We start from the raw sequence: 144179 nt of genomic DNA, 5'->3' as shown, positions 1-144179 counted from the left end.
CAAAGTTATGAAGATAACTGAGTCATAGCCTTCCATTAAGGTGTTTGATAATGAGTCCATTAACTCAATAATCATTGCAGACCCAAAGGTCTGGTGCTTGTTGACTAATAGAATTATCACTCATCATATGACGACTTAGAAGTGTCTCTCTAATGGTGGTTAGGTTAGCCAACCAAAGTTGGGCTTAATCATTCGTTGGTTAGATGCACCAAGTATGGTCATGTTAATGGTTGGACCTAACCGGATCCTTACAGTGGAGACCAAAGCCTACTGATTAGGTTTCTGAGGCAAAATTAAATTACTAAAAATTATTTAAAGAAATAATTGATTGATGAACCTACCCGTAGATGCAGATGGATTGGCCGACCAAAGTCAGACTTGTGTGTAGTCTATGTGGATTCTACTACCTACTAAAAAATTAAAGTAATTCCCGAATTGGAGGTAGAGGCTACCAATTTGAATAAAATAGTGGAAGAACCTTGAGACTAAAGTCCAAGTCTCTAAGCTTAAAATAATTCATATACATTAGGTCATTGTTCACTTTTTCCAAAATAAGGTTAAACCTTAATTACTCCAATCACTGTTAGACAGTGAAGACTTATGGGACCCAACTTTGTTAATTAGTATCGAAAGTTGAATTTGGTTCAGCAGTATGAAAGGATTCGTATTGGGATTTCTTAGTCCAATCAAAATAATTAGTTCAAAATTAATCCAAATCTGTCATGTTGCTTCTACTGTCAGAAGCAAGGTCATAGAAGAATTGTCTTGCTTGCCTTGACCATAATAGGCTGAACAAGAGAAAGGAGCAAGAGTTGCTCATCAAGGATGTTATATAATAACACCTTAAAGTTTCTCTATGAAATTCTACTACCTAGGTATTAGATACCGATGGTCTTATGCAATTTATTGCTAGAACTACAAGTAAGTGAAATATTTGAAAATGATGAGAAATTCTTGAATGTTAGGGATGAAAGTCTTATTCCAATCATAACTTTAGAAATTGTAGAGCTTATTTTCAAATATTATCATTTAAAGTAATTGTTACTATTGTCCATTGTTTATGATGAATGTAATCTTTGTTGGCCTTTTGGCCAAAGATGATTATCATTCATAAAGGAAGATTATTATGATATTATTATGAATAATGTTACAATAATACATGGACAATAAGAAAATGATATTTAATATTTACACAGCCTGTTAAGTGTAATGTACACTCCCAAGTTAGATAATATCATGAATGTCTATCTTTGGCATTATAAGCTTAGTCACTTTGACAAGAACAGGATAAATGGATTAGCTTGAGAGAAAAATCTCGACATCAATGATTGTGAATCATTGATAGCCTGTGAGTCTTATCTTTTTGGAAAGATGACAAAGTCACCTTTTAATGAAAAAGGTGAGGGAGCTGATAAAGTTCTAAGTCTCATACATAGTGAAGTATGTGGACCTATGAACTTAAGTGCCCAGAGAAAGATATTAATATTTCATTACAGACGACCTATCTGGACATGAGTGCGTCTGGCCTAATCATTTGAAATGTTCAAGTAATTCAATAATGAAAGATTGAAACAAATAAGGTGTTAGAACTCTTCGATCAGATCAAGGAGGTGAATACTTATCCAGTGAGTTTGTGACATATCTAGGAGAGAATTGGATTCTCTCTCAGTGGATTCTTTTTCGAAACAAAGTGAATCTGAAAGGAGAAGTTGAATTTTGTTAGACATGGTTCAATCCACAATAGGGTTCACTTCTCTGTCTGTTTCAGGATTGTGCTCTTGTATGATTACCTGTTTTACTCTGAAAATATACTGAGTAAGTCTGTTGTGCAGATTCCATATGAGATATAGAACGAGCATAGATCTAGACTCTCTCACCTTTGAGTTTGGAGTTGATCGGCCTATGTCAAAGGTTTGCATACAGATAAACTTAATTCTTGGTCCAATAAGTGTTTAAGGGTTACTAATTTTATTATGCTGAAGAACATAAGATGCTCATCTGCAGTAGGGCATTCCTTTTGGAAATAAGTTTCTTAGAGAAGGAACTGATGCCTATCAAGTTGAACTTGGAAGTTTGACTGGTAGAAAATGAACCGACATAATCTAGTAAACCTACAGAACCAGATTTGATTAGATCAAACTTGGAGTCCATTAAAGTAACACCTTTATGGAGATATGGTAGAGTACTGCATTAGCTGGACAGACACTTCAGTGTTTAGGTCTGGGACGACGATCCTATTGAGCTCGATAAGATTAATAAGGATCTGATCACCTATAGGGATGCAGTGCAGTGGTCTAACTCTGCGAAGTGGCTTGGAGCCATTAAATCCAAATTGAAGTCCATGAAAATCAATAGTATATAGACGCTAGATGATTCACCTGAAGGGATAAAACCTATTAGGTGTGAATGAATTTTTCAAAAGGATCAGAGTAGCGCAGACGGGAAGAGGGAGACCTATAAAGCCTATTTTTTCTATTATCCCAGAGTTGAAACATATGTTTTGAACATATATCTTTGTTATGAACAAAGAGGAACCCTGCATTTATAAGTGGGCAAAATATTCTGTAGTGTTATTCTTTATATTATCTGTGGATAAAATTCTCTAAATCGGGAATGGCATTCCAGCATTGCAAAGAATAAAGGTTTGGGTGTCATCTAATTTCTCTATGTTCAAGACTAGATATGGTATACTCACTAATGGTAGTGAGCAGATACCAGTCTAATCTAAGTAAAAACCCCTGGAGGATTGTATGGACAATCCTTAAGCATTTGAAAAATACTAAAGTCCAGTGACTCAAATATGAAAATACTGACTTTAAACATGTGGATGTTTCGATTTCAGACAGATCAAGATGACAACAAGAAAGTGTTGGATCATACCCTAATTATAGGAGCAATTTGCTGAAAAAGTTTCAAGCAGGATACTTTAGTCTACTCAGTTAGTGATATAGGGTACATTATAGCATATGATGCTGCTATATAAGCTGTGTAGTTGCTGAGCTTCATTAGCAAGTTGAGAGTGTTACCCTCCACCAATGGTCCAGTCCTATCGTAGCACTAGAGCCATAGCTCTGACTAAAGAACTGAAGGACTAACATACTCTGTATTGTTATCACTTTTGATTATAGATCAGGGTGACATCGATCTTTGGAAGATCGATGATAAAGGAGAACTTGACCAACCCATTTGCTGAGACCTCGGAACTAAGAAGTTCTACAAACTCAAGTAGAAGATAGGATATTTGATATCATTCTGATTGGCTTTAGTACAAGTGAGAGTTGTTAAAAAATATATCCTAAAGTCAATCATCTAAGTGGTAGATGATTGAAATTAGTATATGAATTATCTAATAATAATAGTTATTTGGCAGGTTCATCATAAAAGTTCTATCTTCCTTAAACGAACTCCTAAATTATGATGAAGTCCTTAGAACCACAATCAATCGATAAAAAAAATTTATCAGATAGTTCTAAATTATTCATGACCAAATGATAAGTTATTAACAAGGATGATAACTTATCAAGTGTAGGTCGCTGTATGCCATATGCGTTGGTTGTCCTCGTAACCAAGTGGTGTGGAGATACTGGTATGGCATCCAGGTGAGATGTAAGAGTACATCTGCACTGAACGTGACCAATATAACACTCTACTGTCAAGAGTAGCTAGCTAAGGCCAATGGGTATAAGTGTCCCTCTGATCTGAGATCACCACGGCGACTTGTAAGCAATTCATTCTGCTTTGGTGCCGGACTGCCTGTATTGTTAACATAGATTCAAAAAATTTTTGGATATAGTCAAGTACTTGTGAAGTCGGTGTGTGAGTCAAGATAGGATTGACCACTCCTGATTAACTTCAGGAAGAGAAGGTCTCGCTGTATTTCAATTTAGCAAAATCTAGGCCTAGGTAATCCTCGTGAGGAGTTACGAGATTTGCAAAATTTTGAGACATAATAGAGATGACTTATATGAGTGTTGACAGCATACTCGAAGTCATCTTGAGTATTATTGATTAAAAAGATGAATTATATGGTAACCATGGGTTAGGGTTCTTAGAATGTTTCGTTGCATACATTCGACCTATCTGGACATCGAAAACCATTGCCAGATGGTTACTTCGACTGGTATAAAAATTGGTTCCTATGCTACCAACTTAGGTTCGAACCTATAGGATCACACACATAAGAGGTTATAATCTAATCAGATAGTTAATCGATGATTGAAAATCATTCTAAGGTTAAACGACCAATGTGATTGATGTTTGACCTAATGCAAGTGTTGCAGGAGGATCGATTAGCAATTGGATTGCTAATTGACTCAATCTGATTGAGTAATTGGACTAAGATCAAGTCTAATTTAATTTAATTCAATTAGAATTAGTTTGGATTTAATTAGATTAAGTCTACTTGGTTTATTGGATAAGCCAGTTGCAAGAGAGAACAAGTCCCTGTTCGACTAGGACTTGTATGCACCTAATTCTTAATTAAGTTAAGATTTAAATCAGAATTATATATGGTTTAATCTGATTTAATTGAACTCCTAGTTGGACTAGGATCACCATTAATTAGGTTGCAATAATTTAGATTGGATTCAAAGAGCTTGACCTAGTCTACATAAGAATCCTAGTTAGACTAGGATTCCATCTTCTCCATCGCGCCACCTAAGAAACTCCAAGCCCATGCCACATATTAATTTTTAGATAATTTTTTTATAATATCCACATCTAAGGAATGTAATGTCATACCACTTATTCTAGATAATTGAATCAGATTTGATTTGATTCAATATGAAAAGTGATTTGGTTTATTATGGAAAGTGGTTTAGGTTCATTTCCTTTTTGAAAGAGTCCATCTTCACAAGAACTCCTCTCTTCTCTCATGCGCCAACTTCCTCCATCCTTATCCTATCTTTTTGTCGCCCCTTTTGTGCATCTGATCATGCTCTCCATGAAAAGGATAAGGCAAGGGGCGTCCAAGAGTTGGACGCCCCATGGACTCCTTGTTGGACTAGGTCTCTTGACCTAGTCTACCATATAAAAAAGGTGCCGCCCATATGAAAAAAGAAGAAAGTCAAAAAAATTGGTGGATTGATGATAGAAATAGCAGAGGAGAAAGAGGATGGCATGGGTGGTTTGAGGTGCCAATATCCTTGTAGAAGAGTCTTCTATCAAGAGATCAAAAGTTGATGTCTTGTAGAAACAAAAGGTAAGAGAGAAGATTATTTTTTCTTATTATTTTCTTTTCAGATTATTCTCTCTTTATTTTTGTATTTTTATGTGATAAAAATTTGAGAGAGAAAGAGGAATGGCATGGTAAATTTATGCTCTAATTAGTTGGGGCATGGTGATCTAATTTTTGGACATGATCTGATCATGTTCTGATGAGAGAAGAAGAAGAAAAGAAGGTGTTCTCTTAAGGTTTATTTTAGAACCCTTCTTCTCCATCAATCATGAGATTTTTCTATGAGAAAAATCAGATATTGTAAGATCTGAAAGTTTGAAAAATATCTAGAGAAGGTCTCCTCATGTCCTAGCATAGAGATGTTCACCAGACATCAATCGTTGATGACCTGAAAAAGAAAAACTGTTTTCTCTTATGATATTTTCTATTATATTTTATTTCTGATTTTAGAGAGATCAAAAGATTTGACTTCTCCCTCATTTCTTCTCATATTCTTCATCTCATGGAATGTCCAAGAGATCTGAAGAATATTTTTTTTAGATTAACCATCCGGAGGGATCTGCAAGAAGCTAGCACTTCGAGCGGATCTTCATTTGACAAACTTCTGATTTTGTTGCAGCCTCGTGTGGATCACCTATAGAGGTCGGACGCATGTGCGGCTCCAAAGGCAACAAAAGAAATCCACCATGGAGTTCTCAACCCACATGAAGGTAAGAGATCTAATCTCTTCTCTTATCTAGATGTGATCTAGATTTTAGATCTAAAACTATTTTAGATCTAGGGTATTGATTTGATCAATACCAAAGCTTTTATTTTTTGATTTATAAATATAATATGATATGTTATAAGTCCTAATTATGAGGTTTAGTAATCTGATTACATGTATTTGTATTTTAAATTATTTAATTTACATATTTCATTGCGTTATATTTCAAAACTATTTTGAAATTCATGCATGAAACCCTGCACCTTTTCCAACAGCGCACCCTCAGGCGAATGGGGAGGCAGAGGTAACCAATCGGACCATACTACAAGGCCTGAAACAGAGGTTGGATGGAGCTAAAGGAGTGTGGGCCGAAGAACCCTACCATATTCTCTGGGCGTATCGAACGACAGCCAAGATCCTAACTGGGGAAACCCCTTTTCCCCTAGCCTTTGTATGAAGCAGTGGTCCCCGTTGAGGCTGGAGTTCCATCAATGCGAGTGGAGAATTATGATGAGCAGACTAATGTGGAAAGACTCCATGCAGACTTGGATCTATCGGAGGAAGTCCAAGAAAGGGCTCATGCCAGAATGGTTGCTTATCAACATTGGGTGGCCTAGTATTATAACTCCCGGGTCAAGAACAAGTGCTTTAGGGTTGTTAATCTAGTCCTACATAGAGCAGAAGTTTTTCAGTCAAGTGAGTGGGGCAAGCTAATGCCTAACTGAGAAGGTATGGATGAAATTATCAAGCCAAAATCTTACCGCATGAAGCAGCTGAATGGAGCCCTACTTCTCCGGTCATGAAATTCAAAAAATCTTTGAATATACCACCAGAAATGTATAGCGCTACTTCTACTATTTTTCATAGAACTCTTCTTACTATTTGCCTTGTCCCTTTTATTTTCTTGTCTGCTTATCATCAACGGCCTTTGATCATCTTGATCTTTGATCGGCCCCATATTTGAAGGAGCCTTTGATCGGCTTTAATAATTAACGATCTTTGATCGGCCCAACGTTTGAAGGAGTCTTTGATCGACTTTAATAATCAATGGCCTTTGATCAGCCTGACCTTTGATCGGTCCAACCTTTGAAGGAGTCTTTGATCGATTTTAATAACAAAAAATCTTTGATCGGCCTGACCTTTGATCAGTCCAACATTTGAAAGAGCTTTTAATCGGCTTTAACAATCAACAGCTTTTGATCGGCCTAGTCTTTGATCAGCCCCATGTTTGAAAGAAACTTTGATCAGCTTTAACAATCAATGATCTTTGATTGGCTTGGCCTTTGATCGGCCCGACCTTTGATCGGCCTAACATTTGAAGAAGCTTTGATCGGCTTTAACAATCAACGATCTTTGATCAGCCTAGCCTTTAATTAGCTCAACATTTGAAGGAGCCTTTGCTTTAACAATCAATGGCCTTTGATCGACCTGACCTTTGATCAGCCTAATATTTGAAGGAGCTTTTGATCGGCTTTAACAATTAATGGCTTTTGATCGACCCAACGTCTGAAAAAACTTTTGATCGATTTTAACAATCAATGGCCTTTGATCGGTCTAATCTTTGATCGATCCAATATTTGAAGGAGCCTTTGATCAGCTTTAACAATCACCGACTTTTGATCGGTCTGGCCTTTAATTGGCCCAACATTTGAAGAAGCCTTTGATCGGCTTTAACAATCAATGGCATTTGATCGGTCTAGCCTTTAATCAGCCCAATGTTAGAAAGAGTCTTTGATCAACTTTAACAATTAACGGCCTTTGATCGGCCCAACGATTGAAGGAGCCTTTGATCAACTTTTACAACCAACGGCCTTTGAGTGGTCTAGCCTTTGATTGGCCCAACGTCGAAGGAGCCATTTGTTTGGCTTCCAGTCAGTACGATCGATCGTTGGTCTCAATGTGGGATGGCCATTGACCGACACACCCTTAGATCAGCCCTTAACATAGATTACAGATGCCTAACTTGTGGGCCCTACTTGAACTTATGATTCTTAGTCGATTGAGCACACCAAAACACATATAAGGAAAAGTTTGTTTTTCCTTCAATCGAAAATAAGTTTTCACAAAGACAACACTCAAGCATTACATAGATGATAATGAAGTAGTGATACATGATGGAACGAGCACAATGCTTTACCCAAGGAAAGTCTCCCATACTCGGATACGGATGATTCAGAGATCACGGGAGAGGTTCTCTAGATTCAGAACCCATCAACTATCAGAGTTGGGTTAGAAGGCTCTTTCCCCCACTTGACCTTGACATCCCGAGCTTTTATCTTGGAAGAAATCACAGCTCTAGATTCTGAGGGGAGCCCTTCATTGCTCCCCGGACGAGATCTCCGCACTCTCCTGCTAAAGGATGCCACCATAGTAGCACGAGGGACAGGCCGGTCATCCAATAGAGGCACGAGAAGGAGAAAGAGGCACTCTCATGCCCAATGATTTAATACAACCACTATCCTCCATCGCCCTGATATGGAATCTGAATCTAGTCGGGAGTCCGCTAGAAAGTCAGCACCGATGGGTGGATGATATGTCCAAATCACCTCAACAAGCCACTGAGAGCCACACAAAGACTACCTTTCGATAGTGAAGGCCACGGCTTCCACCGCAATCAGATGCATGGTGCGGTGTCTAGCCCTCTCGAAAGCATAGCCTCCACAGAGCCCTCACCAAAGGATGTGGCTGAAGCCACACCCATTCTAGGTATTGCGGCTGAGGGAACCTCCGAGGCACTGGATCCTTGCCGTCACGAAGTAGGATGGCTATTTTCAAAACCTCCCAAGCCAAGCTGAAGCCCATGCAGTGAGCCCTGATGGCCCCGATCAAAAACACAACTACTTTCTCTGAGGAGGCTGTTCCTCCACGACATGGCTATTGGAAGGTGAACTTTCACCCAGGATCAGAGGGTGAATCTGGGATGGGATACGATGAGTTGGAAGATGGAGTGTGAAGAAGTTTCCTCTATAAAAAGAGAAGTAGGTCCTAATTGCATTTGAAAACTGTCAAATGGAGATTGTCCATGGGCACCACCCCTGCCTGATGTGCATTTAATTCGGGCACCAGTGGAAAAGCTGCATCACTTCATTTTCCTATGTCCAACTGCAGTGGCAGGTTACATGTAATATGGGCACAGAACCGTAGATGCATTCTGAAAATCACGCACATGCACCATGAGTACATCACCCTTTCGCATTCCTTGTCAGTACAGGAAGGACTACTCCCCTCACTCGGCCCAAGCTCGGATCCTGGAGTAGGGGGCATATATCGGGGAAGTTCCACCTGGGGTCACTATATGTTGAGGCTAAGGCATAGCAGCTATGGCTCCACATTACTCCCGACTTATCATCGATCACTTTCGACTAACGATTATACAGCTGTCACATAACTAGAGTATGACTCATTGAACAATCAGAACGTTGTTAGTTGAGTTTCAGAGGCTTCCTCAGTTGACCCACGAGCTCACATGTTTGACTGGACAAGAATCCTTTTAAAGGCAAACAATGAGTTAGTCACCTAGGGTGAAACCGTTTGAGAGACTTTCCATCCATCCTCATCTGGCTATGTTGAACTGCATGTTGAGGGCCGTGTCATGAATGGTCGGTGGGATTTCAACTAGTCAGTAAAAAGACAATGAGTAACGTCAGCCTAACAACTTTTGGTCGGCCCTATGCTGGATGACCTCTGTTCGGTATGACCTCACTCAGTCCCAATTATTGACAATTGTCAATGGTCCGACTCCTAATCAGCCTCACAAAGTCAGTCTTGACCCTACATTGGATGACATTCAATCGATCAAAAGCATAAATTCAGACACCGACACACAAGAAATACACATTCAAAATAAACTTGCCTTTCTCATTAAAGATGATGGTTCTTACAGCAAGAAAAAAAGAAGGGAAGGAAGAAGGTAAGTACAAAATCAAGGATTCACTCCTCATCAGAAGAATAGGAGTCAAACAACTCCTCATCACGGTTGTCCAATTGGAGATAATGAAGCTCTAGCTGCAGCATCATCTTTCAAAGTCGGGTTTTGCAATCCTCAAAGCCCTGAATAAAGGTAGTCGTGGTAACATCGGTGACCTCCTCCTCAAACATGGCTAAGGTCCAAAATTCCTCGATGCACCAATCCCAAATGACCATAGGAATCCATAAGGAGTCGTTCGGAGTGCGAACCTCTCCTGCAAGTTACAGTCGCCCCCTCCCGGCCCGAGCTTGTTCAGGTTGTATCTAACGGGGTTGGGGGGCAAGAATGGGAGATGATGTACCGAAGCCGATGCCGAAGGACTGTTTCGGTCCTCTTTTGCTTGCCCTTTCGAGCAAGGCAGCCCCCCTCTCCCGTGCAAGCCGCTTCTCCTTAATGGCTAGCTTCACTTCTCTCTTGGAGGGTCTCATTGAGATTAAGACAACAGAGAATCATAAATGCTTTAGAAAGGCATGGATGATAACATCTGAAAACCATCAATTTCCTTATATAGACTCCGATTCCCGAGAACCCAATCGCCAAAAAGGCCTCTACGATCCGCCTAGTGGTGGGTGGCATGTCCTTTACAGTTCTAAAAAAATTAACTCAGAGTGACTCTTCACGAGACCGCTCATCTCCATAGTGGCTATCTGTTAGTGAGGGGCGTTCCTTCAATCTGATTCCATTTGGAGGAGCGACAACTACCATATCTGATACCTACAGTGATAATTAATGAGCCCGTCACTTTGCAAAGACTCTTGAAGCACCATTTTCCAAAAGCATCAGATTATCCACAATGATTATATGGGATCATGAGTCCAGAGAAACTTTTAAGATCGCTTATTCGTCGAGGACTATTTCACCGAAGCTGTTCAAGTGCAGAAGCTTGGTATCGACACAATCACTGTATAAGAAGGAAAAGAGCATGCAAATGCCTATGGGAGGACCAGCTCTGCCCCAATTATTCATTGAAATTCTTCGAAGATGGCCTCTTAGGTCGCCACCCCGCTCGATAGACTACAGAACACCACAAGCTAAGGGCTGTCTCTTGGAAGGTCAGAGAGGTCGAGTTTGGGAAATAACATCCCGACTCGATTACGGCACCTCATGAAGCCAACCTCAAAGCCATAATCGAACATGCACCAAATCCTGTCATCAGAACCTCCAAAAGAAGAATTATCGAGCTCTCTGTCAGCCTGAGGTCTCGTCAGAACAAGCGAGTTTCCCCTCAGTAAGGGCTCAGCTAAAATTTGCTGATGACCAACCCTCGTCCTAGGTCCAGTTACAGCCAAAAAATCTATCATCGCAAGATGATTCCCCTGCGGCATAAATATCGGAGCCACCGCAGTACTGAGCTCCACCCACATATTGGGCCCAACCCTCTCTAGAGCCCCCTCAAGGCTCGAGATCTGCTCTCTGGTGTCACTTAGTTCGTGTTTGAGTTGCACGACACATGTTGCTAACTCCCACTTATCCTCTCTGGCTACTTTTGGTGACTCCCATGTTAAAATCTTCTTTCGGGCCCATTAGAGCTGACGACTATATCAGAGGACCCTAGCGGCTACATCCCATCTTGCCTCCTCAATGATCTTTGATAGTTTTCTGCACTCAGCAGTCAATTTATTCCTTTCCTTAATGTGAGCCTTGTCCCTTGGCCAAACAGCCGCCTGACAATATTCGACCTCCGCTGAAGCCTCCCTGACCATCTCCCTAACTTCGATAAGCTCTCTCTTCTGACTCAGAGCCCTTTTTGTCCACGCTCTCACCTTCCTCTTCAGTTCATCGATGTGGGCCCTGCATGAGACCGCAATGGGTGCCAGCAAGGGCTCGACGTCAAGGATGAAAAAACTGCTCCTGCCAGTGACTTGTCAAGACTAAACGAATATGCAAAGAGCGGTACAATTTTAAAAAGGGACAAGAGCTCATTTCATTAATGCAAGTTTTCTTTACATGAGAAACGACAAAAAAGCAAAGTAAATTTACAAGGGATTCTAGTTGCCGACCTTGCTAGAAGGGACTATCGAACTCGGAGCAGCTTCTGATGGGCCTGCAAGTGCCGTCACTGGGAAACTCGATGTTGGGGTGGTGGCATCAATGGTCAAAAATGAAGAAATCTCGACGATCGTCTGCTTCCCTCTTGGCCATCCTCGTGCGACCTCGAGCTCAGGAGGAATGGGCTCTTGTGCTGCCCCTTCCTCATCCCCATCCAAAAAAGAGAGATCCACCATGGATTGTTGAGCAACGACCAAATGTCAGCATTCCTTGAATCCCACTTCCTAATCGGTATTAAAAGACATGCTCGAAGGAAACCTTCATGTCCTTGAATTTGTCGGAGGTTTTAAACACCTCTATGGCTAAACATTTGGTCTCCATGATGCACTCATCAACCTTTTTCTCATCCTCAGTTACCCTCGAGGCCATCTCCCTTTGCAACTTTTGCTCGGAGGTCTCTGCCTTTCTCAGGGCCTCTGTAATAGCTCTCGCCTTTTCCTCCACCTTGATGGCCCAAGATTCGACCTTCTGTAGCTCCTCTTCTTTACGAGTGAGAGCGAAGTCTGATCTACCCAACGACTCCTTTAGGCACCCAACTTCTGCCTCCATCGCCTTCGCTCAGGCACAAACTTGTTCTGTTTTGCCCACACGATTCGACAGCTCAGCAAGGAGGTGAAACATCTGCCCAAAAACTATATAAGAAGGAGGAGGAGAGAAGAACCAAGAACTAAAGCATCATCACAGTACCTTATGGAGAAAGGTCACGGCATGGTTTCGCAAGCTAACAAAGCTTTGCCTCCTAAACCTCCCTTCCTCTGAAGGAATAAGTATCTCCTCCATCAGATGCCAAACAAGTCTCCAATCATCGAAAGCAGTGCCCTTGAAAATGCTGGGCAGTTGGACTCCACCATCGGCTGGTCCTTCTGCAGAGGCCAGCGCAACGGGCCTGGTCACCAGAGACGAAGGTCTCTCCTCCTCTTGTGCAAGGGAGGAAGGTGTCACATGAGGGAAACTCAGAGGGAAGGTCATAGGAACCTTATCAGATAAGGTGTGCTCGATCGATCAAGAGTTGCACCCTTGACAGTATCCTTAGCTAAAAGAAGTTGCCCTGTAGGTGCCTCTTATCGATTGGATTCAGTGGTGCTAGCTTTCTTCGAGGGACCCTCAGTGGCCGAAGCTACCTTTCTTTTAGGAGCATACTTTTTTAGCCTCGCTAAGATGTTGAACTCCATGTCTGCAATAATATAGCAAAGATTAGAAGCGCGAGGAGAAAATAAAGACAAGGCCACTATTTCTTACTCACCCCCGGAGATGACCGGACTAAGTCCAGCATTAATCAGGGCCTCCTCGGACAGCAGCTTTTCTAAAGGGGAAACCTTGAAGTCCCTAAGTACTTTAAAGTAACTTTCTTCCTCGGCCTCTAGCCTTGGGATGTTGCTGGCTGAATTTTTTGATCGACCGTAGTTTGACAAATCCCAACTATCGAGTGACGGTCGAGAAATAGAAAGAAAATGTTTCTTCCATGCATGAACAGAGGTGGGGGTGCCTTTAATCAATGAAGATATGCTCCTCTGAGTTGAAAGGTACCACCAGTCCTTGACATGCGGGTGCCTCTTGATAGTGAAGAAAGCTCGACAAAGGGAGACAGAAGACCGTGCATTCACCATAGCACAAGCGATCAAAAACTCGATGATAAAGTGAAAAGAATTTGGAACAAGAGTGCAGAAGGAGATACGGTAAAAGCGAAAGAGATCAAGGATGAAGGAAGAGACAGGAAGCCAAAAGCCAACATTAAATGCCTTCTCATACATGACCAGTCGATCAGGTGGCAGATTGTTTGCCCTATCCATAGTTCTAGGAAGCTCCAGATTGAACTCCAATGGAACTCTATACGAGGTCCGAATTCGATTCAGATCTTCTAGCTCCAGCACAAAACCAAAGTCATTGGGCTCAAAAACCGAATCGACTTCAGAACCCTCATATTTTTTGGTAGGATTTCTAGGAGCTACTCCCGAAGAGGTGGACCATTCTCCGATCGAACCAATGGATCCCACCATTAAAGAAATTGAAGAGGACAAAATTTAGGGGAGTGAAAAAGGTCTAAATATACCTCGATCAGAAAAGCAAAAGAGGACGGCCAAGAAAGACCCACCTGAAGGAAAAAAGGAAATAACAAGAGCGACTCCTATGCAGCTCTTAAGAATGCTATCAAGAGGAAAAACCCTTAGCGGAGTGAACTCAACATAGTGGTAAATCAAAAGGCATCAGAAGGAAAAATGGGAAGAAAAAAGAATACCGCTAGATAACATAAAAAGGAAGGCAGGCTGGCACCCTCTTTTTATAGCTAAGAAAACATGGATCCAGAAGATCACAGATTATGGCCCACGAATGGACAGCCTACATGTGGCTCCTCCCCATCAATTGCCTTACCACCATCAATCGCACAAAATTAATGCACCCAGCTTGAAAATACGTCCTCCAAAATTTAAAATTGAAGCTCCATAGTTTAGCAACAACTACCTACCAAGGTCCTGCACATCCATCCCTGAAGCTGTATGCCGCCTGCCTCAGACTCTCCACATCCTCGGTGTCAAAAGTAGGTAATACTTCTATCGTCCGACCATAGCTCAGACTCAGGAGTGGAGGGTCATGTATTGGCAAAAAAATATGTATGGCCCACAGATGTGAAGAAGCGCAAGGCCCATAATGGCCAAGCCCAATTTCAAAGAGCGTAGAACCAGACATGGCTCATGGTCAATCCCAGTGCCCATGCCTGACTCCCGGATGGTCAGGTCTGGGAGGAGGCGAACATCAAGGACCCATCGATAGAACTTGATGGATCCTCTCTGGCGTCATGGTAGGCCCCCAGGTGCCTGATCCATCGGAGTCGAATTCCCAGGGATATCTGCCAAAGTGCAGGCTGAGGAAGCATCCCTTCCTAAGCTGGAGTTTCTTATCGAGCAGTCTTCATTGACACCCAGGTTTCGCACCTTGTGTCCTCCCTTTGGGAAGACTACCTATAGACCACCCCTGATGGCTCACCTGACACCATCAACACAACCTCAGACTCATCTCGATGATCCAGGTGTGCAGATCATTCACACGTGATCTGACGGGATCCCAACAAGCTCCCAAAATGTGGGGCGCAGGATCTTCTGACAGAATCCCAACAAACTTGCAGAATGTAGTGGACAAGAAACCCTGACGGACTGCTAGTACATGACCATGCGTCATGGCAGACCCTTGTTAGATGTAGGTTCTAGAAGTTAATTGTTGGCTGATATAATTTTATTCTATGACATATATTTATACTTAAACTATTAATTTAATCAATAAATAATAAATTTTATTTTTTATTCAAGTATTATGTGTCCTTGAATTATCCTTGAAATTAATGTTATGATACATATTTTCAAGTGTTGAGAATTTGAGGCATGTATGATCGATTCCTAAATTACTCCCGATCATAGGATGTCATAGGGACGATGATCCATCTAGATAGATCGGTACATAGTTTACTTCTTTTGGGATAGATGAGCCTCTAGTCTACCGTACAGAGATACTGAGCGAAAAATATAGATAATTGTCAAAGAATAACTTGTATTGAGCATGACCATATGAGAGATCATATGGATTTCTATTCGATCGTCAGTGATTATCTTGATGCTGTAGTTGTATGACTGATCTTTTGACCTGCGGTGTCATAGTTGCTCACAGTAAGACTACTGTAGTTTGACTACATATAAATATTAACTCGATGATGAGTTTTGGCAGTGGATGTTGGCTTCAGATGGTTGAGCTATGCGAGCAACATGTGCATCTATATGGGATCTATCGATCTTGATAGAGAGGAGTAGTCCTATGAGATTTAAGAAGCTGAGTCCATAAGTCAATGACCATAGTAGTATGATTAATAAAAAAAAAATTTTATTTGAAATCACTATTGGACTTGAGCTAATTATATCTATCATATGACTGATGATGAAGTTTGACGATTTATCCATGACCTACCATCTAGTCGGAACTCATGATAGAGGGACTGTTTCATACATTAACTATACCTAGAGATTTTATTTCAGTTCTGTTAGGTTGCCACTACATATTGATAGATGTCACTGGTGGATTGTGAGAGCTCAATAGGATCATTTTAAATCAATGATCTTTGTCGAATTAAAATGAAATTATTCTGACCCACTGAAAGGAGTTTCAGTGATACCGATGATAGAGATTATGGTATGTCTTACTACCAGACAGAATTGAATCTATAAGATCACACATAAAGAAAGAAGATCTGGATTGATTAATAATTGAGCTTATGAAGTACCAATTTATATAGATTTAGAGAAATCTTATTAGGTTCATGTTAACCTTGCTAGGATCTGGTTGAATCCAATTTCTCTTGTAGTTGGTTTGCTTATATGATAAGCATTAACCAATTCCTACACTAGACTTGAACCTAATTGAATTTGATTCAATAAGATCTAATAGTTGGATATTTAATTTATGTTTTGGATTAAATCAAGAAAGAGTTTCTTGATTTTATACATTAAGAACCCTTGAAGCAAATTTATGAAACCATGTGGACTGATTTGTGACTTTTTATTGGATCTCATATGATGAGACACTTGGCATTAGGTATGAGCGTGGGTGAGTTATGAGTGGCATTCCATTTATTTGGTCCTAGTATATTTAAGCTAGGACTTCTAATATGATTAGTAGGAGGGATCCTAATTTGATTAGGATACCCTTATGTTGTCTATATAAAGGGTTCTAGCCTTACTCCTCTTATTATCTCACTTCCTCCCTTCCTTGCTGCCACCTTTACTGTGCCCATCACCTCCCTCTCCTTCCTCTCTCTAGCCCATGCCCTCTCTCTCTCTTGGCATCCCCTTGTTGGAGCTTTTAGAGAGATGGATGGCAACATTATTTTGGTGTCAATTGGTTAGCGCCAAGTTATTATTTGGTTTCATCTTCTTCTTCTCAAGTTGTTGGGAGTTAGTTACAACCACTTCTTTGTTGTTGTTCTTCTTGATTAGTTAAAAGATCAAGAAAGGTTCTTATTTTCTTCAAGAATCAAGAAAAAAAGATCAAAAGGATTTACAATTTCAAGCCTATCCAGACTTGGTTCAAGCCTATTCAGACTTTTGGTTCAGGCAAGCAGGATTAAGAAGAGCCTATCCAAATTGGCCCTATGGATATCCGTAGAGGCAGGATACTTGTACTGCTGATTCAAAATCTATTCAACCTCATATCCAAGGATGGAATTGGATTCAACCCCAGTTACAGGTTTGAAGAAAAGAAAAAGTGATTCAGATATGTAAACTGATTACAGGCTTTCATTCATTCATCCTAAAATCAGTTTATGTTAATTTCAATATATGAACTAGATCCATAGGTACTTTCATATGATGAATGTATACTTAGATTAAAAGTATTTTAATTTAATTTTTTTATTATATTTTAGATTTAAAAAAATTTTGAAATCCACATATATTAGCACCTGTAGAAAATCCAACAATAATATCAGAGCCACATGTTCATATGTATGAAAATAGAATAAAAGTTTTAAAAATTATTTTTAAAAATTTTGATTTTAGTTGACACATGAGATGTATATGTTTATGTTCAGATCTGAAAAATATTTTAGATCTAAATTTTATTCATATATGTGATATATGAAAACATGCATAGGTTAGAAATTAAATTTTTATGATCTGAATTTTTCGTATATGCGATATATGATGGTATGTTTAGATCTAAAATTAATTTTTTAAAAATTTAAATTTTTTTATATACATGATATATGATTGCATCTATGTTCTGAAAGTACTTTGAGAATCAAAAATTTATTTTTGTACAATGAATTTAGATCTAAAATTTATTTCTTTCATCTGAAATTAGCATGTACATGAATTGTTGGGCATGGGTAGTTTTGTATTAGGTCAATGAATTACATCTTAGGTTACAACTAGATTATATTATATTGAAATCGATGTAGCTATTGATCAAACCAAGTCAAGTATTGATTTGGATTAGATCAATTGAGCTTATAATTCTAAAAGTGTGGTAGATTGAATTGATTAAACCCCATCGAGTCAACCTAAGGACCTAATCTGACTTTATGGCTTGAATCTGATTTACCTAAGCTAACTAATTAAAACCAATAAGCCATTTGGTATCTAAGGTAAGTCTCAATTGGTGGTTTTTAATTAGGAGGCTACTCACCTAGATAATTTTACCTATGATGAGTTAATGGCGTACCCTTTCGTCGGTCTCACTTATCCGGCCAATTGAATGATTGGATTCATTAGTTGCTAAGGTATTTTGGTTTAGTCCATGCCAATTAGATCGGTCATGAGATGAATGATTAGATGAGACCTAACCAAAACTTTCCTAATTAATATTAAGCCTTATGGTCTTTCATCATTGCAGAAGTGCAGGCATGGTATGGGCATTGACTGTTCTCGACTGATTACAGTAGTTCAGTTGCATCAAAAATATGCAATCACTCTACTAGCAGAGAGTTGCTCTAAGGTGATGTTAGATTTGTGCCCAAGAAATCAATTGTTGGCTGATACATTATGTAATTTTAAGATCTAAACTTGTACTTGTAATCTTTTTATTATCAATAAAAAAAAAATTATTCCAATCATGTTTATGTGTCCATGATTTATCTTAAAAATTAAAAAAAATTATTTTTATATATTTTTAAAGAGTCAAAAATTTGAGACATACATTAATTAGTGATTAATTTTTAAATACTTCCAATCAAAGGATCATCACGAAAGACAGTGATCAATCTATTTGAGATCGGTACACAGTTCACCTCTTTTATGAGTAGATGAGTCTTGGATTTGCGGTGTAGAGACACTGAGGTGAAAGTATGGATAGTTGTTAGAGAATAATTTGCACTGAGCGTGAACAGCACAAAAATCATATGGATGTCTACTCACTCATCAGTAATCTTCTCGATGCTGCAGTGGTGTGAGTGGTCCTTTGACCTGCGGTGCCATTGACTATTCACAATAAGGCTACTGGGCTTGACTACACATTCTCTTGGTCTCTAGCCATTCAGGTCCTTGCTGTGTATGTTGGCTTTAGAAGGTTCAAATTCACTGTTTGGAATAGGATGCACCTAGATGAAATCTATCGATCTTGAAAGAAAAAAAAATTCTATGCGATTTGCGAGACTGAGTTCAGAAAGTCTTTGGCCAAAGTAAGTGTGAATACTGAAAAAAAAATTTCACAGGATTCACAAATGAACTCAAGTCGAGCCAATCTAGCATATGTTGATGATAGAGTCTGACGAGTTCTCCATGACCTCCGTCAAGTCGGGACTCCCGATAGAAGGACTGAATCATACGATAATAGCACCTAGGGGTTCGTACTTTTATTTTACTGGATTGCCCCTACATACTACTAGATGTCACAAGTGGATTGTGAGACTCATCGAGTATCATCTTGATGATTGATGGCCCTCGAAGGATAGAATTAGAAATATTCCAATCCATCGAAGAGAGTTTCGATGATATTGTGATGGACATCACAATATATCTCACTACTAGATAGAATGAAACCTTTGGGATCACACATTAAGAGATTTGGTCTCAAATTTATCAATTGACTTATGAAGTTCTAATTGAGTTAGGATTTATTAAAATCCTATTAGGTTTATGAGAACCATGCTAGCACACGGTTAAACCTAATTCTTCCCGGGGCTTCGATTTGATTAATTTCATAGCCTTAAACTTAACCTAAATCTATTTGAGTTTAATTGGGCTTTTAATTATGAGCCCAAGAGGATTTGACTAATTCAATTAGTTGACATAATTATTCTAATATTATCTCTTCTTTATCTTCTAATTATCTCTAAGTGTGCATGTGGAATAGATGAAAGATTGGATGGTGCCTTCCTTCTCTTTTGGCAAGAATTAGGTGCCAAATCCTAAAGGAGCCCACCCCCTCTTATGTGGCATGGTGTGGAGGAGAGAGAGGTGGGGCCATGCCCCTTCTTATTTAGTTAGAAATCCTATTGTGGGGCACCAAGAGTTAGCGTGCCAACTACCTGACATGTATTTCTATGACACCTCTTGTACATGCTTAAAGGGGCTAATTATGTACCCTTTATATCTTATTTTAATTGATATAAATCAGATTAAAAAGGCAAAGGATTATTATGAGATAAAGATCTACCTTTTTAAGATAATTGGGTCCCTAATATGTGTCAGGATTTGTATCTATATAAACAGAGGTCTCTAGGATTTCTAGTTAATAGAATTTTTGGTCAACAAAATTTCTCTCTCCCTTCTCTACACCTCCTCTCCTCTCTCTCTTCCTTTCCATGCCCAAGAGTTGGGCATCCCCTCTTCCACACACCAAGAGGTAGTGCTTGATGACTTAAAGATTGAAGATCGAGGAGAAGAAGAAGAAGGCTGCTGATCAAAGAGTTGATCTTGTAGTCCAGATCAAGGCGTTGATCAAAATGTTCAAAGCTAAGATCCTTATTGAGAAGAAGAATCTTTTATGATAAAAAATCAGTTCGAAATCGATCCCAGTGGATACCCGTAAAGGTCGGATACATGTGCGGCTCAAGCATTTATGAATCTGTGATCATCAAAAGTGGTGAACATCTATCCGTGCCAAGTTAAAGAGATCTGATATCATATTTATATCTAAATTTTAGATTATATATATGTATTTTCTCCTGAGCTTGGGTCGGATTAGATTTGATCTATTGCATGTGGGGGTTAAAGGGTTTAATCTGTTTATTTTTCACTGCGATTTTCAAAATTTTTAAAATCTACACATACTGCCTAGCTGGTTTTCTAACGGTGGTATCAGAGCCATAAATTTTTGAAAATATATATGATCTAATTTTTAGATTAAATTTAAAAATTTTAATGATTTAAAATTAATTTTATGCTGATATAAGGTTATCCTAGTATAGGGTTTACCCCCTATATTGCAAAGATTATCCTAGCACAAGATTGATCGATTTTAAAAATTATTTTTAAAATAATTAAATCAAATCTCTTAGATCTGAAAATTAACATATATGATATGTTTAATTTTAAGTTTAAATCTAAAATTAAAATGATTAAAAATTCATATCAAACTAATATAAGATTATCCTGATATAAGGTTTACCTCCTATATTATAAAAGTTGTCCTAGTTTGATATGAATTGATTTTTAAAAAGATATTTTTAAAATATTTTAATAATTATTCTAAATCTAGTTTTAAATATATTTAATATGTATAAATTTAGTTTTAGATCTAAAATTTGATATATATATCATGTATTTTTATTTAGATCTGAAACTACATATATTAGACATATGAAACTAGATTTAGATTTGAAATAGTTTCAAGATCATAAGCTACTAATTGCATGCAATAAAATATAATCTAAAAATTATTTTTAGATCTGAAATTATGTTGTTGCATATAGGTATGGGATGAATAAATTAGGTCTAAGTGATCAAACTACAATTAGGGTCTAATTGATTAGATTGGGCTAGAATCTATTTTCAATTTTGAGCAGTTGATTGAACCTAATTATGGTTGATTAGGATTAGATCAAAGGAGCTCAAAGTTGAGTTTAGTTGTAGTTGTCACATTGATTCATATTTTGATATGAATTGATTGACTCAAAATTGAATTTGACTCAGTGGTTCGGACCCATTTCAATAGGTTAATCTAATTGATTAATTTGATGTCTAAGATAAGTATTTAGATGGTGGTTATTTAATTAGTTTCGTTGTCTGATCTGGTCAATTTTGATTGGTGTCTAAGAAAAGCAACAGAGGAACCCCCACACATCTTAACTTACTTGACCATATTGAGAGATTTAGTTTCATGTTAGGTTACTTGTTAACTTGAGTTCACCCATGCCGACTAGACTGGTTAGACATATTGATGTGCTAATCTAATTTAATCAGTCGGATGTCAAATATGTTGATTTAGAAGAAATCTAAATCCAAATCTCCTAATTAAATATTAAGTCTAGAGGTCTTCCATCATTGTAGAGATGCGGATGTCTTCCTGGCATTGATCGTTCTTGACTGGTTACAGTGGTTCGGTTGTATCAGGAAAGTACAACCACTCTATTGATATTTGATATCCCAAGGTAGAGATGGGGTTGGGCCCAATAATTATTAGGTGAGGGTCCTAATGATGACTTTACATCCGTTGGTGAACGATGGGTCTGATTTAATTAAAAAATATGCCAATAACTGTTAGGTGAAGCCACAGAACTTAGAGACCAAGCCCACTACATCTTGCTTAGTGAAGTAATGGACAAAATATTATCCACTTATTGGTATGTACTCACTAATAACTATTAGATGAGATGTGTACAGATTAATGGGACCACAGTATCTACTTAAAATGGATCACGTATAGATTTTTATTTCTCCATTTGAGGAGTGTAGGAGATTCGAAAAAATAGTGAGAGTATTTGTTTGTTTTAAAATCCCTAAAACAAATAATTTTATAAGTACAAAATCTAACTAAAAATTATTTTCTCTATAAATAATCATATCAAGTTCAAACTCCTTAGTCTGAATCCTCGATACAAATAGATTGACTGACATAAATTACAAAGATTGGCTCCAAAATCTGAGAATTATTCTCAATTTCAAAAAACTTATCCATGTCCTAGATCAGGAAGCTCCTGTGTTACCTTCTCGTCCATCTGCTGATCGGTGAGCTGCACTTGAGAAATAGATGGACGAAAATAACAAGACAAAGTGCTACATCTTAGCATCCATGTCCAATGATCTTCAACTACAGCATAAAGACATGAGGACTACCAGGGAGATGCTGGTTCACCTGCAAGAGTTGTATGGTGAACAAACTTGCATAGCTCATTTTGAGATCTCTCAAAGACTTTTCAGAGTGAAGATGTGTGAGGGATAGTCTATCGATGATCATTGTTTGACAATGATCAAGGATATAGAGGAGCTTCAGAAGCTCGATATGAACATGGACAAGGAATTGCAAGTGGATCTGATCCTCCAGTCTCTTCCTGATTCATATGGACAATTCATCATGAACTACCATATGAATAAGATCGATGCTACTTTGCCTGAGTTATTGAATATGTTGGTGACTGCAGAGAACACCTTGAAGAGTTCAAGAGGCACAGTTCTAGCTATGGAGTGGTTTTCCTCCAAAAGGAGGTCTTCTTTCAAGAAGAAAAAAAAGTCCACGAAGAAATAAAAGAATGAGGTCAAGCTCAAGAAGCAAGTTCCTAAGAAGGCCGATGATAAGAAAAAGTATTTCTATTGCAACGTCGAAGGCTACTAGAAAAGGAACTATCCGGTCTACCTGGCGACTGTTAAGAGTAGGAAGAAGGATGGGCCTTCTGAAGATACGTCTGAATTGCTCGTTATCGAAACTAATCTAACAATTTTTTTTTCTTCTAGTTGGATTTTAGATTCTGGTTCAAGTGCTCATTTGTGCACTTCAATGCAGGATCTTGAAGAAGTAAGGGGGCTGAGGGAAGGCAAGATCACTCTTTGAGTCGGCAATGGAGCAAAGATTGCTGCTGTGACCGTCAGAATCTACCCTCTACGACTACCATTAGGACTTAGTTTACTTTTGAAAGACTGTTATTATGTATCTGTAGCCAGTAGAAATTTGATTTCTATATTTGTGCTGGTACAGAATAATTATAATTTTCATTTCAATAAAGATATGTATTCTATTTATTTTGGAAATAAACTTGTAGCACGTGCTTTCTTGATTGACGGTCTTTATCATTTGCATACCAATGCAAGTGTAAATATTAATAAGCAAATAGTGAATACCATAGAGTCTAAGAGACCTAGAGATAAGATTAGCCAAAAATATCTATGGCATCTTAGGCTAGGTCATGTTGGAGAGAATAGACTCAACAAACTAGAGAGAGATGGTCTTCTCGGACCATTGACTTTCGAATCTTATCTAGTCTGTGAATCGTGTCTTCAAGGAAAACAGTCAAGCTGGCCTTTATGGGATAAGGGGATAGGGCCACTGAGATATTAGTCTTGGTACACCCTGATGTGTGTGGTCCATTCGATATATAAGCCATGGGTAGCTATATCTACTTCATAACTTTTACTGATAATTTTTTATGGTATCGATTTGTGTATTTGATGCACCAAAAGTCTGAAGCCTTTGAAAAGTTCATAGAGTTCAGACATAAATTAGAAAAAATAGATCAAAAAATCTATAAAGATTCTTCGATCAGATCGAGGAGGGAAATATTTTAGTAGAAAATTTCAGATTTATCCCAAAGATAATGGCATAGTCTCACAATGGACACCTCCAGAAATACCTCAGCTCAATGAGGTATCTGAAAGGAGGAATCGGATCCTATTAGATATGGTCTGATCCATGATAAGCTTCATAGATCTTTCTGATTTTCTCTAGGGATATGCTTTGCTTTCTGTGATTCATCTCTTGAATCAGATTCTCTCTAAATCCGTTCCTACTGCACCATATAAGTTATGGCATGGTAAGAAGTCAACTCTTTGGTATCTCAAGATTTGGAGATGTCCGATCCATGTCAAGCGACAGCAGGCAGACAAGTTAGAGGCTAGGTCCTTTGAGGCACGTTTTATAGGGTATACTAAGAAAATTATGGGATACTACTTCTATCTTTCTGAGGATCATAATGTGATTGTGAGCCAACATACCATATTTTTTGAAAAGGAGTTTATCGAAGATGGAGGCAGTGGGAAGAAGATTAAGCTGAAAGAGAAAATCTCTGAAGAGCATCGAGTCCAAAAATCTAAATCCAGTAATGAGCCAATAGATGTGATACCTCCTCCATCTCATAGATCAAGTAGGGTCTCTCATCCTCCTGAAAGATACTTAGGTATTCTTATAAAGAATTTAAAGAAAGCATTCCTTGTAGGAGATAGGAATATTAGGAATGATCTCAAAACCTACGATAAGGCAATGTTAGATATAGACTCCGAGAAATGGATGGAAGTAATAAAGTCAGAAATTGACTCCATGCATTCCAACTAGGTTTAGTCCTTAGTAGATCCACCTGAAGGTATTGTACCTATTAGGTGTAAATGAATTTACAAAAGAAAGATTGGGTCGGATAGTAAGTTAGAGATCTATAAGGTAAGGCTAGTCGCAAAAGGTTATAATCAACGCAAAGGCATCGACTATCATAAAACTTTTTCATCCATAGCCATACTGAAATCCATCCATACTCTGCTTGCCATAGCAGTATTTCATGATTATGAAATTTGACAGATGGATGTGAAAACTACCTTCCTAAATGGATATCTTGAAAAAGATATCTATATGGAGTAGCCTCTAGGTTTCACGTTCAGTGATAGTGATCATAAGGTCTGCAAGCTGCAAAGGTCCATATATGGACTTAAGCAAACATCTCAGAGTTGGAATACTTGCTTCAATGATGTAATCAAAATATTTGATTTCATCAAAAATGAGGAACCATGTGTGTACAAAAAGATCAGTGAGAGCGCTGTCACATTCCTTGTATTGTACATAGAAGACATCTTCCTAATTGAAAATGATATTTTCATGCTAACGTCGGTCAAAATATGGTTGTCGAAAGAGTCTGCCATGAAAGACCAAGGAGAAGTTTCTTACATTCGTGGTATAAAAGTCTATAGAGATAGATCTAAGAGAATGATAGGACTCTCACAACATATATACATAGAGGAGGTGCTGAAGAAGTTCAGCATGGAAAACTCTAAGAGGGATCTTTTGCCCCTTAGACATAGCATTCATCTCTCCAAGAAGATGTGCCCTGACACACCTGAGGAGATCCAGCACATGAGCAAGATCCCTTATGCTTCAATAATAGGGAGCCTCATGTATGCCATGTTATATACACATCCTGATATAGTACTTATTGTGAGTATCACGAGTAAATATCAGGCAAATTCAGATGAAGAACACTAGATTGCTATTAAAAATATCCTTAAGTACTTAAGAAGGACTAAGAATTTGATGTTGATCTTTGGTGGAGGATCGGAGCTAAAAGTTGAGGGATCACTGATTCAGACTTTATGACTGATATCAATGATAGAAAGTCTACATCGGGGTGTATCTTCTTATGTAATAGTGGTGCGATTAGTTAGAAAAGTTTCAAGCAGCCGATCATTGTACATTCGATCATAGAAGCCGAGTACATCACCGCCTCTGAAGCTGCTAAGAAAGTCTTTTGGTTCAAAAAGTTCATTGCAGAGCTAGGTGTGATGCCATCAGATGTCATTGAACTGCACTTCGACAACAACGGTGCTATAGCCATCGCTAAGGAGCCAAGGTCTCACCAGAAGTTCAAGTACATAGAGCGGTGGTTTCACATCATACGCGAATACCTCGAGAAGAAGTTCGTTAAGGTGCAGAGAGTTGATTCCCCGCTGAATGTGGTGGACTCGCTGATCAAGCCTCTCAGTCAGTAGAAGATCGAAGCTCATCTTGAGAACATGGGTCTTAGGTATATGGCCAATTGGCTTTAGGTCAAATGGAAGTTTGTTGGATTTGTGCCCTAGAAGTCAATTGTTGGCTGACACATTATGTAATTCTAGGGCCTAAACTTGTACTTGTAATCTTTTTATTATCAATAAAGGGCTTTTTGATTTTAATCATGTTTATGTATCCTTGATTTATCCTAAAAATTAATAAAGATGATTTTTGTATATTCTTAAAGAGTTAAGAATTTAAGACATACATTAATTAGTGGTTAATTTCTAAATATTTTCGATCAAAAGATTATCACGAAGGATAATGATCAATCTATTTGAGATCGGTGCATGGTTCACCTCCCTCATGGGTAGATGAGTCTCAGGTCTGTAATGTAGAGACACTGGGGTGAAAGTGTGGGTGGTTGTTAGAGAATAACTTGCACTGAGTGTGACCAATACGAGAACCATATGGACGTCTACTCACTCGTCAGTAGTCTTCTCGATGCTGCAGTGGTATGAGTGGTCCTTTGACTTACAATATCATTGGCTATTTGCAGCTAGGCTATTGGGTTTGACTGTATGTTCTCTTGGTCCCTAGCCATTTGGATCCTTGCTGTGTATATTGACTTCAGTAGGTTTAGGTTCGCTATTTGGAGTAGGATGCATCTAGAAATCTATCAATCTTGATAAAAAAAATCCTATACGATTTACGAGACTGAGTTCAGAAAGTCTTTGGCTAAAGCAAGTGTGAATACTGAAAAAAAAAATTTACGAGATTCACAAATGAACTCGAGTCGAGCCAATCTAGCATATGACTGACGATGGAGTCTGACAAATTTTTTATGATCTCGATCAAGTCAAAACTCACGATAGAAGGACTGAATCATATAATAATTGTATCTAGAGATTCATACTTTCATTCTACTGGATTGCCACTACATACTACTAGATATCACTGGTGGATTGTGAGACTCATCGGGTGTTATTTTGATGATCGATGATCCTCAAAGGATAGAATTGAAAATATTTTAATCCATCGAAAAGAGTTTCGATGATATTGTGATGGAGATCACAATATATCTCACTATCAGATAGAATGAAACCTATAGGGTTATACATTAAGGGATCTAATCTCAAATTTATCAATTGGGCTTATGAAGTTCTAATTGGGTTAGGATTTATTGAAATTCTATTAGGTTTATGAGAATCATACTAATACACGGTTAAACTTAATTCTTCTCGAGACTTTGATTTGATCAAATCCATAGTTTTGAACCTAACCGAAATCCATTTAGATTTAATTGAGCTCTTAATTATGAGCCCAAGAGGATTTGATTAAGTCAATTAGTTGATATAATTATTCTAACATTATCTCTTCTTTATCTCCTAATTATCTCTAAGTGTGCATGTGGAATAAATGAAAGGTTGGGTGACGTCTTCCTTCTCTTTTGGCAAGAATTGGGCGCCAAATCCTAGAGGAGCCCACCGTCTCTTATGTGGCATGGTGTAGAGGAGAGAGAGGTGGGGCCACGCCCCTTCTTATTAAGTTAGAAACCCTATTGTGGGGCACCAAGAGTTGGTGCCCCAATTACCTGACATGGATTCTTTTGACACCTCTTGTACATGCTTAAAGAGGCTGATTATTACTATTTATATCTAGTTTTAATTGATATAAATCAGATTAAAAAGATAGAGGATTCTTATGAGATAAGAATCTACCTTTTTAAGATAATTGGGTTCCTAATATGTGTCAGGATAGTATCTATATAAAGGGAGGTCTCTAGGGTTTCTAGTTAATAAAATTTTTGGTCAACAAAATTTCTCTCTCCCTTCTCCATGCCTCCTCTCCTCCCTCTCTTCCTTTCTACGCCCAAGAGTTGGGCATCCCCTCTTCTTGCCTAGAGGTAGTGCTTGGTGACTTAGAGATTGAAGATCGAAGAGAAGAAGAAGAAGGCTACTGATCAAGGAGTTGATCTTGCATCCAGATCAAGGCGTTGATCAAAGTGTTCAAGGCTAAGATTCTTTTTGAAAAGAAGAATCTTATATGAGAAGAAATTAGTTCGAGATCGATCCCGATGGATACCCGTAGAGATCGGATGCGTGTGCGGCTCGAGAATCTACAAATCCGTGATCATCAAAAGCGGTGAACATTTATCGCACCAAGGTAAAGAGATCTGGTATCATATTTATATCTAAATTTTAGATTATATATATGTGTTTTCTCTTGGACTTGGGTAGGATTAGATTTGATCTATTGCATGTGGGGTTAAAGGGTTTAACATGTTTGTTTTTCGCTGTGGTTTTCAAAGTTTTTAAAATCTACACATACTGCCTATCAGGTTTTCTAACAAGTGAAGATGGAGTTGGACCCAATATATGTTATCTGAGGGACTTAATAATGGCTTCACACCTGTTTGTAAATGGTGGGTCAAGCTTTACTAAGGAGTGGGATAATATGTGTTATCTGAGCTCTCATGACTTAGAGATCAAGTTACTATAATATACTTAGAGAAGTATCTGGGCAAAGAGTTACCTACACATCGATGTACGTGTCATCAATAACTATTAGTTGAGGTGCATGACATCGGTGGGACCACAACATCCACTAAAAATCTTGCATTGGTCGCATCGGATTTTCACTTTCCATTCGAAGAGTGTCAGAATTTGAAAAAATAGTGGGGGTCTATTTGCATCTAAAAATTTTTAGAGTAAATATAAATTTTAAGTATAAATATCTAACTAAAATCTCTACTCTTGCAGATAAATAATATCGCCCTCTAACCCACTAGCCCATATCCTTAAAACCAACTGATTGATCGGTACAAATTATAAGGACTGACTCAAAAATCTCGGGATAGTCTGACATCCAAAAAAATTAGGTATGTACTCGATCAGGACATCCCAGCCTTACCAACCCATCCTACAATAGAGCAAAAAGCTGCTCTAGACAAGTGGATGGATGATGACCTTAGAGTGAAGTGCTATATGCCGGCTTCTATGTCAAACGAGTTACAGAGCCAGCATAAGCACATGCCCACTGTCCATACTATGATCACTCACCTGCAAGAGTTGTATGGTGAGTAGAGCCATACCGCATGCTTCGAATTGTCCAAGCGGTTGTTCAATATGAAGATGCACGATGGGCAGTCAGTCCATGATCATTATATGATAATGATCAAGGATCTTGAGGAGCTTGAGAAGCTCAGACTTAATATGCAGAGGGAATTAAAGATCGATTTGATCCTCCAATCTCTAATTAGTTTGTTGGGATAGTTTATCCTAAACTACCATATGAACAAATTGAACTGCAACTTATCCGAATTGATTAATATGCTGGTCACTGCTGAAGGTACCTTGAAAAGTTCAAAAGACTCTATTCTTACTGTTAAGCGGGTACTTTTTAAGAGAAAGTCTCAAGGAAAGAAAAAGAATAAGCCTACAAAGAAGTAGAAGAATGAGAGCAAGCCTAAGAAGGACACTTTGAAGAAAACCGTGGAGAAAGAAAAATATTGTCACTACAACTCAGATGGCCACTAGAGGAGAAATTGTCCGTCTTATCTGGAGAGCTTGAAGATGAAAAAGGATGATCAATCTTCTGAAGGTATGCTTATAATAGAATCTAACCTAATGATTTTTTCTACTTCTAATTGGGTGTTGGACTCTGATTCTAGTGCTTATATATGTACTTCTATGCAAGGTCTATAAGAAGTAGAAAGTTGAGGGAAGGTGACATGACTCTTCGGATCAGCAATAGAGTAAAAGTTCCTACAAAAGTTGTTGGAACCTATCCTTTTCGATTACCATCAGATTTTAAATTAGATTTAAAAGACTATTATTTTATTTCTGTAGCTAGTCAAAATTTGATTTCAATTTTTGTACTAGCACAGGATGGATTTATTTTTTAATTTAATAAAAATTTTTATTTTATTTATTTATAAAATAAATTGATTACATCTGATATTTTGATTGACAATCTTTATCACTTGCATGTTGATGCTAATGTAAACTTAAATGAGCAAGTAGTGAGTGTCATAGGCCAAAAGAGATCTGGAGATGAGCTTAACTATAAGTACTTGTGGTACCATAGGCTTGACCATATTGGAGAGGACAGGATAAATAGACTGAAAAAAGATAAAATTTTTGACTTAGTTAAATCTGAGTCGATTCTGACATGTGAATTATGCCTTCAAAGAAGAATGGCTAGGTTACCCTTTGTGGGACAAGGAGAAAGGGCCACTGAGTTACTAGCCTTGGTACACACTGATGTGTGTGGCCCATTTGATGTATAGACTAGAGATGGTTATAGTTACTTCATTATCTTTACTGATGATCTATCATGGTATGGATATGTATTTCTTATGAAACACAAATTTGAAGCCTTTGAAAGGTTCAGAAAATTCAGACGAGAGGTAGAGAAGCAAACAGATGAATCCATCAAAGTCTTATGATCTGATCGAGGAGGAGAATACTTGAGTGCTGAATTTTTGGGATATCTTAAGGAGAACGGCATTGTCTCTCAATAGACTCCTCCCAGCATGCCTCAACTCAACGAGATATCCAAAAGGAGAAATAGGATCCTATTGGATATAGTTCGATCCATGACGAGCTTCACTGATTTACCCATATATCTTTGGAGACATGCCTTACTTACTGCGATGCATATTTTAAATAGAATTCCTTCTAAGTCTGTTCTTACCATACCATACAAGATATGATATAGTAAGAAGTTGAGTCTGAGTTACCTTAAGACTTGAGAATGTCCAGCCTATGTTAAAAAATAGAAAGCTAACAAGTTAGAGGATAGATCAGTTGTTACTTGATTTATAGGATATCTCAAAAAATTTATTGGGTACTACTTTTACTTTTCATATGACCATAATATGATTGTGAGTCGCAATACCACGTTCTTAGAAAAATTATTTATCCAGAACGGTGGTAGTAGGAGGTTAATTGAGCTTGATGAGAATGTCTCTGAAGAGCGACAAGCTATAGATCCTCAAAAATCTATCAATGATGAGCCATTAGTTAATGTTCCACTTCTATCTCGTAGATCAGGTAGAATCTTCCATCCTCTTGAAAGATACATGGGTATACTGAAAGAGAATATAAAAAAAGCATTCCTTGTGGGAGACGGAGGTTATGGTGATGATTTTAGTACTTTTGATGAGATGATGTCTAACATCGATTTCGAAAAATGGTTAGATACAATAAAGTCAGAAATTGACTTAATACACTTAAACCAGATATGGTCCTTAGTGGATCCATCAGAGAAAATTATTTTTATTGAGTGTAAATAGATCTATAAAAAGAAAATAGGTATTGATGGTAAGATAGAGACCTATAAGACAAGACTGATAATGAAGGATTATAGTCAGTGCGAAAGCATTGACTATCATGACATTTTTTGATCTGTAGTCATGTTGAAATTTATCTGCATATTGCTTGCTATTGCAGCTTACTATGATTATGAAATCTGGTAGATGGATGTGAAAACTATTTTGCTGAATAGATATCTTGAGAAAGATATCTATATGGAGCAGCCTCTGGATTTTATGTCAGGTGATAGTGATCACCAAATCTGCAAGCTACAAAAGTCCATCTATGGATTAAAACAGGCTTCTTGGAGCTAGAATAATCGTTTCGATGATGCGATCAAATTATTTAGTTTTATCAAAAATGAAGAATCTTGTGTTTATAAAAAGATCAGTGGGAGTGTGCTTGTCTTTCTTATACTGTACGTCGATGACATCCTCCTTATTGAGAATGATATTTTCATGCTGATTTCGGTCAAAGCTTAGTTGTCTAAGAAATTTTCTATGAAAGATCTAGGAAAAGCTCCAAAAGGGGTTTGCTACCCCTTAGGTATGGTATTCGATTCTGCAAAATGATGTGTCCGAATATTTCTAAGGAGATCGAGCGCATGAGTAGGATCCCTGATGCTTCGGTGATAGGAAGCCTTATGTATGTCATGCTATGTACTCGATATGATATTGTCCTTACTGTGAATGTCACAAGCAAGTATCAGTCGAATCTAGACGAAGAGCACTGGATAGCTGAGAAAAATTTTTTTAAGTACTTACGAAGGACTAAAGATTTATTCTTGATCTTTGGAGGAGCGTCTGAATCATTGGTTTGGTATGTTGGAAGGGTTCCAAAGTAACCAATCACTGGAGGCTAAGTATGCCGCAGATGTGTAGAATGCATTCTGATTCGTTTTGTTAATTGCAGAACTGAATGTCATGCCATCAGATACCATGACACTATACTGCAAAGACAATGGCCCCATAGCCAAGTCAAGGTCTCATCAGATATCCAAACACATAGATCAGCGGTATACACGACTATCTCAAGTAAAAATATATAGAGGTACGAAGAATAAACTCTATGAATAATATGACAAATCTACTAACAAAGCAGTTGAGCCAGTCTAAAATGGAAGCCCATCTTGAAAAGATGGGATTTAAATTAATGGTCAATTGACTTTAGTCCAAGTGGGAGATTGTTAGATGTATGTCCTAGAAGCCAATTATTGGCTGATATATTTTTGTTCTATAATACATATTTGTACTTAAACTATTGATTTAATCAATAAAAGGTAAGTTTTTATTTTTCATTCAAATGTTATGTGTCCTTGAATCATCATTGAAATTGATATTATGATATATATTCTCAAGTGTTGAGAATTAAAGGTATGTATGATCGATTCCTAAATTGCTCCCGATCATAGGATAGTCACAGGAATAGTGATCCATCCAGATAGATCGATTCACAATTCACTTTCTTTGGAATAGATGAGTCTCTAATCTACAGTGTAGAGATATTGAGCAGAGAGTACAGATAATTGTTAGAGAACAACTTGTACTGAGCGTGACCATTCGAGAGATCATATGAATTTCTATTCAATCATCAGTGATTATCTCGATGCTGTAGTTGTGTGACTAGTTCTTTGACCTACGGTGTCATAGTTGCTCACAGTAAGACTGCTGTAGTTTGACTATATATAAACATTAACTCGATGATGAATTTTTGTAGTGGATGTTTACTTTAGTTGGTTATGCGGTACGAGCAACATGTGCATCTATATGGGATCTATCGACCTTGATAGAGAGGAGTAGTCCTATGAGATTTGAAAAGCTGAGTCTACAAGTCTATAACCATAGCAATATGATGAATAAAAAGATGTTTTTATTTGAAATCACTATTGGACTTGAGCTAATCATATCTATCATATGACTGATGATGAGATTTGATGATTTATCTATGACCTATCATTTATTCGGGACTCACGATAGAGGGACTATATCATATATTAACTACATCTAGAAGTTTTATTTCGATTTTACTGGATTGTCACTACATATTGCTAAATATCACTGATAGATTGTAAGAACTCAATAAGATCATTTTGGATCAATATCCTCATTGAGTTAGAATGAAATTATTTTAACCTACTGAAAGAAGTTTCAGTGATATCTATGATAGAGATCATGGTATATCTCACTACCAGATAAAATTAAACCTATGGGGTCACATATAAAGGAAGAAGACTTGGATTGATTAATAATTGAGCTTATGAAGTATCAATTTATATGGATTTAGAAAAATCTTATTGGGTTTATGTTAATCTTGTTAACACCTGAGTGAACCCAATTTCTCTTGTAATTGGTTTGCTTATGTGATAAGCATTAACCACTTCCTACACTTAACTTGAACCTAATTGAATTTGATTCAATAAGATATAATAGTTGGATGTTTAATTTATGACTTGGATTAAATCAAGAAAGAGTTTCTTGATTTTATTCATTAAGAATCCTTGAAGTGAATTTATGAAACTATGTGGACTAATTTGAGATTTTTTATTGGATCCCATATGATGGGATGCCTAGCATTGGGTGTGAGTGTAGGTGAGTTATAGGTGGCACTCCATTTATTTGATCCAAGTATATTTAAGCTAGAACTTCTAATATGATCAGGAGAAGGGATCCAAATTTGATTATGACACCCTTATGTTGTCTATATAAAGAGTCATAGCCTTACTCCTCTCATTATCTCACTTCCTCCCTTCCTTGCCGCAACCTTTACTGTGCCCATCACCTCCCCTCTCCTTCCTCTCTCTAGCCCATGCCCTCTCTCTCTCTTGGCATCCCCTTGTTGGAGCTTTTAGAGAGGTGGACGGCAGCATTATTTCGCTGTCAATTGATTGGCACCAAGTTGTTGTTTGGTTTCATCTTCTTCCTCTCAAATTGTTGAGAGTTAGTTACAATCACTTCTTATTTGTTATTCTTCTTGATTAGTTGAGGGATAAAAAAAAAAGGTTCTTATTTTCTTCAAAAATTAAGAAAGAAAGATCAAAAGGGTTTACAATTTCAAACCTAACCAGGCTTGGTTCAAGCCTATTCAGACTTTTGGTTCAGGCAAGCAGGATTAAGAGGAGCCTATCCAAATCAACCCTGTGGATATCCGTAGAGGTAAGATGCTTGTGCTACTGATTCAGAATCTGGTCGGCTCCAAATCCAGAGATTGAATTGGATTCAACCCCAGTTACAAGTTTAAAGCAAAAGAAAAATGATTCAAGTATGTGAACTGATTACAGAATTTTATTCATTCATCCTAAAATCAGTTTATGTTAATTTCAATAATATGAACTAGATCCATATGTGCTTTCATATGATGAATACATGCTCAGATTAAAAGTGTTTTAATTTGATTTTTCTACCGTATTTTGAATTTAAAAAAAATTTGAAATTCATATGCACTAGCACCTATAGAAAATCCAACAACACTCATGACTAACAATCTAAGCGACGGACAGGCGACAGGAGGCCTAGCCGGCAGCCTACAAATCAGAACCTAATAACTTCCAGACTCCAACTATAAAGGAAGACAAAAAAAGGAGACCCCAAGATAAGCCATTACTCTGCCTCTCATGCTCCTCTCTCTATGAAACGAAATACTGATTTGAGCATCGGAGGGTTCTTATCGGAGCAGCCTCCGATCGAGACTTTTTCTTACAGGTTTTCCTCCAAAGCGTATCGATCTCAGCCATCTTCACCTTCTCCGGCGCCGGTCGATATCTCGCACCAATAAATTTCATCAGTAATCTTCTCATCATATGATCTCATTTGACTAACAATTTCAGTAGCTCTAGACAAAAAATCTTGCACTGATTCATTATTTTTTACAAACAATGTTTCAAAATCACGATGAAGAAATTGAAGTTTCACAATAATTACCTTAGAGGAACTTTGAAACTCCTACAATATTGTCCCAGCTACTTTTGAAGTAAATACTGCTACAATTCTAGAAAAAACAATCTCATGGACTATTTGCTGGATGAAGAAAAGTGCTTTGGAGTCTTTCTTCCTATTTTCTCTCAGCCTATTCTCTTCATCAGGATCGGCATAGCAATTTTCTATGAGATCTCAAAGACCCTGAGACTTGAACAGCATCTTCATCTTGATGCTTCAAAACTCATAAGAATCATCTTTGAAAAATGAGAATTAGGGGCTCTGAGATACTTACAATGTTTTGATGGCCTGTCTTTGTTTTACTCACTAAGCCTAATTTTGAAAAGAACCTGGCTCTGATGCCACAAAATTGTTGGAATCAAGAAGATTGGTTAGTGATTACAAGAGAGACTTAAGAAAAACTAATTGATATACAGTTGAACACTGAAATAGAGAAAATAAATAGAGATATTTTTGTGTCTGAAAAAAGATAACTAAAGTTTACTACATACATATTCACTGAAAATGTTGCTATATATAGGCTTACATGGAAACAAATTTGTTAAAAATACTCAACAACTCTAAACCACTCCTACATGATCTCAACAACTCAATAACTATTTCTTGTATTGCAAACACTTATTCGAAAACATATCCACTCCTACAAGATCTCAACAACTCAATAACTACTTTTTGAATTGCAAACACTTATTCAAAGACATCTGACATACAAGTAAATTTTTGAATTACACTTTAACAAAGCATTGGTGAAAGAGGGTTATCCTTGTCTCAACCTTTGCTTGCTTAAAAGATTTCTAACAATTTTTTATTGTGGTGGTTAAGTTGTAAAATCATCTCATCTGCTTCAACATGATGTCACAACAAACATGTACAAAAAAAGAACCTAACATGATACAAAAAGAGATAGAATCGAACAGGAAATTGAAAGACATTAGTTTTAAAAATTCAATAACTGTTGCACTATTTTATGTAAACTTTCAACTACATTTCTAGGACTTAGTTGAGGCAGCCTCAGCCATGCGTCTCTGCTACCATGCATCACATACTTCTCTTTCTAGTATAAGAAGTTGTATTTGATGACATTTCATTATTTTTGTTTCTGATTCTACATCTTTAGTTGAAAAAAAATATATCATCGATTTTTTTTTTGAATTCAGATAAGGAAAAAGGAATCAGTATTCCTTTCCCTTTTGTCAAGAGGATCCTTTTTGAGTTCAGATCGTATATGAAAGAGTACATACACAACGATTTTTGAAGCGAGCACGTACTGCTCCAAGGACCATGTATAGATAAATTAGGTCGTTTGGTCAAGAATTTAATATGTATTTTAAGCTTAGGTATGAGATATGCTGGGCTATATAAATGCACCTGCCATGAAGGGCTTTTGCTTGATACCAGATTTGAGCCGTGCAGCATCGCTTGTTGCACTCAACCTCTGAGGCGTGGCTTTGAGAGCTGGGATCCGGCTATCGACTTGGGAAAAAAACAGCACATGGCATCTGAAAGTTTCCTATCCACTACAAAGGAGATGTGACCTTTGAGGAGGACGTCTGACAAAAATGTCACTGCTGGAATCTTTTACTTCACTATAAATGTCATGCAGTCTCTTCGGATTTTTCTAGTTTGGCTGGTTCCGGAGATAATGTACCGACATGAGAATCTATTGGCAGTGGCATGGTTGTCCGCGTTCGCATCTGCAGTAAGTCCGGCGCCTATCTTCCGTGACCCCCACTATGCTGCTTTCCTCCAATTGGTCCACTCAGGAGGCACCTGAAGGATGAGAGGGCTGGGAAGATCAGTAGGCGGCAGTATCTGCAGCACCTCACATAAAAAGAATAGTCAGCAAATACCACCCAAAAAGATTACTCAGAGATGTCATCTAAATTTATTTTTGGCTGCATAAATATAACTGACATACTTCATCCATTTAAACTCAGCACCTTTATCTGACTAAGAATCCAAGTTCATTTAGATCAAATTACAAGTATAACAAATTCTATGATCAATCCAAAAAAACCTATATAGTAGTATTATTAGTTCATATAAATTACAGGCTGTGTCTACTCCGATAAATTTATAATAATCTTAAATCTCATCTAAAAATATTTAATTAAAAATTATTATTTAAATTTATTAATTATATATAAATATTTAAGACCTATCTGGTGTATCATCGACGGATATATCCACCCGTAGCTATTATAAGCCGTCAATTCCGGTTGACCGGTGCATTACTCTCTCTCTATGTGCGCGAGCGCGCGCATGGAAAACCAAGGTGGACCGCTAATAAAGGGACAATGGGAGCAGCTCAGCTGTTCGGTCTCGGACAGCAAATATACTGACTAGCGAACGTGGATGCCACCACTGCATGCAGTTACGAGGGCCTGACAAGAGAATCCTGATTGCTGTCTTGGGACAGACTGCCCGACCGCGGCCACTCAGAACGAACAAAACAATGTGTGTCGTCTTCCTATCAGCCTACGATGATACGGCAATAATCCAAATCCAAATACCATTCTTCGTATAGAATATGACGCAAAAAATTTGTAGCAATCCTTTGCGATTCACGAAGGTACCGAAGTAATAGCAGTTGCTTCGCAGTTACCACTGCTGCCTTCCTGTTTGAGGGAGAGGAGTTTTTTCCGGAGAATCCATGCTTGGTGGTCAGTCATATATCACAACCGTCGGTTTATTTCGTCGAAATAAATCTCAGGGTGCAACTGTGATGACGTTTCCTGCAGTTACTGATGCTCATGTAATTGGAGCTTGTTCTAAGAATTTGTCCACTGTACGTAGGTCTGAAGGCACTAAAACGACTTTCTTGGATCCTATTGCCTTCTTTTAGAGGTTCCACATTGTCAAGAGATCATTGTTCGTTCCATTATTTAATTTAGTCCAAGGGATAGCTATGATTGAGAAATATGTCATGAACTTTTGAACATATTATATAGCATACTGCTGGAAAGCTTAAAAACCTAGTCACTGTCTTGGATCAGGACCAGTTAGAGGTTACCATTACGTTCTCATCGTCAATCTTCAATTCCCTTCTACCCTATATATCCAAGATATGCTAGAGACTGTTTTCCAGATTCGCACTTCTTAAGGTTCAGCCTTAGCTGAGTTTTATTTAACACCTCTAAAACTTATGCAATGTGTTAGATATGCTCCTCCCCTAACCATTGCTCCATATTAAACAAGTTATCCGAATATACGATTATAAAGTCTTTGATATAGGGTCAAAATAGCTAATTCAAACATCAACTGCATGAAGGTGGTAGGGATGTTGCACAAGTCAAATGCATCACTAACCAGTCAAAAAAAAAAAAAAACTTGTTTTTGTCTTAAAAGCTTTCTTCCACGTCTTCTTCACAAATATGAATTTGATGATATCTAGATTCAAGTTTAGCTTAGCCAAATAGCATGTATGCCTTAATCAATCTAGTACATAAACAATCCATGGTAGACTGTATCTATTAATTCTTGGTAACTTTTTTATGTACAACATGATAATTGATGCATATTCTCCAATTACCATCTTTCTTTAATTTGATCTAGCATGGCAGCTGATTTGTAAGGAAAAATAATAGGCTTAATTACTCTATGCTATAGGAGCTCAGCAATCTATCTTTTAGTTCCTTCATTCTTCATGAGCAAATTGCGATAGAGCCCACCGTTGGATAATGAGGAATCCCTAACCAATTGGATTTCATGCTCAATTGGTTCGCAGTGGTAACCTATTCATTTCTTGGAAAAGACCCTTAAACTTCTTTAGTAGCCCACCAACCTTAGCTTTTTGACTTGAGTTCAACATCTTTGTTAAGAAACGTAATTCTATGCTGAAAAGTATCCACCTCTCTCAATATCAATAGAATAAATTTCTTGCAAGCATTAACTAGCCTTTCACTTTGTACATAGAAATCATAACATAATACTGCTCTCTATTTTAGCATTAATAATAAATTCTTTCATGTCTTTGACAAAATAGTATTTCTTATGCTGCTTGTAGAAAATCACATCTCCTATAAATAAAGGATCCTGAGACTAACCTGACCCATATCTGAATGGACCACTTCATAGGTCACCTCTTAATATACCTTTTTTAATGACAAATTTGAAAGTATGCCGCTTAGTGACATTTAGTCTCAAAGTAGTTTTATATCAATAATGATGTGGATATGCAGTCTTCAACTCTACTTTCAATATCGGATTATTAAAAGAGATTTTTGTAGCTATTAGGATCTATGATGGCTCCAATAATGTCTTGCTTGAGTAGAATCTCGAAGTAAAAGAGCACTAACTATCCAGAAAAAAAGTGGAAGACACTTTTTGCACCTTTTTTTATATCCATCATTGCCACCGTCTTAAACTTCCTCTTCATTAGAGTTACCCTAGAGTCTATTTGCTCAAATTCAACTAACTCCCTGACCTTTGCTATACTAAAATTGTCTTTTCTTTCATCTTAGCACTCTCCTTCATTCTTGTTCCCTAAGGATCTAGTTTTGACTTAGTAATTTTTTCTCAATCTTATCTTTTGTATGTCCACTATTCTCATCATGATCATAATAATTTTTGTAAGCAAAATTAGCTTGGATGTTACTTTGCTCTACCTTTTGGACCAACTTTCCATATCTTCTATCCTAATTTTTTGTGATCCATGCCGGATGCAATTTTAGTTCAAATTAATCTAGGTTAGATTAGATGACAGTTATGGCATCATTCGACTAATCTAATGATAGAATAGTTTATTGTTCGACTTATATTTGCTTGTAGAATGTTCTTAAGGCATGAGTTTATTTCTAGAAGTCTTATTTTGTTATTATTCAAGCAATGATTGAGTTCCAAAGGATCCCATAAATTTTTATCAATATAAGAACCCCAGAATACTACAAATATTGTTGTACTCCTCTCTTTATGATCATAGTGAGCTGAATTTAGGCTTTTGAATTCTCTATGTGAAAGTTCTTGATGATGTTACTCTATCTTGCTGTTATGCAACCTATATCGGCCTTTATATATATGACCGAAATGCTTTTCTTTTTCTAGTGCAACTACAAAAGGCAACCTTAACCAATGGTGAATGCTCTTCCTTTTTTCTAGTCTTTGCAATCATCATAAAAATTGCTAAAGAAAGATAGAATAACATACTCATTTTTTCCCTAATATGTGAACACCACAAGTTGTCTCTTAATTGTAGATTACCTCAATTGAATTCTCCGCAACCTGATTTGGTGAACCTTTTTGCTTTTGCGAGTATACCCTCAGCTTGCACGATCGGATCCTTGATCTTTTGGCCCCGACTTGTGTCACTGTGACTTATTGCTCTTCTTATTAACTCTATCTTTCAATCTTTTAATCTGTCATTCTCTACTATACTTATCACCTTCATGCTAACTTCATTGATTCTTTCCACTTCAAAAATTTTTAGATCCTTTTAGATATTCTTATGGAGATCATTGATATACTTTATGAAGATTGCATATTTAATAACAGAGATTTCAAGAGGTAGCATGCATGCTTGTGAAGCAATAGTATGATTTTGGATGTACTAGTCATACTTTTGTAGAAGATACTCCGATCCAATTCATCAATCTCTTCATAGCCAATTGGATAAAATTTCTTCTTAATCTATTTTTTTAAAACTTCTTCCAAGTTATATCATAATGTCCTAGTTATGCATATAAAAATTTCTCCGATAAGTGCTAGCATAACTGTACAAGTTAAAGTAGTTTTGTAGTTGACTAATCTAATTATCTAGTTTCTCCTCATCCACAAGTCAATCATAAATATCTATGTTAAGCCAAGCTTCAACTTTGAAAGATGGAAAGTTGGAATTTTGGTTACCCTTTTTCTTTACCTTCTCCTTTTTCTCTCTAGAAGAAGACATGTTACCTGATACAATATTGCATATTGAAGATTTTGAATTTCAAGACACTAGTTGTGATATAAGCTTTGTGAGTTTCATGATCTTCTCTCCTATATGGTTAGGTCGATCTTTTATGTCTCCTTTTCAATATCAATTATTCTTAATTTTATTATTCAAAGAACTTTAGGCATAGATAACTCTTTGACTAACTTTTAGTACTACTTGTGAGTCTTGACCAACAATCTAAAGGTTTACATATATAGGACCCTACATTTAGATACCAACATTATCCCATCAAAGAGAGAATGGCTTCTTCCTTTAATCTACACAAGTTAGTCTCTTTTAGAACAAAAGAAACATTAGCCAAATTTTTATGGAAAGGTGAAAATCAATTATCTTCAAATCATTATACAAAAGTATGGTACAAGGACTCTTATTTATCCTAATATGGTTAGTGTCTTCAAATTTGAATTAGGCCTTTCAAAAAAAAATACTAAAATTGGAGAGAACCTAGACCTCAACTTCTACACACATCATCTTTTTCTGTTGTGTCACTCAATTATTCATAGATTATGAGTTATGTTTCATTTAACATTTATTACAAATAGTAAATCAAGTTTTTATGGGCATTTCAGAACCCTTGACGATTCACAACCAAGGCTATTTCAAACTTGATATATAGGTGTATTAGTTAGCTACCGCATTATAGATCTATAAAAATACTAAGATAAAAGAGAGACATTGTATACAAAAGTAATGCCCATTCAAAGTTTTAATATGTGAATTAAGTCCTGCATATGATAGATATCCAGCTGCGGATCCCTACCAAAATTTATACATAGTGGCTTACTTGAATCTCAATTAATCCAAGCCTAGATGGAATTTCTATGAGGGCATATATGACTGCGTGAACTATATTTTAAAACACTAGAATGTATAAAAGTGCGTATATAGTATTTATCTTATAACAAGCCCTCCCCTAATAGTAAAACCAGATATTTGAATTCTCATGTCAATAGACTCTACTTAATTGCTTGGCTTGCTTGGTTCCCATTCAATTTCATAAATCACAAGATACTCATTCTCAATGGATTTGGCTCAATTAGTGTATGATGAGAAAATTCTATCTTTATTAGTTTATCTTGTTTTATGAAATACTTTATATTGATTTGTTACGTATTGGTTATCAAACATTTGGAATTCATTGAGATGTATGAGTGTGAGATAAATATGGAACATTTTCAAAAGAGAGTTTAGAAGAAGAAACATAGGGAGTAAAATCTAAAAGCTATTCTCATAAATCTTGATATAGACTTTCTAAATTGCTCATCTTTTCGGACTAGATCAAAGCATATTAATTACATATTTTCATTCACTAACTTCAGCACCCTATGCTTTCTTGTTGGATTTTCTTTGAGAAGTTGCCTTGCAAAAATAGCACACATTATTTTTAAAAACTAGTGCTATATATAAGTCACATCATAATTGACAACTCTTAGATTGCATTTGCAAATGGAGTAAGGCAGGATGAAAAGGAGTCGATCAAGGTATTCCTACTAGATAACAAGAATTTAATTCGGTTAACCTAAATTTTTACGTAACCTAGTTAAACTAGCTTTGAGTCCAACCACTCCACTAAGATAATTCAATCAATTATTCTTAGTGTAGACTCCCAAAATTACTCATCCCAACCAACTTCTTCTTTTCTTTTTTTTCTCTCCTGAATGAAACTTTGACAAGTACTATAATATTTATTAAAGTTACAATATTTAAAATATATTTTTTAATATAAAATAATATTTTATTATTATAGTAACATGTTTGACATTCGATCATTAATTAATCTATTATTTTAAAAAAGAAAAATTACTTTAACACCCTAACTTAATGTTAGTTTCGCTTAATAATCTTCAAGTTCAAAAAGTTTCAAAGTGGTCCTTGAAGTTAGTTTAGTGGTCGTTTAATATGTTCCTGAGTCCTACCGACATCCAATACCATTAACACACCATCATAAAGGATCATTTTTTCCTTATTGAAATGGCTTATTTATAAAAAAAAATGCTCTTTCTTCTACTCTTCTCACTTCCATCACTTCCTCTTTCAGCACCTCTTTTTCTTTTCTAATGCCGTTGCCGTCTTCATCTCTCCTCTCCATCCATCCTCTGTATCTAACTTGATCCTATCCACTTCCACTACCTTTTCCCCTTTCAACTTATCCTCTTCTTTTCTAAACTCAGCCGCATTCTCATCTTTCCTCTCCAACTGACTTGGTCATGAGCTCCATCCACTCTCATCACCTCCTCTTCCAACATCTCTTTATCCTTTCTCTCCCTCTAAACCACCCTTTACAAGGATATTTCAATCATAAAAATCTTAGTGACTATCATATGATGGAATCTCGCGAGCCTAGATCAATGAAAATAGATGGTAGAATCACTTTAAACCACTTAATTAACTTGAAGGATCATTTTAAAAACTTTTTTAAACTCAAAAAAATGTTAAGTGAAATTGAATCTAAGTTGAGAGGATATCGAAATGATTTTTTTCTTTTTAATATTTATCATTTAATATTTATTATAGTTAGAATATCTAAAATATTCATTTTTTATAATAAAATGTTATCATTGTTATCACACAAAAAGCATAACATCAACAAGTTTAATAATCATTAATTACTAATTATCATAGTTAAAAATTTTGCAATATTATTTTGATATCAAATAACAATAATATGGTTGTTATTCAAATTAATTTGGCCAACTATGTTCCTACAGGTAGAGCAGTTGATGTCTCTGTTAACCTTCCTATTGCAGTATTCCAATCAGATAGTTATGCGAATAAAATTTTGAACCATACAGAATTCAGGTTTTGTTCCATCTAATCCACGGAGTATCCAAAATCTATGCAACCCGAGCAGCGTTACAACGATTGCTGCAACAGGCACATGGCAACTTTTGATGGACCAGAAATAAATCAAGGCAAAGTTTTCTTTGCACATCAAACCAACCTCTCCAATAATTTGGACGCAAAACAAAGTCACAGAGTCAACAAAGACTAGTGAAACACACCTCAGGTAGGCCTCGGCTGTCATAATATACATCAGCATTGCTCCATGTCGATACGATCGCTCGGCACCATGCCAAATAAGAGCAGTAACAGGTCAAATTTCCTCGTATTTTCTCATCATGGTACACAAGACATGGAATGGTGAGCAGCACGAATATACATACGTCCTTGCTCACAAGCACATGACAGCGACCGATGAAAGGAATCAAAGTCCTGTTCCCAAACCCTTGTGGCACAGTGAGTTTGATAGGCCAAGCTTTTCCAGAATGAAATGAAAAGATGCAGTGGGGGGGAACATGATCTAACAGCTTAAGAAACGTACACCCATTTTCATTATCAGCACCCCCACCACCACCAAACACAAAGCAAGCTGTATCACATGCATATGTCTTCTTCCCATCCACCCTTTCCTCTCTCTGCCAAACTGCTGGACCCCCAACAGCAGTAGCCAGCAATATCAACTCCCTTACAGCCATGGAAAGCCAAACCCAAACAATCCAAAGCAACAAAAGAAGATATATATATATATATATATATAATAGCAAGCAAAAAGAAAGATGAGAAAAATAAAATAAAATAAAATAAAATAAAGAACAATAAGAAGAAGGCTGATTCTAAGTTACGACTGACATAAGCACGGTCTAGAGCCTTAAGGAGAGGTCGAGCCTGGTGTGGTCTTCATCATTACAAGAGGTAGATGAAGAAGGATCCTGATCATTCTCGTCGGCCGCGGGAACCGGCGGTGGATGACAGGCCCTCCGCCAGTTGAAGAGATCGATCGTCTCGCTGCTCACGGTGGCTAAGCAGGAGAGGTCGAGCCTGGTGTTGTCTTCATCATTACAACAGGTAGATGAAGAAGGATCCCGATCATTCTCGTCGGCGGCGGGAACCGGCGGTGGATGAGAGGCCCTCCGCCAGTTGAGGAGATCGATCGTCTCGCTGCAGCCTGCGGAGGGGTCTCTGGCGGCGCACAACGCCCTACTGCTGCTCACGGTGGCTAAGCAGGGGTGGCGAGTGGCGAAGCGAGGGACTCCATAGGAATCGAAGCTCTGGGGGTGGTCGGCGGTGAAGGGACGGCCCGGAGGGAGGGGTTTGCAAGAGTGGGACGCGATGGGGAAGGGAGGTGGGCTCAGGTGGGTGGCTGGGGACGTCTGGTAGAGTTGGGAGCTCCACCCGATGCTCCTCTCCTTCTTGTGGGCATTCTGGTGGCCTCCAAGAGCCTGGGACTTGAGGAACTTCTTGTTGCAGAAGAGGCAAGGGAAGAGCCTCACGTCCCTGGGGTCACGGCCGGAAGGTGAGGATGGTGCCAAGGTGAGGGAGAGATCAGGAGGTGGGCGTGGTGGGGAAGGAGCCTGTTGGGGTGGGCCTTCCATCTTTGTGACTTGGGTTGCGGTCTCTTTTTGTAGATGGTGGAGTTTGGCATGGAGAGAGGAGTCTCCCATTTATGGGGATGCCTTCCCTCCCAAAAGAGCCACACAAGCTTGAGTTGAGGGTGGCATCATCCTGTCTGAAATGACCTTCCATTCTCCCGAGAGGAAATAAATTTTTATAGGCACGGAGGAGTTAGTTGCTGATCGGTTCCGAGAAACAGCCAAACGACACGTGCGAGCCCCCAAAATAGATAGGGTATAACAGCACAACCACAGATATGGACTTTTAAGGGGAAAAACAGCGAGATTCCACATACTTCCCTGCACCAAGAGAAATTATTACCATTTGTTTTTAAGACCAACTCCACCAGCTTACCGGCGGACCAATCCAACAGCAAAGCACCATGTAGAAACATGAAACAAATACCAAAAGAGCAGACAGAGGAATGTGTGAGTGCATGTTGTTTTGAAGTTGGATTAAGTTGATGGATCTGATGAATCAATAATTTTTCTGTACCAATCATTGTAAAGGGTTATATGCATGTAGCTCTTTTGCAGACAGCCTTCCGTTGGGATGCTTTTTGTTGGAAAAAATTATTTGATGGATCCGATCCAATGGACTAATTCAAATTCGAGGCATGTATCCAATGCATAAAAAATTAAATTCTTATCTCTATTTTGATCTTGAATTGTTAAATATAAAAGAGATAACATGGTGAAGCTGTTCCGATTCATCTAACAATTTCTCCTTCGCCGAAGGATGGAGTTGGGACCCACAAGGACGGGAAGCAATCGGCTGAGGACGCATAAGCAGCGGACAGTGTGTTGGCAAGGTGGGCGGGACGCATCTGAACCTACCCTTTAAAAGTGTTCGGCCTGGGTGACTGACAGAGTTACGACTCTTGAGGAGTTTGATTTGTCAGTCTGGGTAACGGACAAAGAGTTACGACTCTTGAGGCGTTTGCTTCGGTGCACTGACAAGAACCCACCCCCTTGTGACTTTGCATATACGTAGATCTGGAAACTTAAATTTGTTTGATGACCGTGTACCATCGGAGACTACAATATAGCCTGGCCGTATAGCTTGCCATTGACGATTGCGTCCGTGTCATGAACGGATTTGTGAATAAATTACCAATCCATCAATGTGGCTGGGGGACCTATTCTATAGTTCTAGGGATGTTTGCTTCGGGGAGCTGGACTCTCGATGGAAATGGGAACAACTTTCATTCGGTTGGAAGAGTCCCATTCCCATTCCCATTCTAAAGAAGAACGTGAACGCCTCAATCATTTAAATTTCAAATCCCATTCTATAAATATTTACTTAAAAATTTATTTTCCAAAAATCTCTCTCATTAATTAATTTTTTAAAAAGATCTCAATCAATCATTTCGATCCGAACCAAGGATTTCATGAATATGATCATTTTGATTCTTATTTCAATCTATTCTAACTCTAATTTCGTTTATGAACCAAACAGATCCTATGTGTAGCCCATAAAGTGCCATTAACCTGAAGTTCAGATGGTCACAGGATTATGCTCTAAGAATTTAACAATGATCGCCTGTGGTGTTTTGGTTGAGTCCTGTTGACTGACATAGAAAGATGTTGATGTTGGACCTAGTAACCAATAGAGAGATGTCGTATCAAGCTCGATCATGATGTAGACAACAGGAGTTTAAAGTTATAAAAGCAAATCAAGAAAGGACAATTCACCTTTCGAAGACTTTGCCTTGGATTCGGAGTAGGAATAAGGCTGCTGAACATAACCATAAATTAATTCAATTTACTGTCTTCTTCCAGAGCACCAAACAGAGGACACTTCAATTGCGGTACCTTTAAAAATCAAGTGTATTTAAGATCATGGATGGGCCGTTTAGAGCAAAGTAGCAAACCGAACCCGACCGCTAGTCCTCAATGCTCCTCTTCTGTGGCAGGTGGTCCTCCATGAACAATAATGACTTTTGTACACTTAGGGAGCTCTTTGGTGCTAAGCATTAGATGAAAATCCCTGTTTAATCTGTAAAGATCAACTGTACAACAACAGATGCCACCTAGATAATTATTGCACCTTTAGGAAGCATTTGATTCTGGAATAATGCACATGGTTTGGAACAAGTCATTGCGAAACAGTTTTTAATGAATATCACACCTGCCTCCATTTTTTGGAGTTTAGCTTTTGATGACAATCTCTGTTTAATCTGTGAAGATGAATTGTGCTACCACGGATGCCACCTAGATAGTTACTACACCTTGAGGCAGCATTTGATTCCGCAATAAAGCAAGCACAAGGTTTGAAACAAGTCATTGCGCCACTCAAACAGTTCTTAGTGTTGCCAAACCCTGCCTCCAACATAGCCATTCCAATAGACATATACTCCTATTCTACTCTTTATACCTTAACTAAATGCTGTCGTGGATATCTAGAGGGTGCAAGCCTTCACAATCTGAACATTCTGAAAGACATCCAGAGCATAAAAAACAGTAGGTATCATTTATTAGGATCAAGACCAACTGCAGAGATTTTTGGTTCATCCTTTATGATCGATTCTTTTTTTCCATAGACATTCATCATATGATTCTATTCGATAAAACTTGGAAATAATCTTGAAGGTTTGACCCTAAATCTATTATCAAAAACTTGATGAGTTCTCTTTTGGGTATTTACCCCATTTGTCTACTACTAGTTAGCTTCACAATAAAAGAGGTAAAAGACTTGAGCAACAAAGTTCTACCACCTGCAGACACCTCCGGATCTAGGAAAATGGAATTGCACAATTACTTATCGAAACAAGTCTCAGAAACCTGTCGCATTCCCAAGCCAGTTCTAAGCACATGTTAGAGAAAGATGGAATCACAAGTTCAGCACACTGGGTCCCAGTTGCAAGTCATAAGGGACCACATTAAGAATGTGGGGAGAACTGCATGCAACTGGGAAGGGCCAAGGCAGGTCTTGTGTGATAAAGTGATTCATATGCACACATTGCGGGGTCAGAATTTGAGCCACCAACATTGAAGTTGGAGCCTTGTGTGCTGCTCCTTTCGTAATAGCAGTGGTTTAATCTTATACAACATAACAGCAGTGATAAAGTGATTCATATGCACACATTGCGGGGTCAGAATTTGAGCCACCAGCATTGAAGTTGGAGCCCTGTGTGTTGCTCCTTTCGTAATAGCAGTGGTTTAATCTTATACTACATAACAGCAGTCTCTGTAACAACACAAGAACCATAACCAACAAGCCTTTATTCCAAACATAAGATACAACTACAATTGTAGAACCTACAAGATAAATGCCACAAATTCCTACACAGCAGCAAATGGACTCTGACCAATGACTAATCCATCTGTAACAGATCATAAACTGAAAGGAGAAAAATGGAACTTCATTTAGATTTGATACAGCTTCCATCAACACTGACAAGATCGAGAAACTGTTGATCAAAGATTTGATGCAAAGAAAATAGATGGCAAGTTTTACTTACATCTGAGTGGGAGCAGAAATAATTTCGTCTTTGAAAAAATAAAGCTTCCTAACTAAGCAGCAGTTCAGTGGCAAAAGCACTACCTCATGGAGTTCTATTCTGGTATCAGTCTCCTGGTCTACTGGCAAACCTAAACAAAGGTCTAGTTCTTATCAATTCCTTAGAATCAAGAAACAAGAATTCAGGTCCCAGCAGGATGTCCCGTGGGACACCGGGACAAGGTACTATCCCATGTGTCGGGATAGGACGTCCCGCTAACGTCCCAGTATCCCAATCGGGATATCTTGGGATATCCCATCCCAAGTGTTGGGACGGGATAGAACGGTGGCGCGTCCCATTCCATGAAAAAATCGGGACAGCCTTATCCCACAGGATTTAAAACCTTGTCAAGAAATTTTTATAACACGAATAAAGTGGCTTCATTGGACATCTACTACACCACAAACATATATGAAATCTGTAAAATAATGATTTCAACAGCAGAATGTGATGCACATGTAAGTGACACCAACATGATGAGTCACAAATATCAGTCATGAATGTAAAACATCCAACAAAAATAGAAAGAGCTCATGAAATGTCACGTATAGCAAATAGATTATAACATAAACTGAAGGAAGACACCAGACAACTGAATTGGGCCAGTAGAAACACAGACACCAGTCAATATTTCTCAAGATGCAATGCTACAAAAGGGTGGAGCTAATGTGATTTAAAGAAACATATAAGTTTTACCAAAAAAAGAAAAGAAAAAACATAAGCTCTCTTAAAATATGATTGGCCAATAAATCATAAATTTCTCTTGTGACAAAAACTTACTTTGGATGCAATAATGGTAGATTTTTTCAGTTTGCTGCCTTGAAAAGCCCATCAAGTGGCATTCATAGAGCAGTTGCAATCAATCAATTGTATTGCTATAGACCCACATCTATAAGCCAATTTAGCATCATTTCCACCAACACACAGGCCTCGAAAGCATTCATAAAGCCCTCTCTGTGTGATTCATTGAAAGCATCCCAAGGAGACATAGGTTGCTCACCCAGCAGAACATCAAATTAATTGACATCTAAACTAGCTTCATCTAGCAACCTTATTAGGCATCAGCATCCATAAGCCTTGGAGACTTTGAACCACCTCAGTAAATCTACAAAGAAACATGGCCTCCATAAAGATAGAAATCACCTTAGAAACACATTTCTGTTCATCTTATCATATTTACTCAAGACAATTCTTGAAAAAATAATCTCATTTGCTCCTTCTAGAAATGCCAAACAAGGGCCATGCACGCATTTTCAGGAGAGCAGGAGAATTGGCTTAAATAATCTGATGGTCAGAGTCTAAACCACTATTCAACATTACACTCATTACTTCCCTTGATGAAAAACTAGCACTCTTCTAATCAACAGAACTGTTCCTCAGCATGGATTCCTCCAGAAAGAAAAGAAATTGAGAAGGTTTGAAGTAAAGAATTCAAATAAAATTTTCAATAGGATTACATGACTGACCTCTTAAGGAGAGAATGAAGAAGGAAACAAAGCTCAAGCTATGTACTTTTTAACAAAGCTAGTAAAGTCCACTTTTCTTGAGATACATACTATGGCCCTAAGGTCGGTCCCCAAAAAAAAAACAAAGTGACAAACAGATATGTGGATCAGATTATGCACAATAAGAATGAGGTTAACATCATCTTTGAGAAATAAGAGGATAATACAAGAGACTTCAAGGCAACTCTAGATTTTTGAGAAGTACCAAGTTTCGGCAGAAAAAAAAGACTTAGAAAACTCACAACAGAACTGATGCATAAGGATACTTCAAAAAGCATAAATACCATGGATAACCCTGGGAGATTAATCAGGAATGAAAAATCTTAGCAAACATGATCATTCAATAGACAAATGCCAGACAATTTTTAGAAGGATTCTGGTATCAATTAATTGAAAAATGGGATAAGACATAGGCATGGTCACCTCAAAGACAATAAATAACAATAATCGAGAATTTCAGGAGACTATCTGGGAATGAACTATCTTAATGAATGAATTCTTGAATAGAAAAATGTCAGTAAATTTTGTAAGTTTATATGTAGCAGTTTATAAAAGGGATACATGAATTGCATCAAAAATTGCGGACTTAAACTCAAGCCATACTATGAAGTGGTGTTAGAGAATGATGGAACTATAGTAACACTAATGGAACAAGAAAACTGACATATAACAACAATCTTGGAGAACTAAATTACGATTCAGGAGAAAGTACCAACATCAATATTACTTCCTTACTAGGTCAATTATATGAACAAATTTTGAAACAGGAATGATCTGATGAGTAATATTTTGTTGACTGGGAACAAGCAGATGCCTGACTTCACAAGGTGTTATTCTGGAAATTTAGAAAGGTGCACTTCACATGTATGTTAACAACTAAGATAATAAGAACAAGAATAGCAAGTATCAGGAGTGAACAAGTCAAGAAAACTTTCCAGATACAATTAGGCATCTACTTATTAGACTTGTCATAACAGCAGCCAAAATCAAAAGGAGCTTGCATGGTGAATGCTGCAGGCCATAATCGTACCGTAAAAGTGATGATATAAAAACAATGGCAAATAATTCCAACCATGATTTGCTGTACTGCCCTTTACCGCCAATCACATTGATGTACCGCACCAAATAGTGTATCAGATACTGTAATAGGATAGTACCGATATGGGATCCAATATCAAAATGGTGAACCTTGATTTCAGCATATAAAAGATATAATGATTGATATTAGGAGAAGATACAAAAAATGTAATTTAATGAGAATGTGTATGTGTTTGCATATGTGTGCCTACACAAACACAAACATTCATGCATACACATGAGCACATATATATGCATTTGCATACATATATGTATGTGTGTATTTATATATATTTGAATATACATATACATATATAATGTATGCAAGTATGAATGTATGCCTATGTATGTATGCATGTATACGAGCCTGCATATGCATATTCAGTCTCTCGGCCACACTGCATTGCTATATGCAGTCATACCACAGGGGATGAAAGGGCAATCCACTTGGGACCATGCTCAACCATATTTGTAGCTCCATGAGCATCGTGCGGCTAGGCATGTACCCACTTAGCACTATGGGTTCAAACATTGGATTATGTTGGCCTGTGCAGATGGAGAATGTTCAAACTGATGGTTACGTTGAATGTGGGTTTCAATTATGATATAATTGTTGCTATTATTATTACCTATTAAATATTAAGTAATAAGCACTAACTGTTCGTTGCTGTTGTTATTAATATCGATATTCTTTATCAAAATACAAATACTGTCATTATTGTTAATTTTTTATCATACTTAATGTATGTTATTTATTTTTGTGTAGGTAAAAATACTAATTGAATATGCATCCACATATCGCATATGCACTATGTGATCCTTGACTGCTTGGTTATTGCAACTGCATTTTAAAACATTGCATGCATGGTAATATATTAATATAGTTAATGTACTTCATATAATTTACTTATTTTTATACAATTTAAAAATACTAATCATATATGTGTCAACGTATCGCATATGCGCTATGCAATCCCTTAACTGCCTGCTTACTGCAGCCGACACCAAACATTGTTTATGTTTGTGTATATGAAAGTAAGGTTTCCATCAAAATCTATGACCTAAATTTCCCCACAATTAAAGAACATTTTTGTTATGAAGAATTTGCATTTTGAAGAAAAGGAGATAAAAGAGGGAAGTTCAGATATGATTAAAGCCATATGGAATGAGTTTTCGTAATTATGGGACAATCACGTCAAGGTTTTCACTTTCAATACAACTGGATGGGCCCATCCTAGTTTTCCTGTACAACGGGTTGCTCACCATCCCACGGATGTCCCATCTCATCCCAGTTTATTTCCCAACTCATCCCTTCTCAACACTCGGGATGTTGAGATGCTTTGACATCCCACTGGTATTTAAAACTTTAAATCACATATATTTGAGACAAAAGAATATCATTTACAATAGAAGTGTGTGAATCATTCATTGGGAAGAAAAGACGAATAAACACGTCATAAGGATGAAAATGCCAAAGTTGGTGGGACATCAATGTAAACTTGCAAGACCAAATAATGGGATCCTAAAGGCATGAAGGTAAAAATTAAGTTTCAGTCACCACATTGATTAAAGATTGTCTAGACAATTATTACTAACTCGAAACATGGACTCAGTACTAAGCGGAAACATGAGATACGAGAGACTAACTCATGGTTTATACATAAATATTGGTCTTTGAGGTGGTTCTTTTTCTTTTGGTATGATAATAGGAGCAAGGAGACTACTTATTTTCCATTAGTATCAATTTTGAATGATCATAATAACTTGTACCTACAATAATTTCAAAGACGAACATGCTATTCTTCCAAGATGGATGAGTGCTAATGAGATTTAAGGGTTGAGAAAAGGGTGTGATTTGATTAGGCAAGGTGCTCATCAAATCTTAGTTTTTGGAGTGTCAAGGTATGGAATTGAGGATTGGACGGGTTATCAATTAATGGCAATGGTTAACACTTAGTAAGTGGAGGCTTGTAGTTTGAAGCTACAAATATTCTAGGATAATTACCAAGGTTGCCTAAGTAAATAGTTGTGGATAATGGAAATTCTATGTGCATGAAGGTGTATTGAAGATAATAAAGCTAGGTGGAGGGGAGTAGCTAAGAATTAATTTGAAGATAGAAGGTGCAAGTACAAAACAATGGTGGTCGATAGTGGCTGAAATAGGTTAAGCAATTTTCTGATGAACTAAGGCTGTGTTTGCTTGCAGAATAAGGCAAAATAAAAGGGACTTGTTCCTTTTATTGTGCCAAATAGTAAAATTTTGACATAAACTAAGTTAATATAGTCAAACTTCACTTTAACCCAACCACCCCAGCTAACCTGGAGAAAATTACTTTAGCAGGAAGAGTGGAGTAATTACTTCAAAATAGCTTGGCACACAACAAAAATACTTGTTTATCTTAGCTGACAGCTCCCACCTCATGAACAACATCTTGACTAAACTAGTCCATTTCATTAAGCAGACTTTTGTTGGGTCACAATCCCTTCTTAAGGATTCGCTTTTTGATGGCAAGTTGAACCAGCTATTAAGTGTGTGGCAGCAAAGTTCATAATCCACAACTCTTCCAGCAAAGTTGTCATGATTGATTGTTGTAGATTTTGCAGGCATCATATTTGTGGATGAAGGGTTACTCCAAGATTGTTGTATCTAGGCTCCAAGGATCCTTCTCCAATCATGGTCATATCAAATGATGCTTTAGCCTCCCTTCAACTTTGTTTCCTTGATATAGTATCATTTGTTTGCAGTTAAGTTAATTCTTTAATTATTCTATAGGGATTTGGATCAAATCCTACCTTCGCTTCAGTAGGAAAATTTAAGGGTTTTAGGGACTGGCTACTCCCTTATTTTTTTAAAAAAAAACTCAGAAGCAAGTGCAGTTCACCCATTCATCGATGTTATCACAATCTAGAGACTCTTTTTTGGTTTTCTATGAACATATAATTCTGCTTTATTGCATTTCTAGGATTGCTTTTTCTTTTTACTTTTTTCAATGTATGATCTCCAGTAATCTTTTTGAACATATTTTTCTGGTTTTGTTTCCATCAATTGTATATTTGTTGAATGTCATGCCTTAGTAGCTGCTGAGATGGCTGTAAGGGTTGCAATCAAGATTACTCAGTCAATCATGTTCGGTTGAAGGTTGCAAAATTTCTGAAGCATATGAGCATATTTTATTTTCCATTGCTATTTTGTAGAAAAATTTCATTTCTGTTTTAAGTCAAATTTTGTTGCTTATAAGTCTAATCCTGCCATAAATCAACTGATTGGTATCAGAGCAAATTGTCTCGAGGGACCCGTAAGAGTGAGTGAGCCAAGCTTTGCAGAGATGGAAGCAACAAGCATAAGCTTTACAACGGCACCACCAGTCTTCAATGGAGACAATTATCAAACCTGGGCTGTTAGGATGACTATTCATCTACAAGCTCTAGATGTCTGGGAAGCAGTAGAGGAAGACTACGAAATTCCTCCACTTGGAGCTAAGCCAACCTTGGCTCAACTTAAAAGTCATAAAGAGAACAAAACAAAGAAAGCCAAAGCCAAAGCCTGTTTATTAGCAGCTGTCTCACCTACAGTTCTCACCAGGATCATGCAACTTGAATCTGCTGCAGAAATCTGGGAGTATCTCAAGGAAGAGTATCAAGGGAATGAAAGAGTAAAGAATATGCAGGTGATGAATCTGATTCGAGAATTCGAAATGAAAAGGATGAAGGAATCAGAAACCATAAAAGATTATGCAGAGCAACTGCTTACAATAGCAAACAAGGTGAGATTGCTAGGTAAAGATTTTTCTGATGAAAGAATTATTCAGAAAATTTTAGTCACACTTCCTGAAAAATATGAAGCTACAATTTCCTCCCTGGAGAATTCTAAGGATCTATCAAATATTACCTTGGCAGAGTTAATGAATGCTTTGCAGGCTTTGGAACAAAGAAGACTCATGAGGCAGGAAGGTTCTGTGGAGGGAGCTTTTCAAGCTAGGACACAGACCAATGAAAGCAATAGAAATAAGAAAAATAACAAAAAGAACAACAACAAGCCAAGCAACAACAACAATCAAAAGAATGGAACTTATCCACCCTGTCCTCATTGCAAGAAAACAAATCATCCTCAGCAGAAATGTTGGTGGAGACCAGATGCAAAATGTAATAAATGCAGTCAACAGGGAGACATGGAGATGATCTGCAGAACTCAGTAACAGCAAGGAGAAATCAGTGCTGCAGCTGAACAATACGAGGAGCAGCTGTTTGCAGCAACATGCTTTGCAAACAGAAGCACCTCCGAAAGCTGGCTTGTTGATAGTGGTTGTACAAACCACATGACCTATGATCAAGATCTTTTCAAAGAGCTTGATAAAACAGCTATTTCCAAAGTAACAATTGGAAATGGTAAGTATATTCCAATAAAAGGTAAAGGAACAGTAGCAATAGAAAGCCTAACAGGTTTAAAGCTCATCTCTAATGTTTTGTATGTGCCTAACATTGACCAAAATCTGCTAAGTGTTGGATAGCTTGTTGAGGAAGGCTTTGAAGTCTGCTTTGAAGACAAATATTGCATGATCAAGGATGCTGAAGGCAGGGAGGTGTTCAACATAAAAATGAAAGGCAAAAGTTTTGCCTTGAATATGCTGGAGGATGAGCAAGCTGCTGTTTCACAACAAGAAAGCAATACAATGCTTTGGCACAAACGACTAGAGCATTTCCATCACAATGCGGTGATCTATATGAAGAAGAATCAGATAGCTGAAGGACGACCTGATCTACAAGAGGAACTTCCTGTATGTGCTGCCTGCCAATATGGGAAGCAAACAAGACTTCCCTTTCCTCAAAAATTAGACTGGAAAGCAACACAGAAATTACAACTTGTCCACACAGATGTTGGACCTCAGAAGATGCCATCCTTGAAGGGGAGTAAGTACTACATTGCATTTATTGATGATTTCACAAGATTTTGTTGGATTTATTTCCTCACTTACAAATCTGAGGTTGCTGATGTGTTTTGAAGATATAAGGCTCTAGTTGAAAACCAAAGTGAATGCAGGATCAAGGATATAAGAACTGATGGGACAGAATACACATCAGAAAAATTCAACAAAGTTTGTGAAGATGCAGGCATAAATCACCAGCTCACTGCACCCTACACTCCACAGCAAAATGGAGTGGTGGAGAGAAAAAATAGAACAATAATGGAGATGACAAGATGTCTTCTGCATGAGAAAGGGCCGCCAAAAAGTTTCTGGGTAGAGACTGCTAATACAACAATATTTCTGCTGAACAAGCTACCAACTAAAGCATTACAAAAGCAGACTCCTTTTGAAGCTTGGTTTGGCTATAAACCTATGCTAATGAACCTAAAAACCTTCGGTTGCTTGTGTTTCTCTTATGTGCCTCAGGTGAAAAGAGACAAGCTAGATAAAACAGCGGAACCAGAAATTTTCATTGGATATAGCAGCACCTCAAAGGCTTACAGGATCTACTTACCACATGCTAATAAAATTGTGGTAAGCAGAGATGTCAAGTTCTTGGAATTAGAGAAATAGAACTGGGATAAGCAGAATCAAAAGTATATTGATGAAGATGTTGATGAACTTCCTATAAGAGGCACCAGGACACTTTCTGATATTTATCAGAGGTGTAATGTAGCTGTTTTTGAACCAGCAGGGTTTGTTGAAGCTGCTGAACATCAAAAATGGAGGGCTGCAATGCAGGAGGAGTTGAATATGATTGAGAAAAACAACACTTGGGAGTTAGTGGATAGGCCTTCACACGAAAACTATTGGAGTTAAGTGGGTTTATAGAACCAAACTCAACCCTGATGGTTCTGTAAATATGTATAAAGCAAGGCTGGTTGTCAAAAGGTATGCACAAATGTTTGGAGTGGATTTTTCAGAAACCTTTGCACCAGTAGCTCGCTTGGATACAATCAGGATGCTGCTGGCTCTTGCAGCTCAAAGTGGATGGAGGATTTATTAACTGGATGTAAAGTCAGCATTTCTGAATGGCTACATGAAGGAAGAGATTTTTGTAGAGCAACCTGAAGGATTTATTGTCAAAGAAAAAGAAGACAAAGTCTACCTACTGAAGAAGGCTTTGTATAGGTTGAGACAAGCTCCCAGAGCCTGGTATAGTAGGATTGATGCTCACCTGCTTACCTTAGGCTTTCAAAAGAGCCTAAGTGAATTCACACTCTACAGCAAGAAGATGGAAAATGATATACTAATTGTTTTTCTGTATGTTGATGATTTGCTTGTGACAGGAAGCAATACAGGGTTGGTGAACCAATTCAAGGTTGAAATGAAAAAGGTCTTTGAAATGATAGATCTTGGAGAAATATCCTACTTCCTTGGAATGGAAGTACAACAAAAGCAGCATGAGATTTTTATTTGTCAGCAGAAATATGCCAAGAAAATCTTAAAGAAGTTCAGAATGGAAGAGTGCAAACCTACAACTACTCCTATGAATCAAAAGGAGAAGTTCAGCAAGGAAGATGGAGCTGAAAAGATGGATGAAGGACTTTACAGAAGCCTAATAGACTGTCTGATGTATCTAACTGCTACAAGATCAGATATAATGCATGTTGTCAGTCTCCTATCAAGATACATGCACTGTGCCAGTGAAATTCACCTCCAAGCTGCAAAATGTGTGGTGAGATATATTAAAGGTACCATTAACTATGGCATTAAATTCAGAAATGTTCAAAATTTCAAGTTTTATGGCTTTTCTGATAATGATTGGGCTGGTTGTGTTGATGATATGAGAAGTATTTCGGGCTATTGTTTTAGCTTTGGTTCTGATGTTTTCTCATGGAGTTCTAAAAAACAAGATGTTGTAACTCAATCCACAACTGAAGCAAAGTATATTGCTGCTACTGCAGCTGTAAATCAAGCCTTATGGTTTAGAAAGCTGCTGACAGATTTGGATATGAAGCAAAAAAAAGCACTCAGGCGTTTGTAGATAATCAAGCTGCAATATCAATTGCAAATGATCCAGTTTTTCATGGCAAAACAAAGCACTTCAAGATTAAATTTTATTTTCTGAGAGAAGTACAGAAAGAAGGAGATATACAACTGATCCATTGCAATACAGAAAGTCAGAATGCACATATTCTGACTAAAGCTCTTCCTAAAACAAGATTTGAGTTTCTTTGAGAAAGACTTGGAGTTTGCAGCTCCTAAGTCAAGGAAGAGTGTTGAATGTCATGCCTTAGTAGCTGCTGACATGGCTGTAAGGGTTGCAATCAAGATTACTCAGTCAAGCATGCTCGGTTGAAGGTTGCAAAATTTTTGAAGCATATGAGCAGATTTTATTTTCCATTGCTATTTTGTAGGAAGATTTCGTTTCTGTTTTAAGTCAAAGTTTGTTGCTTATAAGCCTAATCCTGCCATAAATCAACAATATTTCATAATATAAATATGGACTATTTGATTCTCAACGTGCATGGCACATGAATTCTACTAGTTAGGTTTTTAGTTGAATAGGCCTAGTTGGATTATGGTGTAATGAGCTATAATTATGTGTTTAAGGAAAAAGAGTTAGGTTTTGCTTCAAATGAAAACTCGACTCCAAAGGGATTAATCACATAAGAAATTAAGTGATAAAGGGGAATGATACAACAAACTGTCATTTGATTCCCAAGTTGAGAACAAGGCTGCCCACATTCAAGTTTCTCGAATTTCTTCTCTCAAATTAAAATATCTAAAACAATATTTTCCATATAAACTATAGAATTAAAAAATAAAGAATGCTAAATATTGCTCAAGCAAAGTTGTAGCTTCTTACCAGCTTTGGTCAAGAAACGGATAGCATACCACCATTGATACAAGATTATGTCCTTGACTCCTTGCTACAAATATGACAATGTTCTCTAACTAAAATATAATTGCCAATTTTATTTAACTATAGCAATTTTTGACTAGATAATGCCAAAAAAATTCTCTTTATGTAATCTCATTCTTATTGCAAATGTCCTACTCAAGCAATGATATTTACGTCACAAAGAAGATCCTGGAGGTCTTCTCCTACCAAGCACTGTCTTTAAGTAATCTACAAGCTTTTTTGGCTTAGTGTGCATCCAACTCTGGTAAACATTCCTCTTCTGCCATGTCTATCACTCCCGGTACCACTACTTGGTCTTTTGACAGTCTGTTGGAATCACATGACCTCTGATCAACTATGTTTTCTTCTAAAATTTCTGCATTACACTTGCCAAGTATTCATGCTGCAATGAATTTAGCATGCTTATTAGTCAAGTCAGTCATGTTTCAACTTCTAACCTACCTCTTCCTCATACGTACCTTGTTCCTAATGATATGGGTCTTGACTTACATTTTTCTCATAATGGTTGTGTTGCACAAGATCCACAGACAAAGCAGATTATTGGACAAGGCATAAGGTTGGATGCTTGTTCGAGCTCACTTCACTTCAGTTCCCTCCTCTTCACACTACAACTACTCTAATATCATCCTCTTCCTCCCTATGTCTCTAGCATTATTGTTTAGGTCATGTTTCTTTTGGTTGGTTGCATTCTTTAGTTTCTAGTGGCAAATTAGGCTTTGTCAAAGATAAACATATTAATTGTTAGTCATGTCAACTTGCAAAACAAATTGCATTACCTTTTTCTAATAGTGATTCTATCTCTTATGAGCATTTGATTTAGTGCATTCTGATATTTAAAGTCCATCTCTTGTTGCTACCTGGTTCATGCTAATTTGTTACTTTTGCCGATGATTTTTCTCATTTTACTTGGTTATACCATATGCACAACAGATCTGAATTACCTTATATTTACTCAAACTTTGTCACAGTGTTTCAAACTCATTTTCTTGAAACATTAAAATTCATACCGAAGATGCTATGGAGTATAAAAAGCAAAATCATCTCCCTTTTTCTGAAACAAAGTAGATCTACTCTTCAGCATTCTTGTCTAGGCACATCTCAACAAAATAGGAGGGTAGAACATAAGCATGGGCATATATTGGAAATAGTGCGTGCCTCACTTATTTCTGCCTCATGTCCTGAATGTTTCTAGGGAGAAGTTGCTCTCAATACTGTCCATACTATTAACTATATCTCTCTCTAGTCATTGGTAATCAATCTCCCTATGAGCATCTTTTTAGTATTACACCCAACCATAATTTACTCAAGATTTTTGGATGTGCTTCTTTTGTCCGATTGCAATATCATGAGCGTACAAAATTGGACCCCATTCTCATGTGTTATTTTCTTAGTTATGGAATTTAGCATAAGGTTTATAGGTGTTGGGACCCTATTTCCAAACGGCTCTACATTTCTCATCATGTTATCTTCTGGGAACACAATGTTTTCTTCTATGTCACAGTTCTTTATTTCTTCTCCTTCCTCATTCTTTATTGATCCTTTATTTGAGATATTTTCTGAAGATTCTGATGCAGTGCCCTCAAGTGAGCTCACTCAGGCCTTAGTTGATGCATCCTCTTCTAATAGAACTGCTTCGTCTGTTGATCCTACTCTCCTATCTTCCTCTGAAATTGGTCCTTTGTCATTGTACCAAAATAAGAGCACTTCTTTCTCATCTTTGTGACCATCATTGTTTCTTTGCTGTTAATTCTCTTCATGAACCTCGCACCTTTCACGAGGCAAATTCTGATCCTCTTTGGTAGTCAGAAGAACTACAAGCCTTTAAGAAAACTGGCACTTTGGATCTCATCGATATACCTCCAGACTAATCTTTGGTGGGATGCAAATAGGTTTATAAAATTAAAACCAGTGGTTCTGTTGGGAGTTATAAAGCTCATCTTGTCACCAAAGATTTCACATAGTATCGCATTGACTATGAGGAAACATTTGCTCCAATTGCTCGACCAACCTCAGTTAGGAGCCTTATCATTGTTGCTGCTGCTAGGCAATAGCTACTTCTTCAAATGGATGTCAAGAATGCCTTCCTTAACAATAATCTTTTAGAAGAAATATATATGCAGCCACTACAATGTTATCATCATCCACCCGATAAGGTATGCCAGCTTCATCGTCTTTTATATGGTCCTAAGCAAGCTCCTCATACCTGATTTGCAAAATTCAGTGCTACCATCTCTCAATTTAGTTTCACTCACAATTCTTATGATTCTACTCTTTTCATCTGCAAAACTGCTATGGACATCACCTTATTATTACTCTATGTGGATGGCATGATTATAACTAGGAATGATCTCACTAGCATTCATAATCTCAAACAGTATCTTTATTAAAAATTTGAGATGAAAGACTTGGGAGCACTGAGTTACTTCGTAGGCCTTGAGGTTACATCTAGTTCAGATGGGAATTTTTTTTCACAAGCCAAGTATGCATCTGATCTCATTTCTAGTGTTGGATTAATAGATAGCAAGATTACTTCTACACCTCTTAAGACTTGAAGCAAACTAACACCCATTGATAGGACTCTTTTTGATGTTGCTCATTACAAATAGTTGGGAGCAAGATTTGCTATATCGGTTAGTACTAGTGCATACTAATCGTATTGTACCATACTAGTACTGAATTTGTATATGGTACAAGGGGCATACTGACATTCGGTACACCAAACTGGCTCCCATACCAGGCATACCAATACTGTGATAGGATAGTACTAATAAGGGATCCAATACTGAGGCGACAAACCTTGGTTGGTAGTCTTGTATATCTCACGATTACTCATCCTGACATAGCTTATACCATTTATATAGTCAATTTATGGTAACTCTTCGATCTACTCATTATGCTACTATTTTGCACATTTTGTGCCATATCAAGGGTACTCTTTTCATGACTTGCATTTTGTTGTCAATTCCTCCTTGAGCCTAAGTGCCTACTCTAATGCTAATTGAGATGGTGATCCGACCAAGAGATGCCTTATTATAGGCTATTGTTTCCTTCTAGGTGACTCCTATCTCTTAGCATTGTAGGAAGCAAACTATTGCCTTCAGGTCCAGCATTTAGGTAGAATACAGAGCTGTGACTTATGCTTAGATGGTTGCTAGAGGATATGGGAGTTACTCATCATGATGCTACGACTCCTTACTATGATAATGAAAATTCCTTTCAAATTAGTCATAATGATGTTTTTATGAGCATGTTAAATATATTGAAATTGATTGTCACTTTATTTGCTAACATATCTGTCGCGATATTGTACAACTTCACTCTATTTTCTCCTCTGACCACATTACAAATATCTTCACTTAGATCCATCCACCCGGACGTTTTCGAGACTTGGTTTCCAGACTCAAGCTGGCTGCTACCATACCATCTTGAGTTTGAGGGGGGGAGAGCCATTAATGCACCTAACTTGAAATATTAATAGAGTTGTTATCATACTCAAAGTTTGTTATAGTTAGACCTATTTATACACCTTGTACATAGTACATACTATTGTATTCAAGAAAATTTTGCATCAATCAAAAATACAAAGATTTTCACCTCCTTTCCTTGTTTTAACAACCAAGAAGAGCTTGCCTCACAAATCAGGTGATTGGACAAAGTGAGCTTGAACACAAGATGGTTTCAAGTGGCAGTGGCTAGCCCAATAGAAGAAAGCAGTAGTTGGGCATTGGCTAGCATAGTGATGGAGGAAGTTGATGTGGCCATAGGCACAATGCAAGTTGGGGTTGAGAGTAGAGAGAAAGTAGAAGATGATGGAAGGGACAAGAAAAAAGAGGACTAGAAGTGGTATTTAGAAAGTGATCTAGTTTATTGTTTCTTTTTCTTGTCATATAATTTAAACGATCAAGATCTAAACGTAATGGATAAAAACTGGAATATATGGATCCATGCATTGTTATGTGGTGTCAGCCTAACACTGTACACAAACACTAGTATTTGTCACAAGCAACACGACACGTGGAGGGGAAAAAATATTGTGTGAGAACTAAGTCAAAGTAGAACCACATTCAATTTCTTTCTGGCATTCCATTCCAGTTCCCTAAGTTGTTCAACTTCCTTGAGATAAGTATCCAACATAGTTGATGGCCCGTTGCTTTCCTCCTTAAACAAAGATGAAGGCCCATTCAGTGGCCGATCATAAAACCTAGCCATCTATGTTAACCATTACATACCTTCAATCTTTCACTTCTAGATTCCTGATTTGAAAAGCCAAGTCCATTAGAAGCTTTCCTAAATTGTACCACTACATCTATCTCAGTGCACCTTTAGCGGATATCGCTTGATAATACAATCTCTCGTTAATGGTCCAAAATTAACAACCACTTTGAATAAAAGGGCGACCAGTGCACGAGGCTCCCACCACGATGAGTTTGGGGAGAGTCAAATTTTATCCCCCCATGTGGAGAAGCTTTTTTATGTTTCGAACCCATGACACCCAGGTTATAGTGAAGCAACCTCACTGTTGTGCTAAGGCTCGCCCTTACATTGACAACCACTTCAAATGATGGTCCATAACCAATATTGCTTTTGATTGATGGAAGCATGATGGAAAATCCTTCTTTGATGATTCCATTATAAACTTATGAATGCATAAATTTATGATGAGATCTTCGATTAAGAGTCTTATTCTTTTGCACTACATCCACCCAATGAATTAGCCTTTCTTCTTCTGATCTTGTCTTGCCATCAAGTTGAATACGAGCACACTTTATCTTTTTTCTAGGATAGAAAAATCACATGAAAAGATAATGTTGCGAAGAATCAATCAAACAAATGCGTCATGTATTTCAGAGGTGCTTCAGTTTGTAAAGAAGACAAGGCATATGGGAATACCATGAAAAATATGTTTACAAGTTGTAAGCGAAAGTAAAACTAGGATTGATATCATAGGGGTGTGCAAGAAAACCATCAAAATCGCAAAACTAACATGAACCAGTTATTTTGGTTAGGTTTGGGTCAGGTTTTCCACATTCAGCTTGGTTTCAGCTTAGAAATTTTTAAAACTGAAAAAATTGGTTCAGTTAAAAAAAGATCAAACCGAATGGACCCATATATATATATATATATATAAATAAAATCAGTTCACCTGATTCCTTCAACAATTCAATTACTTCAACAGCCCTAAGCCCTAGCCACCCGATCGTGCTCTGCTCTCAAGTCTCGCTTCTCCCATGCTGCCTGTACGCTGCTTGAGATTGCCCTTCACCAACTCTCCATGTAAGGCAGAGTCTAGATCCCAAACTCTCCCTTGCCTCCCTCCACCAAACCCTCATTCAACTTCTCTCTTCTCTGCTTCTTTCAAAAATATTGGAACCTCTAGCTTCTATTCATACTTCACAGAACCATGGATACATGGAACAATGGACCACACCTCTCGACCATTCTTCTTCCAGCCAACATCTCTACCCTAGGCCCCTCCATGACCACTAGAACCATCGTTGCTGCCACTGCTCTACTACAATCCCCCGAAACCCTTTCCATCCCATTTCACATCATCGAAATCCCCCTCTATAGGAGCCCAAAACATCAAAGACTATATGATTATTTGCAGATAGTAAGACCAATGTTGGTCGAATCATGTTGACTAAGCCAATTCGAGACATACCGAATGCGACCAGTCGGTTACCATCACAGTTCATCACGTTGAGATGGTTCATCACTTCAAGACGGTTCATCACTTCGTATTTTAATTCACTCAAAGCACGACTCTAAAACAAAAGCTTGAAGGTGAAACTCCTCCAACTCTCCCAACACCTCCCCCCCTGCCCGCCAAGTCCGTCCTCCTCTCCCCCCCCCCACTTTCTCTCTCCTAAGACTATAGAAGTAGAAGGAGAAGCAGGCAAGGTGAAACCCTAAACTTGCTCTTGAGGGCCTTTCGATCAAGGGTGTGGCTTTGATCCTCTCTCTCCCCCTCCTTCCTCTCCCCCCTCTCTCCCTTCCATGGTTCCAGTACATCACAATTTGGTATGATACAAATCAGTACCGTACAGTACCATCGCTAGCTGGCATGCTTGTCGGTACCAATTCTGCCAACCTTGGGTAACACAATATATGGTTATTTGCAGAAGGTCAAAGAATGTTGTCAACAGGACACACCAACAAAACATCAGAGCAATCTTATTTGCAGATGGTAAGATAATATATGTTTATTTCGTCAAGCTAAAAGTAGTAAAAGAGTACTATTAAGTCTGTTGCAGATGGTAACACAATATATTGTTGTTAAGCTCATGCCTTTGGATTATGGTTTGCTTGAGTGGTTATAGTCTTCTTGTTTACTCGTTAAAACTTTTTCGGTGGGAGGTGTTTTGGTAGTTGTTGCATATGATGCACTAGGGAAGGTAGTAGTTAGGATTGGTTCAGACCTCAAAGAGGTGCAGATGGCTGTAAGAGGACATAAATAGTAGAGAGGGAAGGAGAGAGAAAGGTATATATAAGTGGAGAATGAGAGAGATCTAAAGGAGAGTATTAAAAGAACTTTCTGTTTACTAGAGATTATCTATGTTTGACATTAGGAAACATCTACTGAAAAGACTTTTTTTCTGGTCTATATTTCCCTTCTCTTGCTAATTTTTTAAAAGATAATTTGCACTGCTGTCTGGATAATGACCTTGACATTGCTAGCTGGTAAATGCAGGATTTTCTCTTTTGGCCGAGATGGAAGAAGGTATTGACAAAGTGAGTTTTAGAGGGACTCATCACATTGTCAGTAGGCATACTTTCCAAGACCCAGGTGCTGCAATGATTCCTGTTTTCTTGCCACAAAAGTGCTAAGACAGAGACAATGCCTTGTCAAACTTAATCTCTGGCATGGTTAAGGCTCTTTGGAACACAGCCTCATGTCACACATTTTGCACAGCAGAATTATGATTATAAAAAGCTTAGCCAGGAGATGAATCATGATGTGATGATTGCCTGCTTGGGAAAAACTTCTGTGGAGTATGCGTGGACAACCTTCTTTTGTCATTTAAGTTCTGTTTCTGTAATAGGTCCTCTGCTTCAAATGTTGGGTACCCTTATCTTCAAATGGGATTAATTGGAATGTTGAGTATAGGTTAATTGATAGAAGCCTGCCACAGCTCTCTAATGTAGACAATTTAGCCCATTCAAACTAACATGGATAGAAGCCCATTTAGCCCTGCCCATTTGACAGAATCCCATTTAGCACACAACCCAACAAACTGAACTGAGCCAAACCAAATTTCTGGGTTAGCTTGAACCAGTTTTACCATATGGTCGGTTTGGTTTTGGTTTCAGTTTTGAGAAACCGATTTAACTTGGTTCGGTTTCAGGAATACCACTAAACCGACCCAACCGGAACCGTGCAAACCCCTACTAATGATGTCCATAATTATATTTATGGAGTCCCAAGAAACTCACCAAGCGAACAAACCTTTAGTAAAAAGTTAAAAACTGCTTTGTAATACTAGCTAGAACAATTAGGAACACAAGATTGGGATCGAAAATAAACAACTGCATATTTATTTCAGTGGTGACAAAAACATAACATCTCATTTATGAATCAAAGGGCTGTTTGGATGTCAATATGATTTATCTGTGGATTAACTTTATATATAGTTGCCCTTGAGCATAGGTTAGCAATTGGAGGGAAAATCCTTATGATTTTGAAACATAAGAGCATAAGTTCCCAACAAAATAGGGACAAGGATGCTTTCTTCATAGAGTTTCTTCTCCTCCATCACTATTCTCTCCCAAACACCAAAGAGTCTTATCCGTGAATAACTTATGCTTGCATCCAAGCAGGTCCTAGAACTTTTTCATATAATTAATCTCATTGCGCACACCCATCCACCCAGCACCTCCCCCACCCCACTCACAAAGGAAATAAAAAAGGATGAAAGATGTATAGCTACACATAGAAATTGTTCAGGCTAATGTTGATGAGGTGACTTATTAGGTTCTAATTCATTTTCCTAATTTAAGGATTTCAAACTGATGCTATAGTCAATTCAAGACAAGAGATAAAAGCCGATTGCATTGGATCAGATATTAATATATGTCCATTCTCAACCACTTTTATTCGGAAGCCAGAATATTGACGGAGATATCAGTCGGATGTTTTATATTTGTTCTAACTACATATGGAAAGGAATCCACAGGCACCAAAAATTTCATATTACAGTACAGAACCAGCAACCACAAAAAATACCCAGACAAGCGAAATATTGCACTCTCCACAGAGTCATGTTACCAAAATGTAGAGCACCAGCAAATCAAACAAGGATGGATCATTATTCTCAGGAAACAAAATTTTTAAAAAAAATTGTCACAACCTAAAAGGCAGGATATTTGAGACAGTTTAAAATATATGCAACTGGATGCACATGACACAAAGAAAAAGGAAAAAAGTTAAAAGATGACATTAGAAGCATCATACTTCAGATTATGGAGATCACTAGTTGGCAATGGACAAAGAACACCTTCATATCCACAAGTGTTCTCTGCGATATTCACGCACAATGACTGGCACACTTGTCGGTGGGATCTGCAGCAACAAAAAATTTGACATGGAAAGCAACTTTGATTAATAATACAAATTTAATGAAACAGCAATGATAAAATTGAAAGGCAAAACCTAAATTAAAAGGCAATCTCTCAGTAAGGCATGGCTGGCTAACAGGTCCCCACATTCTTAGACCTTAAATGAACTTATAGCAAACCTAATAACTTGGAAAGAGGAAACTGAGCAGGATGAAGTGGAAAATATATGAAGCGGGTATTTTTTATTTTCTGTACAATTCAAGTTAGCATTGATCAAACCGTCGCATTGCTACTGAAATTCCTCATATATTAATGACTATAGTCATCTATGTTTCTATTCAGAGACACTGCACCACTCTCTTGAAAAAAACATGACATCAAAACTTGAGACTAGGTCAGAAAGATCATCATTCACTTCAAAACTTATCCAATAGTGTGGTAAAAAGGTGAAAACATGGTTAAGTACAATTAAAGAGTGCCAGCTAAAATTTCACATGCACCTGAAATGACCCATATTCCATGATATATGATTGACACAGAGAGAGAAAAAGAAGGAAAAGGCTCAAGATATTGTAGAAAATGTAAGACTGCACAATTATAGCAGAATATGACAAATCTATGATAAATGTATTTGAAATATATGAGAAAGAAATAAACCGTCCAAAATTTGCCAACCACGAATATAAAAAGTTAGGCATATATATGCTTATACATGGTTAAGAGTCTTAAGACATACAAAGATGACTATATTATAGTACATTATGTGAAGAAAGAACACAAACAAGACGAGACATGCTTTGCAGGAATTGCTCCAGATCTGCAAAGTTGTCATACATGTATAAAAAGAAGAAAATTGGAATTTTCTCATACTGCTCCATATCAAGGATTCAAACATCAAGTAAAAGGGCATATTAACAATTGGCTGGTAAAATAAACACCATATTGCATGCCATACCCACAAAGGACACAGCTTATGGTCGGCCATACTGCCTTGAACCACCTAGTTCGGGGCATATCGAACCAAATTGATGAAGAATTGGGATGGTACACCATGTTAGTCAATAAACAAGCCAAACCGAATCAAAAAGGCCCCCGATTAGCCCATTCACTAAATAGCTCAAACCTAATCCCCCCAGTTAGCCCATTTCATTAAATAGATCGAACCCAATGTCCCCTAGTTAGCTTGTTGATTACATAGCTGCACCCTACCCCCGGTTTGTGATCGTTCCCCACCCCCTCGTGCATCAAAACCCTATCCATCCATCATTGCTGCCCTATCGCTAGGGGCGCAAATGAGCCGAGCAACTCGCTAGCTGCTCAAGCTCGACTCGACTATATTATTATCGAATAATATAGTCGAGTCGAGCTCCAGTAGCTCAAATACTTTTTTAAGCATAAGTTCGAATAGCAAAATATTCGACTCGAAAACTCGCCAATCCATTTGAGTATATATATTTTAATACTATTATATTTTATTTATAATAAATATTATTAATTTAAAATTTTAAGTATAATATTTATATTTTCTTAATGTGGTCTTTTAACTATAATTTTTAATCATGACCAAGGCTCAAATTCGAGCTTGAGCTCGAGCTCAAGTATGACTTGCTTGATAATCAAATCAAGTCAAATCGATCTCGAGTATGACTTTTTTCGATCGAGTCAAGTTCGCATGTAGATATTAAGGCTCGATCGATCACATGTTTCGATATTCTGAATCAAATCGAGCTTGAGCCTCTAGCTACTCCACTCAGCTCGACTTGATCGTACACCTAACCATCGCAGATCCCTCGACCTCTTCGCCTCCTCTGACCTCTCTCTCCCCCGGTACGGCCTTCAAAAACGTTGCCTCCACTTGCTGTTACCGACGCCATCCTCGTCCTTTCGACCTTGCCCCCACTCCTTATCCTTCCTCGTGACCGTTGAACCTGAGAGACCAGCCATGTGAGTCCCTCCCTTCCTCTCCTTCTCTCCCCCCTCCCTCTCCTTCCTCTCCAACCTTTTCCCTTCCCATGGCTCGGGCATGCCACGTTCAATACGATACAGACTGGCACTATACCGTATCAGTCGTCGATCGACCACTTGTCAATAGTATTCGCCGAACCATCCCGAACCAAGCGATTTGAGGCATTTCAAGCCATACTGGCCACAAACCAAAACGGTTCGACCGGACAAATCGGAACACCAAACAAGGAAGACGGAAGAAAGAAAAAGAGAGGAAGAGAGAAAAGAGGAGGGAAAAAGGGGATGATGCCGTCAGACGACCGACGGTGGCCCACCAAGGCCGCCAGAGCGCTGCGAGGTCAATGTCGTCTGATAGGATGTTTAATTGAGAGAGATAGAGAAAGAGTGACGATATCGAAGAAAGGCACAACCGGCGAAGAGGCCGTCGAAGGGCGTCAAGTGACCGTCGTGGCCACCAAACGACAGAAAATGTACAATGGAGTCACAACCACAAAACAAAGGCAACCGCTCCTGTTCAGTTCATCATGTTTTTTTAAAAACTATGATGAATAGTGAAGCCGGCAATGGATTTGCCAACTTTACTATTTTAAATTTTTTTAAAAAAAATCAGAAAAACTGTAGGTCACGATTGCGCCATTCGACAGCCAGCCAGAGGCCCTCCGACAGCCCTCCGAGTGCATCCACAGCCCACCTATGGCCACCGCCGACGTCTCCTCCGGCCACCCTCTCCCTCCCTCCCCCTTCTCCCTACCCTTCCCCTCTCTTTTCCTCCTCCGTTCTCCTCTTCTATGTCGGTTTGCGCCGGTCCATCCAATATGGATCTGTACTGACTCATACCGCCGGCTGACCGACAGGAGTTCCAATTCTGCAGATCTTGCCTGTCAATACTAGTTCCACCATCCCAAATATAGTCCTTTACAATTTAGTGCAGCTGATACAACCTTGGTATAGCCTATTTTGGCCTCCAAAGTTGCTGTTTTCCTTCATATGTTTTGCAGTTCTATTATTCTAATACTATGTTTTTGCATAAATATGATAAGTGTGTGGATCTAAATGCTATGTTATCCTATCTGATATGTACTGAAATTTGTTAGTTGCTAAATTATACATAGCTTCACATGACTTGCAATTAAAACAACAGAAAAGCTGCATGCATTAGCAATTGAAATGTAATTAGCATACTGGAAATCAGATAATTAATAAATGATTGCAAATATGGTAGTGCATTAAAAGTGTAGTCAACTACTAGCACTAATTTGACTAATGAACAAAGAATACACTTTCCAAAACAACAATTGCCATGTATTTAACCAAGAAATATAGTCCCTTAGAAGAGTTGAAGTATCAAGACAATTACCATACCAATATGGTAGAGTATCATACTAACACATAGTACACCTATTGGTGTTGGCACAACAAAAGTGAGGTGTGCACCACATTCTCGTATGATATATCATGGGACATACCATGGTCTATCGTACTGGTTTCCTTCTAGTATGGCATGTGCACCACAAGCTCCATACCACCCCGTACCAAGTCGTACCACCCCATACCATGGCGTACAAACCTATACTGAGGTATAGCAAAGTGTACTAAGATGCATACTGATCCGTACTAAAGTATACCGACCTATATTGAGGCACACCGAGATAAATATTGAGAAAAATGGTTAGAAAGCTATTTTGGTACAGGATGCATACCATATACCGCACCAACCATACCACATTGAACCAGTAACACACCGATACGGTACCCGATACCAAGTGGACCTTGAGACATCCTAATGCCAATACCTTAGTACATTAGGGTACAATTGGTATGCAAATAGCACTCATACTAAAGTCATTGCCTCCCTCTCCTCAATATCACATCGAGTGGGTTCATAGATGTCTAACAACCCATTACATACATAAAGGATATGTATATGTGCAACACTCAAACATGATTGCGTATTTTGAGATATTTGTTGTCACTTTAGGTGAGATGTGCTCAATTAGCAATGTTCCAATCAATGTTTGCTATCTCAATACCAAATCTTATACCAGTACCATTCTATTACAGTGTTAGTACGCCCAGTACAGAGGCTGATTTGACATCACCGAGCATCGATACATCACCTAACCATATACCAATTCAGTATCGATATGGTACAGTACGATTGGTATGAACTGGTATGGAAACCTTGGTTCAGATAAAATAAACACTATAAGCCTTTAAGATTTGTGAAGTACCTTTCCATTCGAACTCAAACAGAGGAATTGTGAATTATTTACATGTAACATCTTTGGCAAACATACATTTAAATGGTATTCGTGCAAATAAATTTGTATTTAGTATATTTGTTAGTCTGTTAATAGTTTGTCTGCTCGCTAGTTTTCTCACCTTCAAATAACTAAAAGACTAGAAAAAAAGGGGTTTAGAAGCTTTCTGATCATGGATCAGTACTAACATACTACTGGTTTAGGCCCGATCTACTGTAGTCCGGCATGGTTTGGGTCGTCCAACCAAACCACAGCATGCCTGCCCCCGGAGTGCATCAACTAAGGCACATCTATGTTTTGACCAGGCCTAGACCTTAAAAATTCTAGGAGTTAAAGAAATTTAAGAACTGTCCTGATAAACACCTCATTAATACAAGTAAAATGGATTTGAAGCATTGCAGCCAACAATTCTGCATCAATAGATACAGTATACGTAAAAAAAAAAATTATTCAAATGGTTTGACGTTAACTGAAACAAATACAGCTAGCCATTTGCTGTAGACATCATAACTTCTTATGTAGTCAGGAAGTTCTGCAAAAGAGCTTCCATCGAAGTAAGATCATGAGCACCAAAATTACGTGAAATTGTGTACTAGAAAAATTAATGAAATACAGCTAGTGCAATGCTAGATTGGCTCAACGAGGGGAAATTGAACTCATATAGGTTAGCTATCTCAAATATTGGAGTTTAAATTGTGAAGTTTTACTTAAAATGAAAGATTTTATTCCTTGAACCAGGATTGAGGCAGAAACTTGTTACATGTTCTACCTTGAGAATACAACTTTTCTAATATAATTATAAATGTTGACTTGCTTTCCAAATGCATGTCCATTCTACTCATGCTGGCAACAATATTTATCACATTACCACTTGAAAAAGAAAAAGAAATTGAAATTAAAGACAACAATTTTTTAATTCTTTTGCCATAGCTGGTAAAAATTTAGATACTCCACTTGAAAACTTGCAGAGTCAACTTACTTACCATTCCATAATCTGTGATGATCATTGATACATAATCAGAAGGCGTTGCATCATAGCTGTAAAAGCAGCATATCAAAATGAGTTTTTTTCCAGAAATATAGGAATTATAGAACAGCATAAACTAAAGACTCATACATGAGATTTAAAAGTTGCAGGTTCTCATTGTCAGCCCAACTCTCCAGATGATTCAAATCGTTCCGTCCAGCAACCTTGGAAATGACATCTGGATCACCTGAGAAGTGAAATAATAGATCAATAAAATAGTGTTCCAAAATCTAGAAGCAAGTCAAGAAATCAAATAAAACACTGAAAGCATTATAGGCATACCAAGTTCATTAGAGCATATAGAGTCAAGCTGCACCCTTTCATGAAATTTATATGCCTCACAACATATTAGAACAGGAATCTGGAAGGCATTTGCAACCATAGCTACACATGCCGTTCCAACTCTTGAGTAAACTGTTCCATTAGATAACACCGATGAAGCTCCTAGAAAAACTCGTGTGACTTCCTGCATTACATATGAGATGGCATTTATATGTGTATATGTACAATTAAGGCCCTTTGCCACCAATCTATGGAGCAATGCCTGCCCTTCAAGCTTTGGACGGGAGTCAACTAGCACCACACGGAATTGCTTTCCAAGCTCATGAGCATATAATAATATCATTTCAACAACGGAGGATGACCCATATGTGAGTAGAATATCACCATCTCTAATCTTTGTAACAGCATGCCCAACTATAACCTTATCTGCAATTACGATTTTCTCATTTATGAAACGATCAATATCAGATTGAAGACTAGACTTTGCTTCTGATTCTGACAGTGTATGTGGCAATTTGGCAATCCTGTTCTTCAAAAATTTAATAGCATTTCCCATGCTAATAGAAAGGGGCCTACATTCAATCAGAAATGACACATAAGAGCTGATTTTTGCTGTCAAATCTCGAACAAGAGCTTTTTCAGGGGGTGTAGAGTAGTCTTTGATTGCCTCTTGGAAAGCTAAAAGCATTGCAATACAACGAGCATTACCACCTGAGATAACCCCTGACAAATACTGAAGTCCAACCTGATGACATTTGCAAGCAAACAATTAGATAAGATGATCCTTTAAATAGTGTTACTCTGAGGAGCTCACATATTGCTAGCAAGTCAGGGAAACAAAGTACTATGTGCAACTACCATATATATAACACCGTGCATCAGAAAATGAAAATCATTATAAAAAAAAAAAAATATTAATCTAATTGATAATATATGATCATGGAAAATATGTATACTAAGGAGCTGATTGGATGTCCGACCCCGAAATCCCATGGGATTCATGGGTTGGGCCACAGCAACTAAGTTAGTCAGGCTGGGTTAGGCTCGTATTTATAAGAACCTAGAGAACTACTGGAACAGATCTTTTTTTCTCTCTATGGGATTCAGGCTGGACCATTATAATAGTTCTTTGAGTATTTATAAAGATAAGTCTAGTCCAGCCTCATTTAGCTAGTTGTCTTGGCCCAACCCACGAATTGGGATTTTGGGCCTAGACATCCAAACAGGCCGTAAAGAATATGAAAGTGAAAGGACAGCAAGATCATTAAATTATCAAGGAAAACAAGACTTACAGCAAGGTAGCTTTTCAGAAATTTGTTTCTCTTAGCAATAATTGCTTGATAAGTGCATATATACCAAAATAACTTGATAATACCAATAGAACCCCTGAAAAGGACATATAATGAGAAACCTACCATATAATGGACAGCGATATTTATTCCGTGATGGCATTTTATGCAAAATAGCTATCATAATGATATCAATTAAGCTATCAATGTTACCTTTTGATAGAAAAATGGAATGCTTTCTTTTAAAATTTCCTTTTTCTAATAGAGCAATTTGTTGTTCGTTTCAAGAGTAAACCTTTTGGTCCCTCACTTTCTTGCACATTTACAAATCTTTGCATGCATGAATACCTAACTGCAGGTATGCATTACACAGCCCTTGCATGAGAGGATATTCAACGGAAATAATGCCATTTGAAGAGGTAAGAAGTCAAAAACAAATCATACCTAATATATCTGGGTAGATGGAGAGGGGTAGGAAGGGAGAAATGGAGAGCTAGACTAGTCATAAGCATCCGCTATGCAACTTATAACATCTACAAGAATAAAATCAGTTCGATAATAGGCAGCCAGTATATCAGGTCTTAAATGTTACATCCATCCAAACACGCCAAGAAACAAATTATATAAGCTATCAGAGGTGCACTAAATCTAAGTAATGCAATGCATCTCTGCTGATGAATTCAAATATATGGAGAGTCTAAGAAATACCCAACTTTCTGAACAACAGCTTGGTAATGGCTAAACAAGTACCTTGTAAACAGAAGGATGCATTGGATCAAGTTGAAAAAACTTTGATTCAAGATCTGGAAGCTGAGTTCCATGTATATACTGAGGCAAATGCCTGAATAGTTCAACTCTATTTCTTGCTTCAGATTGATTTACCACTGCACGTCTTTTAGCCTTTTCAACCCGATGTTTATCATCAAATTGCATACGAGGGTGGGGAACATCCTTCTTTCTGTCTTTATCAGGAATGCGGTCTCCGACCTTCTTTTCAGAAGGTACAACTGGAGCTGTAACCTGAGGCCCATCTTTCTTTTGTGAAGAAGGTTTCACTACCTTACCTTGTTTTGAAGCAGGAAGTGCACCACCAGAAGAAGCAGAAGGCTTCACTGCTTCACCTATAATCATCACCAATGAAAACACATTTAATGAATTTTCAATAAGAAATATGGGATGAAGACATACATATTCAGGTGAGAACAATGAACATAATGCTGAAAAATGGAAAAGAAAAAAAAAATGAATGTGGATAAAGAACTAAGCTGACATTAATGGGCTTTTCAATTTTCAGGTGTCATCAAAATGAGTCTACACAAATCTAAAATAAATGAATTGTATGAAATACATGTTTGGTTGCCTTCTTCAAAACCTATGTCACAAAAATTGACATGCCATAAAACCTGAAAAGTGAGTTTTTTGAATAAAAGCCCACCCCCTCTTATTCAGAATACTTTTTCTGCATAAAATCAGGTTTTGTTATTATCTGTTTTGATAAGACAAGTAGATATATAAACAGCCCCTTCTTTAGCCCCCAAGCCGTATCACTTCCAACAAACCCACTAAGACTTTTTGAAGTGTTACTGATATGAAGGTAAAATAGCAGATATGCTCATAGCAGGAGCTTCAGAGGTCCTGAATATAGAAAAGATACAAAGCCCGGAAGCAGCATTTGATATATATTACTTCACACTTCCAAGTATTGGAAAAACAGTGATATTTGATATACCAATGGAGTTGTGAGGAAAGCTAGTTAATGAAAGAGTCCTCTAATCTAAGAAGGTCAATTATGAAGCAATAAAATTAATTACCATATGTAAATGGTGGAAAACAGTCTCTAAACAATTTTCCTGGCAGAACATGTAAGAAGGATTTGTATGCACCATTTTCCAAGTTGATTTTTCAGATTCTTGATCTAGGGATCCTTTAGTTCTCCACACAAGCAGCTCATGTTGAAGATAAACATATTATGACCGGAGAAAAGGTTTTCATAGGCTGGTATTGGGATGTCTTTGCACCTGAAGGAGCCTGGTACTCCAATAAATTCATCCAAAATATCTCTTAATGCTTGTAGATGTCACTTCCAAGAAACACAGGATTCTACTGGCTGTAGGGTTATAAGCAAAAGGCAACCCCTTCCCCCCTGCTCTCCCTTCCATATGTCTGTGAATAGCCTCAGGATTATGAACTGACCAAAGAAATATGGTAAATCTAGAAAGAACTTTGAATGACATGATCGGTGACAGTTTTCATATAGAGCTGAATAGTCATAAATTGCCAAGAAACTGCCTGAAGATGAGTGAAACAAAATGTTCCCTTCTTGGTTTAGGAAAAAAAAGGTGCAACCCCAACAAGGAATATCAAGGAAATTAAAATCTAAACAAATATTCGGCTTTTTTTAACAAAAGAAAAACAAAAATCTGGAGATAATATAGAGCAACACAAAGTCTTAAAATTGGAAAAATGGGCAAAAGAATGATCAAAAATAAAATGATATTACTGCTAATTACAGGGTGCTGTGCAGCAGAGTATGTGCACAAGTTGCCTATTTCAATTTAGCATTGAAAACAATTTACTTTCGATGGGCTAGCACAGTTCTCCAAATAAAGGATCCTAAGAATTTGGAAAGATACCTATCAAGCATACTCCACAATTTGGAAAAGAAATATTAAGGGACAGGAAGCAACACGGTGGGAACACAAAATCTGGACCAGGCATTACCATCTGGCCCTGGTGAGAAATTGGATGCATATGTTTTTGTTCATTCAACTCATCAAAGCTCTTTAACAAAGTTTTGCATCCTCCAATGGAAGTCTTTGATGTTCTAGATCCTCTACAAGCAAACAAATTGACCATATGATGGCATTATATAAGGGCCACACTAATTCGTGGACTGCTTGGGAGGGATACATCCAAGTTTATGTTGAAAAGCCATGAAAACCAGAAGTTTCTGGCACAAATATCAATAAACCAACCTTGTCAAGTTAAAATTACACCATTTTTGCATCATTCACAAGGAGAAAGAAAAGAACTATTGATACTTGAATTGCTAGGAATCTATGAAATATGAATCACTGAAATAGTTTCTCAATTTAATTAGAGATATCTTGGGCTTCTATTCAATCTCATTGATTTATCAAATCTTGGAGGCACCACCTATGACCTTTTTTCTCATGCAAATCAGATAAAAAGAACCAAAAGAAAATAATCGAGTTGCCAATGATATTGAAAAGGAAATACAATCCTATAAGTTCTTGAAACCTGCAGAAAAAGAACATCAACAGATAAAACTATCAAGACGGTTGAAAATACATGCACCCTATGATAGGCAACAGCAAGAATCCTATTTGACAAGTAGAAACGCAACAAGAATCCTACTTGAAAAGTAATATAGTGGGAGAGATGCTTTCTCCATGTGCAAATCAAAAAAAAGAAACTCTGACAAGGTTATGCTTCCAGGTTTAAGGGTCAAAAGGCAGAATGGATAGACCAAAGACAATGAAGCAAAATAAAAGCAGTTTAGAGGAATTTGCAAACAGCCAGACACTTTTCCACTTCATTGGGGATTTGCCCATCGAGAGGAACTAACAGCACAGCTGGATCTGCAGGTAGAATCCACATGAATGAGATAAGCTTTTTCATCTATGCACGCACAATGGTTTGGATGCTACAGGTTTGTATGATCTAAAAGAAATAAAAATCATCAGTTATCATGCTATTTTCTAGCTTTTCTGACAAAGTTATATCTCTGGTTAGCATCTATAGACAACTTCCTGGGAAACTTAAGCAGGATACTAAGAAATTCCTGCCTTCTTGTTAAATGCTCGTGATGAGTCAAAACAAGCTCTTCATAAGAACATGGCATCCATCATAAGCCATCTACATGTTAATAAAGATCAAAAAAGTTGAGACTATTCTCCACAATTCTTGTCAGCCATTTGAAAATGACATGAAACATGACTCATGCTCAATACACATGCAATGCATATGGTGTACATTTGGTGAACAGCTAGAGGCCCCATCCCTTGATATTCTCTAACAGAACATATAGATGTGAATGTTTGCTTTGTCTTCCTACATCTTGTTAAAGTGTCAAAAGGCAATAATATTATGTAGAGCATCTCCCGATGCCTCTTTCCCCTTAAAACATTTTAGCAGAAGCCCCCATAAAATTTTAACTCATTAAAGTAAATTCCTACCTCAAAAAAATTTATTTGACTCACTAGCTACTCTGTGAATGTGACAACTTATCTCAGAGCTTATGTCTGATTAATCCAGCCAAACTGAAGCACCTTTCTAAGACAAGACAAGCAACTTCATGTTTCACCAACTAGGATCATAATTAAAATTTACAAGATGTTTAGTAAATGTCAGCAATCAATTGTATGAAAATAGCCTGCAGTAATTTGTTGGCGGCAGCTGATTCAAGTTCTCAATAAACAGGACATGTACCTTTCCATTTTAAATGTACATGTAGAGCACTATGATGTTTTATCTTTTTTTTTTTTTTTGATAAAAAAAATACTATCAAAGTTTAATATAATACATCCTCAATCATGGTCTATCTGTACCGCCCCAAACAGCCCAGTTTAGGGCATACCAAACCATACCACCCCAATCCACTAGGTTCAGGCATACCAAACCGCGCTGCCCCAGAACCAGAATGGTTCAGCATCTCAGCATGAAATAAGGCCAAACCGGATCGTGCCAACCCGAAGCGGGTGGCTCAGCGTGGTTTAGGCACCATTCCACTTTAAATGATTGAGAGGGAAGCAGACAAGTTCTCCCATGCCTTATCTACCTCTCTCTATTTTTCTTCTCCACTCAAAAGTAGTGAAAAAAGAGGGAATTTTTGCAGATTTCCACTCAATCCAATCGAAAATTCGACAAAAGGCCTATTGTCCTTCCCTCTTCACCCTTTTTTCTTTTTCATAACAAGAAATCAACCAAAAAGGGGCGAAATGAGGGTAATCATGCCAACATCCATAAATGATCTATGCTAAGCAACAAAATTATAATTTTTTGTTCAGTATATCATTTTTTAGATAAAATATTTTGGATTAAAAATAATAATAAATAAAAAATAATCAAAAAATTTCAGAAAGATTGGTAATATGTTTGGGGTTATGCATGATACATGCAATCTAAATTTGATGGCAATTTATTTAACTTTAGGCATGATGAAGTGTCGTAATAAGCTAAGCTCAAATTTAAATAAATTTAAAAAAAATAAGTGGTGATTGGTGCATGACAAAATGCTCAACTAATCTGACTAAAATTAATTTTCTAGATATTTATAATTAGATATTAATTGATTAATTAAAAATTAAAGAAATAAAAATAAAACTTATGAAAATCTAGTATTATATATAGATAATTCAGAAGTATTTTTTGAACTAATAATATACTTCTTACATTAAAATGAAAATCAATTATTTTTAAATTAATTAAACAATAATCAATTAAAATAAAAAAATATCTAGCACCCCTATATATTAATCAAGCTTTCATGGCAATGCTTGGAACAACGATACTTGAGCCAAAATTCCTTTGGAATGAGCCACATCATATGACCCTTTCTATACAACAGTTCATTTCTTCTAGCGAGCGGAGGGACTTCTGACATAACAACACTTCAATTTATTATATAAAAATTAATTAGAAATATTTGAATAATGATATGAAAAATTAGTACTATGTACATATAATGTAGAAATATTTTTTGAAGCAATTCAATGTGCATTATTATGTAAATTCACTAACTTTGGAATAATTAATTATTAATCGATATAAAAATATATAATACAGAGAATTTCGTACTAAGCCGAGCCATCCAGTATATCCTGTACCATATCATACCGGATGCATACCGGTACGCCAAACCACCACGTACCAACACAAGCATATCATACCGTACCGCATACCGACAATACAGTGGATTTCATCGGTACAAGGTCCGACATTGAGACGGCAAACTTTGATATAATATATGTTTGTCAAATTTGCATAAATTGATCCACGAAGGAAGTAATCGGGGCATGATAGGTTGAGATAATGAGGTAACGCTTTCAGGCCAACACCGCTAGAGGTGCAGGTGGTGCGACATGGAGTTTGAAAGGAAGAAGTAACTAGGTTTTAGCTACATCCAGCCCGCAATTACCCCAATGTGTCTGTTTGTCAAAAATGCCTGTAGAAGACCTGCAAACTGATGAAAAAGCACTTTACCAATTTTAAAGCAAGTAAAGAAGTGCCGAGAAAAAGACGATCATTAAATTTCAGGTAGCATAGTCACCTTCATACCACTCAAGGAATCCGAAGGACTAAGAGGCATCAGATCCGAATGACATGGAAGAGATGCAAATTCAAGCTACGATACAAGAGGGCCTGAATGAGCAGTTGTGGAGGGAGGAGGTTGCTAGGCATCGGGCTATGTTTGAGCCCCATAATATGAGTTAGGTTCTGATACCAGGTCCACCAAGGAAGATCCAGTCTACAACAGAAACTCATTAATCAGAGAAGCTGTCGGTTGAAGCGATGGCTAGATACTCTATGTTTGGGGCCTTTGGCAGTAAGAAGGGGAAAGTCTAAAGACATACCAGCAGGGGTCTCCATTCATGATGCAAATCAGCATGTCTTTACAAGCGGAGATTCGAAGCAACAAAGAATTGATTTCATGCTTGTAAAGGATAAGAAAAAGGACATGCTGAGAGCTATTGTATCATAGTTTCACGTCAGCCACATCCCTACAAATGCAGCCAATAGCACACACTATTGATCTGCTATCAGGGTGCAGATCCTTCTAGGCCAAAAGATATATATAGTGAGCTGTTGAATAATAATGAGTTAGATAAATGGGTAGCTCCTACTAGCGCAAGTGGGACACCTACAAACTGACTTTAATATGTGATGATTAGATGGATCCAATAGATGAAGCATCATCAATTTCTTGACATATTGTGATATGAAAATATTTCTCCATAAGTCAGTTGATGCTTTAGATTAAATGCATGACGCACATGACATCCTTAGTTTGATGAAGTTCTTGACCAAATTGAGAAGCAGCATGATATGCAGGTGATCCTGAATAATAGACCAAGGTATAAGGCCGCCAATAAGATCCTGATGATCAGGCGGTCACATAATTTAGGAACCTCATGTGCAGCACGCTGCATAGATATGATATTGATAGACATCAAAAAGATTCATTAGTGAAGCAAATTATTGAAATAGCCCAATTCATTAACAGATTCATATGCAGCAACAAATGGGTTCTATCTTTGATGACGAAATAAATTGGGGGTGAGATAATGAGGCTCGCAGTCACCCGCTGTGCTGCAAATTACATTGCACTTGATAGCCTAATCCAAAAAAAAAAGCAAGCTTACATTAGATGTTCTTGAGTGCTGAGTGGCATGAGAGCAAATAGGCCCAAGCCAGCATGGAAGGCAGTCACATGGACTCATGGAGGGCTTAATCACAAGCCCACCGTTTTGGTAGCAAGTCAAGAGAATTGTTAAGACTATTGCACCATTATATCAAATGTTGATGGCCATGGATAGTGAAAGATATGCTCAAATAGCCTTCCTTTATAGCATGATGATGGTTGCTAGGACCGAGATCAAGTAGGCCTGCAGCATGCTCAAAGAGTACATTGATATAATGAGCAAAGGTGGGATTATTAGATGGGCAAATTACAACTAAAAGGTGATGGTTTGTTTGCGGAAGAATCATACAGATTATATTCAGGATATTCTATGATATGAAGAATCATGCAGATTATGCAGATGATATTCCAGATATTCTATAATATGAAGAATCATGCAAATTATGTTTTGAAGATTATGCATATCTGTTAGATACTCTGTGATATCAAGAATCATGCAGATTATATTCGGAAGATCATGCTAATATTATGCCAATCCTTGATATCTTCTTCCTTTTGTATTCTCTTATGTACATAGTCATAATTCTAGTCTAGATTCATTGTATCCCTTCTCTATTGTACTCTACTGTATTACCAAGAATTCATTGAAATCAAATACAGAAATAAACAATCATTCTTCACATCTTTTATGATATCAGAGCAGGACATTATTCTGCTCCTGTGGTCACCCTAGCGTAGCCACTGCTCATACACAGCCGCCGTGCAAATGCCACCGCTGCCCATATGCCGCTACTATCCTGTTTTTTTCACCATATCTGACGTCTCCTCCCAATCAACTCCGGACAGTGCAGATCCAATAAAAGATGTGAAAAATGATTGTTTATTTCTGTATTTGATTTCAATGAATTCTTGATGATACAGTAGAGTATAATTTATAGAGAAAGGATACAATGAATCTAGGCTAGAATTATGATTATGTACACGAGAATATAAAAGGAAAGAGATATCAAAAGATATCAAGGATCAGCATAATATTGGCATGGTCTTCAGAATATAATCCACATGATTCTTGATATCACAGAGTATCTAACAGATATACATAATCTTCATAACATAATCTGCATGATTCTTCATATCATAGAATATCTAGAATATAATCTACATTAAAAGACATGAAAAATGATTGTTTATTTCTATATTTGATTTCAATGAATTATTGATGATACAGTAGAGTACAATTTATAGAAAAAGAATACAATGAATCTTGGCTAGAATTATGACTGTACACAAGAGAATACAAAAGAAAGAAGATATCATGCTGATATTATGCCGATCGTTGATATCTCTTTTCTTTTGTATTCTCTTGTGTACATAGTCATAATTCTAGCCTAGATTTATTGTATCCCTTCTCTATAAATTGTATTCTACTGTATCACCAAGAATTCATTGAAATCAAATACAGAAATAAACAATCATTTTTTACGTCTTTTATTGTTCATTCTCATATTATTTACTCTTACAATAAAATTCAAATGCAATCATTCATTAATTAACTAAATCAATTGCAAAATGTATTGATAACCTAACCTCAACTCGAAGTTCCAACACACTATCCTAAGAATGGACATGGACGAGGAACTTTTGACGGCTCTGAGTAATATAATCCATAAGATGTGACCTGACTCGGTAATTGCTGCCTAATGTCCGAAAGAGGTAAGTTTAATGACATACAAGATCATTACTTTGTCGACTCTAGTGAATCATTGAGATCATATAATATGTATATGTTTTATAGACTCAAGCATTTAGAGAGAGCTCTCAGAGTTTGGCAATAGGTTATTCATGGCAAGCAAAGAGAGCATGCATTTAGGTATTTTTAGACACCAGCTATAACTAGTATAATGTTTTTTGATAAGTAATGTCTGATATGCAATTTGCTTAATTGCATTTGCAACTGAATGATGATTCGTTTTTGGCCAATCATCAAAAGTCTTAAGAAGGTTAGCAACCTGGATCCTCTCATCAATAGTCTCCTTCAATGGCGGGGAGCACAACTGGTCTACCTTCATCGCAATCCACAACAAGCAGAAGAATCACCTCGTATAGAAGCATTTGAATGACTTGGTGTATGTTCATTATAATCTGAGGCTCAAATTGAAGTGTATTGAAGCAAAAGTGGAGTTGAAGTATAATGATCCATATCACAATGATTTCACATACGATGACATGGATCTGATGATTGGTTGGCTGGAGAGCCAACAGCAACAACTAGAGCTTGATAAGTAAGGATCGCCTCCTTGACCGACTAATTTCACAACATGAGAAGATAGGACAGATGTAGAAAAATGAATAGAACATATACCACACTCACATCCAATCGAGCAGCCACAAAGATCAAGAGCTGATCATCATTGCAAAGCTCCATATCCAAGACATCCTTCCAAAGATTTGACAGAGAGAAGCCATCACAATACCCAATCTAGTCGGGCAACTATGGCCAATTAGGGTGGTCGGTGCAGTCAAACCACCCAACAGAGCTAGGTAGGCATATGCATCCAAGGAAAGAAGGCAATTCGTCGAATCAACAAGAAAAGAAAAGGAAAAGAAACTACAATTCCATTGGAGAAAGTGAATGAGGAGGTAGTTCGCTCTGATTCAGAGACCAATAAGCCCCCAAACGATTAGATGCTCAAATTGTCTTGCAATACCAACATGACAATGGTAGTTTGAGCGACGATGCAATTGGTGGCCAAGAAGGTAGCAGTGGACATCGCATGGCTGCATGACTCATAGCCTTAGGATCTTTGATTCAATAGTGAGTCCTAGTTCAATCATGCTATATAGGATAGAAACCACTAGGGATGGCAGCCGGATGGATTTTTTCGGATATCTGACCCATCCTAAACCCTAATAAGAACTATTTGGTAAAATCCTATAGGGTTTGGGATTTAAAATTAAAATCTGTTAGGTTGAGTTTGGTAACTGGCAATCTATCCAGATTGCTGGCAATTTAATGTGGTAATCTGGATTACTATGTTTGGCATGATTTTTGGATGGTAATCCGGATTATCTTGACAATCCAGATTGCCTCCCATATTGCCTCATGGGAGGCAATTTGGATTGTCTTAGGGAGGGGTAGCTATCCAAATTACCACTTCTTTGGCAATATTACAATAAAAATTTTGGACAAAACTATTCCTCAAAAAAATCACACAAAATCCATTGCCCAACCCTCTCCCCTCCCCCTCATCCCCTTTCATGTGTGCCCCCAGCCCGCGGCTCCTCCATCTCCCTTTGCGTACCCTTGTCCCCCACAACCCACCCGTGACTCCTCCACGCCCGTCCCCACCACCCCCATAGCTCCACACACGTCCGCCCCCTCCCTACCTCCCCAGTGCCCGTGGTTCCCCCCACCCCTCGGCTCGCCACTTCTCGTTACTTCTTACCAGAGAAAAAGAAGAGCACTAGGGCAAAATTATTGAGGGTATTTTGAAATTTTAATTTCACATTACCGGTAATCTAATTGTCATACTAAACATGTCAATCAAGATTTCTAATAATTTTACTGTAACATTATCTGTGTACCAAGCACGGTAATCAACATTATTGGCAATTTAATGATGGCAATCCATCTTGAAGGCAATCCACATTACCTTCCAAAATTGCTTGGCAATGCACCAAATGCAACCTTAGGGTTTGGGATTTGCACCTCGAGTACCCACTACCCAAACAAAATTATATAATATAATATATAATACATATATACATTTACAAAATTCTATAAAAGCATATATATTGTGAGGGGACTTGGGCCCCAAACCTCAAGGACATCTAACCTCCTCTACATTTACCATTAAGCTACAAAACTCATTTGCATTTAGATTGTTTGCCAAATTATTTAGACCCATTTTTAGTTGATATTATTCCCTTGATCTTTACTATTTTTATAACTTCAGGTTGGGTACCCAGCCCGATCCAAATAAAGATTAAGCGGGCAGGTTCAGGTGCCCAACGAATTTACCATTTTTTGATGGGGTGGGTTTGGGATTTTTAGGCAAACTTTTAATCAGGTTTAAGACGGGTTCGAATAGTAGAATTTTAAATGGGTTCAGGTATGGGTAGGACAAATTTTGTGGGTACCCTACCTGTTGCCATTCCTAGAAACCATGGTGCACAGTCTAGTAGAGCCGACAAGGATAGCATTTCATACAGGAGACAGATCCCTCAAGGTCATTCAAGACAGTGCTGCTACCGATGATCTCACACACGAAGTAAAATCCTTGGATACATCTGAGTCCTAGTCATACACAGAATTATATTCAACAAAGCCAAGCTATGACTAGCATGGATATCCTTCATCCAATGCATCATAATCAAGTGGCTCCTACCCTCCACAGCCTCAAGCAGCTTATACGATCTTCAGATGGTCAATCCAATATCAGGCAAAGGATCAGTATCAAGGTGGCTATCTAGTGGGTGTAGGTTATGAGGTGTAAGGATATGGGGTAGATTATCTAGAAAGTTGGAATAGTATCTTAAGCTCGAACTATCACTGCAATCCCAATGTCAACAAGGAATACAGGCACTCCACAAAATTTTAGATATTGGTACATATTTTGTGCTTTAAGTGCATTTGATATATATATATATATTCAATTATATGTACTCCTATACGTACTATATATATATATATATATATATATATATATATATATATATATTCAATTATATGTACTCCTATACGTACTCACATAGTCTATTAGTTACAACTCATTAATTGCACTTCAAGTCCATTTGATGACAAAGAAGTCACCAAAATAATATCAAAATCCTAAACTAAACAACCATAATGATTAAAACGGTAACTAAAAACAAAAAATTTAGAAACAAAAAAAAAATAGTGTACCAATCAGATGACTAGTAAGCTATATCATACCGAGCCTATACGATACCAAACAAGTATGACACCTAGCAAGGTATGCCATACCATATCAAACTAGACGGTATGGAATGTACTGTAACATACTGATTCTGTACCAGTACACTGCATGGGCGTGTATCGACACTCAATACATAAAACGGCCTCCATATTGCAACATAGTGGTAGGATGGCACCGATATGGGGCCCACTACCAAGACAGCATACCTTGATACCCAATACCAGTTCGGCAAACCTTGACCTTAATGTTTTGCATGCTCCTGACAATTGAATTGGTGCTACACAACTGTAATGTCAATTATCCGTTGATATTGTAAATTTTCTACTTCCTTGTCTCAATTATTTCCTAGAATATTTACATTATTTAGAACATGAGCTCCACATGATCATTATCACCTATTACCACAGTAGCAGACATTACTAACAAAATAGGACCAAATAACACTTAACATATTGCCATATAATGCGCTGCCTACTTTCAATAAGAATTGGCAATATAAATTGATAAAGGTTGTTTGAGGTAGAGTTTTGGCGCCCAACCAACCAGTAGTCACAAGTTTGCAATGCTTCACAAATCCTTTACCAATCTTGTTAATCAATGGTACAACACCCCTATCAGCTTTTCTTCCTGAGTAACTTCCGGCTATTTTGTATGGAGTATCCCTCTCCCCTTCCCAATACTTTGACACAATTTTGAGTCTCTCTCCAGTTCAACACCTCGTTGGACCTCGGTTCTTCCTTCCACATGCCTACAAAGTCTAAATCAGTTCCTTAATTATTTCTTTTAGCATACTCATTCTTCATCCACCTTTCTTGATTTGAGCAATAATCCATCTTAGCATTTTCTTGCTGCCCTCTACTTGTTTGAAGTAGCCCACATAAATATATGTGCTGATACATAAACACTACTCAGAAAAAAAGAACTCAATAAGAAAAGGCTGGTCGCTAAAGCAACCCAAAGAACACCTCAATCAGGTAATTGAAAATCAAGTCATAATACAGAACAGGTTTAATATGCATTAAAAACAGAAATTCTTATAAGAATAGTCTGTACAAGCAGCTTGACAATCAATTTATTTACATGAGAAATCTAAAATTATTTGGCAGCTTAAAAATGGTACATCAATATCAAATCACATAAGAATCTAATGATAAACTAATTGAGCAAAAACAATAAATGAATGAGTACAAAGAACAAATTGATCACCAGCCTCCTTTGCTGCAGCCTTCGCTGCACGCTGAGCCTCTTGAATGGCACGCCTCTCAGCTTTTGAGGTTTTCTGTTTCTGTGGCTTTGAAATCCCTTCATTCTGCACTTCAATCAAAGCTCCCCTATCTTTTTCTGCAAAATGTCACTCGTTGGAAGTAGGCAATTGCATTCCCTAAAATATTAGTCCACAACATAAAAGCTCTAAAGCAACATTTTGGGTTATAATCTATTTCAAAGAAAAACGTCAGAAGCACACAAATGCCTGTGAGACGCACTCAATATACGCATAGTTTGTATTATTTGTGGAAAGTAACTCAGAGTTGCTACTAGATTTTCATTAAATACCATTTACAGATTTGATTTTTTTAAAAAGATAATAAATTTGATATTTCTCTGAATGTGTTGGACAAAATCCAAGGAGTTATGTCCAAGGAAATAATTTTAGATTAAACAGAACTTTCTTCATAAACAAGCCAAAATATTTGTTAGCTTTGTTTATGTAGTCCAAGTTGTAACTGAGAAGGCCCAACACTCAACTGGATACAATACAGAGAAATCATGTCAATTGTTGATTGTTCTATTTCTAACTGGAATTCGCCAACCTATTTCAATTTAATTTATGAATTCCATTTTAATTACAGAAGATGTGCTCCTATTCAATGAGTCAGTGTGGGTGTCTTTTTACCAAAGATTGAACATGTAGCTTCGACACAAATAGCAAGTTACATACAGCATACTTTCGACAATTAACAGGTAAGCACATAAATTCCAATGTCTGTATTTTAACACCTTATTACTGAATTGCTGACTTGCTCTGCAAGATATACAGATGCATGTGTTAATGTTGTCCTTGGTCAAATCTAACCATATAAAATCAAGGAAACTTCTAATGTTGCTGCAAATTGGACACAGCCTATGACCTAACCAAGTTAGGCCTGATCTATTCACAGAGACTACCATGTCCGGTCCAGGTCAAAAGCTAACCAGTTCTAAAAGCCAAGTCAGGTCCAAGTTTTTAAATTTCTAACAGGCCCAGCCCAGGCTGGCCCAGCCCCTTTGTATATTACCTAGGTTTGTTTTTTTATGGTGCATTAATGGTGCCCAACCAACAAAACCCACTTAATGTTAAAAACACACAAAACCCTTCAAGCCCCAGACCCTTTCCCTTGAAGCCCTAAATCCTCTGTGCTTTCTCCCACGCAGCCAATCTTCTCTTCTTAGCCCTTTCAATTAGTAGCTCCATTCCTCCACCTCAGCCCTCAATGTCAGCACACCATTCCTCCACCTCAACCTTCCTCATTAATGGCTTCACTCCAACCCGGCCTTCCCCATTGGTAGCTCCATTCTCCACCTTGACCTTCTTGTAAAAAACTTCACTCCACCTCATTTATATCAACTCTCTACTCCAACTTGATGACTCAGCCTTTACCATCTCTCCTTTACCTCCTCCTTCCCATTTGTCTCTCCACTCCACCTCAACTATTGCAATCAATGGGTCAGCTTTGCCTGTCTCTACAACTGCGAACAGCTTAATCTCACCCCCTCTGCATTTCCATCCTAGACTATCTTCTCCTCCAAAGAAGCTTACACACTCCTTTCTACTCGAGTCTTTTGAAGAAGCTAGCTCATTACCAACAAGCACATAACAATGAGGAAACCTCCAGTGAGGCAATCTCACTGATCTTGGCCATCCTTACAAGCCCATTTTAGTAAACCCTAGTATGCTATAGATTGAGCGATTGGACATTAATTGGGATTTAAAGTTGGATTTTATAGTGAATAGTAATGAACACTTAACTGTTTTGTTTGTTTCACTTCTCTCCCTCTCTCTGTTGTGCATTCATGAAGGAAATTCATTCAGTAATTAGTAAGTTAGGCATGATATTGGTTGTTCTCCAAGACTTTGTATCATTAGCATCTTCTATATACTTTACCTTTATTGGCTGCCTTGTTTATTCGTCTGTTATATCATCTCCTTATCTTAATTGAGTGTTATATTTATATTCTCTATATCAAATATTTCAAGTGCACAGGGTGGTATTTTCTCAACTTGTTGAGCCTTCTAAGGATGGCGATAAATGAAGATCAACACTTTGGAAACATTTCAAAGAAAAAAGTGAAAGGAAAAGCTGAATGTGATTATTGTCATACTATTTTCTCAGCTAAACCTGAAAAGGGGACAAACCAGCTGGATCATCTCTTCACTGTTAATTTCGATGGTCATCCTAAATGGGCAATTGGAGCACAACAACTTTATGGTGTTCTCCCACCTCCCCAACAAACATCTTCACCTCAGGTTTTCATTTCCATCTATTGATACACATAACCATGTACCACTAATAGTTTAACATTTTCTGTAAATCTATTCATCGATTATGTCATTATGTGATGGCTGCTGTTTCGGGTTTTTCCATTCTGGAATTTCAAGTTTTGTTACATGGAATTCTAACCTTCTCCACCTCTATCATAGTATTCATATTTAAATTATGTCTTCCCATATTGACTCATCGAATTCATATGTTCTTGAATATTACTTTGGATGGAGGACAAGTTGACGTCAACTAATCTGAATATGGTTAGAGAAAATGGTTCTTATTAAAGTTCATTATTCTAGAGGAGTACTTACTGTGAAGTACTGTCAGTAATGGCAATCGTGGAAGTTGTGGCACTTTGTTCATATTGGGGTTGAAAATGATGCTCGATTGAAACAAACTCCAGATGGAATGTGGATCTTGTTCAAGTTGTTGTTAGTTTTTCTTATCACCAAACAGTTTCTTTTGTTTTGTTGTTGATCTATATTCTATCCTCCATATAGGATTACATATTTTTTTAATACAAGAAAGCAAGGCTATATATCATGAATGTCTACATAGGACAGCCCAAACCAAGATCCTGGCCACTGCAGATCTAATTAGAAGAAAATACTATCACTTCTTTTAGCCACCAATATGATCCTTCTTTTTAGCAGAGAATTATTACATATTTTAGTAGTTATTATCATTGTTAGCAATAGCACTCATGTTTATTTAGGATACAAGTGGGATCAATAACTTAGAAGATCATAGGTGACATTACAAGTTTACAACCAAAGCTACCGCCATCTTTAGTTTTTACTACCTTCACTTACACAACCACCTAAATATTTTGTTGTTGCTTTAGCTCAGCTCATCCTCCACCTTCTTCTCAAACTAATGCAACAGCTTTACAACAAACCACCTTAAAAACTTAATCACCCTCGTTCAAGTCATAGTTGTAACCCAGGATTCAGATCCCAATGGAACATCCCGTGACCTCCCATGGGACACCAGAATGACGTACCATCCCATGTGTTGGGACAGGCCATCCCGCTAGCTTCCTAGTGTCTCGATCGAGACGTCTTGGGACATTCTCTGTCCCAAATGTCGGGATTGGGTAGGACGGCGATGCATCCCGTTCTATGAAAAAATCAAAACAGCTCTATCCCACGGGATTTAAAACCTTGGTTCTAACCCAGTACTAACCCTAACCTGACCTCATTTTTAACCTCAACTCCTCCCCACCAATACCCAATTAAAGCAACTAATAACTTCTTGCCCTGATCCATGTCTCTATGCAACCCCTTTCATATCTTATCATCCCTCTTTCTAACACCATCTCTTTTAATTTCACCTCCTATACCTCCTTGCCAAGACTAAAAGTTTTGGCGACCTGTTCTGATTGAAATATAACAGCATTTGCCAACACCAATCAGAAGCAGATCAAAACCATTAGTCTTAGCTGGTTCTAGATAAGTATCACCCAGTTTTGATAGTTTCAAACAAAACCAACCAAAACTTTTTTTTTTGTTGGTTTAACAACTAAATAAGTTCAATGATTTCTAAAATTCATTATCTAATCTAGTTAATAGTTATAAATTAATTTAAGGCTCTAGTGGTCAAGCCAAGGTTTAACTTCATCTAAGCTTTGTTAATGGCAGGTAAGATGAATGTCTTTTAGTTATAAACACGTAAACAATATTTAAATGTCTTAATAGAACTAAATATGATGGTTAGCTATCTCATTACTATCCTCATCCTTATTAGTATTCCCAGACACACTATGATGATAATGGTCTATGTGACCCACCTTGCAACAATATATGGTACTAAATAGTGATAAGTAATTAATTTTGTGCTTTTATATGCTTGCCTTGTTAATTTACACTTGATTAAGAGTTTCACATTTAATGCATTAAGCTTCAACACGATTTAAGTGAAAGTTAAAAATACCAAAACTATAAAAGTTATCATCCTAGATAACTTAAAAAATAAAATGATGTGAAACAGCCTGCCTTGTTTTTTTACTTTTTATTGTTTTTTAACCAAAATTCCAAAACTCAAAATGAAACTACCGACATCAAAACTCTTAACTAGCGCAACAAAACTGAAACTGAGTTTTAAAAGCTCACCCTCCACTATAGCTAGGTGTTGGTGCAAAAATCCGCCTGCGTCGGAGAAGCTGGAGTCGAGGGAGTCGCGGTCGCCGCCGGGACCTGCAAAGGAAGTCTAAACCGAAGGTGGGGTTACTCCGGCAAGACCCTCCGACGCTCAAGTCAGTTCTCTGCCTCAACAAGAATGGAGTGCTCGAACGAAAATTTTAGCAGAATTTCTAGATAGAAAACGAGAGCTTATAGAATAACGTATCTGGGGTCCCCTTTTTATAGGCGGAGGGAGCAACAGACTGATAGCAATGTTTGTAACCGCCTCGTCGTGGGCCGCACGGGGCCAGGAAAAATTTATCATGAGAAATAATGGGATGGAGTCGTGGCTATCACCATGGCTCGCCACGTGGAATCAGTTGCGGAGAGCGGAGCGGCGTTCATTGTCGCGACTTGCCAGGGAGTAATGGAGCCGCGCAGCATCCGCCGCAGGGGGTGGAGCAGATTCGCGGCCATTACTGCGGCCTGCCGTGTGGAGCCTGTCGTGGGGGGTGGTGGAGCCGCGCAGAATCCGTCGCAGGGAGTGGAGCAGAGTCGTGGCCGTTGCTGTGGCCTGCTAGAGGGCCCAGGCCTGTCGACCAAAGTTCAGTTGGAGTCCGGTCTCCGTAGGAGCCCGGACGAGAATCATTTGTCGAGGAGTCTCGGCCAAGGCCGTTCGTGGTAGGGACTTGGAGTAGTTTGCTTGCAGTGGTAACTCAGAGTGGGTCGCTTGCAACAGGAGCTCGAAGTCCGACTCCCGTAGGAGTCCGGAGAGGTCTACTTGTGATTGGAGTCGCGGGCGGAGTCCGGACGAGGCCTTTCTGCAGCCGGAGTCGGGGACGAGGTCCGGCTTCCGTAGGAATCCGGGCGAAGTCTTCCCGCCGCTGGAGTCGGAGACGAGATCTGGTTCCCGTAGGAGCCCGGGCGAAGTCCACCTGCAATCAGAGTCAGGGGCGAAGTCCGGCTCTCTTAGGAGTCCGGACGAAGTTTACCAGCAGTCGAGGACGGAGCCCGGCTCCCGTAGGAGTCCGGACGAAGCCTTCCAGCAGCCGAGATCGGGGACGAGGTCCGGCTCCCGTAGGAGTCCGGGCGAAGTCTTCCCGCCGCTGGAGTCGGAGACGAGATCTGGCTCCCGTGGGAGCCCGAGCGAAGTCCACCTGCAATCAGAGTCAGGGGCGAAGTCCGGCTCTCTTAGGAGTCCGAACGAAGTTTACCAGCAGTCGAGGTCGAGGACGGAGCCCGGCTCCCGTAGGAGTCCGGGCGAAGCCTTCCAGCAGCCGAGATCGGGGACGAGGTCCGGCTCCCGTAGGAGTCCGGGCGAAGTCTTCCCGCCGCTGGAGTCGGAGACGAGATCTGGCTCCCGTGGGAGCCCGGGCGAAGTCCACCTGCAATCAGAGTCAGGGGCGAAGTCTGGCTCTCTTAGGAGTCCGGACGAAGTTTACCAGCAGTCGAGGTCGAGGACGGAGCCCGGCTCCCGTAGGAGTCCGGGCGAAGCCTTCCAGCAGCCGAGATCGGGGACGAGGTCCGGCTCCCGTAGGAGTCCGGGCGAAGTCTTCCCGCCGCTGGAGTCGCGGGCGGAGTCCGGCTCCCGTAAAAGTCCGGACGAGGCCTTTCTGCGGCCGGAGTCGGGGACGAGGTCCGACTTCCATAGGAGTCCGGGCAAAGTCTTCCCGCCGCTGGAGTCGGAGACGAGATCTGGCTCCCGTGGGAGCCCGGGCGAAGTCCACCTGCAATCAGAGTCAGGGGCGAAGTCCGGCTCTCTTAGGAGTCCGGACGAAGTTTACCAGCAGTCGAGATCGAGGACGGAGCCCGGCTCCCGTAGGAGTCCGGGCGAAGCCTTCCAGCAGCCGAGATCGGGGACGAGGTCCGGCTCCCGTAGGAGTCCGGGCGAAGTCTTCCCGCCGCTGGCGTCGGAGACGAGATCCGGCTCCCGTAAGAGTCCGAGCTGAGTCTTCCTGCAATTAGAGTTGTGGATGAAGTCCGGCTCCCGTAGGAGTTCGGACGAAGTTTACCTGTAAGTGAAGTCGTCGGCGGAGCCCGGCTCCCGTAGGAGTCTGGGCGAAGTCCGCCTGCAGCCGGAGTCGGGGACGAGGTCCGGTTCCCGTAGGAGTCCGGACGAAGTCTGATAGTTGTAGGAATCTGCCGTTGGTGAAGTTCAGCCGTTGACGAAGTCCAGGGTAGTTCGGATTGGAGTTGAACCTGGCCGGAAGAAGTCTGGAAGGGATTCGGGGAACAGCTGATAGCCGTAGAAGGTCGGCTGGCGGCGGAGATCAGTGAGCACTTGGGGCGGTTTAATAGACGACTGGGGGAACTCGTGTTGAAGGAGCTCGGGTGGTGCAGTGGGAGTTCGTCCGTCGGGGGAATTCAGTCAGCACTGCGGAAATCCGGCTGTTGGAGAAGTCCGGAGAGATACCATCTGCAGTCGAAAGCCGGAAGAGTCCTGGAAGGATCAATCCTGTCAATAACTTCGGCTGAGGGTATTTTATACCCAACACTAGGTATTACTACTGCTCTGATTTCTCACTCTCGCCCCCCCCTTAGCATGCATGATGCCTTCATTCCATCATTTAGCTATTTAGGTCTTACTACTTGACGTTTGTGGCATTATTATAACAAAAATAACTCATCAAGAATCACCTAGAAAAGATGGCATGCGTAGAGCCAGGTAAACTCATAATGGCAGAAATTATTCTAAAGTTTTGCTGTATAGTTGTTTGTCATTAATATATCAAAAATTGTGAATGCCTATGGAATTGAAAATTTCTAAAGTTTTGCCGTTGTTTGACATTAATATATCAAAAATTATGAATGCCTATGAAATCTAATACACACACACACACGCACGCACACACATATCTATATACATATACACATTTATACATATATACATATGTATACATATATACATACATATGTATACATATATACATACATATGTATACATATATATATATATGTAGACACATACATATATATATACACACACATATATATATATACATACACACACACACATATACATACATATATATATACACACACACACACACATATGTACATATATACATATATATATATACACACACACACACATGTGTGTGTGTGTGTGTATATATATATATGTATGTATGTATGAATATGTATATATATGTATATACAAACAGAGGCATCTACGTTGGTAGTGCCTCCGTTTGACATGTGGGGTTTTGGGAAAAGGCTCCGTTCGCCATATCACAATGCTCATGCGAAAGAGAAAAAAAAGAAAATTTCAATGGTTTCAAATGCATGACCGATCAAACCCCCCGATCTCGAAGTCATGGCTTAGAGAGAAATCCAAACCTTCCTCCGCCGTGGCCTCTTCTTCCAACAATCCTCCACCAGCCATCGCGGTCTTGGAGGAGGAGAAGACGAGATCGAATAACCTGCCGCCAGCAACAGGTGGGTCTTTGAAGAGGACCGAGGCGAAGCTCGTGAACAAGATGGGGCTACGGAGAGAGGCATCGTGGCAGCCGGCGAAGGCAGCAAGGAGGCAAAGGGCGGTAGGGAGGCCGTCAGTGGGGGGGAGAGAGAGAGGAGGAGGCAAAGGAGGGCAAGGAAAGAAGGAGAGCACAGAGATCGAAGGGGTTTTTTAGGTTCCGATTGGCATTTTCTCTTCCTCCCTATCATCACCGGCATCGGCCTTCCCCTCCTATCTCCCTCAAGTACTTTCCTTCCCATAGATCTGGTCTAAGCTTCCCTCTTTGGCCACTCCAAGCCTCCCACCTGATTGGGACTCCTATATTCTCTTCCTCCCTCTAGATGAGAAGTTGTCGAAGGTGATCGTGCCCGACAAGTGGAAGGAGGGCACCAGCAATACCACTGAAAGCAGCGGCCGCAAGATCAACAAGAACAAACTCCTGTCGAAGAAGCACAGGTTCTTCTTTTCTTCTTTCATCGAAGCTAATTTTTTTGTCCACCTACAAATCCCCTTTTCTTTTTCTGTTCTATTGTTTTTCGATCATTGTTATTGCAATTTATTTATTGTTTCTTTATAACATACAATGGATCCATTCAATTGTTTGTTTGGATATGGTTTTTATTACCTTTTGATTCTTCAAACTGAATTCAAGGGTAGTAGGCATTGAGCATCCCTCATATATGTTAATAAAAATGATAAACGAAGATATGAGGATGGAGCATTCATGCATACAAGAGGTTATTGCTGTAATTCTCTTGAATGAACCCTAAAAATACCCCCATTTTGAATAACCCCTCTCTCTCTCTCTCTTTGTGTGCGTATGTCCTCTTCTCCATATGTGTCTTTGATTCCTCGTTACCATACAAATTTCTCTTGGCAGAAGTGCAAGAGCATAATGCTCTACAACCAAGGAAAACAAAGGAAAGACAGAAAAAATTTAAGGGTAAAACCTTTCCCCACAGATTATTTTTTTTCACTTCTTTTTCTTTTCATTTCATTATCTTTTTCAGAGATCCGTGGGAAACGAGAGCACTTGAGAGAGATTAGAGGGGCTTCTTAGGTTCCAATTGGTTTTTTTTCCTGAAGGAGATGGGATTTTGTGCGAGTTGTGGCAGTGTGAGTTGGTCCCTTGAGGTTTTGAGATCTCTCGAACCTCCCCAAGCCCCGCATCCCATACATCGCATGGGGTTATGATCTAGTTGAAAATTTAATTTCTAAGCATTACTAACTTTACATATTGTGATGCAAAGTTCGCGGTCTCAATACCAGAATGCAATACCGTATGAAACTAGTACATAACAAACCTATTCTTTTTTTCATTTTTGAGGTTTTTGAGATTCTTTTATTTCATTTTGACTAGAAAATAGAGTTTTCTAAGTTTATTTTTGATGCTTAAATATAATAAATTTTAGGATAAATTATAGTGACACCCATCAAGTTTGGGCAAGAAATACTTTGACCCCAAATTTTTATTTTTTTTTTCAATGAGACAGCATTACTTACTTTTCCGTTGCAATGTGGCTCAACCATTTATCTCCATTAGAAATCATTATCACATGATCATCACACGATAACTTAATAGCACTATTATTTCTTAAATGCTCTATGCTTTTGTTTTCCTGTCGCCTCTCCACCGCCCTGGAACAATGCTTGCATCCTATCAGCATACTGCTCGATCTGAACGCCAATGATCAACACGTCCTCCTAGACCAACACATCATCCTCGGTGAGAGTGACCATGCTCTCAGTTGTCATGCCATATTGCCCGACATCCTCTTGGATGGCTTCCCGTGGTGGTGAAATTGCCTCAAAGGCTGCCTCTTGGAGGAGTGGCTATCTAGATTATCATTTTTTTGACAATATTGCAATAAAAATTTTGGACAAGATTATCCCTCAGAAAAATCACACAAAACCCATTGCCCAACCCTCCCCCCACCCCCTCCACATGTGCTCCCGACCCGCGGCTCCTCCATCTCTCTTTGCCTACCCAGGGCTCCTGCGCCCTTGTCCCCCACCACCACCACCCCTGGTGGCTTCTCCACGCCCATCCCCATCACCCCCACGGCTCCACACGCGCCCGCCCCCTCCCAACCCCCCCAGTGCCTACGGTTCCCCACACCCCTCAGCCCGCCACTTCTCCGCATCACCACCACACCCACATCACTCCCGTTACTTCTTATCACGAAAAAAGAAGAGCACCAAGGCAAAATTATTCGGGATATTTTGAAATTTTGATTTTATATTACCGATAATCTTATTGTCACACCAAACAATATCAATCAAGATTTTCAATAATTTTACTGCAACATTATCTGTATGTATCAAAGACAGTAATCAATATTACTGGCAATTTAATGGTGGCAATCTATCCTAAAGACAATCTACATTACCTTCCAAGATTGTCTGGCGATGCACCAAACGTAACCTAAGGGTCAACATAAAGGCACTCCCCATACTTAACGAACGTTACTCAATGGTTTGGAAGAATAGCTTAGACACAGGATGACCAAAGTTGTACATATAGAAAGGATATCTTCTAGTAATCATTGATTCAAAATATTTAAATGTTTGTTAAAGGGTACCCGATAGAGTTCAGTTATTACTAGGGGTAAAAAAAAAATTGCTTGCCAAAAGGAAGGCATTATTTGATAATGTCCTAGTGATTAGAAGAAAGAGAAATTTCTAATTATGACAAAAAAAATCCCTTTAATTTAGATACTGTACAAACTTTTATAAGTTGTTTCTCGTTATCAACACCACACCCCACCAATCATCTATCACCACTCCTAATTGATTACCAACATTCCATCACCAATGCCCAGCAACCATTCACTAAACAGTGCATCAGCACCAATCTTACCCACAAAATGCAATGGACAATCTTATTGCATATTAATGCTCCTTTTGGGGTATAAGATTTTAAGGAACTTTAAAAGGAGGAAAAAAAAACATGTTTTGATTTCGGGTCTTGTGATAGCATATTCATGATTCACTTATAAAAGTTATTTGACAAGATTGATGACTAAAAACAACTAATATTAGAGGCATTATGTTCAATGAACCAGAATTAATATGAGAAGAATTGATTTCTAATTCAAAAATATATGTTTTATCAATATAAAATCCTTTGAAAATATTCAAAGCCTCAATTCTCATAATATTCAAAACCCTGTGAAAGAAATCAAGGAACCCTTACCCTTACTTTCATGCCTAACACCTCCCTACCTCTTCCACCTCACACTCCTACAACTTAACCTTTAATAACTAATCTAACATTGTTAAAAACAGCAATTTTAGCTATTCTAGCAAAACTTCAATTTTCCTGGTTTTCATGGCTTCCAACATTTTATCATTTATCATCATTTCTCCCAAATTTCAAAAGCATGGATCACTAAAATTTACAATCAATTCAAACCCACTTCCAACATGTTGATACAAAAAAGAAAAGCACAGAAAACAAATTACACTTCTGCATTCATTGCACTAGACTGAACTGTAAACAATATGAAATTCATCATTCACTCCATGTCTCCACTGAACCATATTCTCAATGGCAGCCTCTACCAAAGTTTCAAACACTGAGGATCAATACCATATCAAGGCTCATACTGACAAATATGAAAATGAAGTCAAGCAATCTTTCCATCCAGAACAAAGTCAAATTGAACCAAGAATCTTGAGCCTACGCCGGGTGTACAAGCACATTTAACTTTTTGCCCATTTACCATCGCTCCGTGTTCTTCATCCAGTAGATGTTTCCAGCCATTGCAAGGAGATGAACAATAAAACACCTAGTCCCATAACTATTGGTTTGCACTTTTACCAGATATGGAAAGCAGTATACATGGTTATACAATGGTGATCCCCATGAGCTAATTGTTCTACACTTCTTATTTGCAGCTTGTTCCATGGGTTATGAGAGAGAACTTAGTTTTCGCATAGATATGCATCCTTTGATTGCTATTGCATATTCAGCTCCTATTGCAGCTGCTACCATTGTTTTCTTGATCAAGGAATAGCATAAATATGCCCCAAACACTTTCAGTACAACTTTATTTGGCCTACAAAACTTTAATTTTGAATGTTTATCATACTTTCTTGTTTAATTGTATGCTTTTAAGAAGGTGGAAACATCAAGTCGGTTGTCTTACTCAAGGTTTTCGTGTGTTCTGAACTATTAAACATGCAATAACTATCACATACATTACATATTTGCAACCTAAAATACATTTAAAAGACATAGGTATAGAAATTAGTTCCAAAATAATTTTGATCTTGGATTTATGCTCTTGGGCATGAATCCAATAACCAAATATTTCTATTTTCAATTTTGTAGAGTTTTTCTCTAATTTCATCAATTAGTTGCTAACAACTAAATTTAAAAAATACAAGGGATAAAATCAGCTAGACAAAATGAGTTTTCAGCCTAAAAATGGTTTAAATTGGTCCATCTGATGTGAAAAATCCTATAGCAACTTGTCCCATTTTCCTCTAATTTTTACCTTTAAATGGTTGAAAACCAAAAACATCACTTTTTAACCCACTTCCTGGCAGCACCTATATAACACACAATTTGGGTGTTACCTGAGTTGGGTTTGGGACAAACTAACATCCATCCATCATTGAACCTCTTGATTAATCCCTGGTTCAAACAACTTGGGGGCAGTTTGGATGGTACTAAACTCCCTATATTGAGAAAGCCTTTATATAGCACATATCGATGGGCACATGTTGAATCGCTCAAACTCACCCCCGACTTCTAAGTTCGAAACTCCTTCTCGCATGCCCTATCTAATGGAATCCTTAAAAATCTTCAACATCCTTGTAGGAGCCTCCTTTACTTTGGATAGATCAACAAAGGCACATCCACCTTCCTAATAGATAATCCCAGCTAGAATGACTAAACCTCCAATCTTAACCTGTACACATTCAGTCAAGAGATGCTTCAGATCTCCTTCAACTACCAAGCATCAAGGACTCCATAGTCATTTGAATCCAAAGCAGCAATAGTCCCAAAAGCCTAATGCTTTTTTATTCGGTTCTCCCATTAAGGAAGTCTGACTAGCATCCATTCCATCACCTCTGGATGTATAATCTAATACACAGAAAAAGATTAGACCTAGCCGTTATGAAAACAAATAAAGGAAAACTACCAAAAACACAAAGGAAGAAAACAAAATCTAATAAATAAACCGATCCACTCGAACCATTTTTCATCTCAAAGATGTGAATAATTCTAGTGTAGCAATCATCATCAATTTCAAATTTTTAATCTGTTCTGGGTCAAAACCCTAGAAAGCACATTCTAGTCTGCCCATCATCATTAATTTTAAATTCTTAATCAGCACAGGGCATTGCGGCATACCTGACACTCCAGGCAGTGCCTTCACCACCGAGGCAGTCGTCAGGCTGCTCTTTGGAGTGTTCCCGCCTCCGCCGCTGCCGCCGCCAGTGATCTTCATGGTCATCATCTCCCCGCTGCTCGACGGAAACGACGACGCGAACTTGCCCGAGCCACTCCTGCCGAGCCACGCAGATGTCGGCACCTCGTCGGAAAATTCGGAAACGGCGTCGAGCCGGCTGGAAGGCGATATCATTGGGGACGAGCCGAGGACAGACTCGGAGGGGTTGTAGCTCCCGATCGGGATCTGGACGGTGTCGCGGCGGAGCGGGGAGGCGGGGATGGGAACAGGGGAGGCGGCGGAGCGGGAGAGGGAAGGGAGGCCGTCGGCGGAGGAATGGCGGGGCGGGGGGATCATGACGGGAGAAAGGGAGCTCCCTGAGAGGGGGAGCTCGGGGGCGGGCGGGGAGGAGGAGCAGGCGTCGGTAGGGACGGAGTGGGAGCGGGCGGGCGGCCGGGTGGCGCCCGCGGGAACAAAGCCCACCTGCCGGACCTTGGGGTCGATAACCGTCCGCTGGCCTCGGCGGACGTCCATGGATCGGGCGGCGGCAACGGCGACGGTGGTCACCAGCGTTTGGAAGAGGGAAGGGTAATGGGGAAATGGGCTTCTGCCATGGATAAAATCATAAAACCATGGGGTGGGGTTAAGCTTTGGAAGGAAGTCTGTTGGAGTTGGACCTGGTGGACCTGAACCGGCTAGGTGGCGGCTAGTCCTGCGCGAAAGAAGAACTCAACTTCCTTCGCGCGAATCCACTGTTGGATTGCGCAATAGTCCCTTTGATACTGTGCAGGTGATCGATAGCAGGGGTGGCTGAACCGATCATAAATAAATAGATCGGATCAAAAAATAGTCAATTCAAATTCAAACTATTTATTAAATAAATCATAAATTCAAATTTGAATCCGATCTGATTATTAAATAGATAACTCGATCTGATCCATTTAATCTATTATTAAATAAATCAAATTAGATTAAACAGGTTAAATGGGTTAAACAGGTTAAACAGATCAAGTTAAATGGGTCAGAAACAGCTTAAACAGATTTTAAATAGGTTAAACAGGTCTTAAATGGATTTAACAGGTCGGATTAAATAGATCAGAAATAGGTTAAACAAGTTAAATAGGTTATCTGACTCAATCCAACCTAAATATTAAATGGGTTAAATGGGTTAAACAGATCATATATCTAAAATCCATATCCGTCCCAATTATTAAATAGGTTAAACGGATCGACTCATTTATAATTAAAACCCGTTTAGCCTAAATCCAAATCTGTTTATGGCGGGTCGAATACGGATTGGATTGGCGAGTCGGATCATATTTTACCAACCCTAATCAATGGGGGAGTTTGAAGTGCTCTGATATCTGTTCATCCAACGATCCAACCATCAACACTGTCAAAGAAGATCAATCATGCTTTCCCAAGGAAAGATACAAATTCAATTTTTCTGAAACTATTCAAATTATAACACTATCTTTTGTCTTATCTTTATTCTGTTTTATTTTAAATTGTGCTTGTTGCCACCAAACTCTAAAGAGTTGCTCGGTTATATATCGAATAAGTACATCTTACTCTCAATGGAGAATATACCTGTAAAAAATCTTCTTGTCAGAATTTTTCCAACAGAAAGACCCTCCGATATTTTATTAACCGAAGTTTAGAGAACAGATAGAGAAACCACAAAAACGAGGGCTTCTCAAGCCAGAAAAAAATTACTCTAATCCCTCTCTTACCTCCATTTATATAGAGATGGGATGTACCATTCCTTGAAGTACGGGAGCATGGGACTTACCGAATTCAATATAGATTTATTGGGTAGTTAATCTGGCCTACGATTTCTTAGTTATAAGCGGTTAATACTCTCGTCATGCATTGTACCTATTTCGCCGGCCTCTAATCTTCTGAGTTGTGGTTTTCGATTTCTTAGTAAATACTCGGTTGACATCCGAGTTAGATAGTTGATTTAATACTAATATAGTTGTCGGTTTATGAGTGGTCATGTTGCCTAACTAGTCTTCGAGCATTATCGCTAGTTGTTCAAGTAGGTCTAATAATGTAGACGATTGTCCATCCTCAATCGAATAAGAAAGTTAGATATCTACTGTGGTCATAATTCCGAATAAATGCCCCAATAATTGCCCCCCACTCCTAGGCCTGAAATGGTCTGAGGATGTCAGGCGATGGAAGTAAATCAGGTTTCGAATTTTGAGCTCAATTTCTGGCACATTTTTTGTGCATTGCCCCTCTGCATCGCCTCACATTTATTATCATCTCAAAAAGAAGCATCGGCCATTTTGTCATTTCGTGAGTCATAGGGCTGTTATGATTAGCAAGCTGCATGAAATGACATCCCATAATTATTCTAGGAGATTGAGCGATCCAAGTAATCATCCTCGGGCAGTTCACAAGTGGCCACACATCAATGCACTATTGGTCTGAGGATTTTTCTCAGAGACTCATCTCACATGACAAGATCATAGCGGTGGTGCATTGAATGGTCACTAGATTTATCAGCAAAAATTGATGCCACATGTCAAAATCGCCGAGGAGGATAGAATTGAATTTAAGGCACTGATCTCAGCCATTAGTTCCTTCCTTTAAGATTTTTTTTCTTTTTTACAGTCACTTTTTCCTGCTTCGGTTCCATAATTGAAGAGAAGTCTATCATTTTTTTCTCGTTAATTTGTGTCGAGGGTTCTACCTCCATCCATTTTATAAAATAGTTGATTGCGAATGATAATAAACTTTTATCATCTAGTAGCTAATGGAAATCGATCGAGAATGTCGACTCTCTATTAGACAAAAGACCATGGTGCCAAGATTGATGTTAGACAATTCGCCAGTTCTTGTTGAATAATGGCAAATTTTTGACATTGGTCATATTTTTGAACTAACTCAACCACATCTTGCCACATTGTCGGTCAATAATCCCCTTATTGAAGTAATTTATAAGCAATGACCAACCCCCTCCGATGATTGCCATAAATTTCTTCATGAACTTCTCAGATAATGTAGTCGGCTTCAGTGAGTCGAAGACACTTGAGCAAAGATAAAAAAAAAAGATCTTTTATAAAGTCGTCCTTCTATAAGCACGTATCGAAATGTTAGTCACTTTATTCAATGTGACTTCGAAGGATCTACCTGTAGAGTTCCGTCGGTAATGGATTAAAGCCAATTGACCACAAATCTAAGTCTCATCTTTTCAAGGTGGACTTCTATTTTTGGTTGGCTCAATTACTTAGTTAGTGGATCTGCCACGTTATCCACAGAGTCTACTCGATGCACCTCGACATGAGGTAGTCACGTACATTGCTGCTCTATGTGTTTGGACTTCTGGTGAGACCTTGGACTCTTTAGCAAGGGCTATGGTGCCATTATCTTTACAGTACTGTGTCAGTATGATATCCAGTTCTACAACTAACATTAGAGCCAAAATTCATCCTACACATCTACAATATATTCAGCCTCCATTGATCAAATATTCAAAACTCTTCTAATATATCAAACAAGAATACACCCTCAACTCGCAACTCAGAATCTCCTCCAAAGATCAAGAATAAATCCTTAGTCTTTCTTAAGTACTTAAGGATATTCTTCACAGTTATCCAATGCTCCTTGCCCAAATTCGACTGATATCTACTTGTGACACTCACAGCAAGGGCAATATCATGTCAAGTATATAGCATGGCATACATGAAGCTCCCTATAGTCGAGGTGTAAGGAATCCTACTCATGCACTGCACCTCCTCAGATGTGGTCAAACACATTGTCTTGGAGAGATTAATACCATGCCTAAGAGGTAAGAGACCTCTTTTGGAGTTTTTCATGCTGAATCTCTTCAGCAGCTTCTCTATATACAGCTTTTATGACAGGCCAAGCATCCGTTTAGGTCTATCCCTATAGACTTTTATTTCGAGAATATAGGATGCTTTTCCTAGGTCTTTCATGAAGAATTTCTTGAACAACCATCTTTTGACTGTGGTCAGCATGAGAATATCATTTTCAATGAGAAGAATATCATCCACGTACAGTACGAGGAAGGTGATTGCACTCCCACTGACCCTCTTATATGCACAAGGTTCTTCTTCATTTTTGATGAAATCAAATAACTTGATTGCCTCATCAAAATGATGGTTCCAACTCCGAGAAGCCTGCTTTAATCCGTATATAGACCTTTGCAACTTGCAGACTCTGTGTTCACCATCATTGGACATAAAACCTATAGACTGCTCTATATAGATATCTTCTTCAAGATATCCATTCAGGAAGATAGTTTTCATATCCATCTATCAGATTTCATAATCGTAATAAGCTGTAACAGCAAGCAGAGTGCGGATGAATTTCAGCATGGCTACAGGTGAGGAGGTTTTCTGATAGTCAATACCTTCACGCTGACTATAACCTTTAGCCACAAGTCTAGCTTTATAGGTCTCTACCTTACCATCGGCACCTATCTTCCTTTTATAGATCCATTTACATCCAATAGGTACAATGCCCTCAAGTGGATCCACTAAAGTCCAAATTTGGTTCAAGTGCATCGAGTCAATTTCTGACTTCATTGTATCTAACCACTTTTCAAAATCGATGTCAGACATCATTTCGTCAAAGGTATTAGGATCATCAGTATGACCCCTATCTCCCATAAGGAACATTTCCTTCACTTCCTCTATAAGCATACCCATGTACCTTTCAGGAGGTCTGAAGACCCTATTAGATCTACAAGAAGGTAGAGGAACATCAACTATTGGCTCATGGACTGCGGGTTCTTGAGGATCTATAGCTCTAGACTTTTCAGAGATCTTCTCTTCGAGTTTCACTAACCTCCCACTGCTGCCATCTTGGATAAACTATTTTTTTAGGAACATGGTATTTCAACTCACAATCACATTATGGTCTTGTGAAAAGGAGTAGTATCTCATGGATTCTTTTGGATACCCTATAAAGTGAGCTATAATAGATCTATCCTCCAACTTTTCCACCATCTGTCTCTTGATATAGGCCGGACATCCCCAAGTCTTAAGATAACCCAGACTCGGCTTCTTACTGAACCATATCTTATACGGTATGGTAGGAACGGACTTTGAAGAAATTCTATTTAACAAGTGAATGGAAGTTAACGAGACATATCTCCAAAAAAATAAGGATAGATTAGTGAAGCTCATCATGGATTTGACCATATCCAATAGGGTCCTGTTCCTCCTTTCGGATATCACGTTGAGCTGATGTGTTCCAGGAGGGGTCCATTGAGAGACTATGCCATTGTCCTTAAGATATGTCAGAAAATTTCAATTAAGATATTCACCTCTTCGATCAGATCGAAGAACCTTAATGGGTTTACCTGTCTGCTTCTCTACTCCATGTCTGAATTCTTTGAACTTTTCAAAGGCCTCAAACTTGTGTTTCATTAGATACACATACCCATACCTAGACAAATTATCGGTAAAGATAATAAAGTAGGTATAACCATCCCTGGCCTGCACATTGAATGGCCTACACACATCGATGTGTACCAGAGTGAGTAACTCTGTGGCCCTTTCCCCATGTCCTACAAGGATAACTTGGCCATCTTTCCTCAAAGACAGGATTCACAAGCTGGATACGACTCTGGATTAAGAGAGCCAAGGATTCCATCTTTTTCTAGTCTGTTTATCCTGTCCTCTCCAATATGGCTTAATCTATGGTGCCACAAGTACTTCTGGTTAATCATATCTCTGGATCTCTTTTGACCTACGACACTCGCTATTTACTTGTTTAGGTTCACATTCGCATCAACATGCAAGTGATAAAAACTATCAATTAAAAGACTCCATGCAACCAATTTATTTTATAAATAAATAGAACAAAAGTTTTTATTGAAACAAATTTTAAAACCTTCCTGTATTAGCACAGATACAGAAATTAAATTCTGACTAGCTACAGGAATATAATAATAGTCTTTCAAATCTAATCTAATGTCAGACGGTAATCGAAGAGGATAAGTGCCAATGGCCTCTGCAGCAACCTTTGCTCCATTACCGATCTGAAGGATCATATCACCTTTTCTCAACCTCCTACTTTCTATCAGACCCTGTATTGAGGTATATATATGAGCACTCGAGTCAGAGTCCAATATCCAACTAGAAGTAGAAGAAACTGTAAGGTTAGATTCAATTACGAGCATACCTTCGAAAAGTTTATTATCCTTTTTGGTCTTTAGGCTCTCTAGGTATTTTGGACAGTTTCTCCTCCAGTAGCTTTCAGCATGATAGTGGAAACACTTTCCCTTTGTCTCAGCCTTCTTTGGACCATCCTTCTTCGCTTGCTCTCTTTCTTCTGCTTCTTTAAAGATTTAGCCTTCTTCCTTCCAACAGACTTTCTCTTAGAAGAAGAAATCTACTTCACAGCAAGAATAGTACCTCTTGAACTCTTCAAGGTACCCTCCATTGTGACCAATATATTGACAAGTTCGAGAATAGTGTAGTCAAGTTTGTTCATATGAAAATTTATGATGAATTGACTATATGAACTGGTAAGGGATTGAAGGATCAGATCCACCTGTAATTTATTTTGCATATCAAGCCCGAGCTTCTCAAGCTCCTCAATATCCTTGATCCCTATCATACAGTGCTCATGGATAGACTGCCCCTCGCGTATCTTAAGGTTGAAGAGTCTCTTGGACACTTTGAAGCGCACAGTATGGCTCTACTCACCATACAACTCTTATAGATGAGTGATCATGATTTGGGTAGTGGGCATATGCTCGTGCTGACTTTGCAACTCGTTTGACATAGATGCCAGCACATAGCACTTGACCTGACTATCTTTATTCATTCACTTCTCAAAAGCAGCTCTCTACTCAGCAGTAGGATGGTTTGGTAACACAACGGGATCCTGATCGAGAATGTAGCTTATCTTTTTCGAAGTCAGGACAATCCTGAGGTTTCAAAGCCACTCTTTAAAATTATTACCAGTTAAATGATTAGTTTCAAGGATGCAAGCTAGAGGGTTTGAGGCTGACATGATGGTTTAACTGCGAGAGTAGAGATTCAAGTTAGACTTTTGTACTTAATATTTTAATTTACTTTTAAGGACTTTAAGATGCAAATAATGACTCCCATTAATTTTTTAGATCCCTCCACTCTTCGAGAAGGAAACAGAAATCCTAACGTGGTAAAAGATTCCTAGTGGGTGCTGCGGTCCCATCGATGACATGCACCTCATCTAACAGTTATTGGTAACATACACACCGATGCGCAGGTAACTCTTTGCCTAGATGCTTCACTAAGCATGTTGTGGCTACTTGGTCTCTAAGTCATATGGGCTCACCTAACAATTATTACCCACACTTCTTAGTTAAGCCAGACCCACCATTCACAAGCAGGTGTAAGGCCATCATTGGGTCTCTCATCTAATAGTAATTGGGTCCAACCCCATCCTTACTCTGGAGTAACTCTTTGCTAATAGAGTGGTTGCATGTTTCCAATGCAATTGAACCACTGTGACCAACCGAGAACAATCAACGTCGGTAACATGCCCGCACATCTACAATGGGAAAAGACCTATGGACTTAATATTTATGAAAAGATTTGGATTTAGGTCTCATCTAATCAGTCATCATATGACCGATCTAACTAGCATAGGCTAAACTAAAATGTTAAGCAACCTAATTTAAGACCTAATCTTTCAAATTGGCCACGTAAATGAAGAACGATAGGGGTCCCCCCGTTGCCTTCCTTAGATACCAATGAATTGGACAGGTCGGCTAACGGAACCAATTAAATAACCATATCTCATTAACTTATCTTAGACACCAATAGATCTATTGATCAGAATTGATTAGCTTAAGTGTATCAGGCTCAAACCAACGAGCCAAATTAAGTGAAGGAAAAATCACCTTTTTCCTTGTAGGATCTTTTAGATTTCATCAAATCTGAGACGAAATAATTTTAAAAATTTTATCCTATATTTATTTTAGATCTAAATCTTTAGATCTAATTTTATTATCTGATATTGATTTTAAAATAAATCTAAAAATATGAGGAAACATGAAATACCTCAAGGGTAATCTGATTACCCTGTAGATGATCGCAGCAAGCCTGAGGTTTTGATTTAGCCACGCAATTGTCTGGCCTCTACCAGTATCCACTCAGGCAGAATCTAGATCATCTTCTCCTTGCGAATCTTTGCTCCAAAAATCAAAACTAAATCTGATTAGGAAGATCTTCAAAAGTCTTCCTGAAATTGGAGCAGCAGCTTGTCGAAGAACTCCTGCAGCCTTCCTGTTCAAGGCGTCACCACACCTTGATCTTGCACCAGATGGACGTCCAACTCCTTGGATGTAAACAGGAGAGGGAGAGCTATAGATGGGACATAGAGAAGAGGAAAGGGGGTGGCAGCTTTGATGGGTTCAGCATAATCACATAAAACCCTAGGCGCAGACAGGGTTTATATAGACCCTGCTGCGCTGCGCAGTGCCACATCATTCGACCAATCAAAAAATTTTAATAAATTCAAAAAAATTTTGATTGGTGGAGTGATGTCATCTGATCACATCAGATAAGAATTCTCACTCTCTCTCCTATGTTGGCACCATCTTTGGATAAGCACAAAGGAAGGTTGGCACCAACAAGTCCATGTTGATCAAGACTCTCCATCCTTATCCACTTGGGGCGTCCACTTAATCCAATTGGGCTCACGCCATAATCTGATTATGGTGCCTAATTTAATGTAAATTTGGCATGTGGACACTCCACCAAAATTTTTCAATGAGCTCTTGCCAAGTGACCTTCAGTTTAAGACCCATATGTCAACATTTGATAGATGTCCTAAAATAAAAATGGCAGGTGACAGAAATTAGCAGGTATTATCTTAAATTCATCTCATGAATTAAGACAAGACTTTTTTGAGCTGGACAAGCTTCATTTAGATTGAGAGAAACTTTCTCAAGATTCTCTGGGTGAGTCAAATCACATTTGGCTCAGTCGAGATAGAAAAGATTACACGAGGAGAAAGTTAGGCTCAATCGTGTGCTAGCACGATTTTCTTGAACCTAATTGGATCTAATCCAAATCAATTAGGCTAGCCCAATTGATGACATCCAGATCCTAATCCTTGTTAGTGTGACCCAGTTAGGTTCAATTCTGTATGGTAATGAGACATATCGTGATCTCATCATCGACATCATCGAAACTTCTTTCGATGGACCAGAACTCTTTTGATTCATACAATTAGAATGATCGATCATCAAGATCATTCTAATTGCTCTCAAAATCTATCAGTGACACCTAGCAGTATATGGTGACAACCCATCAGAACTGAAGATGAACCTCTCGGTGCAGCTACCTGTGTAATTGAGTTCCTCTATTATGAGTTCCGACTGAATTAGGGTTAAGGTGAACTCGTCAAACCCAACATCAGTCATATGAGTTAATCGATCGATCTGAGTCTGATGTGAAACCCTAATGAAAAATTCTTTTCCATTATTTCACTCTGCCATGGCCATGGGCTTAAGGACTCGATCTTTCGATCATCATAGGACTACTCCTCTCATCTACCGAGGTTGATAGATCTCATCTTGGTGCGACCTAGTTCCTACAATGAATATGCTACAGCCAACATACACCTCTGAGTTCTGAATGGCTAGGAGACCGAGTTATGGTATAGTCAAACTATAACATACTCAAGGTGAACTGTCGATGCACCTCAGATCAAAGAACTAAACACACAACTACAGCATCGAGCTAGTCATCGATGAGAAGGTAGACTTCTTTATGACTGCTCGAGGTGGTCACGCTCAGTACTCTCATTCTCAATGAATACCTATATTCTCACTTCGGTGTCTCCACACCGTAGACTCAAGACACATCTACCCTAAGAAAGTGATCATACACCAACCTTTCGGATCGATCACCATCCTTATGATGATCCTATGGTCAGCAGTTGTTTATGAGTTAGTTATGTAAATTCATGCCTTAAATTTTCAACTCTTGAAAATATGAATTTATATTCTTACTAACTCAAAGGATGTATCACAGACACAATGTACACAATGTGATAGAAGAATAACCCATTTATTGATTTATAGTCAAAATTATAAATTTACCCTTAGATTTGTATAGGAATGTGTCAGCCAATCTGGCATCTAGGGTACTCATCTAACAAACTCCCACTTGACCTAATGCCAATTGGCTACATATCTAAGTCCCATCTTCTCAAGGTGGGCTTCAATCTTTTGCTGGCCTAATGGCTTTGTCAGTGGGTCTGCCATATTGTTTGTGGAGTCGACTCTCTTAACCTCGACATAACTTTTTTCGAGATAATCACGGATCAGATGGAATCGCCGCTCGATGTGTTTGGACTTCTGGTGAGATCTTAGCTCCTTAGCTAGGGCTATGGTGCCATTATTGTCGCAGTAAAGAGGGATGGCATCCGATGACATCACTCCAAGCTCCACGGCAAACTTCTTGTACCAGAATGCCTCCTTCATAGCTTCCAATGCAGCAATATGCTCTACCTTCATGGTGGAATCAGCAATCACCGTCTGCTTGAAACTCTTCCAGCTAACTACACCACCATTGCAAATGAATAGACTCTCAGATGTCGATTTTCGATCATCTATATCAGACATAAAATCTGAATCTGTATATCCCTGAATCTGGAGTTCTCCATTCTCAAAGACTAAAAATATATCCTTAGTCCTTCTCAAGTACTTAAGGATATATTTCACAGAAGTCCAGTGCTCTTCACCTAGATTTGACTGATATCTGCTTGTGACACTCACAGCATGGGCTATATCAGGTCGTGTATATAGCATGGCATACATGAGGCTGCCTATTGCCGAAGCATAAGGAATTTTGCTCATGCGTTCAATCTCCTCAGGTGTGCTAGGACATATCTTCTTGGAGAGATGAATGCCATGTCTAAAAGGTACTAAATCTCTTTTAGAGTTTTCCATGCTAAACTTTTTTAGCACCTCCTCTATGTACTGTAGGAAAATTCAGTGCAGGGGTAAAATGGTAATTTTAAAACTTTTTCAAAATCACTATTTTACAGTGGAAGTTATTAATTAATCTAATTAATTAACATAAATTTATCTTACACTAGGATCTAAATATGATATATAGCATGCATTCATTTAAATTTGAAATTCAAATACGAACAGTAAACACTTTACTGTAATATGTTCCGAACACAATACCTTTGTGCGGATAGTTGATCGTCGCAATCTGATCACCGTCGGGAGAGTCTGATCGTCGACGTAGCCACACAGCATGTCTGATCTCTGCGGATCATCCACACGAAGCTCCCGATTTGATCGACTCCTCACGAGTGCTAGCTCGTGGTAGAGCCCTTTTGATGACTGATGCTGATCGAACTCCTTCGATCGATGTCTGTCGATTCTTTGGACACTCCAGATCATCAACAGATGTGCTTGAGAGGATGTTGAAGATCTTCCAGAGATTTTGTGGGCTCACAACACTCATAGCTCACTTTCTCACTTCCCGAATCCCAGGCTAAAACTCTAGGAAACTTATCGGAAACCTTGCACCCACTTTTCTTTCTTTTCTTTCTTTTTCTCTTGGAAGGATATGGACTTCCTTCTCACGCACAAGACTTCTCACGCCCCAAAATTTTTCTTCAAAAATCTTCTTCTTCATGCACACCCCACTCTTCTCCTCCTTTTATAACAATGTCAAACATCTTATCCAAAAAAAAAGGATAAAGATGAGTAATTGCACATTTGAATTCAAATCAAATTTTGAATTCAAATGGACACCAACTCATCCCTTATCCACTAAAGGCATGAGGCATGGCTTAAATTGTGCATGGAGTGATTTCATGAGAAATTTTTTCTCATGTAATAAATAGGGCGTAAAAAAAGGGATAAGGTGCAAAGATTAATTGCCCATTCAAATTCAAACTTTATTTTGAATTTGAATGGCCAACCAATCATCCTTATCCATTCATTTGGCACATTAAAGTGGGGCGTGGAGAGGGCTTGGCGTGAGAAAAAAATTCATGAGAAGTTTCTTCTCATGAATTCAAATGGGTGCAATGGAAGTGAGGTGGCGCATGGAGATTGGGTCAAGGTGGTTTAATTATTTAAACCAACCTAATTGAACCAAATAAGTTAGGTCCAATTAGACTAATTTAAATCCAACTTAATTAGGCTTAATTAGGCTCAATAAAATCTTAATCAAATCAAAAATTGACTAAGTCCAACCCCTGATCAAATCAGGGACCAAACGATCTCGACGATTAGGTCAACTCTTAACCTAATCGGGTCAAACCTAACTGTATCCAATTCAATTGGACTTGATCTAAAAATAATTACTCAATCAAATTGAGTTAATTAGTGATCAAATTACTAATTAAATCTCTCATAAATACTGAGTCCAAATTCGATGGGCAATCAGATATCAGAATTCATCGATATGTAAACCTGATCGAAAAGTCCCAACCAGTGGGACTCTTGACCCCGGTACCCATAATGTGTGAAACTCGTGATCAGAGAATCCTGATTTTCGATCACTAAGTCTCAAACATGTAAGATTCTACATCAGCCATCAGATCAGATAGGAACCTCTAATGAGTGTGACCCCGCAGGTTCGAACCTAAGCCGGTAGCACAGGAACCAATTTCTGTACTAATCGAAGTGACCATCTAACAATGATATCCGACGTTCGGATAGGTCGAAGAGTCACAATCGCAACACTCAGAACCTACTTGAATATGGTTACTGTATAATTCATCCTTTTGACCCCTGTGTTTAGGATGACTCAGGGTTAAACTGTCAACCCTGATCAGATCATCCGAATCGTGCTCAACTCAAACAGTCCTGTGACTCCTCACAAGGATTATCCTGGCCAAAATTTTGTTAAATTGAAATATGACTATACACAGCTCCTAAATTGGAGTGGTCAATCCCATCTTGACACACGCACCGACAAGTCAAGTACTTGACTACACCCAGCAATCTTCCATCACTGAATTAAAAATTCAGGGAGTCTAGTGCCTAAGTGCAGTAAGTTGCTTGCAAGTCACCGTGACGGTCTCAGATCGGAGAGATATTTATATCCATATTCCATCGAAGTAAATCTTGACAGCAAAAATAGCTCCAGAGTCGGTCACGTTCAGTGCAGATGTACCCTTACATCTCACCTGTATGCCATACCAGTGTCTCCACACTCATTGGTTAAGAGGACAACCAACCTATATGGCACACAACGACCTATGCTTGATAAACATTGTCATCCTTGGTAACAACGTATCATTTGGTCGCGAACAGATTTAAAGACTAAACAACAAATTTTCTTTTGTCGAGTCTAAATAGTCCTAAAGACTTCACCACAACATAGGAGTTCATTAGAAGATGAAATATTTTGTGATGAAAAATACCAAAATAATTTTTATTAATTCATAATTCATGTACAAATATAAAAATAAGCACAATCATCAACAGACTGACGATTGACTTTGGGACACTATTCCCAACAATCTTCCACTTGGTCTAAAGCCAATCGGTGCAGTATCTAATACCCATCTTCAACTTGTAGTTGTCGAACTCCTTCACCGCAATGGCTTTAGTGAATAGGTCAGCTAGGTTCTCCTTTCCGTCGATCTTCTAAAGATCGACGTCACCTCGATCCATAATTTCTCGGATGAGATGGTAGTGGCGCAGAATATGCTTCATCTGCTGGTGTGCCTTTGGTTCCTTCGCCTGAGCAATGGTTCCAGAGCTGTCACAGTATAACAGAACTAGACCAACAAGGGAGGGTGCTACTCCGAGCTCGATGATGAATTTTCTCAGCCACACCACTTCTTTGGCAGCATTTGATGCGGCGACATACTCTGCCTCACAAACTGAATCAGCCACTGTGTGCTGCTTGGAACTTTTTCAGCAGATAGCCCCACCATTAAGGGTAAAAATAAATCCTGACACACTTTTGCTGTTATCATGATCAGACTGGAAATTAGAGTCTGTAAACCCTATAAGTCTCAAGTTCGATTTACCATAAACAAGCCACTGGTCCTTAGTATTTCTTAAATACTTCAGGATGGTTTTAACAACCTTCCAGTGATTCTTCCCTGGATCAGATTGGTATCTACTCACTACCCCTAGTGAGTATGCCACATCTGATCGTGTACATGTCATGGCGTACATGATAGATCCCACTACCGAAGCATATGAAATCCTATCCATACGCTCTCTCTTGAGATGTTGTCGGACAATCTCTCTTCGAGAGAGAAATTCCATGGCCTATCGAAAGATAGCCTTTCTTGAAATTCTCCATGCTGAACCTCTTCAGTATAGTATCAATGTACGTGGACTGAGATAAACCAAGCAACCTTTTAGATCTATCCCTATAGATCCTCATCCCTAGGATGTAGGAAGCTTCTCCCAGATCTTTCATGGAGAACTGTGACGACAGCCAAATCTTTATTCCCTGTAATGCAGGGACATCATTCAGGATTAAGAGAATGTCATCCATATACAATATAAGAAATACTACTGCTGGACCATTAGCCCACTTATAAATGCATGACTCTTTTCCATTCTTAACGAAGCTATACGTCTTGATCGTCTTATCAAAACGTATGTTCCAACTCCGTGATGCTTGCTTAAGTCCATAAATGGACCTCTGTAGCCTGCACACTTTAGACTCATCTATGGATGTGAATCCTTCAGGTTGTATCATATACACCTCTTCATCCAGCTCTCCATTTAGGAAAGCTGTCTTCATATCCATCTGTCAGATTTCATAGTCCAGATGGACAGCTATCGCAAGCATAATTCGAATGGATTTGAGCATTGCCACAGGAGAAAATGTCTCGTCATAGTCTATACCATAATGTTGACGATATCCCTTGGTAACCAGATGGGCTTTATAGGTTTCCACTTTTCCATCTGTGCCTCTCTTCCTCTTGAAGACCCACTTATACCCTATGGGTTTTACTCCTTCAGGTGGGTCAACCAATGTCCACACATCGTTGACCTTCATGGACTCCATTTCGGATTTCATGGCCTCTAGTCATTTTTCAGAGTCGGATCTCTGCATTGCATCCATGTAGGTGATCGGATCCTCATCATTTTCATCAAGTTCGATAGGATCGTCATCCCGGACCAAGAAACCATAGTATATGTCCGGTTGACGTAGTACTCTACCAGATCACCTTAAGGGTGCTTGAACAATGGGCTCCGGATCTGATCTAACCAAATTCGATTCAGGTTCAGCAACTTGTGTCGGTTTTTCCACCTGTCGAACTTCATCAAGTTCGATCTTAGGGGCAAAAGTCCCTTCACCAAGGAACTCCTTTTCCAAAAAGATTGCCTTAAGGCTGACAAACACTTTTTGCTCATCAGCTAGGTAGAAGTAATACCCTTTGGTATCTTTTGGGTACTCTATAAAATTACACTTGTCAGATCTAGGTCCAAGCTTATCCGTAATTAAATGTTTAACATAAGCCGGATACCCCCAAACCCTAAGGTGCGAGAGTACTGGCTTACATCCTATCCATATCTCATATGGCGTTTTGGTTACAGACTTACTCGAAACTCTATTTAGAAGGTAACAAGCCGATTTGAGTGCATATCCCCAGAGGGAGATCGACAGACCAGCAAACCCCATCATGGATCGAACCATGTCCAACAAGGTCCGATTCCTCCTTTCAGATACACCATTATGTTGTGGTGTTCCAGGAGGAGTTCACTAAGAGAGAATCTCATTCTCCTCAAGATATGTCAGAAAATTATTGGAAATGTATTCACCTCCTCGATCAGATCGAAGAGTTTTAATACACTTTTCAGTTTATTTTTCTACTTCATTTTGGAATAGTTTGAACATTTGAAATGACTCCGACTTATGCTTCATTAAATAGACATACCCATACCTCGATAGGTCATCTGTGAAGGTTATGAAGTAGAAATATCCACCTTTTGCACTTGAGCTCATGGGTCCACATACATCAGAATGTACCAGAGCCAAGAGTTCATTGGCTCGCTCACCTTTTTCAGTAAAAGGTGATTTGATCATTTTACCAAGAAGACAGGACTCACAGGTTGGAAGTGATTCACAATCACCTACTTCAAGAATTCATTCTTGAGCCAACCTGTTTATCCTGTTCTTATTGATATGACCTAGCCTACAGTGCCAAAGATAGACTTCTAACACATTATCTATTCTAGGGCATTTACCGGAGGTTTGAACTACATTAACAGGTTGTGATAGAAAGTAAATTTCATTATTAAGTTGTCCAACAAACATTGTAACACCATTCAAAATGATATTGCAAATATTTTCTTTTATTAAAAATTGATAACCGTTCATGGCCAAAAGGCCTACAGAAATAATATTTAATAAAAAGCTTGGACAATAATGACATTCACTCAGAATTATATTTCGAGAATTGATTACAAAGTTTATGATTCCTAATGCTAGAACTGGAACTTTGCTTCCATCTCCAATATTCAGGAATCTCTCGCCTTCATCAAATCTCCTACTGACCTGTAGACCCTGCATCGAATTGCAAATATGATAAGGGCTTTCGGTATCCAATACCGAGGCAGTAGTATCACAAATGAAAAAGTTGCAAGTTGTTATCATATAAGTACCTTGCTTCTTCTTCGGCCTGTTCGGGTCCAGTGAGGTAATGTATAGAGGACAATTCCTCTTCCAGTGCCCCTGCTTCTTGCAAAAGAAGCACTCCGCCTGGCTCTGATCGGGCTTGCGCTTCTTGGTTTGACCATGTGCAGACATCCCAGCATGCGGTTGTACCTTCTTATTCTTCTTCTTCTTGTTCTTCTTCCCTTTCTTAAAGGGTCGACGATCAGAAGAAGACCCTCCCACAATATTTACCGACTCCTTATGGAGCTGGTGATCCTTCTCAAAGTTCTGCAGCAACCCCAACAAGCCATGGTAGTTCACTGCAGGCTTTGTCATCCGAAAATGAGTAAGGAAGGGGAGGAAGGACTTGGGCAATGAATTAAGGATCGCATCCTTACCGAGCTACTCGTGCAAGGAAAAGCCCAATTTACTTAGGTGCTCAATCATTTCGATCATGTACAGTACATGATTAGTGACTTAGGCTACATCCCTCATCCGAGCATTAAAAATGGCACAACTAGTTTTGTGCCTTTCAACATCGTCAGGCGTGCCAAAAGAGTCGTTCAACATTTGAAGCATCTCCTGTGGCTGGGCGTTCTCGAACCTGCGGCTGAACTCATCATTCATTGCCGTCAGCATAATGCACCGAACAGTGGTGCGATCGTTGAACCACTTCTGATAAGTATCTCGGACCGTCCCTCTAACGTTCGAGGCTGGCTCCTCAGGTGCCGGATCCGTTACTACATAAAGGATCCGCTCATGCTCAAGGATGATTTTTAATTTTCGATACCAGCTATAGAAATTAGGTCCCATGAGCTTGTCATTATCTAATAATGACCAAAGGGTAGTGGCCATAGCTGCATAAAGGAAAACCAGACCTCTATTAGTACATAAATTATAAATACTAAAGACTTGGACTTTAGTCTAAAGTTTCTCTCAGTATTTTTATGAACTGGTAGCCTTAACCTCCAATTCGAAGAATTACTTTAATTTCTTAGTGGGTACTAGAATCCACACAGACTACACACAAGCCCAACTTTGGTTGGTCAACCCATGTGCATCTATAGGTAAGTTCATAACCAGTTGTTTCCCTAAACAATTTCTAGTAATTGATTTTGTCCCAGAACCTAATCAGTAGGCTTTGGCCTCCACTGAAAAGATCTGGTTAGGTCCAACCATTAACATGATTTGATTTGATGAATCAGACCAATAAATGATCAGGCCCGACTTTGGCTGGCCAACCTGATCACCATCAGAAAGACTCAAACCAAATTATCATATTATGAATGATAATTTCATTAGTCAATAAGCACCAGGCCTTTGGGCCTCCAATGATTATTAAACTAATAGACTCATTATCACTCACTTAATGGGAGGCTATGACTTAGTTATCAATATAACTTAATCATTTTTAGGGACTTAATAATTTTTAAGAATTTTATTAAAGGATAGATGAGAAGAAAATATCCAGCCAATTTCAATCCTCCCACTGACTTCACCAAGTCAGATTAAAAAGGATTTAATTAAAGCTGGCATTAGGAGCACCTAAATCAGTCAAACTGATTTACCTAATGACATGAGTGAGCCCTAATCATCAAGTGATCTAATCAAAACCTAATTCACCAGGTTGGCCAGGTAAGTGAGATCAGTGGTAGGGATAAGCCATTAACTCGTCAGAGATTGAATCACTGCGAGTAGCTCCCGCTTAAAAACAACTGGTCAAACTGCCAAACTTACCTTAGACACCAACCGGTTCATTAGTTTTAATTTGATCAACTTAGTAAATAGGGTTCCACCGCATAGCCATGAATTAAGTCCATCTTGGTCTAGTTAAAGACATGGACCCATTCAACTACAACTATTGGAGTTGAGTCTAGAGTATCCTTGACCTAATCTAATTCAACTTTTGATTAGATTTGACCAATTACTCTAATTTAGTCCATTTCTTTAAGCTAACCTTAGGTCTAACCCAATTATGGACCGAATCCATCTAACCCATTGACCCACTATTGGGAATAGTGTCCCAAAGCCAATCGTCAGTCTGTTGACGGTTATGCTCATTTTTGTATATGTACATGAATTATGAATTAATAAAAATTATTTTAGTATTTTTTATCACAAAATATTTCATCTTCTAATGAACTCCTATGTTGTGGTGAAGTCCTTAGGACTATTTAGACTCGACAAAGGAGGATTTGTCGTTTAGTCCTTAAATCTGTTCGCGACCAAATGATACGTTGTTACCAAGGACGACAACGTTTATCAAGCATAGGTCATTGTATGCCATATAGGTTGGTTGTCCTCTTAACCAATGAGTGTGGAGACACTGGTATGGCATACAGGTGAGATATAAAGGTACATCTGCACTGAACGTGACCGACTCTGGAGCTATTTCTACTGTCAAGATTTGCTCCGATGGAATATGGATATAAATATCCCTCTGACCTGAGAGCACCACGGTGACTTATAAGCAACTCACTGTACTTAGGCACTGTACTACCAGAATTTCTAATTCAGTGACGGAAGGCTGCTGGGTGTAGTCAAGTACTTGACTTGTCAGTACGTGTGTCAAGATGGGATTGACCACTCCAGTTTAGGAGCTGTGTACAGTCGTGTTTCAATATAGCAAAACCTTGACCAGGGTGGTCCTTGTGAGGAGTCACAGGACTGTTTGAGTTGAGCACGATTCGGATGATCTGATCAGGGTTGACAGTTTAACCCTGAGTCATCCTAAACACAGAGGTCAAAAGGATGAATTATACAGTAACCATATTCATGTAGATTCTGAGTGTTGCGATTGCGACTCTTCGACCTATCCGAATGTCGGGTACCATTGCAAGATGGTCACTTCGATTAGTACAGAAATTGGTTCCTGTGCCACCGGCTTAGGTTCGAACCTGCGGGGTCACACACATTAGAGATTCCTATCTGATCTGATGGCTGGTGTAGAATCCTTCATATTTGAAACTCAGTGATCGAGAATCAGGATTCTCTGATCATGAGTTCCACACATTATGGGTACCGGGGTCAAGAGTCCCATTGGTTGGGACTTTTCGATCAGGATTACATATCGATGAATTCTGATATCCGATTGCCCATCGGATTTGGACTCAGTATTTATGAGAGATTTAATTTATAATTTGATCACTAATTAACTCAATTTGATTGAGTAATTATTTTTGGATCAAGTTCAATTGAATTGGATTCAGTTGGGTTTGACCCGATTAGGTTAAGAGTTGACCTAATCGTCGAGATGGTTTGGTCCCTGATTTGATCAGAGGTTGGGCTTAGTCAATTCTTGATTTGATTAGGATTTTATTGAGTCTAATTAAGTATAATTTAGTTGGATTTAAATTAGTTTAATTGGACCTAACTTATTTGGTTCAATTAGGTTGGTTTAAATAATTAAACCACCTTGACCCAATCTCCATGCGCCACCTCACTTCCATTGCACCCATTTGAATTCATGAGAAGGAACTTCTCATGAATTATTTTCTCATGCCAAGCCCTATCCATGCCCCACTTTAATGAGCCATATGAATGGATAAGGATGATTGGTTGGCCATTCAAATTCAAAATAAAGTTTGAATTTGAATGGGCAATCAATCTTTGCACCTTATCCCTTTTTTTACGCCCCATTCATTACATGAGAAAAGATTTCTCATGAAATTACTCCATGCACAATTTAAGCCACGCCTCACGCCTTTAGTAGATAAAGGATGAGTTGGTGTCCATTTGAATTCAAAATTTGATTTGAATTCAAATATGCAATTACTCATCTTTATCCTTTTTTTTGGATAAGACGTTTGACGTTGTTATAAAAGGAGGAGAAGAGTGGGACGTGCTAGAAGAAAATTTTTAAAGAAAAATTTTGGGGCGTGAGAAGTCTTGTATGTAAGAAGGAAGTCCATATCCTTCCAAGAGAAAAAGAAAGAAAAGTCGGTGCAAGGTTTCCGATGAGTTCCCTAGAGTTTTGCCTGGGGTTCGGAAAGTGAGAAAGTGAGCTACGAGTGTCATGAGCCCACAAAATCTCAGGAAGATCTTCAACATCCTCTCAAGTACATCTGTTGATGATTCAGAGTATCCAAAGAATCGACAGACATCGATCGAAGGAGTTCGATCAGCATCGACCGTCAAAAGGACTCTACAACGAGCTAGCACTCGTGAGGAGTCGATCAGATCGGAAGCTTCGTGTGGATGATTTGTAGAGGTCAGACACACTGTGTGGCTGTGTCAGGATGATCAGACTCTTCCAACGGTGATCAGATTGAGGCGATCTACTACCCGCACAAAGATATTGTATTCTGAACACATTACAGTAAAGTGTTTACTGTTTAAATTTGAAATTCAAATTTAAATGAATGCATGCTATATATCATATTTAGATTCTAGTGTAGGATAAATTTATGTTAATTAATTAGATTAATTAATATTTTTTTACTGTAAAATCATAATTTTGAAAAAGTTTAAAATTATCATTTTACCCCTGCACTGAATTTTCTCCACAAATGGTATCAGAGTGGATTCTTAGATATGATATATATATTTGCATGCGTAGATTAAGTTGTAATCTAAAAGTTTAAATTTGAAATTTAAAATTTAAAAATTTAAAATTTGAATTTTGAATGTTGTTCGAAATTCAAAATTCAAAAATTTGAAATTCAAATTTTGAAATTTGAATTTTGAAATCTGAAATTCGAAATTCAAAATTCAAAAATTTGAAATTTAAAATTTAAAATTTTAAATTTGATTGAAATTTCAAATTTGAAATTCAAAATTTAAAATTCAAAATTTGAAATTCAAAATTTGAAATTCAAAATTTAAAATTCAAAAATTTGAAATTTGAAATTTGTTTGAAATTTGAAATTCAAAATTTAAAATTTAAAATTTGGAATTTGAAATTTAAATTTTGAAATTAGTATATTTAGATATACTTGATCCAAGTAGCAAGTAATCGAGTTGGGTTGGTTGCTATGGCCGTCCGATCATAGGAGAAAAGCAGGGTTTAAAGGCCCTCTCCCATTCGATGGGATCTTCTATGGCGGTAGGGGTACCGCTGCAATTATATCCCATGCAGATGAAGCAGCGAAAAAAATTAATTGTAAAGGTTCAATTGTGAAATTTATCATGAATATGTTAGATTAGATCTAAAGGAATATTCATGATTTATTTTAATGGAGTTATTTTTTGTTATGTAATTAGCAATAGGATTGCTATTTATGAAATGTACTGATCTATTTGTGAAATGAGTCAACATATTTGGTGAACAAAAAATAAAATCTTTTAAATTTAAAAATTATTTTCGAAATGCCAAACCCTGACCCATCAGCCCAAATACTTAATTAAAAGAATTAAGTGTTGTCTAGTAGGTCTAGAATTGTGAATTAAGACCTAAGATAATTGCATAAACTTGTGGGTCAATGGGTTAGATGGATTAGGTCCATAATTGGGTTAGACCTAAGGTTAGCTTAAAGAAATGGACTAAATTAGAGTAATTGGTCAAATCTAATCAAAAGTTGAATTAGATTAGGTCAAGGATACTCTAGACTCAACTCCAATAGTTGTAGTTGAATAGGTCCATGTCTTTAACTATACCAAGATGGACTTAATTCATGGCTATGCGGTGGAACCCTATTTACTAAGTTGATCAAATTAAAACTAATGAACCGGTTGGTGTCTAAAGTAAGTTTGGCAGTTTGACCAGTAGTTTTTAAGCAGGAGCTACTCGTAGTGATTCGATCTCTGACGAGTTAATGGCTTATCCCCACCACTGATCTCACTTACCTGGCCAACCTGATGAATTAGATTTTGATTAGATCACTTGGTGATTAGGGCTCACCCATGTCATTAGGTAAATCAGTTTGACTAATTTGGGTGCTCCTAATGCCAGCTTTAATTAAATCTTTTTTAATCTGACTTGGTGAAGTCAGTGGAAGGATTGAAATTTGTTAGATATTTTCTTCTCATCTATCCTTTAATATAATCCTAAAAAATTATTAGGTCCCTAAAAATGATTAAGTTATATTGATAACTAAGTCATAGCCTCCCATTAAGTGAGTGATAATGAGTCTATTAGTTTAATAATCATTGGAAGCCCAAAAGTCTGGTGCTTATTGACTAATGAAATTATCATTCATAATATGATAATTTGGTTTGAGTCTTTCTGATGGTGATCAGGTTGGCCGGCCAAAGTCGGGCCTGATCATTTATTGGTCCGATTCACCAAATCAAATCATGTTAATGGTTGGACCTAACCAGATCTTTTCAGTGGAGGCCAAAGCCTATTGATTAGGTTCTGGGGCAAAATCAATTACTAGAAGTTGTTTAGAGAAACAACTGGTTATGAACCAACCCATAGATGCACATAGGTTGACCAACCAAAGTTGGGCTCGTGTGTAGTCTGTGTGGATTCTAGTACCCACTAAGGAATTAAAGTAATTCCTCGTATTAGAGGTTGAGGCTACTAGTTCATAAAAATACTGGGAGAAACTTTAGACTAAAGTCCAAGTCTTTAGTAATTATAATTTATGTACTAATAGAGATCTGATTTTTCTTTATGCAGCTATGGCCACTACCCTGTCCCTTCGGTCATTATTAGATAATGACAAGCTCATGGGACCTAATTTTGATAGTTGGTATCAAAAATTAAAAATCATCCTTGAGCATGAGCGGATCCTTTATGTAGTAACGGATCCGGCACCTGAGGAGCCAGCTCCGAACGTTAGAGGGACGGTCCGAGACACTTATCAGAAGTGGTTCAACGACCGCATCAACATTCGGTGCATTATGCTGGCGGCAATGAATGATGAGTTCAGCCACCGGTTCGAGAACGTCCAGCCACAGGAGATGCTTCAAATGTTGAATGACTCTTTTGGCACGCCTGACGACGTTGAAAGGCACAAAACTAGTTGTGCCATTTTCAATGCTCGGATGAGGGATGGAGCCTCAGTCACTGATCATGTACTATACATGATCGAAATGATTAAGCGCCTAAGTAAACTGGGCTTTTCCTTGCACGAGCAGCTCGGTAAGGATCCGATCCTTAATTCATTGCCCAAGTCCTTCCTCCCCTTCCTTACTCATTTTCGGATGACAAAGCCTGCAGTGAACTACCACAGCTTGTTGGGGTTGCTGCAGAACTTTGAGAAGGATCACCAGCTCCATAAGGAGTCGGTGAATATTGTGGGAGGGTCTTCTTCTGGTCGTCGACCCTTTAAGAAAGGGAAGAAGAAGAACAAGAAGAAGAAGAATAAGAAGGTGCAGCTGCATGCTGGGACGTCTGCACAGGGTCAGACCAGAAAGCGCAAGCCCGACCAGAGCCAGGCGGAGTGCTTCTTTTGTAAGAAGCAGGGGCACTGGAAGAGGAACTGTCCTCTATACATTGCCTCACTGGACCCGAACAGGCCATAGAAGAAGCAAGGTACTTATATGATAACATCTTGCAACTTTTCTATTTATGATACTACTGTCTGGGTATTGGATATCGAAAGCCCTTATCATATTTGCAATTCGATGCAGGGTCTACAGGTCAATAGGAGATTTGATGAAGGTGAGAGATTCCTGAATCGTTGGAGATGGAAGCAAAGTTCCAGTTCTAGCATTAGGAATCATAAACCTTGTAATCAATTCTCGAAACGTAATTCTGAGTGAATGTCACTATTGTCCAAGCTTTTTATTAAATATTATTTTTGTAGGCCTTTTGGCCATGAACGGTTATCAATTTTTAATAAAAGAAAATATTTGCAATATCATTTTGAATGGTGTTACAATGTTTGTTGGACAACTTAATAATGGAATTTACTTTCTATCATAACTTGTTAATGTGGTTCAAACCTCCGGTAAACGCCCTAGAATAGATAATATGTCAGAAGTCTACCTTTGGCACTGTAGGCTAGGTCATATCAATAAGAACAGGATAAATAGGTTGGCTCAAGAAGAAAATTTTGAAGTAGGTGATTGTGAATCACTTCCAACCTGTGAGTCATGTCTTCTTGGTAAAATGACCAAGTCACCTTTTACTGGAAAAGATGAGCGAGCCAGTGAACTCTTGGCTCTGGTACATTCTGATGTATATGGACCCATGAGCTCAAGTGCAAGAGGTGGATATTTCTACTTCATAACCTTCACAGACGACCTATCGAGGTATGGGTATGTCTATTTAATAAAGCATAAGTCGGAGTCGTTTGAAATATTCAAACTATTTCGAAATGAGGTAGAAAAACAGACTGAAAAGTGTATTAAAATTTTTCGATCTGATCGAGGAGGTGAATACCTTTCCAATGATTTTCTGACATATTTTGGGGAGAATGGGATTCTCTCTCGGTGGACTCCTCCTGGAACACCACAACATAATGGTGTATCTGAAAGGAGGAATCGGACCTTGTTGGACATGGTTCGACCCATGATGGGGTTTGCTAGTCTGCCGATCTCCCTCTGGAGATATGCACTCGAATCGGCTTGTTACCTTCTAAATAGAGTTTCGAGTAAGTCTATAACCAAAACGCCATATGATATATGGATAGGACGTAAGCCAGTACTCTTGCACCTTAGGGTTTGAGGGTGTCCGGCTTATGTTAAACGTTTAATTACAGACAAGCTTTGACCTAGGTCTGACAAGTGTAATTTTATAGGGTACTCAAAAAAGACCAAAGGGTATTACTTCTACCTAGCTGATGAGCAAAAAGTATTTGTCAGCCTTAAGGCAATCTTTTTGAAAAAGGAGTTCCTTGGTGAAGGAACTATTGCCTCTAAGGTCGAACTTGATGAAGTTCGACAGATGAAAAAACCGACACAAGTTGCTGAACCTGAACCGAAATTGGTTAGATCAGATCCGGAGCCCATTGTTCAAGCACCCTTAAGGCGATCTGGTAGAGTACCACATCAACCAGACAGATACTATGATTTCTTGGTCCGGAATGACGATCCTATCGAACTTGATGAAAATGATGAGGATCCGATTACCTACATGGATGCAATGCAGAGACCCGACTCTGAGAAATGGCTAGAGGCCATGAAATCCGAAATAGAGTCCATGAAGGTCAACGATGTGTGGACATTGGTTGACCCACCCGAAGGAGTAAAACCCATAGGGTGTAAGTGGGTCTTCAAGAGAAAGAGAGGTGCAGACGGAAAGGTGAAAACCTATAAAGCCCGTCTGGTTGCCAAGGGATATCGTCAACATTATGATATAGACTATGACAAGATATTTTCTCCTGTGGCAATGCTCAAATCCATTCGGATTATGCTTGCGATAGCTGCCCATCTGGACTATGAAATCTGGTAGATGGATGTAAAGATAGCTTTCCTAAATGGAGAGCTAGATGAAGAGGTATATATGATACAACCTGAAGGATTCACATCCACTGATGAGTCTAAGGTGTGCAGACTACAGAGGTCCATTTATGGACTTAAGCAAGCATCCCAGAGTTGGAACATACATTTTGATAGGACGATCAAGATGTATAGCTTCGTTAAGAACGGAGAAGAGCCATGCATTTATAAGTGGGCTAATGGTCTAGTAGTAGTATTTTTTGTATTGTATGTGGATGACATTCTCTTAATCGGGAATGATGTCTCTGCATTACAGGGAATAAAGATTTGACTGTCGTCACAGTTCTCCATGAAGGATCTGGGAGAAGCTTCCTACATCCTAGGGATGAGGATCTATAGGGATAGATCTAAAAGGTTGCTTGATTTATCTCAGTTCACGTACATTGATACTATGCTGAAGAGGTTTAGTATGAAGAATTTCAAGAAAGGCTATCTTCCGATAGGCCTTGGAATTTCTCTCTCAAAGAGGGATTGTCCAACAACACCTCAAGAGAGAGAGAGTATGGGTAGGATTTCATATGCTTCGGCAGTGAGATCTATCATGTACGCCATGACATGTACACGACCAGATGTGGCATACTCACTAGGGGTAGTGAGTAGATACCAATCTGATCCAGGGGAGAATCACTGGAAGGTTGTTAAAACCATTCTGAAGTATTTAAGAAATACTAAGGACCAGTGGCTTGTTTATGGTGAATCGGACTTGAGACTTATAGGATTTACAGACTCTAGTTTCCAGTCTGATCATGATGACAGCAAAAATGTGTCGGGATTTATTTTTATCCTTAATGGTGGGGCTATCTGCTGGAAAAGTTCCAAGCAGCACACAGTGGCTGATTCAGTTTGCGAGGCAGAGTATGTTGCCGTATCAAATGCTGCCAAAGAAGCGATGTGGCTGAGAAAATTCATCACCAAGCTCGAAGTAGCACCCTCCCTTGTTGGTCCAGTTCTGCTCTACTGTGACAGCTCTGGAGCCATTGCTCAGGCGAAGGAACCAAAGGCACACCAGTGGATGAAGCATATTCTGCGCCGCTACCATCTCATCCGAGAAATTATGGATCGAGGTGACGTCGATCTTTAGAAGATCGACGGGAAGGAGAATCTGGCTGACCCATTCACTAAAGCCATTGCGGTGAAGGAGTTCGACAACTACAAGTCGAAGATGGGTATTAGATACTGCACCGATTGGCTTTTGGCCAAGTGGAAAATTGTTGAAAATAGTATCCCAAAGCCAATCGTCAGCCTGTTGACGATTGTGCTCATTTTTGTATATGTATATGAATTATGAATTAATAAAAATTATTTTGATATTTTTCATCACAAAATGTTTCATCTTCTAATGAACTCCTATGTTGTGGTGAAGTCCTTAGGACTATTTAGACTCGACAAAGGAGGATTTATCGTTTAGTCCTTAAATTTGTTCGCGACCTAATTATACGTTGTTACCAAGGACGACAACGTTTATCAAGCATAGGTCGTTGTGTGCCATATAGGTTGGTTGTCCTCTTAATCAATGAGTGTGGAGACACTGGTATGGCATACAGGTGAGATGTAAGGGTACATCTGCACTGAACGTGACCGACTCCGGAGCTATTTCTGCTGTCAAGATTTACTCCGATAGAATATGGGTATAAATGTCCCTCCGACCTGAGACCACTATGGTGACTTGCAAGCAACTCACTGCACTTAGGCACTGGACTACTTGAATTTCTAATTCAGTGACGGAAGGCTGTTGGGTGTAGTCAAGTACTTGACTTGTCGGTGCGTGTGTCAAGATGGGATTGACCACTCCAATTTAGGAGCTGTGTATAGTTGTGTTTCAATTTAGCAAAACCTTGGCCAGGGTAGTCCTTGTGAGGAGTCACAAGACTGTTTGAGTTGAGCACGATTCGGATGATCTGATCAGGGTTGACAGTTTAACCTTGAGTCATCCTAAACACAGGGGTCAAAAGGATGAATTATACAGTAATCATATTCATGTAGGTTCTGAGTGTTGCGATTGCGACTCTTCGACCTATCCGAACATCGGGTACCATTGCTAGATGGTCACTTCGATTAGTACAGGAATTGGTTCTTGTGCTACCGGCTTAGGTTCGAACCTGTGGGGTCACACACATTAGAAGTTTCTATCTGATCTGATGGCTGATGTAGAATCCTACATGTTTGAGACTCAGTGATCAAAAATCAGGATTCTCTGATCACGAGTTCCACACATTATGGGTACCGGGGTCAAGAGTCTCACTAGTTGGGACTTTTCGATCAGGTTTACATATCGATGAATTCTGATGCCTGATTGCCCATCGAATTTGGACTCAGTATTTATGAGAGATTTAGTTAGTGATTTGATCACTAATTAACTCAATTTGATTGAGTAATTATTTTTGGATCAAGTCCAATTGAATTGGATTCAGTTAGGTTTGACCCGATTAGGTTAAGAGTTGACCTAATCGTCGAGATCGTTTGGTCCCTGATTTGATCAGGAGTTGGACTTAGTCAATTTCTGATTTGATTAAGATTTTATTGAGCCTAATTAAGCCTAATTAAGTTGGATTTAAATTAGTCTAATTGGACCTAACTTATTTGGTTCAATTAGGTTGGTTTAAATAATTAAACCACCTTGACCCAATCTCCATGCGCCACCTCACTTCCATTGCACCCATTTGAATTCATGAGAAGGAACTTCTCATGAATTATTTCTTCACGCCAAGCCCTCTCCATGCCCCACTTTAATATGCCATATGAATGGATAAGGATGATTGGTTGGCCATTCAAATTCAAAATAAAGTTTGAATTTGAATGGACAATCAATCTTTGCACCTTATCCCTTTTTTTACGCTCCATTCATTACATAAGAAAAGGTTTCTCATGAAATCACTCCATGCATAATTTAAGCCATGCCTCACACCTTTAGTGGATAAGGGATGAGTTGGTGTCCATTTGAATTCAAAATTTGATTTAAATTCAAATGTGCAATTACTCATCTTTATCCTTTCTTTTGGATAAGACGTTTGACATTGTTATAAAAGGAGGAGAAGAGTAGGGCATGCAAGAAGAAGATTTTTGGAGAAAAATTTTGGGGCGTGAGAAGTCTTGTGCGTGAGAAGGAAGTCCATATCCTTCCAAGAGAAAAAGAAAGAAAAGAAAGAAAAATGGGTGCAAGGTTTTCGGTGAGTTCCTTAGAGTTTTAGCCTAGGGTTCGAAAAGTGAGAAAGTGAGCTACGAGTGTCGTGAGCCCACAAAATCTCAGAGAGATCTTCAACATTCTCTCAAGCAATCTGTTGATGATCCAGAGTATCTGAAGAATCGACAGACATCGATCGAAGGTGTTCGATCAGCATCGGCCGTCAAAAGGGCTCTACAACGAGCTAGCACTCGTGAGGAGTTGATCAGACTGGGAGCTTCGTGTAGACGATCCGCAAATGCTAGACATATTGTGTGGCTGCATCATGACGATCAGACTCTCTCGAAGGTGATCAGATTACAGCGATTTATTACCCACACAAAGGTATTGTGTTCTGAACATATTACAGTAAAGTGTTTACTGTTTGAATTTGAAATTCAAATTTAAATGAATGCATGCTATATATCATATTTAGATCCTAGTGTAGGGTAAATTTATGTTAATTAATTAAATTAACTAATATTTTTCTACTGTAAAATCATAATTTTGAAAAAATTTTAAAATTATCATTTTACCCCTGCACTGAATTTTCTCCACACCCACATGTTTATACAATTGTCTTAGGTCTTAATTCACAATTCTAGACCTACTAGACAACACTTAATTCTTTTAATTAAGTATTTGGGCTTATAGGTCAGGGTTTGGCTTTTCAAAAATAATTTTCAAATTTGAAAGGTTTTATTTTCTGTTCACCAAATATGTTGACTCATTTCATAAATGGATCAGCATATTTCATAAATAGCAATCCTATTGCTAATTACATAACAGAAAATAACTCAATCAAAATAAATCATAAATATTCCTTTAGATCTAATCTAATATATTCATAATAAATTTCACAATTGAACCTATACAATTAATTCCTTTCGCTGCTTCATCTGCATGGGATATAATTGCAGCGGCACCCCTACCGCCATAGGAGACCTCATCGAATGGGAGGAGAGGGCCTTTAAACCCTACTTTTCTCTTATGACCGGACGATCATGGCAACCAACCCAATTCGATTACTTGCTACTTGGATCAAGTATATCTAAATATACCAATTTTAAAATTTAAATTTCAAATTTTAAATTTTAAATTTTGAATTTTAAATTTTAAACAAATTTCAAATTTTTGAATTTCAAATTTTGAATTTCAAATTTTGAATTTTAAATTTTAAATTTCAAATTTAAAAATTTAACCAAATTTTAAATTTCAAATTTTGAATTTTAAATTTTTGAATTTTGAATTTCGAATTTCAAATTTCAAAATTCAAATTTCAAATTTCAAATTTTTGAATTTTGAATTTCAAACAACTTTCAAAATTCAAAATTTAAATTTTGAATTTTAAATTTTAAATTTAAACTTTTAGATTACAACTTAATCTATGCATGCAAATATATATATCATATCTAAGAACCTGGCTCTGATACCATTTGTGGGGAAATTCAGTGCAGGGGTAAAATGATAAGTTCAAAACTTTTCAAAATCACTATTTTATAGTGAAAGTTATTAATTAATCTAATTAATTAACATGAATTTACCCTACACTAGGATCTAAATATGATATATAGCATGCATTCATTTAAATTTGAAATTCAAATGCGAACAGTAAACACTTTACTGTAATATGTTCAGAACACAATACTTTTGTGTGGGTAGTAGATCGCCGCAATTTGATCACCGTTGGGAGAGTCTGATCATCGTGACATAGTCACACAGCGTGTCTAGCCTCTACGGATCATCCACACGAAGCTTCCGGTCTGATCGACTCCTCACGAGTGCTAGCTCGTTGTAGAGCCTTTTTGACGGCCGATGCTGATTGAACTCTTTCGATCGATGTCTGTCGATTCTTTGGATACTCTGGATCATCAACAGACGTACTTGAGAGGATGTTGAAGATCTCTCTGAGATTTTGTGGGCTCACGACACTCCTAGCTCACTTTCTCACTTTTCGAATCCCAGGTTAAAACTCTAGGGAACTTACCAGAAACCTTACACCCACTTTTCTTTCTTTTCTTTTTTTTTTCTCTTGGAAGGATATGGACTTCCTTCTTACGCACAAGACTTCTCACACCCCAGAATTTTTCTCCAAAAATCTTCTTCTTCATGCTCGCCCCACTCTTCTCCTCCTTTTATAACAACGTCAAACGTCTTATCCAAAAGAAAGGATAAAGATGAGTAATTGCACATTTGAATTCAAATCAAATTTTGAATTCAAATGGACACCAACTCATCCCTTATCTACTAAAGTTGTGAGGCGTGGCTTAAATTATGCATGGAGTGATTTCATAAGAAATCTTTTCTCATGTAATAAATAGGACATAAAAAAAGGGATAAGGTGCAAAGATTGATTGCCCATTCAAATTCAAACTTTATTTTGAATTTAAATGGCCAACCAATCATCTTTATCCATTCATTTGGCACATTAAAGTGGGGCATGGAGAGGGCTTGGCATGAGAAAAAAATTCATGAGAAGTTCCTTCTCATAAATTCAAATGGGTGCAATGGAAGTGAGGTGGCACATGGAGATTGGGTCAAGGTGGTTTAATTATTTAAACCAACCTAATTAAACCAAATAAGTTAGGTCCAATTAGACTAATTTAAACCCAACTTAATTAGGCTTAATTAGACTCAATAAAATCTTAATCAAATCAGAAATTGACTAAGCCCAACCCCTGATCAAATCAGGGATCAAACCATCTCGACGATTAGGTCAACTCTTAACCTAATCGGGTCAAACCCAACTGAATCCAATTCAATTGGACTTGATCCAAAAATAATTACTCAATCAAATTGAGTTAATTAGCGATCAAATCACTAATTAAACCTCTCATAAATACTGAGTCCAAATCCGATGGGCAATCAGGCATTAGAATTCATCGATATGTAAACCTGATCGAAAAGTCCCAACCAGTGGGACTTTTGACCTCGGTACCCATAATGTGGAACTCGTGATCAAAGAATCCTGATTCTCGATCACTGAGTTCCAAACATGTAGAATTCTACATCAGCCATCAGATCAGATAGGAACCTCTAATGTGTGTGACCCCACAGGTTCGAACCTAAGCCGGTAGCACAAGAACCAATTCCTGTACTAATCGAAGTGACCATCTAGAAATGGTACCCGACGTTCGGATAGGTCGAAGAGTCGCAATCGCAACACTCAGAACTTACATGAATATGGTCACTGTATAATTCATCCTTTTGACTCCTGTGTTTAGGATGAGTCAGGGTTAAACTGTCAACCCTGATCAGATCATCCGAATCGTGCTCAACTCAAACAGTCCTGTGACTCCTCACAAGGACTACCCTGGCCAAGGTTTTGCTAAATTGAAACACAACTGTACACAGCTCCTAAACTGGAGTGGTCAATCCCATCTTGACACACGCACCGACAAGTCAGGTACTTGACTACACCCAGCAACCTTCCATCACTGAATTAAAAATTCAGGTAGTCCAGTGCCTAAGTGCAGTGAGTTGCTTGCAAGTCACCGTGGCGGTCTCAGGTCGGATGGATATTTATACCCATATTCCATCAGAGCAAATCTTAACAGCAGAAATAGCTCCGGAGTCGGTCACGTTCAGTACAGATGTATCCTTACATCTTACCTGTATGCCATACCAGTATTTCCACACTCATTGGTTAAGAGGACAACCAACCTATATGGCACACAACGACCTATGCTTGATAAACATTGTCGTCCTTGGTAATAACGTATCATTTGGTCGCGAACAGATTTAAGGACTAAACAACAAATCCTCCTTTGTCGAGTCTAAATAGTCCCAAGGACTTCACCACAACATAGGAGTTCATTAGAAGATGAAACATTTTATGATGAAAAATGCTAAAATAATTTTTATTAATTCATAATTCATGTACAAATATAAAAATGAGCACAACCATCAACAGGCTGACGATTGGCTTTGAGACACTATTCCCAAGTACATCTTCTGTGAAAGTCCCAGCATCCTATTTGGTCTATCTCTATAGGCCTTAATACCCAGTATAAAGGATGCCTCTCCTAGATCTTTCATAGAGAACTCCTTAGACAACCATACTTTGACTACGATAAACATGGGAATATCATTTCCAATTAGGAGGATGTCATCTACGTACAATACGAAGAAGACAACTGCACTCCCACTGACCTTTTTGAACACACATGGTTCCTCCTCGTTCTTGATGAAATCAAACATTTTGATCATATCATTGAAACGAGTATTCCAGCTCCGAGATACTTGCTTAAGTCCATAAATGGACCTTTGCAGCTTGCAGACCTTGTAATCATCATCACTGGATGTGAAACCAAGTGGCTATTCCATATAGGTATCTTCCTCAAGATGTCCATTTAAGAACGTCGTTTTCACATCCATCTGCCATATTTCATAATCGAAATAGGCTGCAACAGCAAGTAATGTGCGGATGAATTTTAGCATGGCTACGGACGAGAAGGTATCCTAATAGTCAATACCTTTGCGCTGACTATAACCTTTTACTACGAGCCTAGCCTTGAATGTCTCTACATTTTTATCTGCACCTATCTTTCTCTTGAAGATCCATTTACACCCAATAGGTACAATACCTTCAGGTGGATCTACCAAGGTCCAGACTTGGTTTGAGTGCATTGAGTCAATTTCTGATCTTATTGCCTCTAACCATTTCTCGGAGTCGATATCTGATATCGCCTCGTCATAGATCTTGGGATCATCACCATGAGCCCCATTTTCTGTGAGGAATATTTCCTCTATATCCTCTTGTATAGTACCTAAGTACCTTTCAGGAGGATGAAAAATTCTAGTCGATCTACGAGGTGGAAGAGATTGCGTTAGGACTGGTTCTAATTGATTTGGTTCCTCAGGTTCTTTAGCTCGTTATTTTTGGGAGACATTTTTCTTGAGCTTAATTATTCTTCCGATGCCACCATCTTGAATAAACTATTTTTCAAGAAAAATAGTATTTCGACTCACAATCACATTGTGATCTTCCGGAATATAGAAATAGTATCCTAATGATTCTTTAGGATATCCTATGAATCAAGCTCTAAAAGACCTGAACTCTAACTTATCCGCCTGCTGTCTCTTGACATGAGCCGGACAACCCCAAATTCTGAGATGATTCAGACTTGACTTCTTATCATGTCATATCTCATATGGTATGGTAGGAACAGTTTTAGATGAAACCCTATTCAATACAAATATTGCTGTCATGAGATAATGCCCCAAAGAAACTCAGGGAGGTCCGTGAAGCTCATCATGGAACAGACCATATCTAACAGGGTCCGATTTCTCCATTCTGAAATTTCATTGAGTTGTGGCATTCCAGGTGGAGTCCATTGAGAGACTATGCCATTATCCTTAAGATAGTCTAGGAACTCCTGACTAAGGTATTCACCTCCTCGATATGATCGAAGAATCTTAATGGGCTTTCCTGTTTGTTTTTCTACTTCATATCTGAATTCTTTGAACCTTTCAAAGGCTTCAGACTTTGTTTCATTAGAAATACATACCCGTACCTAGACATATCATCGATAAAGGTAATGAAGTAGACATAGTTGCCTCTAGCCAGCACATCAAATGGGCCGCCCACATCCGTATGTACTAGGACAAGTTGGTCTGTGACCCTTTTCCCATGTCCCACAAAAGAGAGCTTGGTTATTTTGCCTTGAAGGCATGATTCACAAACTGGATATGACTCGAAAGTCAACGGACTCAATAGCTTGGATTTCTCCAATTTGTTAACCCTGTCTTTCACTATATGACCTAGCCTTAGGTGCCACAGATACCTATCATTTAGACTATCTCTAGGCCTTTTAATTCCTATGGTATTCACATTTTGCTCGATATTAAATACAGATACATCAATATGTAGCTGATAGAGATCGTTAATAAGAAAATCATCTACAACTTTATTATTTTCATAAAATATATTACAATGGTCCTTATGAAAGCTAATCACATAGCCTTCTTGTGCTAAACATGAAACAGAAATCAAATTCCTGCTTGCTGTAGGCATATAATAACAGTCTTTAAGAAATAAATCTAATCCTAATGGTAATCACAGAGGGTAGGTTCCCACGGCCACAGCAGCAACTCTTGCTTCATTTTCGATGCGTAGGATCATCTCTCTATCCCTTAGCCTCCTGTTCTCCTCAAGATCCTGCATAGAAGTGCACAAATGAGCACTAGAACCAGAGTCAAGCACCCAACTGGATGCAGAAGAAATTGTAAGATTAGATTCTAAAATGAGCATACCTCCAGAAGGACCATCCTTCTTGTTCTTCAGGGTGGCCAGGTACTGAGGACAGTTTCACTTTCAATGGCCGTCTGATTGGCAGTGGAAATATTTTTCCTTTTCAGTGGCCTTCTTCTTCAGTTCTGTCTTCTTCTTCTTCCTATCCACCTTCTGCTTCTTCGCAGATTTTTTTTCTTTCCAAAAGACTTTCTCTTGGAAGAAGTCCGCTCCACAGTAAGAACTGAGCCTTTTGAACCCTTCATAGAAAGCTCAGCCATAACCAGCATGTTCATTAACTCGGTCAAGGTACACTGCATCTTATGCATATGGAAGTTCATGATGAACTGACCATATGCATCGGACAAGGATTGAAGGATCACATCAATCTGAAAATCCTTGTCTAAGATGATACCGAGCTTCTCAAGCTCGTCAAGGTCCTTGATCATTGTCAAACAATGATCTTGGACTGACTGCCCATCACGCATTTTGGCCTTAAAAAGTCTTTGACAGACTTGATACTTGGCTGCGTGACTTTTTCACCAAACAACTCTTGTAGGTGAACCAACTTTTGGCGGGTAGTCAAAATGTTCTCATGTTGGTGTTGCAAGTCATCAGACATTGCACCCAACATGTAGTACCTTGCTTTGTTATCATCATCCATCCACTTTTTCAGAGACGCTCTTTGTTTAGCAGTCGGACGTGCTGGCATGGCAGGTGGGTCCTGATCCAAGATATGGATCAATTTTTTGAAACCTAAAACAATTCTGTAGTTCCTTAACCAGTCCTTGAAATTGGGTCCAGTCAGTCTGTGGGTGTCTAATATTTTGATCAGGGGGTTGGACGCAGACATGTTTCCTGTAGAGGGTCAACAGTTTCTAGTTAGATTTTATAATCAGACTTAACCAATTTGTTTAAGAATTTTATTTTTAAGCAAATTAGGCTCTCATAATTTTTTCAGATCCCTACACTCCCTTGGTAGAGATGTGAAAATCTCTATGATCAGTGATTTCTAGTGGGTGGTACGGTCTCACCGACTGACTCACCACCTCACCTAACAGTTATTGGTAATGGGTCAACCGATGAATGGATAACTCTTGTCCAATGATTCTCTAATCATGGTGCACCCAAAACTTGGTCTCTAATTCATGAAGCTCACCGTTCCCAGAATATTGCTCCATGTTGGGAAAAGTATCCCAAAGCCAATCGTCAGCCTGTTGACGGTTGTGCTCCTTTTGTGTTAGTACATGAATTATAAATAAATAAAAGTTATTTTGGTATTTTTTCATCACAAATATTTCATCTTCTAATGAACTCCTATGTTGTGGTGAAGTCCTTAGGACTATTTAGACTTGACAAAGGAGGATTTGTCGCTTAGTCCTTAAACCTATTCGCGACCAAATGATACGTTGTTACCAAGGACGATAACGTTTATCGAGCATAGGTCATTGTGTGCCATATGGATTGGTTGTCCTTATAACCAAGGAGTGTGGAGACACTGGTATGGCATACAGGTGAGATGTAATGGTACATCTACACTGAACGTGACCAACTCCGGAGCTATTTCTGCTATCAAGATTTGCTCCGATAGGATATGAGTATAAATGTCCCTCCGACCTGAGACCGTCACGGTGACTTGCAAGCAACTCACTGTACTGAGGCACTGGACTTCCTGAATTTCTAATTCAGTGACGGAAGGCTGCTGGGTATAGTCAAGTACTTGACTTGTCAGTGCGTGTGTCAAGATGGGATTGACTACTCCAGTTTTAGAGCTGTGTACAGTCGTATTTCAATTTAGCAAAATCTTGGCCAGGGTAGTCCTAGTGAGGAGTCATAGGACTGATTGAGTTGAGCATGACTCGGATGATCTCATCAGGGTTGACAGTTTAACCCTGAGTCATCCTAAACATAGGGGTCAAAAGGGATGAATTATACGGTAACCATATTCTCGTAGGTTCTGAATGTTGCGATTGTGACTATTTGACCTATCCGATCATCAGGTACCATTGCTAGATGGTCATTTCGATTAGTACAGAAATTGGTTCCTGTGCTACCGGCTTAGGTTCGAACCTGCGGGGTCACACACATTAGAGGTTTCTTTCTGATCTGATGGCTGATTATGAGTCTTATGTGTCTGAAACTCTATGATTGAGAATTAGGATTCTCTGATCATGAGTTCCACATATTTTGGGTACCGGGGTCAAAATTTTAAATTTCAAATTTTGAATTTGAAATTTGAACTCTTTGATCAGGGTTTCATATCAATGGTCTCTGATGCCTAATTGCCCATCGGATTTGGACTCAATATTTATTAGAGATTTAATTAGTGATTTGATCGTTAATTAACTCAATTTGATTGAGTAATTATTTTTAGATCAAGTCCAATTGAATTGGATTCAGTTTGGATTGATCCGATTAGGTTAAGTGTTGATCTAATCGCTAAGGTGGTTTAGTCCCTGATTTGATCAGGGGTTAGGCTTAGTTAATTCCTGATTTGATTAAGATTTTATTGAGCCTAATTATGCCTAATTGTGTTGGGTTTAATCTGGTCTAATTGTGCTTAACCTATTTTAATTAGGTTGGCTCAATTTGAATCAAACCACCTTGTTTTAAATTCCCTGCACCACCCAACTTCCTTGCACCCATTTGAATTTGCGAGAAAAAATTTTTTCGTGAATTTTCTCCCATGCAAAGCTCTCTCATGCCCACTTTTGTGCACCATATGGATGGATAAAGCTGATTAGTTAACCATTCAAATTCAAAGTGTGTTTGAATTTGAATGGATAACTTATCTCTTTTGCCTTCAAGCTTATCCATCTTGTGCGCCACATAATTCACACGAGAAAGAGTTTCTCGTGAAACTTTTCCACGCACAAAGAGTCCACACCCTTCTCTTCTCATGCCCAAGTAGATAGGGATGAGTTGGTTTTCATTTGAATTCAAATTTGATTTGAATTCAAATGTGTAACCACTTGTCTTTATCCTCTCATGCGGATAAGACACGTTTTAAACTGTTTTAAAAGAGATAGGGAGGTGGGGCGTGCGTAGAAAAATTCTGAGAAAGAGAGTGGGGCGTGAGGAAGTCTTATACGTGAGGTGAAGGTCCAAAACCTTCCGAGAGAAAAAGAAAGAAAAGAAAGAAAATTGGGCGCAAAGTTTTCAGTGTAATCCCTAGGGTTTCAGTGAGGGGTTCGGGAAGTGAGATTGGTGTGCCACGAGTGTCGTGAGTCCACCAAATTTTAGAGAGAGATCCATCAGCCTCTCAACTAATCGTGCAGATGATCCAGAGCATCCGAGGAGTCAGCACACATCGATCGAAGGAGTTCGATCAACATCAGCCATCAAAAAGGTGAAATCACGAACTAGCATTCGTGTAGAACCGATTAGACGGGAGCTTCGTGTGGATGATCCACAGAGGTTAGACACTAGTATGGCTATGATGTGATGATCAGAGCCCTCTGACGGTGATCAGATTGCGGTGATCGACTACCCGCAAAAGGTGATGTGTTCTGAACACAATACAGTAAAAAGTTTACTGTTTCAAATTTGAATTTCAAATTTAAATGCATGCTGTTGTATCATATTTAGATCCTAGTGTAGGATTAATTAGTATTAATTAATGAGATTAATTAATAATTTTACTGTAAAATAATAATTTTGAAAAAGTTTTAAAATTATCATTTTGCCCCTGCACTGAATTTTTGCTTCATCCTTAGTTAAGTCAAATCCACCATTTGCACGAACTAGATTTCTGATTGGGTCCCTCACCGTATTTGGAATATTGAGCCCAACCTATCCTCTAATTCATAGCATCCAATGCCTAATAAACATGGTTGCGTCTTTCCGATGTAACTGAGCCACTGTAACCAACCGAGAACAATCAACCCTGGGAAGGGTCCGCACATCCACAATGGTGGAAGACCTTAGACTTAATATTTTCTTAGGAAGATTTGATTTAGGTCTCATTAAACTTAACTTGACATAGTCATAACAATTATGACTAACCTAGTGGCATAGGTTAGCTCGAATTGTTAGCCACCTCAAATCAGAATTGGATCGACATATATGGCTAGGTAAGTGAGATCGATGGAAGGAATATGTCATTAACTCGACAAGAACGCATTCGAGTCGAGTAGCTCCCAATTAAAAATCAGTCGGTCACATCTGCCCAACTTACCTTAGACACCAAATTGTCGAACCAGAACTAATTGGGTTAGCCTACAATTCAGGCTCTAACCACTGAGCCAAATTAGGTCTTAACTTGATTGAGTCACATCTAAATGTGATTCGACCTTGATCCAGACATAATCCTATTAGACCGGTCAATTATTAGCTTTCATGATTTCACCTAACCAATTGTTGATTTAGTTTGATCAACCGCTAGACCTAATTGAGCTACCCAAGCCCGAATCCAATTTTATGAAAATGACTTGGATTTGAAATTCTCAATTTTAGACCTAATTTAATTTCATAAGCTTAATTCATTAATTAAGTCTTGGGTTCATAAACAAAATATGTAAAATAAATCCTAAGGTTTCAGAATCTAGGGTTTTATAGAAAAATAAGTTTTGATTTCTGATTAAGGATAAACGCGCAGTACCCCTACACATCATAAGAACACCCCATTGAATGGAAGGAGAGGGCCTTTAAATCCTACTTTGTTCTTATGACCAGACGGTCATGAGGAACACCTTAATCAAAAATATAAATTTAACTACAAAACTAGTTAGATCTAAATTTACATATCACATATACAATTTAAGATCTAACTATTACATGCTTTGCATACATCTCATGTATCAAAAATTGATCTAATTAATATGCTTTAAGATTTAATACATCACATATAATATCTAAAAAATAAAATTTAAATTGAACTATTCAACATAAAATTTATTCTAGACAGTTACTAGAACAATTCTATAACTAATCTAGGCATGCAACAGATCAATTTTATGTATTATCTAAATTTTTATTTTTTATTTTTGATTTAAATATATAATATTTATATCATCAAAATTATAAAATAAATTAAATTTAAATTATATTTTAATCTTATTAAAATATAAACTTACAAGACTATTCATAGATCAAACTATTCCTAGTCTAGTCATGCATCTCATTCATGTTAGATCTTCTCAGATTTAATTTTAAATATTTTAATTTTAAATCCTATCATATCTGATGTGATATCTTGAATATTTTAATATTAGATAAATTAAAAATAAAATTAGATCTAAATTAGATTTGAAACTGAGCCATGAATCTGACTTTGATATCAGTTGAAGGAAAAACTGCCTTTTTCCTTGTAGGATCTTCCAGATTTCATCAAATCTGGGGCAAAATAATTTTAAAAATTTTATCTTATATTTATTTTAGATGTAAATCTATAAATCTAATTTTATTATCTAATATTAATTCTAAAATAAATTTAAAAATATGAGAAAATATGAAATACCTCAAGGGTAATATGATTACCCTGTAGATGATCGCAGCAAGCCTGAGGTTCTGATTTAGCCATGCAATCGCCTGGCCTCTACCAGTATCTACTCAGGTAGGATTTGGATTATCTTCTCTTCATGAATCTTTGTTCAAAAAATTAGAACTAAATCTGATTAGGAAGATCTTCAAAAGTCTTCCTGAAGTTGGAGCAGCAGCTTGTCGAAGAACTCCTGCAGCCTTCCTGTTCAAGGCGTCACCACACCTTGATCTTGCACCAGATGGACGTCCAACTCCTTGGACATGAAGAGGAGAGGGAGAGATATAGATGGGATATAGAGAAGAGGAAAGGGGGTGGCAGCTTTGATGGGTTTGGTGCAATCACATAAAACCCTAGGCACAGACAGGGTTTATATAGACCCTGCTGCGCTGCGCAGTGCCACATCATTCGACCAATCAAAAAATTTTAATAAATCCAAAAAAATTTTGATTAGTGGAGTGATATCATCTGATCACATTAGATAAGAACCCCCACTCTCTCTCCTATGTTGGCACCATCTTTGGATAAGCACAAAGGAAGGTTGGCGCCAACAAGTCCATGTTGATCAAGACTCTCCATCCTTATCCACTTGGGGCGCCCACTTAATCCAATTGGGCTCATGCCATAATTTGATTATGGTGCTCAATTTAATGTGAACTTGGCATGTGGACACTCCATAAAAATCCTCCAATGAGCTCTTGCCAAGTGGCCTTCAGTTTAAGACCCATATGTCAACATTTGATAGATGTCCTAAAATAAAAATGGCAGGTGATAAAAATTAGCAGGTGTTGTCTTAAATTCATCTCATGAATTAAGACAAGATTTTTTTTGAGTTGGACAAGCTTCATTTAGACTGAGAGAAACCTTTTCAAGATTCTCTGGGTGAGTCAAATTATATTTGGCTCAGTTGAGATAGAAAAGATTATACGAGGAGAAAGTTAGGCTCAATCATGTGCTAGCATGATTTTCTTGAACCTAATTGGATCTAATCCAAATCAATTGGGCTAGCCCAATTGATGACATCTAGATCCTAACTCTTGTTAGTGTGACTCAGTTAGGTTCAATTCTGTATGGTAATGAGACATGTCGTGATCTCATCATCGACATCATCGAAACTCCTTTTGATGGACCAGAACTCTTCTGATTCATACATTAGAATGATCGATCATCAAGATCATTCTAATTGCTCTCAAAATCCATCAGTGATACTTACAGTATATGATGGTCACCCATCAGAACTGAAGATGAATCTCTCGATGCAGCTACCTGTGTGATTGAGTTCCTCTATCATGAGTCCTGACTGAATTAGGGTTAAGGTAAACTCGTCAAACCCAACATCAGTCATATGAGTAAATCGATCGATCCGAGTCCAATGTGAAACTCTAATGAAAAACTCTTTTTCATTATTTCACTCTGTCATGGT

At 38.4% G+C, this 144179-nt stretch overlaps 2 protein-coding genes across 7 annotated transcripts; both read right to left on the bottom strand.

The window, feature by feature from the left end:
- Positions 1-44271: 44271 nt before the first annotated feature.
- On the bottom strand, positions 44272-46143 carry LOC105034726 (uncharacterized). The gene has a single exon (XM_029261702.2). The coding sequence runs from the start codon at positions 45896-45898 to the stop codon at positions 45098-45100; it is 801 nt and encodes a 266-aa protein (XP_029117535.1). The 5' UTR covers positions 45899-46143; the 3' UTR covers positions 44272-45097.
- A 2796-nt stretch (positions 46144-48939) lies between these two features.
- On the bottom strand, positions 48940-102687 carry LOC105034727 (uncharacterized). Of its 6 annotated transcripts, XR_012142154.1 has the most exons (9): positions 101936-102621; positions 88658-88810; positions 75896-76266; positions 73857-74601; positions 73665-73761; positions 73531-73585; positions 68218-68325; positions 49312-49441; positions 48940-49190 (listed from the first exon to the last, which is right to left on the bottom strand). XR_012142154.1 is itself a non-coding variant. In XM_073259615.1 (8 exons), exons 1-7 carry the CDS (start codon positions 102504-102506, stop codon positions 68263-68265), a joined length of 2055 nt encoding a protein of 684 aa, XP_073115716.1. In that variant the 5' UTR covers positions 102507-102621; the 3' UTR covers positions 48940-49243; positions 68218-68262. The 6 variants fall into 6 exon arrangements, 5 of the variants coding, with proteins under 5 accessions (XP_073115716.1, XP_073115715.1, XP_073115717.1 ...); XM_073259615.1 differs by lacking the exon at positions 49312-49441 and having other exon boundaries at positions 48940-49243; XM_073259614.1 differs by lacking the exon at positions 49312-49441 and having other exon boundaries at positions 101936-102620.
- Positions 102688-144179: the final 41492 nt, after the last annotated feature.

This window comes from Elaeis guineensis, chromosome 6, assembly GCF_000442705.2.
Source record: "Elaeis guineensis isolate ETL-2024a chromosome 6, EG11, whole genome shotgun sequence".
NCBI lineage: Eukaryota > Viridiplantae > Streptophyta > Magnoliopsida > Arecales > Arecaceae > Elaeis > Elaeis guineensis.
Note: the sequence above shows the minus strand (reverse complement) of the source record. Positions and strands in the feature narration are given on the sequence as shown.

Excerpts from the sequence above, each read along its gene's own strand:
- LOC105034727 (XM_010909984.4), bottom strand. The coding sequence starts at position 102,506 with ATGGACGTCCGCCGAGGCCAGCGGACGGTTATCGACCCCAAGGTCCGG. Across the intron at positions 73,762-73,856 it reads TATATGCTCTAATGAACTTG|GTGATCCAGATGTCATTTCC; the intron begins GTATGCCTATAA and ends TTCACTTCTCAG. Across the intron at positions 73,586-73,664 it reads CTGCAACTTTTAAATCTCAT|CTATGATGCAACGCCTTCTG; the intron begins GTATGAGTCTTT and ends CTGCTTTTACAG.
- LOC105034726 (XM_029261702.2), bottom strand. The coding sequence starts at position 45,898 with ATGGGAGACTCCTCTCTCCATGCCAAACTCCACCATCTACAAAAAGAG.